We start from the raw sequence: 104,217 nt of genomic DNA, 5'->3' as shown, positions 1-104,217 counted from the left end.
GCAGGCAAGTGAATTGATTTCAGATTTATGACGTAACGTGAAAAAAGAATATTTAATTCAGAATTTTTTTAAAAAAAAATCACTTTTTTAATGATTTTATTTTTGACCATTCACATAAAATCATATTGGTGAAAATAGAGTTGTAAACAGGCTGGAAGATTTCACGGCTTGAGTTACAGATAGCCTGCCCTAAGAAAATCAAAACAATCGTAATTAACACGGCGACGATTGCAGCTTTTTAAAGTTTCAGTTACACATTCCCCTTTTAAAACAATTCTTTTCTTTGGCCTAATCAGTGTTAGAATTAGTTTCACAGCTAAAGTCGTTATTTTATTCAAAACTTGGTTAAGTGGGAGGCGTCTCATTTATCTTCCCCCGGATATACAGCATGATCCCTCAATACAGTGTTTTAATTAAATTGCAGCCGGTAGGAGGATTAATTTAAATATTGCCCGTCATTCGCACCAGCATTTTATTTCATTATCTAGTAATAGAAAGTGTTTGATAAAAAAAAACACAGTTTGAGAGTCTAAAATGGATATATTTGGGACGAGACAAGAAAATAGCTTTCAAAAACAAGAGGGTATTACTAATTTCAGTTCAAGATTTTGCGTAAACCCACCAGCTGCTTTTGCACTGAAGAAAATCTGCTTTTTTTTTGTATCTCGTTTCTTTTTACTGCAATCAGGCTCTAGACAACCTCTATTGTTGCTTTTGTATTCATGCTGATGTCTCCATTTCTGTCTTATGATTAGTTTCCTAGATAGTCGTAGTCCGCAATAAAATAAACCCAGGAAACGGCAATGCTGGTTAAGAATCGATAAAACTGCATACAATTGTAAACCGGCTTTTTTAGCAACAGAGCCTCAAGTTAATCATACTGGTACGTCTATGGCTTTTAAATGATTGTATAAAATGGCCATGCAAATGCGTCATATTTTTTGAGCTCTACCAAGTGCATATTTTGAACTCCCACATACAAACAGTTTAGCATAATAACACATATTTGGCAGCTCTTTGTGTCATTCAGGGAGTTGATGTTTCCAGACCAACCGCAGAAGTGAAAAGGAAAATTGGCACAAGCCATAGAGTCATTTCTTACTTGGCTGTCTGTTTCTGGCAACACGCGAAGTAGGGGGGGCCCCCCCGCCCGAAGCCAGGGTGCTAAAAGCATTTGGTTTCTTTTTAGGCTTTTTCGCCACCTCTGATAATTTTTTCCTATCTTTTTTTTTTCATTATTATTTTTCTTGTATGTGGTGTGGTAAATAAACAGATAAAATATAAGTTGGTGACTACTTAATATATTTGACGGTCTCGTTTACTTGCTAATTTTTTTTTCCTGGCGATTTCTTTTTTGTACAGTACTTACCCGATGTTGTTATTTTTCCCCAGCTTCTGTTTGTTTAAATTCTCTGAAAAGTCGCTTCAAAAATAATGTTGTTTTTGAGGACACGGTTTAACTTATGCGAATCACTACAAGAACTCGGGCTTGCTGCAAGTGGGCTAGAGGCAAAAAAGACCATCCGAAACTAGTAAACATATAGCTCTGCGTGAAAAGCTACAATTGGTTTAACTAAGGCACCATTCATAACAACAATGAGGGCTTTTAGGATTTCTTAAGTGAAGGCTTACATTAAACTTTAACTTTTCAGTGAGTCAATGGATATAAATTTTATTCTTGGGCTTTTTAATTATATAAATAAAAGATGACAGAGAACACGCAATTACCACCAAATTGAAAATTTTCTGCAGCTGACATGAATATCCCCTTGCAAAAGTAAATAGATAACTGAGAAATATAACTATAAAAAAATAAAAATTATTTAAATAAGAAAATTAGGAGGCGTCGTCAGTTAGACAATGGTATTAGCAAAAGACCAACAAAATATAAAAAATTGCTAAATTAGAGAGTCGATCAGAAATCCTGCATTGCAAAATATCCATAGGTTGCAGTGACCGAATGTTCAAGCAAGGATGTAATAATGATGTTATAATGATATCAAACGAAATTGATCAGAAATGAAATTTGTTTGGATGTTGTAGTTCAAAATGAATGACTTGTCAAAGTGTTTTTAATCTATCTTGAGTATTTTCCTATGTCCCTTAAACAAAGAGAAAATACAGAAGTCAAACTAATTTGAAATGAATCATTTTCAGTGACCTGAAATTCAACCGTATAAAATTGATACTGAGATTAAAGATCTATGAATTATGAATTATGGAAAGGCCAAGACGTTTCTTATTTCTTCTGCTATATTCTTTTCGTGCAAACCTGTGTACCAGGTGTTTTGAGCTACAATAGCAATGCAGAAATGCAGCATTTAGTTGTGTGTTTTATCCTTTTCACAGGAGTGGAAAAAAGCTTATTTATGGAACTTAACAGCTATCGTTGATAAAATCGTTCATAAAATGAGCCTTACTTGTATTAAAAATACATGATATAAGAGACATAAGGAAAATAAATTTATCCCCCATGGAGGAAAGAAAAATTCCGTTTTCGCAATTTAACAACTCTTATTCTAGAAAGTATTGATGCCACGCAAGTTATTTTTATAGCTGAGAATAATGGTCGTTTGTTCCACATTATCAAGGTTCTTTCCCCTTTCTAACCAAACAACACTCATACTTTCGTTTTTTGCTAAAATCTGCTCAACCCAGTGTCAACCATGCTGATCAAACAAAATCATTACGAATTATTTTCAAGATTTAGAGCGATAAAGCTAACGAGTCTTTGACAAATGGAAGACAAATTTGCTTCTGAAAAGTAGTGACTCCATTCTTTTAGACTCCCGGATTAAATTTAAAACCAGGCAGTATAAAATATAAGGTAGCACTTAGCCATTTTTCTGCGCTAAAATTGCTAATACCGGTACCTTCTCTATGACATCTATGTAATAATTGATCTCCTTCCTGAAGTTAAAAAAAAAGAAAACATTTTCTTCCTTTGGTGTTTGTTTTTCCAAAATTGCGTTTAGATCTTACCATAATATTTCTTCAGTTGAGTACTATTTTAGGATTTACTCTTTCGCAAAATACGTCAGAAATGCCAACCCTTCTAATTGCTACCAGAAGTCTGCAGTATATATTTATGTCCTTGTAGAGCGAAGAAAGATACCGATTTACGGACTTGGGCGTATTTTTCCACCAAGAGTAGAGGGCACGTTGTAAGTGTGTTTCACATGGAATAAGGCAATTTATATCATATACGAAAAAAAATCATTCGACTGGTGACAGACGTTTTCTTAATTACTTCAAAAGCAATAGTTTATGCCTTTAGGCGTCTGGCTCTATGTCAACTCTCCGATAGCTCCCAACACTATACTATAAACTAATGGCAAGCTCTATCAGAGAGGAGAACGCAACAAAGCTGAAAGACAAGCTACCGCAGACTGCCTATTATAAATCAATTGTAAACAGCAGAGGTCTCTTAAACAAGCGTTATAACGACAAGTGAACGACGAAAAAGTTGTCTACTTAACGTTTGGTCCTGCAGGTGACCAACATTTCATCTTAGAGAAGGTAAGACGAGTTATGCATTGTAAAAATAAATAGTTCTGAAGCGGATATGTTCGACTGAATATGAACAGAGTTATGAAATCCATACATGCTTCCTCTTTGTGACTGTCATCAGAATGTTATAAATGTAATGAGCATGGATTGAGGAGCAGACTGTAATCATAATTAGGAAATTCCCATATTCTGACAATAATGTTTGAGATTGATTAGTTTTGGTCGCAATTAACTTTCCAAGTCATCACGATGACACTAGAGATAGGTTTAAGAGCAAACGAATCTTTTTATTGTGCATGTTTTCTGAATATTTTATAGAAAGGATCTAATCGACCTTTTTTGATTTAATAGTTGTTCTTGGGGGTGTTTTCCAACCTACCTTTGTTCTTCACTGCACAATTCGTCGTTCGCATTTTTCTTACTTGTGTGTGCGTTTTGTGTGGACGAAACAGAAGTCAGTAAATTACGGGATGAAAGCCTAAATTTTAATCAAATTATATCTAAACCTCGACACGGACCACTCCCTCGGCCGGCCTTTGATACATGTATCACTATCGCAGAAAATTCCAGACTAAAGCTTTATTACATTCTACTGATTTCAAAGTCGTTATTCTCCGCTTTTAAACAAATCTTTTTTTTCATAATTCCAATATATTTCCTGATACTAAACGACATCAGTAATTAACTGATCGTTATTTTAATTCTGCCGCGTCTTTTCTAACTGTAAAGTCATGCAGGCAAGTGTCCTTGAGAAGCTCTTAAGCATTACTAAAATCGATATATTCGTGATTAAATTCGGAAAAGAATTCGAAAGCCATTTTGCCCTATAGATGACACTAATATTTGGTAAGGTGTCAAAACTTGAACATTTCAGGGGAATCAACTGAAAGCACTATGACACAAATTGGCTATAAATAGTTTTCGTTTCTAGAAAATTGCCTATAAAGCTGTTGGAAGACCTGTTGCACAGCTGTCAGCGTGAATGTATTTTTTTGTATATAATTTTTGTTTGATAATCGGAGAGGAATGAAACAAGATACAGTGGCGGCGCAAATACTCGACTAAACACACGGTAAACAAAATGGTTGCTTTGATTTGACTGTGACGTCCTGGCGGGGTGCTTGAGTTTTACAGTTTCCATGTAGCGTTTATAATGATCATGAGTAGCTAGTCACTGAATGGAATACGTGTTTTGTGTGGACTTCTCCCGATCCACCATGGTTACGTTATGTCTGCCGACGATGTTCCTTCTTTCTTAAGAGATCGAGCAAATCACGACTTTAATTCACACCACCAAAGCACTAAATTTAGTTGACCTTTAAATTAAACTTACTATACTCGTAAGATTGATTTCAGTCAAGATTCCTCAATAGTCAGAGGAGGTGTTTTCTGTGACCTTTATGAACCAATTGTGCTTTTCAGAGTGGAAACATTACGTTATTACTCGGGCAATGTACGCAAAAATCAAAATCACCCAGCGTCAGAGTCCTTGATCACTCGGATTACTACAAAGTAACGGAAAGCAGGAAAAGAAACAAGAGGAGACGTAATAACCCGTCCTTCCTTGCCTAGTTCCCAGTCCTCTACAGTGAGAATTTACAAGACGCATTAAATTATGGCAAGGATCGTCTTTCAATCGCAACACCGTAAAATGCAGTAGGCGTTTCCCACCCAACCCCCCCCCCCCCCCCCTTCCCTCCCGTTTGTCTACCTTGACCGGTTGAAGCAAGAGAAACTTTGTAAGAATCTCTTTTTTTAGTCACAATCAATACAGTGTTGCTTGTCTCGGTCTTACTGTCAGTGCACGCTCAACACAATACGTGACTTTTAAGCACGACTTGTTTGAACTAACTTAGAAATACCCGTTTTAGTAAATTCACAGTTGATTGAGTACGTGACGTCATTCATTCCTCGAGCAGGAATAAACATCCGACTAAGCTCATGAGATGTTCATCAGCCATATGCTATGAAGAGTAAAAAGTTCAGTCAGGGGAACAAGTGCCAGTTGATGGCGACATCACTTCTCCGAGGAGTGACTGAGCCTGCGGTTTTCCTCCCAGAAGTTGCTAAGCAACATAACGCATTAGTATACGCGCGATGGCTTTTGGGGTACTCGTGAGCGCTTGCGCAAGTTTTTGATTGGGTGAAATAATTCGGAAATTCTTCGAGTGCCCTGATAGAGTTAAAGCATTTTAGTGTTTATACAAAATTTAAGCTTACTCGTACACACAGTTGGCCGTATCTTTGCCATGCAGCCGAAATATTGGGCAATAAAATTAATTTAATAGCTTTTTTAGCTGTCAGATCAGCCTTACATTTGGTTTATCGTTTTACATTATATTGCTGATCCTGATCTACGCCAAGATCCGGCTTCACTTCGCTGCTGTTTGTACAAGTGGTCCTTTCATTATTTCGGTACCTTATTTCAATTTATTGCTTGTTTGAGCTATGCAGCTGATAAAACAGTTATTTAGTTGTAGAAAATTGGTAAACTGAATGAAAATCAAGCGACAGCGTAAGAAAAAACATAATTAAAGTTCATTTATTACCCAATAGTCTCTTAAAATGAGAAAAAAATCGGGCATTTAAAATAGTTTCGGATCAGAACTTTATACTGATCAAACCGTGTCATCTGGTGCTGAGTTTGAAGCCTCTCAAATTCATGAAGCCCCTCAAGATGAATTAATAATTATAATGGTTTCTGATCTTCGTTTTCGTTGTTTTTGTGTTTCTCTAATGCAGCATAAATAAAATTCGTGCAATTCCCTGTGACAGTATCTGAAGAAGCATAAGGCTAAAAATAACACTGATTTCTTTAAAACATTATTAAACAAGATGAGAAAAAAAAACGTTTCTCGCGCTGCAAAGCTGGATATCAATCTTGATATAATTACTCACTGCATGCAATTACTTCGATTTTCATGTCGTACTTTCAAAGAAATAAAGCAACTCTTTAAATGCAACTGACTATGAAAATAAAACGTAAAATTATTACGGCGAGTCAGTACATAAAAGTAACAAACCCTTACCTAGATTCCTTTTTACCTATCGCTTTTTTACAGCTAAAGTCCTTTTTGAGCCGCACTGCATTTATTCCTGACTGTAATTACGCTTTTTAATCGCCGTTACAAACACACTAATATATCAGTTAAGTTTAATAAAAGGTGTTGAGATGATTAATCGTTTGTTTTTGGTTTCCCTGGAAAACACCTCGTGCCCTCATCATAGGCAATAACCATACGTTCTTGTCGAGGAAACAAAGTTAGATAATCTTGACCAGAATTCTGGAGTCCAAGGCGTTACAGCGGCAAAACGAAAACACAGAAGTTTAGATTGGCTTTGGGCTCATTATAAAGTAAATCGCCCGACAGGTCCTAGGGCGATTTTAAGTGACTTCTAAATTATTTCCTCCAGCTTCCACTTGGGAAACCCACCCAATACGAAAACAAATACTAAAGTATTGTAAATAGGAAAACAGTAATTTTTTTTTAGGAATTTCGTTATTACATTTTCAGTTTAATCTGTTGTTCGTCCTTACTTTGACCTGTACTTTTATTTACACTCTTTTAATTTTCTGGTTTCTCTTTTTTATTTGATTTAACGGTCCGATTTTCTAAACTAAACATTTATTTTTTATATATTTTCCTGCTTCTCCTGGAAACACTCGATTTTGTTTGCTTTTTTCCCCGTTGAATCTCTAAAAAGTACTTCATGGAAATGTTTGAATAATTTATGCGGTATAATCAAACACAGACAAAACTATAAACTCTCCCTGAGTCAGCAAGCTATTAAAAAAATAAATTCTTTGCGACTAATTCTTCACAGAAAAGTAAAAATGATTACCACGGTTTTGTGGCCGAAATCGTTTTAAAATTTAGTCAACGACGAAAGCCTTATTATTGTTACCTCCCTTCATAAATTGGCATAAAATTCCCCGAGCCTTAGTAAACAAAATTCCTGTTATTACAACGTGAAAGGAGTCACTATTCAACATGGATTCTTTCCCAAGAAATTTTATACGGTAGCCGGATCTGGAACAGGAATTTACATACCTGGAATTTTCCTTGATAGTGCACTTACACATTTCACTGCTAAAAGACTTTTAATTTTCCATATTTTGGTTCCTAGCGCGTAAAAGAGTTGTTAACAGACTGTTCGTCACTGGAGAACATATATACGAATGCGTTTGCGTGTGATTCGAAATCAGCTTTGACCTATCAAGAATCGAATCAAGTCGTTTCTTTATAGCAAGTATAACAACTTCGTAGCGTCTCGAACTACGAAATAACATATTAAAATTGTTTATGGACGCTAGAAAATTTTGTACAAGTTTACCGACGTTTCGGCATGGTGCCTTCATCAGGGTTTTTTTTCCCTTTTTGAAGGCAGCATTGCCGAAACGTCGGTAAACTTATACCGAATCTTTCTAGCGTCATAAACAATTTCAGTGTGTAATTTTAAAAATTTAAAGAGCTCGAAATTAAAACTATGTCAGGTTAGGAGGCAAGCCGTAGCCAGTAGCGACGGATCAGTCATATAAAAGTTTCTCGTAGTTTAGAAATAACAGAAGTTAAATTAAAGCCGTGTGACTTACCTAATAAAATCTTTTATATGTCGCCGGACTTGCTCCTGAGATATGGAGGGCAGCAGGATTCGCTCAGTGATGGGCTTGCTGATTTGTAGGTGAAAATGGCAAAGCAGTTTGCTTTAAACGTCCCTGGATTTTCGTTTACTTTAATACAGGTGTTTACACAGACAGGTAATCAGGTGTATAATTATCTGTCTGACAAAAGTTTGCATGTAAACACAAGAGGGGGCTTACGTTGTTTATTATAAAACTATATCAAAAAGCATTACACTTTTTTTTAATGAAAACACTAAAACAAACTAAAAAAACATCTTTAAAAAAAATCAGTGTTCTTTGGTTTGTACTGGAGTAAAAGATTTTTTATAGAAAAATGTATCACTGTAAAATTATACATATATTACACGCACAGGAAAGAAAATATTAGGAATGGTGCGGTCCGCGGGGTCCAGTGGCCCCCCCCAAAAAAAAGAGGCATATAATGCTTCTCTCTCTCAGTTGTATCGATGGTCTAGTGTCTCTACCACGCTACAAGAAAAAGTGCCATGATAATTGCTAGAAGCTCTCTCTCATTTGTAATCAATGTTTTCAAAGTCCATGCTGTGAAAGTGTTGGCATACTTGCTGCGCTACGTTTGTATTGGATTCAAGGTAGTCTATGCACCTGGTGTATAAATTAGGGTCCTCTGTTCTAACAGAATCGCGCCGATTTTTCACGGGAAAACGCGCGAAATTAAAGGTCAATTGCCTATGTGCCTATGGCAGGCTCTCTCCTTACACCACGCGCTCGCGCCGGGCCCTCTCCTTCCCCTTTCAACGCCTGCCAAGCTGGCTTATATGATATTCGAACCGCTGTTTCGACTTTCGTATTCGGAAATTTCTAAACTGGGCGATTTATAATTTGCGTGCACCGTGTACTGTGCATACAGTAAATCCGATACGTTAACTATAAAAATACAAATTCACTCCCAAACTCACAGATAATTTTTACCATAGATACAAATTTCTCTATCTTCGGAGTTCTTACAAAAAAAAAAATTTGAGATTTCCAAAAAAAAAACAAAAAAAAAAAAAAAAAAAAAAAAAATGATATTATCATTTGAACATATTTACTAGGTGAATCGGAGACAGCTAAAAGCTGTTTCCCTATTCAGACAAAGCTATTTAAAACAGCGTGACAAATTCATCACGATTTCTCTGTGCATCTGGAGGTTCCACTGGATCTTTGTTTATTGTTAGATAGATAGGTTGAGACACAAATTGTATAAAGGTCTAATATCAACTGTGAGTCACTCTTGCACAACGGTAAAAGTTTGTGCTCAAAAATAGATTTACCGAAATTAACTGCTTTTTGGTATTATTATTATTTTTTTATTATTTTTTATTATTATTATTATTCAGTAGGTCTAAGCAGAAAACAAGTTCGTCACGCAATATTTTTGTTTATCACGCTGTTTTTTCCTCTCCAGAAGATTGCATGACAAGCCAAAACAATGGCTACCGCACGGTAACCGCAGGGTAAACGTAAAACCTCTTGCTCGATTCTACAAAAAGCCTACATAAATCTACAAACTAACTTGAATGCGCTGCATAGGGCCAATGCTTATAATGGTTTTAACATCAATACATAGTAATCTTCTCTCTTGTCCCAAGAGAGTCCTAAACCCTTCAGCGTAGCGGAAGACGCACCTTTGGGTGGGGCTCTCAAGAGCCGATCAAACGACGTGTGACGTCTCAAATCGGTCACGACTCAGCAGAAGACTGTTTCATATACTTCGCACTGTGTGCTAATCTTGCGCTCTTTATCTCTTCCAAATCAAGCCAGGATTCGCAAGGTGGGTATATTACGTTAAAAAGTATCATTTCCCAGGCGAAAAACATTGAACAAGCACAGTTCATGGTCACATTCCGGTGTTATTGGTCAGGTTATTGGGGTATACATGTCCCGTCTTTCTCCTTTCAGTTTCTGTAGATGTGATGCGTCATTTACGCGATTTATTTCTTTATCTCCAAGAAATTTGAACAATGCCCAATATTGAACACTTGCTAAGACGTAAGAAGTATCGTGTGCTTGTGCTAAATGGCCTTGCAAACAACCTATAAATACTGCGTGCCATTGTGAATCGCAATTTCCTATCTCCTTTAAAACTGTGAAGCGGACGGGGGTAAAATTTGTTACAACTTCTCATTTGTTTTTTCTAAGAATTATCTCTTATCGAGGAAATCTTCTCTGCTATTATCTTTGGCATTGTTTTCAAAACGAAAAATGGGTATGCATTTTCTTGCAGCTTGTAACTGCTAAACACAACGAAAAACAGCATACAATTATAATCAGTGTTTGGGAAACCTTTTCTTAATCGTTTTCTGATATTAAATTGCGTGTGCAACAGTCCTCCGCCACAAACAATTGTAGCACATATTTCTGCCCTAAATTGTTACAACAAGTTTTCAACTAACCTCCAGAGAAAGGTCGCAGTAACAGTGACAGCGACGACACATTTTTAAACAATGTTTATGTTTTAAAATGCGCTGCATGTTAATTTAAACGGAAGTGTGATGTTTCAAGCCAAAGAATGTTCTCTTTAGTGGCGGCCCCGGGGTGGCGGATAGCTTTGATATGTTACACCGAGATACAAGTTGGAGCTATGAAAGTGTTTTGTTCTCCATGAATTTCTGACTTTTTGTTTGTTTGATTTTATTTCCGCTCAGCTATCATTCACTAAACCATACTTTCTCAAATAAATCTTTTTTCGTTGGTCTGGTTTTTTCGTTGGTCTGGTTTATACAACCTTTTGAAATAACTTAGGTCAATTACTCAATTAGTCCCTTTCTTGTCACCGCTAGCGCTCGTGGCTGACCTCAGTCGTTTTCCTTTTTTCTTGTCGTATATTTATTTGGGTGAAAGATATAAAGATTTGGTCCAAGACACAGAGATTTGGCGTATAACTGCATATCGTCAATTCCTTCAGACCTTCGACAGTTCGAATGATAACATCGAAAACATATTTTTTCTTCGTCTTCTGTGGCTTCTGTGGCTTGGAAAATAGCCAATGGGCTTTAGAACAATGACTGTTTCTTTGCTTTAATAGCACACCATGCCACCAATAAAGTGTCGAATGCTCTCAGTTTTAACAATCGAAATACGCCTCCTACAAGGCCATTTCAAGTGTCAAATTCGAGTCAAATGGACGAAAATCCCACAATTACAAGTCAGGGTAATTTTTTGCCGTCAACCGGCAAAGGAGGTTTAGTTCCCGCTGGGCGGATTAAGCGTCAATGATCCATCCGGCATACGTCCAATTGTTTGACATGCCAAGAATGATGATGATTTTGGAGCAGTCGTGTGTTTGATATGATGTATGAGAAGCGCTGAGGTAGAAAGCGAAATTTTTAGCACAGACCACCAACAGCCCAATCGGGTGTCCCGCTTTTGGCTTGTGTTTTGTTTCTTGCCCTATAAACGAAAAGTTGATTCCCCCGGGTTTTAACTGATCGCGGCACAACAAAGTATGCTGATCACTGCCCAAGGGAAATACGAAGGATTCTCCATCGCGTGAGTCTCAGAAGCATGCGGAGCGCCTCTAGCGTTTTGTAAACGTATAAACCGTTCTCTTTTGTGTGCGCAACCTTTTGACCCATCTTTTTGTTCTCACTAATAATGCGATAACAGCTTAAGGTCGAAACGATAGACTCTGTAAATTGTAAATAGGATTTGCGTGTCTTGATGATTAAACTGAAAGGTACGCTAGGCATTTCTGCATGAAGTTCTGAAAAAAAACGCTTCATAGATCCTGAAACTGAGCCTTCGGCGGCGTTGAAACTTTCAAGTGTCTTCACCCGCTGTTCGAATTAAATCGATATTTCACACCTATCCTGCGTCGACAGAAATATAATGGACGAATAAAGTAACAGAAATGAATACACCGCTTTGTCGCCGGTGACTTCTCCGTGAGAGCTTATCATCGATCATCGATCTTACGTAGGTCGTGTTACAGACTCTGCCTTTCGTCACGGCGAGCTAGTGTCACATTGTTACTGACATCTCAAATAGAGGATCAAAGAACACTTTTGCCACCCAAGCCTGCCACGCAAGAAATCACATCATGGCAAACCGTACGTTTGCAATTCGCTTTTTTCACATCCCATAATACACGAGGGTTTTGTACTTGGATCTTTATTGGTACTTGTCAGCGGTCATCCGCCTTGTAATATATAGCGTGCGGTGTCCTTTCCTCCCGTCGTCCTTCTTCTCCCTCCTCCCGACTCTCTCCATCCTGCTGGGTCCTTGGTCCTCTCGGCCCTCCCCTCGGGGCCGGCGGTTCACACCATGTCCCTTCCTCGCTGCGCTCCTCGGTCCCCGGCCCGCCCCCCCTCCTCCTCCCCCCCCCTCCCCCCCCCCCTCCCACTCTGGGTCCGGGCCCTCTCTCGCCCGCCGGCCCCTCCCCTCGCGCCCTCGTCTCCGTCCCCGTGTCCGCCCGCCCGGCCCCCCTCGGCCCCCCCCTCCTCGCCTCGCCTCGTCACCGGCCTCCCCTGTGTCCGGCTGTGCTGTGCGGTCATGCGTCCGCCGCCTCTCGGGCACGTCGCGGGGCCTCGCGCTCCTCCGGCGCGGCGGCGGTCCTCCGGTTCTTAAATAGCTTTGGGGTCTCCCTGAGACTCATGAGGCTCTCTCCCTTTGTCTTCGTGGTGTGTGTGGTTGGGGTGATGGATCATCAGTACTTGGTAACCTGTCAGCGGTCTCCCCTGTATAAGCGTGCGGTGTCGCGTCTCGCGTGTCAGTGCGTTAGAAAGACCCGCCCCCCTACCCATGGGTCTCTTTTCCTGCGGAACGACATCAATAAGATTTGTTGTTTGCCCAGCCGTCTCTCCCTTTCTTCGTGGTGTGTGATGGTTCTTTGCTGTTTTTCTTGGGTGTCTTGTAATCCAAGAGGATTGAAAACCAAATGGGGTAAACAAGTTGGGAACGGTGAAAACAGCGAATGCAAAATTCTCCGTTGTCACTTTGTAATTTGAAAGTCAAAAACAAAACAAAAAATAACGTTAACAACGAATCTTTTCACCTTTTCATTTTAATTTCTTTCTTTCTTTCTTTTTTTGTTTTGTTCTTTTTCTACTTTCTGATCGTTTATTTTTTAATATTTTTTTTGCAGTTTTATTTTCATTGTCAGGTGTCCATTGCTATATGGCTCAACCACGCGCTATCTTGTAGTTTTTTTTTCTTTTTGTTATTATATATACTTCGAAATAAAAGGTTAATTAGCATTGAAAGGGGTCCCCCCCCCCCCCCCCCCCCCCCGGGGGGGGAAGGGGAAAAGGAAAGGGGTTCATACGAAAATTTTTGATCTGCCTGAACTGGACCGCAATAAATAGTAACCTGACTTCTACATGTAGTCATCCCTTTCTAATACACCTTTACAGTGACAGAGACCTGCAGTTGGTCCCCGCCGTTCTTCCTTTATTTTTTCTTTAACGTAACACTCCGTCATCAATGTAAAACGGACAACAGACACCGTTAAGACAGCCACACACATTAGTTCCGGTCCCAATGATGTATGTCTCAGATACATGTGGATAACTTTTTATATTCTTTTTTAAAATTGTTGTTGAATGGTGAAATAAACTGTTTCACTTTTGCGGATTAGAGCTAGAATGAATTCTTTTCTAGTTTCTTATTGGTGTGTCTTTTTTTCTCAATTATTTTTTTAGGAAGATGATGATGGTGAGATTACTACGAGTGCAACTCTTCTCTGTACTCATTAGTGTATTTCTCCTCGTGATTGTTATAAGCAAGACTTCAGCCGCGAATGAATATACGCAGTGCTCCTTGAGACAAAACAGGACTTGTCACCAGTATTCACTCGCACGGAGAAGAAATTTGACTTGTGCGGTAAATGGTGACCTATTCAGGAACTGCGAACAGATCGGCAATGCCGGAGCATTCAATCTTACCTGTATTGCCCCAGATGCATGCAAACAGCAATGCTTGGCCAGCCACTGCCAATCTGTTAAGTGCATCGCAAAGAAATGCAACCAATATTGCATCCGTGGACGTTGCAACATGGAGTGCAATTCAGACGAGTGCATTCAGGAATGTGATGTCGCTGGATGCGAAATGACGTGCCCTGCCGGTACCAAGCGTTGCATTCAAAAATGCAGCCGAGGTAATTGCAAAATGCATTGTCCGTCGGGAGTGCAATATTGCAAGCAGTCGTGCGATACTGGAAGATGCATTATGCTATGCGATGGGAAAGAATGTTCCCGTTCTTGTCGCTACAGCAAATGCCTTTATAATGCTGAGCCCGAAAATGTAACTACTCCTGCCCTTGCATCAACTTGTAACAGGGCAATAGCCCGTACACAGAACATTTGTTACCAGCACTGCCTACCGGGGGACTGTAAAATGATGAGTGTCGACAACTACCCAATGCAGAGCCAAGTCTGCTATGGAGGCAACTGCAACATGTCGTGCAATGCAGGAGAAAAATGCAGCCAGGTGTGCGTTGGACGACAATGTCACCTCGTCACTTGCACGTCAGATGTTTGCATTCAGGAATGCATTACAGGAGGATGTCATATGGAGTGCTATTCAAAAATCTGTACTCAGATTTGCAGACAAGGAAATTGCAAGATGGCCTGCTTATCTTCGAACTCAAAAGTTTGTTACCAGACGTGTGTTGGCGGAGGATGTTTGACTTCGTGTGAAGGTGAGAACTGTAGTCCTAGATGCTTCGGTGGAAATTGCAGACACTCCCTTTACCAGCCTCCTGGCCTGATAACGACTGAAGCTTGCGACGAAGTAAAAGACGAGACATGCATTCAAACGTGTTCGTCGAAAATTGGATGTGCATTGACGAACAGGCCCTCGAACCCACTACAAATCTCCAATCAGACCTGCAGCGATGGTTTCTGTCTGATGAATTGCACGAGTTCTGATGTTTGCAACCAGGTCTGCTCTGGCCAAAAGTGTTACACGTTGTCCTGCAATTCCCGTGAATGCACGCAGGTATGCAGTGGGAACGATTGCGGCTTGCTGGAGTGCCGTGCGGATATATGCACACAGAAGTGCACTGGTTGGGGATGTCATTTGAAGTGTCACCCCTCTGTCGATGTCTGCCATCAGATCTGCATCGCCGAGAAAGGAAAATGTTCTCTCGAGTGCTGGGCAAAGCAATGTGTCACGACAATGTTGTAGCTTCAGAAAAGCAAAACGAAGAGACGTAGTAAGAACACTACTGAACTCACGATCAGTTGTAGCAAAACATGAACTACAATAGCATAGAGTAGTGACGAGTTATTGCTGCAAGTACTTTAATTTAAAACGTGACCGAAATTTGTTTATTTCAGTACCCGTTCGTTTGTAGTAGTTTTTGAATACTGAGTTTGTAGCAACATAAGTACTATTAATATTTTTTACAAGTCTTTGAAAGCTGGGCCATGCTATGCTGACGGCTGATAGACAAAAAAAGAATATTTAAAGAAAAACAAAAAAACCCGTATCAGTAAAGAATGTCCCTACATTAGAACAAGAACAACAGAGTGAGAGTCTATTCCATTTAGCCTGGACGTATGTTTGGGAGCAGCGCGAAGAACAGACGGGAAATAAACACGAGGGTAAGTCCCCTCCCTCCCAACCTAATTTTTTTTTTAGTTTTCTTCCGCTTGCCTTTTCTCGCGCTGATCTCCGAACAATTGTTAGTAACGTACCACTTAGGGTGTTCCAAGTTTTAAAATTTTGAAATCTTTCAGATTTGTAATAATTATGCATATAAACAGGAACCAGTTGTTTATTGGAACACATAATTTTATCTGGTACGTCTCCCTTGAGCTTTATAATTGTTTATGAAAAAGAAAAAAAATAGGTAAAAGCCATGTACTTAAAACTTGTACAAATTCTTTTAATCTTTTCATGTTGTCCTATATCACTAGCTTACGGCTTGTAAATACTTGCTTAGTGACATAGTCTGTCACAAACAAATACAAATCTATTTTTAGATTATGCATTTCAATCAAGTGACGAAGCACCACTTCCGTGAAATGATGCAAACCCGGGAATATGATTTTGCGTCGGGACGCGACGGCATAGATTTTCCGTAGGGACGCCAGGGTGTCAAAATCGACTTGACTGTACCGTACTGAAGCTTAAGGCCTGAGGAGGAGGAGGAGGAGGAGGAGGAGGAGGAGGAGGAGGAGGAGGAGGAGGAGGAGGGAGGAGGAGGAAACATGTTTCCAGAAACACCCGTAGCGCGCGCATGTTTCCCCAATGTTTTTTTCAGTTTTGCCACCACATGGGAAGTATTGTTCCCAGCGTCAGTTTTGTTTCCAAGAAGCAAAATTTGCTTCTGCTAAACGGCAGAAACATTTCGTGTTTCCGAGCGGTAAAGAAGCATGGCAAAAACGAGGGAACAATTATGGAAACATGTTTCCAGTTGGAAACGCGTTTCCTCGTTTTCCCGGGCCTTTAATTAGCTTTTCGAATGGTAAGGAAACGTCACATGGCCTGAATGAGATTTTATCGCTTTTATTATTGCTGACTAATCCGTAGATCCTGGGTTTCCAGACTTGTGTGAGACTCTTAAAATACAGATTTTATTCTTTCCTTCGTGAAAAAAAGAACAAAAAAGGAAAAAGAAGAGGTTGGCCTAGTTATTTACAGGATTTAATACCTGTCTAATGAGAGACATTCGACAAAGTAAAAAGCGGAAAAGACCTCGGCCATGAAAGGGAGGTGAAGTTGCGCGAATTTTATCTTCTCTCACCTCTATTACTACTCGACCGTATTTTATTTTTATCTACTTGATATTCAGATGAGTCGTGGGTTATATACAATTAAATACCTGTCGTTGAATAAAAGAGCTGTCGTTTACATGCACAGTACTATTTATCATTTTGTCCTTTGTTTGTTTGTTTTTTTTTTTTTTCCTGTTGTCATTTCAACTGACTGATAAAAAATGTAAACATTGCACATCTGCGTTATTTTGCACGGTTCTCCAAGCGTTTATTGTTTATTGTAGTAAAAACGGTGATCATTAATCCACCGTGTAGAACAATAGTTCCAATATCTGTCTGGATTGTCCCTCGAATTTAAACTCGATACCTTCACACTTGACAAACTTCATAGGAATTCCTTTATTTGGAGAGGTTCTTGCCTCATCGTTTCCCGTTATTGTAACCTTGACATTGAATTGAGCTTCTCTTGACACAAGGAAGGGTTTAGGGACTAACACGTCAAACCCTAGCCTGCTGCTTCCCTCCCTTGATGCTCTTCCCACAGTGAAAGTTCCACGTACTCCAGACACCTCTTCTTTTAATCCGTGACATCTAGAGATTCTGAGCTGCGCCGAATAGTGTCTACCCTCGTCTTTGTGGGCATAAAGACGAACCCCTGCGAAGTAGACTTCTTTATTGGTCGAGAACTTCAAGCTTTCCGAAACAGTGCTGAAACTTTCAGAGCTGGGGAAAGTTTGATTTTCTCTGTATCTATAGCAGCGAGAGAGTCGGACGTCTGAGCTTCTTGACTGAAGCCGGGGCCCACGAGGCAGGCACGAAAATTTCATGTTACAGGCAGCGACGGCGCTTTGTTTGTGGAATAGGTACACTTGTGACACCTCTTCCTCCGTAAGAATCCCTGTCGGTATCACAACATCTTCAAACAATCTAGGAGGCATCAAAGGAAAACGGATTAAGTAAATCACTTCCTTAAGAACTTTCCTCAGCTTCTCACCGGTGGTTTCGAAACCTTTCACTTTGCAATTGGCAGTCGCCCATCTCTTTGCAGCTTTGAAAACGGCACACTCTCCATCCACTAGAGTGAGGGCATCTCTCTTCAGAAGTGATGACAGAGTGTCACGGCTAATCCAGAGGAGGCCTTCGCTCTGAAGGCAAGCACTTGTTTTAGCCTCCAATAGCCTCCAGCAACGTTGCTCAAGGTCAGACTCGGAGAACAGCCTAGCATGCTCCAGGATCCTAAACACATTGTTTTCTCTTAACTCCGCTTCCAAGAAACGACAGCAGCTTTCCGACAAAAATGGCACAATGTACTTCTTCGCCAGATACAACAGTTCAAAAACGTTCCCAGAGGTCAAGTGCACTTCATCCGAATATAAATACCGAATGAACTCGATGAAACTGCGAGAATGGCAATCAGAGAGTGGAATCTCTTCTCGGGTATCGGCCATGTTGCCATAGAACATGGCGTGAAATACAGGACTGCCGAGGGAAAGAAGGAATTTGTGAGCGTAGATGAATTCACTTCCATTCTTGCCAGTAGAGCTTGAATCATGTGGAATTATAAACTTGACATCGCTCATAAGAGGATTGTTTATCATTAGCGCTGTTCTTTCACGAATGGTCCTCTTTTCAGCTTGCCAGTTACCACAATTAGAAGAACTGACTGCCGTTAACGTTGCCGATGCCATATTTTAAGGAAACAGGCAGTTTTAGTTTGCTGATCGTTACCGAGTACAATATTATGGTGGACAGATAGTCTTGATAAGTGAAGTATCGAAAAAATTTCCAACCTGACCATGCGTATAATCAGTTTTTGTTCGGTTGAATTAAAACATGTCCCTGAGAAAACAAAACGTTCCCCGGGGGGTCTTTGGAAGACTGTGGAATATTTGACTATCAGACACTCTAGTGTCCAATAATCGTAAATTGAAGACAACTGACTCGGCACGAGTTTATGTTTACCTAAAATAAAGTCTTCCTTTCGGGTGGTCGTAAGCCCTACCAGAAAAGCATGAGTTTCGCTTCAGAATTTCAACCGCATATGTCGGGAATAAGTGGACCAAAACGATTAACTCGTGAACCATTCGCTTGGTCCTTTAGGGATGCTGGCACTCGTTTAAAAACATGAATAACTTGTACAACTACAAGAAACTACTAAGATTTCGATCGTGCTTTGTGGACCTGAACAAGCGCATTTCGATATAAAGCCCTGCTTGTATAAATAACGACACCCACCCCGGCCTTTTTCCCAAGGTCAGCTTCAAAGTAATCCTTACCGATTTCTATTCCTTCAATTCAATTCTTTTTGGGTTGGGTAAAGACACTACTGATGCTATACCTGAGATTTCTAGCTACATTGTTTGACGCAAAATAAATCGGTATTTAAATGGCTGAAGGCGTCTGGGGAAAACAGTCTTGCTACAAGGCACACATTGTGCTGCGAAGAACAGGGTTAATTTTAATTAGGCGGTTATTAACAGTTATTTCAATTGACGAATCATGAATATTACCCAAGCTTTGATTAAAAGGGAAATGGAACCGTACTGGAGATCCCTAGTTCGAAACACCTACTAGTTAAACCATATGTACTTCGGAGTAAATGATCATTTTGGCGTAAATTATCATTTATAGATAACATAAAAATGTAAAATTTGATACTCTACACGCAACTTTTGGGTGAATGAATGTGGCGACTTAAGGATAGGCGGGGATAGGGCAGATGTCTACACTTTAACATGTACTTTATGTACCTCAGTGGATAGCGACAGAGATCGTTTGCTCGTTTGAGCAAGCTTCTCGTCACACAATTTGCAGCAACTTGAAAACATTTCTTAATAACGCATTAATAGGCTATATCACAGCGCCATATATATTCACGGCCATCGACTGAAGTAGACCTAAGTTTACAGATAAGTTATTAGATACATATAAACAGCCCTCTTTGGGAAAATGCAACAAAAAGAAGTTGATATCAGCCTTTTAAAAGCAAAATTGACTTTCGTGAATACATGGTACCTTTCTAGCGGCCCAATACGTAAATTTAAGGAGTCAAACGAACGATGAGAAGAGGGTCTGTCTGATCCGGGGTCTAATGAAGAACGCACCTTATACCTTCTCCAGCTTAGTCCCATTTGTCCATAATAAACAAATACGTAACAGCTCCTTGTGAGAGGTGTCTCAAATTAAAGTGGTCCAAAGTGGGCCGTACAGTGTCGGCCGCCAGCCACACACGAACACTCTATTTTTGTGCCCCTTGAGTGCACCCATGCAAACGAAGTCTATAGGTTTCCAGACTTCAGAGAGTTTTGATGCAAGATGTGTTTTCGTAACACTCAGAGCAAAATTTTTGCATTTTTGTCTATTGCTCTAAGTCGATTTCTCACGGCTTGCGACTGAACGCAGACACGCAAACATCAGATTTTGACTGCAATGTTTTGATGGCGTGAAACAGGCGAAATTGGTCGGCGTTCGCAGGCTGTTGCTCTCTTTGATTCTTTTAAAACATATTAATTGCATGTACTCTCAAACAAGATTCAACAAATCGGTGCAATGCATGCCCAGTGATTTAAGATGAGTCTGCTCTACAAATTTGACTCAAGTTTAAAATTCATTCAGAACATAGTTATATACAGACGGCACCTTTTTGGGATACTTTGGCAATTACCCGGGGGGGGGGGGACTCACATATGAAGTGACGGGGATGCTCGTCGTCTCGCTTAGGGTTGTAAATTTCGGAATTTGGTCTCGCTTAGGGTTTTCCGGGCAAAACGCCAAATTTTTAGCCATTATCGGTCATTGGTCTCGTTTAGGGTTACAAACGAAGAAATACAAAATATTAAGTTCTATTCTTAGTTTTCTGGTATCTTTTAGGGGTCAGAAGCGGCACACCCAATTGGTCTCTTTTAGGGGGTCTTTTCAAAATTTCCGACGAGCATCCCCGTCCGTTTCAACGGCCCCCCCGGGGGGGGGGGCAATTATAAGAAACAAACAGAAGTATACTTATTTGCTCGAATCCCATCGGCATTTTAAATTAAGTTGTTCTATTTTTAAAATCGTTTTTGAATCTTATTATTTCAAGCCGGATAAGTTTATAATTTAAAGTCTTAATTGTAATTCCTTCAGTAACCACTACATCTTAACGCCCTTTTTATGGAACGTCTCAGCTTTGTGCATGCCTAGCCCACGCTGAAATTAAAGGCATGCAGCTCTTTGTTCCATTTTAGCAAAAAAAAAGTTACAATAAACAATATTGAGCCGGTATGTAAATAAACTCGACCTGAACACTCAGACATCAACCAGGGAGGTACATATTTAATATTGCAGAGCCATAAACATGCTGTTAATTGTAACTTTATAATTCTCTTATCGGTATAAGCCGATTTGAAATTTTCTTTTACATTCACTGCAAAGATATTCAAAACTCTATGGTGGTGGTGAAAGTCTGCTCGTCGAAGGATAGCTTGGTAATCCTGCATGTGAGCCAAGGCGGAATCAGTTCAGTCGAATCAAGAACACGGTGCATACCAGGTCTACCAGCAGCAGTGTAAATATGGTAAGCAAAGATTGTTTTAGCCTAACACATAATTCACCAGTTTACTGAAGGTACTGGCAAATTAGGCCATTATTCCCGTCTTGAATATAGTTGTACATTGCCAATAGGTGTATGAAATCCTTAACTGCAAGTTTTTGAGTCGTGGCCTCCAGAGGCATATATATCCAGTTAATATTAAGGAACTTATACATTTTGCCAAAATCGGCATTTTTATATCATAGTGGCTGGGATTGGATTGGCTTGGTTTTTATGCATCTGTGTTTGCGAGGTATTGTAAATATAATACAGTTGATAATTGTTTAATGGTACCGGACACAAAATCAGTAATGGGATGCATTAGGTTGACGTAAAGGAGTATATTTTAGAAGTTAACGACTGTTTACAATGTAAAGAGGCTCACGAAATCAAAACCGTTATTTCCAATGGTCAAAACACTCACGTTATTTTTAGTGTAAACGGCGTGTGGTGGACTTTTTCCTTAATTATTTTTATGTATGTATTGTTGGATGGATAATCTTTATTTTTAACGGTTAAATCATCATAAATACATCCGACAGATTACAGTGATTTGGTCGCAAGACCGGAGTTTACAGATAATCAAAGCCCTTCGTAAATAATGCATTAGCAGCCGAGATTAGTGAAAGAAGCAACTTGTTTGGCATTAATTACCCTTGGCTATAATTCTTTTCAATCATGGTGATGGCGAACTGTTTAAATAACTCAGATCTAGTTAATGTAAGAGCACTTTAAAGGTCAAGAAAGATTGCACTAATAACGATTTTACGTCTGTTATAGGCAGCACGGAAGCCATGTTTCTCTATGTAAAATACAATCAAGAGAAATTTTATCTTGATACGATGAATTTTTAGCTCAATCTTTGACATGAGTGCCTTTGACGTTTGCCCAAGAATCAATTGCATTTGTTCTTTTTTGTACATCAGAATACATGTATGTAGGTGTTTATACATGCAAGCTTCGTTGCGTGCTAGTATTCACATACTCAGTTCTGTCGCGTCGTGCAATGACCTATACCTAGCTGAAGCATTGCTAAGTCGATATTTACTTTTAACAGTAAACTGCAAATATTAATAAAATGTTTTACGGTTTAAAAAAATGAACACAAATAACAAGTTTTCTTTCTTGTCAGTTAACTGTTCCACAAGGAATAGACTTCAAGGGAAGGGAGTTTTGGAATTTTTTAGTTGGGTGTACGACCTGGTCGTTCTCTAAATACTTGACCCTCGATTCATTTGGTAAACAGCCGAACCCTGAGTGGCATCGATTTTGGGACACATTGGAGAGTAATCAAGTGTCCACTTACTGTATCAGCGACACAAATTGTGCAGTTCTGTGAGGTCTCTTCCCCCATTTGCCTCCTTGCACGGGATGTTCCAACAACGAGATTGATAGATACTGTTTAATTTCAAGAAGTGCCGGTACCGTGGCTGTGTAACGCCTTAGTTCACTGTTTACAAATACAAAATCAGCATGCACTTCTTTTTTAGCTTTTAATTGCTCTTTAACGACTAAATGTGTTTACTTTCTGATCAAAATTCACAGAATATGACGGTGCTTATATTTGGACTCGTTGTCTTTCAAATGTATCTGAGTGCAGTGTTCTCGCTAGAAGACATTGCCGTGTGCACACAGCAGAAGAAAGCAACTTGTCGTCAACACGTAATTGGCGGTGGCTTCAACCTCACGTGCAACGCTTTCGATAAGACATGTGACCAGAAATGCTTGCTTGGAGGATGTGTCATGACGTGTAAAGCACCAATTGAGTGTAAACAGAGTTGCATTGAAAGTGGATGCCAATCCATGTACTGTAATTCTTCAGTGTGCATCCAACAGTGTTCCAATGGTGGTTGCAACATGCAGTGCGAAGCTGGGCGATCATGCAGCCAGAGCTGTCTTGATGGTGGCTGCAACATGACCTGTCCCAGCAAAGCGGACATTTGCATCCAAGCATGCGCAGGGGGAAGTTGCACGATGGATTGCCCCTCATCCGTTAACGTTTGTGAGCAATACTGCAATGGCGGTGACTGTTTGATGCTTTGTGACGCCCAAAACTGCAAAAGATTTTGCAATAAAGGCAATTGCAAGTACGCCCCTGAAAAAAAGATCGGCTTCGTACTAAAAACCGTAAAGAACATGTGTGATTTTAAAGTCCGCGGCACTTGCCAACAGTCATTGTACCAGTGGTCCTTGTTCTCTACAGTGCCCAAGCAGTGTTGGTTTATCTTGCAACCAGCTATGCACGGGAGGAGGTTGTGACACTGAATGTCAAAGATCTAACAACAAGTGCCACCAGCAATGTGTAGGAGGCAATTGCTTGAACGTTACTTGTAACGCAAATGCCTGCGTTCAGTTTTGTACAGGAGGAGGTTGTGAAATGAGTTGTGACTCGAGACGATGCAATCAGATTTGCAAAGGTGGCGGCTGCAAGATGAGCTGTAGTGCCCGGGCTGAGAAGTGCTATCAAATGTGTCACGCAGGTGGCTGTGACCTCAAGTGTGATGCAAAGCGCTGTTATCGCCGTTGTACAGGAAGCAAGTGCACAACATCCTACGCTATCTCGTATGCAGAAGCAAATCAAAGACCAAGTCCTAAGGAATGCAACACTCTTTCCCAGGAAACGTGCCAGCAGAAATGTCCCAGCAAGGAAGGTTGCGACCTGATCTGCAAAAGTGCCACTTCTTATCATTCTTGCAAGCAGAAATGCCCGTACGGAAAGTGCAATGTGGAATGTAAAGTCGAAAAAGACTGTACCCAGCACTGCCATCAAGGAAAATGCAAGTCGATGACCTGTGATTCAAAGTCCTGCATCCAGATTTGTCATGGAAGTAACTGTAACATGGAATGTAACGCTGAGAGATGCCAGCAGATTTGCAATGGGCGTAGCTGTGTAATGAAGTGCACCCGCGACGCCAAAACGTGTCAGCAGATTTGCAGAGGTGGCGCATGCGTGTTAAACTGTTACGGAAGAAAGTGTTTTCGCTCGTGTAAAGGAAGTGGCTGTATTTCAAGAGCAGGTTCTGTTGATGGGCCTAAGATCACTCGACATCAGCTCTTTCTTCTGCCCGTGTCACTCGCGCAAAAAAGGATCAAGTAACCCACCCGTTTTCAGTGATACTGTGATAGCCTTATTCTGCTGTTATTTTCTAACTTTTGCAGGCAATCGAACAATTGCCACGCCCAGTAGTGATGTTAGAGGTTGTAGTAGACAATTGTCAGTAAAATGAAGAAATTAGGGTAAACGTGTAGTGAGATTTTAGAAAAATTTTCTTGCACTTAAATTACGGGGACAAATGTAATTATGTAGCATTTCACATTTTACTAGGATGCGCAAACTAATGTGCTTATTACTAATATTAAGCATGTTTTGGTTTCCGGAGCTATTATGACAATACACACTCGTCTCGAAACTAAGTTCGTTAATCAATGAAGTCAAGGTAACTGCAAAATGAGACACTCTCATTCATAGTTAAAAGACTGTACAGGTATTGCAAAATTACTTCCATTGCCGTTTCGGTATTTTACGACTATATAGTAGATTCTCCCACGGCTCGTATTCTCATATTATCTCTAAAATTGGAATCAGTTACCGCCGGTAGCAAAAAATGCACCTAACGTTCCAGCTTTTATCAATCATCTAAATACAACAAACTTTGGTGGCTGCCAATGCAGTTCTTGCATTCAATGATACTTTACAGACATTTTGTATTTTTAATCGTTTTTTAATATTGTATTTTAAACGCGTATTTTTAAGACTTTAATAATATTATTTTAATATATAGTTTTAAAATCTTTTTTAATATGAATTCATTTAATTTTATATATTGTTAAACACTTTTATCACGAGCCTCTGGCTTGGGAGACTGGGCAACCACTCCCCGTGTTTTTGACGTAAAATAAATTACCTTTACCTTTACCGTTTAGCGCGTTAAAGAGCGGAGAACGTACGGAATTATCCGTTGGTGAGTCTTAACAAAAGCGAGGGGAATCGGTGAGAATTTAATAAAGTAGGTCATGATTTTATTTTTAAACGCTGACAATTGGCGTTCTGCTTTGACAACTTTCGTTTCCTTTTCATCACTTGCTTTTATAGATTCTTGAAAGTAATTCGCATTTGCTTTGAACTGATTCTGCATTAATGCTTTTGCTGATTGGTTACAAAAACTCGCGCCACTCTCTCATCCAATCAGAAGTAAGACCAAAACCAATCACGACTCACGCGCGACAAGATATAGCAGGGTAGTGTCAGTGTAACAACTTCGTGATATGGATATCACGAACTCCCCCATTTTTTCCATCCTTTAATTAACCTTACAGCAGGATGGACCTGGAATAGAATCGAACGGAAAGTTCCCCGTTCTTCAAAGTAGACATTCTCGGAGACCCAGGGGCAGTTTTTGGGGCGAGGGAAACGCGAAAATGCGGGTAAAAATAGCGCGAAACTGCGGGGGAAAATCGGCATATAAAACTTGGAGAGACTGAAAAGTGCCCCTGGAGAAAGAGTCTTACCAGACCAGTTCAAAAGCTCTCTAAATACTGCCTCCTGATTGGGCAGAAAAATCTTTTGTATTCTCTTTGTATTATTCTGCCCAATCGGCGACCAGCCTGACTACAGTCCTTTTGGTGTGTTCTCATGCGAAGTATGTACACAAAGCCAGTTCGCTCGTCTTATCTGTCTTGCTTGTTCGCGTTTCCCTCGCTCCACTAACTGCCCCTGGGTCTTCGAGGATGCAAAGTAGAGAGAGTTCTTCTGCATACACAGCCATTGCCAAGAGATTGTTTTGCTTCGTAATGATTCAAAAAAGGCATCCATACTTCGGCCGTAGGTTGTGAGCTCTTAACATATCAAAGCTGTCATTTTTCACTCTTGATGACGCGTCCCTTGGCAGCGTCCCCGTAAAAAGTGTCGCGCTGCTTGTTTGGAGTCCTGGTTGACCATTCCCCTTTTATTGCTAAATCGCGAAGCAATGCCTTCATAACTCCATTCTCAGAATATCCTTGCTCAAAGACATTCATCCAAGTATATTGACTAATAAAGCGTCATGCCGGGCTGCCCGCATCAAGAAGAACATAACCCACTGCTTTAGGGATGTGATACCCGCATAGAGACCTAAGACTTTAAAGGAACATTGGATAAAATAAATTAAATCGCCAACTTAATAAGTAAATCATCATATCCTCGTAACAACAATGTTGACAAACAGTAACCAATAGCGTCAACATGGCAAAATAAAATGTTTGATATAAAATTAAACGAAAATGAAATAATAAGTTACACAAAATTACACATCGTGATGACAAAATAGATCTATGTCTGATTTCCAATAACTCTCATAACTTTTTTTTGTTATGGCTTGCTCTGTGAACTGGCAATTGCTTATTGTAACAGGGATTCAGTGCAGAATTTATCTAAAGTGTGGGCACAGGTTGTTGTCAGGCTTGCTTTTCCCTAGATTAACTTTTCTAAGTGCAGAAAAACTAATGTTACGATATGAAATGTTAACAAATCACGTTAAAAATAAAGTTCAATTTGCGCTTGATTAATTATTGTTTCGATGTTAAATATTACTTTACGGGCTATGCGTTGGGCATTTCACTAGATTTATCAACGGAATGTCAAGTCATCGTAATTGCCATCAACTTTAATTAAAACTTTGTTAAATCGATCAACTGATTCTCTGCACATTCACTATCTGACTAAAAAAGTAAATCCAGTAACTACTTCTCGTGTTCCTTCTTTTTTTAACATCATTTCTCTCTTACTGTAACTAACATGCATTCCCTACTAGCTCTCTAGCTCTTCTGACGGTAATTCTTTATATCCTAGCATCTTATTTCTGCAAACACATAGCAGTAAAATATCGGTTTAGCTTACGGTCAGCTAGCCAACTGTCAGTTACAACGTACTTAACAGTTATTGGGCATCTGACCAAAATGCATAGAAATAAAGGCAGAAAGTTTGGGCCGCTTTTACGAAGGCAACACGAATTTATAAAGAGAAGTATATGAGGGGAGGTGGTGATGGTAGTGGTAGTGGTTATGGAGGAGGAGAAGGAAGAGGAAGAGGAAGAGGAGGAGGGGGAGGAGGACGAGAAGGAGGAGGAGGAGGAGGAGGAGGAGGAGGAGGAGGAGGAGGAGGAGGAGGAGGAGGAGGAGGAGGAGAGAGGAGGAGGAGGAGGAGGAGGAGGAGGAGGAGGAGGAGACGACGACCAAAGGGAGACATAGATAGAGTGTCGGTCGAGGAGACAACCCCTGACCAAGAAAAACTGGGATGTCTGCCTGGATAACAATAATAACCATTTATATATAGATTGTTAGTACAACCGTAGGACGAAATAAATGATGCTTACGTGTAATTTATAAAACCTTCTTTCTTGGGGTCAAGCCGGGTGAGCAGACGAGCGGTTTGTTCCATTCGAAATTCAATACCTGCCTTCTGCAAAGAAATACCGTAAATTGAGCTAATTATGCCTTTTTTTTTTTTTATTCACAGTGGATCCAATCCCAAACAAAACAACTTCCACCACGCTGAGAAGGGGCAGTTGGAAAACAGAACCCCGAAATGCTAACGGGTCACAATGAGTTGGTACATTTCATGTTACACACCTGACACGTTCTCTGTCCCTCCCCTCCCCTCCCCTCCCCCTTGCGTTTGCTGCAATTTAGTTCAAAAAAAAAAAAAAAAAAAAAAGAAAAAAACATAAATCTGTGAACACGCGCAAACTAGCATTAAGAGGGCAAAGGAGAACACATGGCTTATCTGTCCCAACAAATGTGTCTTCTGTTGCAATTGTAGTTGCGCACTTACATACAAAAAAAAATTACATAAAAAAAAAAAAAAAAAAAAATATATATACACGAGATACTCATTAGTGTCTTTTTGAATTACTACCGAATAATTAAGCTCATTTCTTCCTGCTTACCTTAAGGCATTTAACAAATTCAGTCCGTGTAATCTTACGCACGCCTTGGGAGTCGAACTGCTGACAGAGTTCCATCCACTGATCTTGGTTAGTTGAGATGAAGGTTTTCACGACACTCAGCGGATCTTTTACGCCAGGCTGTATATTTGCTATGATTTGAATGTCAGGTTTCACTTCACGAACCTCCTCCAAAAGTTTGTCAAACCCCTCGTCTAGATACACATCCTAAAGAAACGCACTGCTCTGAGAATTTGTTGATACACACCAGGGGGGGGGGGGGGGGGGAGAGAAAGTCAGCACTTTTCTTTGGAGACATAGCAGTGCCTGGAATCGGTGCGAGTCTATGTCAATCAAGCCGTTGCTAAGAAAGACGTCAAACCAAAGTTTTGTTTTCTCAGAAAGATTTAAATATCAATGACTGCGTGCGTGTGAAATGCAAATAGTGGCGGTGTTTGCGATGTCTCACATCACTGAGTTTTTTTTGGCGGCGTGGAATAACAAGCAAAAAAATTTGTCACGGTTGAAATTTAACAACCAAAAAAATGGGAAATCATTTCAGAACCATTGGAGTTATTTTTACTTAGTATAACTCACAAGCTCTACTTTTGCCAGACTGGTCACCGTTATCACTGTCTGTTGTTTTGATATCCGGCAAAAGGAGCAATCAAATGCAAATAGCTATTGTGTTTTGTGCACGGCCAAGACCAAATTATGCAAACTAAACAATGAACTTTGTCAAGCTATTCACTACGCCCTTAGCAACCATTCGATAGCTGCTGCGCATTTTCGGTTGCCCGGCACCGCTATGTCCCCTTTTTGAGTCGCGTAACAAAGGAAGTTTCTCCCCCCCCCCCCCCCCCTGATACACACTGAAGAAATCTCAACTTATGTGCTTGACAATACAACTGAGGAGAAAGCTCCATGCTGATCACTTTTTGAATTTACATATTTTGCTCGAGTTTATGTTCAGAACAGTGGAAACTCTCATTACGGACACCTCCCTCTTATGGACAACTCACCTGACCCGAAGAGACAAAAATTCACATAAACTTTACCTCTGCAATAAGGACACCTCCAAAATTCGGACGTGTTTTCCTGTCCCTTTCGTGTCCGTATTAAAGAGGTTCAACTGGACTATATTACGCTATTATCGGAACATAGTGTATGGCCACGTGACGGTTTTGGCTTTAGGTTTCAGACAAGTAAAGTTACAGGAGAAAAGCGCTGTTAATACCTCACCTTAAAATGCAGTTCTGTCAAAGCGCTGTCAGCGTAGTTTTTTGCTGCCGACAAAATAGCACTAGCCCCCAAAGTTCCGATGGGATTGCATCCAATCTGTAAAGAACACAAGATCAAACGTTTACATGTAAAGGCATGCAGGGTTGCAAGACGCACGGAGACCTAAGATCACCTAAAGCACCTCTAGCTGTTTCATAACAGCTACAGGATATCACTGATTAGTATAATTTTCAGAGGTGAATTCAATTCTGATTGGTCGAGAAGCTCGGACTATGACGCTATATTCACCGCGCTAGGCGGTGAATTTAGCATTTCAAGGCGTGGCTACTAAGCCATGCCAACTTTGCCATCCAGGCAAGTGAACATGGCAGTGTTTCCTGATTGAAATTTTCGCTCATTCGAAAGAAATAACTCCAAGTCCTGGATGTTTGAAACATTGGGAATTTGCTCTCTCCTCCGCAGAGGCTCCTCAGAGAGGTTTTCGGTGGGGAGAGTCCGCTGTACGAAAAGAGCGCAGGCGAAATAAAACGGCGAGAGCGGCCGCGGGAGCCTCTGCCAGATGTCACACCCAATATGACCGCCATCCGGGGGAGGTAACCTTTCTATTAGTGTTTCTCACCGGGGGTGGTGTATATGTTATTACCATATGCTAGTAAAATGACTGCTAATATCATGTCTAGAATCGGTTCTGAAGTTAATTACGCGATGCACGACAAGCAGAGTCAACAAGAACGCATTCAGGTGACGGCGTGGAAATGTGGAAAAGTTTTATTTTGTACAAAGATTGCAGTTTTATTAAATCTGTTTTGTTGTGTGGCGAACAACAAATTCAACAAGCAAAGGATTCGATTTGGAAACTTCTGGCAGCTGCAACTTCTAAAAACGGATTAATTCTTTCCTGAAAGAGAAGAGAACAAGAAGGTTTGTTTTGAAGAATGTTAAATTTAGATACGTATAAACAGATTCTCAGGTGGGCATTCGATTGCGAAGTTTCAACATCAATTCTTTGCCGTACGAACTAATTAAACCGATCGAAATATAAGCTTAAATTCTGTTTCTTCGTAAACAGCTGCTTAAACTTGTGTAGAAACTATGCACACACTGATCTCACTCGCATTTTTCTGTACGAAATAATGGTTGCTTTGTGGTTGTTGTGTTACTCGATCAAACGATCAAAGACATTAAACTGGTAAATATTTAAAGCGAACTGCAACATGTAGGAAATTAAACACGAAATACAAGAAATACAAGAAGTATATTTACCATCAACAGATATCTCCTCGAGTGGGAAGTCAAGCTATTTGAAGTTTTTCCCAACTCAAGCTTGACCTCCATAGAACAACAAACTTCCCACACGACTCCCCACAAGTCTCAGGGGGGACTTCGGGTACAAAGATTTTTGCTTTTCTTCAGAAAGAATGAAAACTTTTCGGAGAAATAACGGTCCCTACTTGAAGTAACAAACTTTCCGCTGATTTTTGCCAAGTTTCAAGCTGCCAAAGTCCGCGAGGGCTTAGAAATTCATCAATGTACCAGAAAACGACAAGGATGTTCGAGAAAACGACAGGCTTCTGGCAGAGGTTCCGCGGGAGTGGATCTCGATCTTTTGCGCCTGCACTCACTTTGCCCAGCGAATTTTTACAACGAACGGGTAGATACGTTATGTATGGGGAACTAACGTACCTACCAACGAACGTCCCATCGGGAACCTCTGCGGAGGAGAGAGGGGAATTTGGTAAGTTGACTACCAAGTCTTCTGGACCGAAAATGTTTTCAAGAGATGGTTCTCAAGGCATTAGAATTGATCGTAAACAAGGTGGTTGTGAAAATCGCACGCGGCCATGAGAAACTTAGTCAGATCGATTGACCAAACATGATTCAGTTCTCTTTTGACAAGAGCTAGTCATTTCGAGAGGATTCACACAATTGTTCAGAAGTCACCAACGATCAAGCAAAGGTACCAGACGTCTTTCTTTTCCGTACGTAGTGTTTGTTTTGTCCCATTTTTTTGCTTAAAACTTCGGATTCACTCGGTGAATTAAGTAAATTAAACTGGTTTTAATACACGTTTGCAAGCGAGCACTTGTGTCTGTTTTTTTTCGTGTTTTTTTTTTCTCAATTTTGCAGTTCTTGATATTCACCTCTGAAAATTATACTAAAACAAACGTCGAGGGGATTATTCAACAATATTCACTTCGCCTTCGGCGAATAATTGTTAAATATAGGGCAAGACAGTTATCACACAGTCACCTTGAGTACTTCCAGGGTGTTATTTCCTTCAAGTCCTTTAGCGATACACAAAGCACCTTGGGTTGTAATTCTGTTATTACTGCGTGGCAAAGAGAGAAATAAGTATCGCATTAGCACTGTAACGTTGTACAAAACAAATCCTTGCGACAGAAACAGATCTTCTTATCTCCGACGAGGTGGGAGGAGGGGAATACGATGCGGCTACCTTATCTTCCCTCCCTTTTGACTTTTTTTGCTCGGTCTAAGCCCCTATAACCTTTGCTCTAGTGCTTGGTAGTAGCGGTTGCTACACAAATATTTCCTTGCAGAGAGGAATAGAACTTTACATAACACTTGAAACGTTTCCCTGTGCAATAATATTGATATAACATATTGATAAATAATACTGTGTAGGCTATATTCACCTTATATCCAACTCCGTCAGTGTATTATTTGCTCTGATAGCTTCGCCCAACGCAACTGCTCCGTCGTCAGAAAATCCATTAAACGACAAATTTAACGTCTTTAGAGTACAGTTCGTCTAAAGAAAGAAAAACAATAAATGGTGAGTTAAGCCTGGTTTTCATATGGGATAGGTTTCGATCGCAGAACTTTGTGTTTCCATATGGTCGCAACGATCGCAGACGATCATTTGCGATCGCCCTTGGTTCTATTTTCTGCGATCGTTTGCGATCGTGTGCGATCGATCGCAAACGATCGCAGATGCGTGTTTCCATGTGATCGTAGACCGCAGAACCTACAATTCTGCGATCGTCTGCGATCAAATGGAATCCAGGCTTTAAACTGATGATTCCATATTATTGTGATCACGTTGTCTTCTTACTAGCCTCTCGACTAGTCGTAACATTAGAATTTCTGTTCAACTCTGAAGTTATACCGACCTAGTATATACAGCACGTGCTCGAGGAAAACAAATGACGTGCCACAAATAACTATTCTTTACCAAGGAGAGAAGTTGAAACTTTCTCAGAAAGGTCGAGTAGTTAGGGTAAAAGCTTCCCCTTTCTTGTCCCATACCCTTCTTCATCACACAGTGCTATCTTACCCGCAACCCGTTTGCAAACTCGATGGCACCCTTTCGTCGAATGTGATTCCAACTCAAGTCCAGGTATTCTAGTGCATCGTTGAAACCTGCATTGTAAAGTAAGTCAGGATTAAAACCAGTCTAGTTCCTAAGCGTCTCCTTCTTTCTTTTGGGAGGGGGGGGGGGAGGGGGGCGTTGAGCGCGCGGTACACGTTAGGGCCTGGGAACGGGTGGCTGCATGTCATTCAGTCATGACATTTTGCGCCAAATCCACTGCAACTATAAAGTGGAAAGGGAACAATTTACGCTTTTGCACCAATCTGTAACAAGTATTGATTTGCTTCTATGTAGCTGTATGGTAACATCAGAATGTCTGACTTACTTATTGCAAGGCCCAGATTTTCTCCAGACTTCTCCGAGAACTTGTTGTGACTGAGATTCATCCAGGTGAGCTTTTCATTACCCTTATGAAAAAATAAGCAAATAAAATAATATTAAAAAGGCTTCTACTTTCTAGTAAAAATGAAGTGCAACATTACGGTAAGCAAAACCTGCATAGTTTCTAGTGGTGTTTCGGATTAAATTTAAAGGTTCAACTTCGTTTCTAGGGTCTTTTTCATTAGGAAACGAGGTTGTCAACGATTTCATTCAATATCATCGCTATTTTAGACCTCATACAAGAAAAAAGCGCAACATTTCACTTATAACCTGATCTTAGACAAGTGCTATCCCACGTTCAAATTTGACAACCTATGCATAACCTCATATTACCTTAAATGCCTCAAGTAGATAAACAGTATCCTTATCAGTAAAACCATTGTTAGACAAATCTATTTTCAGCAAGGTGACGTTGTTTTGTAGCATGTCACACATCCAATAGCAGCCACGAGAACCGAGCTTGTTTGAAGACACATCCTGGAATATAAAAAAAAAACTTTCCAGTTAAGTTAGTTTGGTCTCAAATCATGGTGGAAGAAGTATGCCATTCACAACAAAATGAAAACCATTTAGCGAACACTGAGAAACTGATTTTTTAATGGATTTGTGTTGCTTTCACTGTGCTAAATTTTAAATAGACAAACATCCGTTAGCAACTTTCAGCGAAGACAACAAATTTAAACTGTTTAGCTTTGGTGTGTGTAAAATTGTCGGAATTGAAATTGTGTCAAGATATTACAAATAGCTCACAGCAAACGTTCGGGCATTGCTCTTCTTCAGTATAAAATTAGTTTAAACAATTTTACAACGTACCATGGGGAGGGGGAGAGCTCAGGGAACTCTACTGAACATGCTATGCAAACACAAGCATGCTTGTTTGACGGTATACATTTATTAGGTATATGCTGAAGGTTAGTATAAGGTTCTCTCCACTAACCAGGTCTGTGATGTAGCAGTTTTCTTTGAGCATCACTGCAATCGCTGCCCCACCCTCTCCTTCCAAGTAGTTATCGTGTAGGTTTAAACTGGCTAATGTCGTGTTCAGCTAAATTACACAAAAGATATAACATGAGACAGTTAGAAGATGTTACAAAACTTAAATGATGAATTTTTAGGTAAAATATCATGTTTCATCCACTATAAGGCTGTGTTCACACTTGATGCCCTGGCCCGGTGCCCGAGTACAATTCTCGCTGGGCACTAATGTGAACACGCCCTTTTTTAGCGGAGCTCCCAGCGGCCCGAAGGGCCGCAGAGCAGAGCCCCATACCCATAGAAAATTAACAGAACCATGAATTTGAGTTTTCATGGTCATCATGGCTAGCGGCACGGTTCGCGGGCGCGTACGACGTACGTCGTGCAACATGGCGGCCATAGTCATCCGGGATTTTTAAAAGGTCTTAAACCGAAACGAGGCTTCGTTTTTCGCGCGCTTTCCGCGGCTCCCCGCGGCTACACAACCGATATGTCACGTATAAAACTGCAGTCTACAGTGTTTAGATGAAGAAACGGTTTGGAAAACCTTTCTTTCTGCATTTTTCAAGCGTTTTTGGAGGAAAACTTTTTCCCCACAATTTTTCAAGCATTTTTGGAGGGACATTTAAGCATAAAGCTGAGTATCTTTTTTCATTGTTGAAGAGCTGCAAGCTGCTTTTGGCGTTGCTTAAAACTATTCTAATTTTGAATAACTAGTATATTGCCGTATATATAAAGTTGATTTTCTTTGGCCGTCAATAAAGTCGAATCCTAATCCTTTTCCGTGAGAGTTTATTTCTTATTGCTGTGAGTTTATTCCGACTTTTAGCCTTACATTTTCTCGGCGGAAGCAATTCGTGCAGTATAAGTGACGTTATTCGAAGTGCTAAACGACGACAAAGCAAAAAGCTCGAACAAAATAAATTTAAACTTTGCACACGGTAAGAAATAAAAGATAAGTTTTAAATTTGCTTACGTGACTGAGCAACCCATTTCAGTGCGCCGATGTTAAGACAAATATAGGAAAGAAAAGTAAGACGGGAATATGCCCACAAAATATATTGACGTCATTTTGTATAGAGCAAAACGATAAGAGGATCGTAAAACTATTTTCTATTCTTAGAAAGCAGAGAATAAACTCTTAATTTTTATTTTGGCCATGAGTTGTATCAAGCAAAACAATAAGTAGATCGTAAAACTATTTTCTATTCTTTAGATAGGGCTGGAGAGAATAAACTCTTAATTAATTTTGAGGCCATTAGTTGTTCTGCCTCGAGATTATGATGGATTAATATTTATCTTGCACCTATGGGCCAGCGTATACATTAAAGCTTTGACCGCATATTTATCAAAACGAAAACATTGTAACTCCAGCAAAAAAATAAATAAAGGGGAGCTTCGCTTTTAGGCTTGCCTAAATCTATATATTACTCACGCCAGAAATCGTAAAGGTCATTGTACTTGGCTCTAAAAGGTACTTGGGTATTTTGGTTGCCGGTGTCTGAACACGGCACAACAGGCAGAAATTGGCCTGCCCTCGCAGGCTAGCGTCACTTTGGCATAAAAAAAAGCTCAGATTGAAGTGATGCGTGTATTTCTACATTCAAAAACTCCCACCTCTAGAGCAGCTGCAAGCGCTCGTCCTCCTTTTGCCCCCAGTAAACGGTGTTTGAAGTCAAGTTGTTTTTCTTGGATATTCTTCAGGAAGAATGACACAGGTGTTATGTCCAAGCTTTTGCAGGCAGCAATGTACAGCTTCCTCCCTGTCGCATCGTACTTTTCCGAGTGTTCTGAAACACATCAAGAAGTTGAAATTTAACATTGAAGTGTGTTATGTGTTTTTAGCCAGTTTGAGACGTCTGGGTCACTATTTCTAACGATGAGGGTTCTAACAATGTGCACGTAGGCCTCATTTTTGAGTGGTTTTGTTACGTGGGACCCACGGTGAACCAATCAATAGGTTAGTGCGAAATCGTCCCAGTCGAAAGGTCCGAGTTCGAGCTGGCCGCAGAAATTGTGTTTTATTATAGCTGTATCATTAGTTAATAAACTTTACGCTCATAATGCTTCTTTGTATCCAAGGAGTATAAACGAGGACTGTGTATTGTGTACTGTGAACTGTTTTATAGCTAGCCTTCTACTAGCTGCATCAGAAACCGAAAGAAGTTTTTTTATATTCCGTCAGACTGTACGCATTATCTCTAATTACCTCTCTCTATTTTAACAGTTGCAAACATTGTCATAATCGCGGTTTTGAGAAAAGTTTTGCTGTGAAGTTATAATTTGCGTCGTGTTCTCTACTTTTGGCCGGCCTCGTTTGCTCTTTACATTTGCGGGAAAAGTTCGCCAACTTATAGCAATAATAACAACTATAGTGGAAATGTTTGAAATTTTCATTGGAATTATAACAGAAACATACAAACCAGCAAGACAAAATCTGATTCACATAATTTTTTTTTTTTTAATATAACTGGGAAATGATTTAGCTTTCGTTGTTGCTAATTCATTTTGTGATCTCGAAGCGGTTTGTGTTTTGATTTTCTTGCATACAATTTTGAAAGAGATTGAAATTTAAATCTCAAATGAACAAATTCATTTAATAAACAGCCATACATTGAATTAAACGAAACACGTTGCGAATGACCAAAACTAATAGAAATTTAGTTATAAATTCGCAGTTTGAGTTTGATTCTCAAATGACCTCAAGTGAGCAACTCCGACTTGAATCATTGCGTGTGCGACCATTTTAATACGAATATTAAACCGATGGTAAAGATTTATATTTTTCATTAACATATATATTAAATATTCGCTTTTTTGGCGATTGTATAAGATTTCTTTATTTTTTAAATGACAACGACAGACTCTTCAAAATTTCCACTCATGCAAATCAAAACTCTTGAGCGATCGTTTACTGGCAATTTAATATATTCACAAACTGTTTAGGCTAATTAAAAAGGAAAATCATTAAAAGTAAAATTTAAACTAATGCAAAACTTAGTTATCACTCGTTTACTAGCAAACAAAATTTAATATATTCACCGCTTGTTTTGACTGAAGCCTTTATTGAGCCGAAATATTATACCAAGAGAACCCAACAAACATAAGTCTTATTATTCAATCTTGAAAAAAATCTTAACTCAAGCTTACCTTCCGTTTCGAGGTCTGTGTCGTAATCGCTATCACTTGCAGCAATATCAGAGCTCTGTGAAATTGCATGGTTATTTTCTGTTCCCATGAAAGTTCCGTGTTTTACAAAAAAACCGCCAACGCTTTCGCTTGTCCCGGCGGTTTCCTCGTCTTCGCTTTCCTCTATTACATCTCCCTGAATGAAAACAAAGCGAAGCAAATGAGATTTCATCCGTTCGGGTTAATGAAATTTTACACTCTACTTTTTTTCCATTCGAATTAACCTTCAGGCTAAATTGATCACTATCTTTCAAACTGTCAACTGGCGACTCTGAAATTGCTTTTAATCCACCTGCCGACATAACTTTCACGTTTAGTTTTGCTGTTCTTTTGTCTTTTGACTCCCTGGCAGTTGTCTTGTTCAAACTCTGTCAGCTGTGTGGCCGTGAGTCAACGTTTCTATGGAAACGGCAAATCTCCTTTCATGACGTTGCGCGGTAACGAAAGCGCGTGCCGGCCTGTCTATCAAAAAACCATGGATAGTAAAAGGACACTTTCCTTTCACTATCCATGCAAAAAACAAAAAAACAAAAAAAAACAAACAAAAAAAACAAAAACAAAACAAAAACAAACAAAAAAGACAAAGAAATGAAAAAAAAAAAAGAAAAAGAAAAAGGAATAAATAATCAAATTTATATTTCATAAAAGCACAGTATGTGCACGAAACGACTTATGCCAAAAATAAAAGTTTATAGATAAATACTGAGGGGTATTCATTCTCTAGCTTGATTAAAAAATAAACAGCAATATTAAACGAATGAAAAATAAGGATACCTGATGGGTTCAGAAAGAAAATTAGTCAAATTTAATAAACAACTTCGCGCCAGGTACCAGCACAATATGATTTATTGACTGTTTGAAATAAAAAATAATTGCTTTCTAACTTGAATGGGAATATTACGCTGGGGCAATCCAGGCAATTGAACTGGAGCCAAAAAAACATAACCAGAAGTCAACTTGATGTGGCGCGGCGATAAGCTCTACTAAGTTACATGTACATACGTAACTTTTACCGAATAGCTCCCCTTTCACAACTCAAAACGGGCCCTAACAATGTACTACTATCTTACAACTCATGGGCGGATTTTGCGGGCGGTCGAAGCACCCCACCCCCCTTTCCTTGGATTTGTTTTCTAAAAAGATGTAACCAATTGTTTCTCGGGTGTTTGTTGTGTGCATGGGGCAAGGTTGCTGCCTCGCCGAAATGTTTGCTCCCCCCCCCCCCCCCCCCCTAAATTTTCTAGATCTGCCTGTTATTGGTAACAGCGGGTTAATTCATGGCGTTCTTTGCGTTTTCCTTTTAACCAGTGCGTTCTGCTCAGCTTCTGCTCACTACCCTTTAGCATACTACAGTGTACGAGAATGGCAATATAAAATATGGCGTACGTCCCCTAGGAGTCTTCTCCTTTGCAGTCGTAATTTTTGTCGGTTCGCAAGGGGGAAGAGGCACGGTGTGTAGACCTTCATAACAACTGCGAAATAAAACTGTTTACCGCTGATTATGAAAGAAGTTGCATCCAACCACATTAAAATCGGCCAGTAAAACTAGGAGATTCCAAGTTTGTGTTGTAGGTAATTTATTTTTTTAAAAAATTAATTAATCTCTTCCTGCAGTTATTACACTACATTATAAACAACCAACTTGTAAATGCCGTCATTGATATATAATGTACGAGCTCTGCTTTAGTATGTCTTCCAGTACCTTTGGACTATTGCGCTTCAGGTACATTATACCTCTTCATTTCGGTTTGGTGTTTGGTAAACATGGTAATCAGCTCTAGGAAACTTTTAGAAGATTTCTAACCAATCAGTGTGAAGAATTCGAAGCAGGTGCAAACCGAAACCGATGGCAATCTGATTCACCTGACATTTCCAGCACACAATCCGATCACGTGTTGAACGGACACTGAAGTTTCATCTTCGCTTTTGTTCGCTCCAACAGAACGAAGAATACCGAATTGTCTTTTTTGCGTTCCTTTGCGTTCCAGCGCGACTGCATAAAACTGCACAACGTGCGAGCGATGACACCGTGCTCGTCAGCTTCTCTCTAATTCTTCCTGTGATCGCTTTTACCAACAGGTACGAAGAGCCTCTGGGAGGCACATTGTTGTTTACACCCTTGGCGCTGAAACGAAAAATGGAAGAACTGTTTAAAGGCTTGCCCTTTAACTGCAAAAAAAAAACTTTGCACTCACACACCACTCCACCAAGAGTCCCCTGTTTCTCCTTTAGGTCTTTAAATTTCCCCGTTCGCAAATCCAAAAACGTCCCAAGATCCAGTTGACAAAAGTCCCGAAAAAACTGTGACAAAACAACAACACAATTTTCTCTAAGGCGTAATCGCCCTACCCTGAACCCTGGGACTTTTATTTTAAACTCCTCGCTGTCAATATGTCAATCAATCTGCGAGCACGCTTCATAGCTTCCGGTAAAATAAATTTTAAAATATAGAAAATGGGGAAAAGAAAATAATCCTGAACACCCTTATACACGTGCAAGTTCTGAAGGCAGCAGATCTTGACGACCTTAAGATAAGATAAAGATAAGAAACTTTATTTAAGTGTCAAAAAAACCTTAAAAGCCTGGGAATAACAGAATACTAATTAGGGGACACTGCTAAAAAACTAAAAACTATACTAATACTAATATAAATACAATAAAAATATATATAAGTCATATAAAAATGTTATTATAATCTATGATATAGAAAAATGTTAAAATCTTTAACTAATAATTGTAAAATTATGACTAAAAAAATATGACTTGACTTGAGACATGTACTAAGACACCAATACAAAATAAAAAAAGGAAAAAATATGGTTACCTCCATATGCATCAGGCATTCTTTCTATTGTGTACCTAAGAAGCACAACAATTTAAGAAAAGAATACAATTGGTAAATTTAAAAAATGTAAAGAAAGCGGTAGAAAGTGGTAACACTCTCGTGTAGTCGTTAATAGCAAAGAGTCTTGCATGATAGTAGTGGAAGAGACTGCAGTAACTGGAAATTGACATCATTTTTATAAGTTCTATTTTAACTATAATGAAAGCAAGGGAAATACAGCAATGAACCACAGAAAATTGACCTGACATGACACCATGACGCATGAACTGGGTTCAAAGGCTGGCAATTCAGTGATGCAAAAGGAATCATTTGATTCATAACCCAGTGCAAATCATCATCATTGCCATTTGATATCTTATGCTGGAGGAAGGGGGTAGGGAGTACCTGAATCCCATCCAGGGGAGTAGGGATCGTTCTACTGTAGTTGTTTCACGCTAGACCTGTTGCTAAACGTATGGAACCTGGTGTTACACTGTACATGAAAGTGCTTAAGTGTGTGCATGTACATGTGGTTGATACGCCACAAGTATAGACTGCATTGTACATTATTATTATAAAAATGCATGTATAAAATTTCATTTGTCGTACTTGTGTTGAGAAATGTACATGATAGGAACTCCTGGAACCTTGCGGATTCTTCTTTTCAAATCTCTGTCACATGTAGCCACAATGTAACACTTGTGCTGCAAGGAAAATAAATGTAACAGTCAGACTTCAGACATGCCATTCTTTTATGCCAGTTACTAAGCAGAGACATTGATCAGTCTGTAGTATGTTACAGTCTCATCTCATAGATGTAACTTCACTCGGCACATACTTGTACATGCTATAATTATTCCAAGTGACTTCAGAGCATGTTACATGTACATGTAATTTGGAAAAGGCTGCAAGTGTACAACATGAACAAACTTGAAGATGCATGTTCAGCTGTCTCCATTATATTTTTTTATGTGCTTGGGGGTTATAAATGTGGACGTACAAAGTCATGTGTAATTCTGTGGTGGTACACTAATAAGCAGACCTCAGAAGTGACAATATTTGCAAGACAGTTTGAATGACAAGAAAGATAAAAAAATTATGTGTGGCAATTCAGTGGTGCAATGGAATCATTGACTCATAACCCAGTGCAAATCATCATCATTGCCATTTCAGGCTGACTCCTAACACAGTCATTAGTTGAAACTCAAAAAAATAAACACATTTATTACTTGTTGTATTCTGTTAACTATACAGTCGTCAGCGTAAGTTCCTCGGTGCATACAGGGAAGGCGATCAAAACGTGGATCTTTTGCCATCCTGCAGGAAATAAAACAATCATTATTTACGTGTAGTTTATGAAATAATCCATTATATGAACTGCAGATAGATGAAAAGTAAAGAAGTGATCCTCACAGTGAAAATGCAAAGAAACATGTACAAATGTAACCAAGTACAGCAATTCAGTGATGCAAGGGAATCATTGATAATGACTCATAACCCAGTGCAAATCATCATAATTGCCAAAATGTTAATAACACTACAAAAACACTAAACTATTGAGCTGTGCAAAAATGAAGCCACTTATCACAGGCGTTTTTACCTGAGTGCAACTCTATACTTGGAGCCAAGTTTTTCTAATTCTGCCATCACGCAGTCAGTAATGCAGGGAACGCCTGAAAAAAAAATAACAGCATAAAAATAGTTACATTGTATGTAATATAATAAGTGTGATTTAGTAGTAATTTTTTTAAGCTACTGTTGTCCCTTACAAGAATGGGCTCTTGTAAGCAATCACACCCTGAAACAGTACTAAGAAGAGGGTTACAACAATGTACTTTCCAAGGCTTTTTGTATTACATTGTATAGCTCCAGTTTCAGGGTAACAGTCTTTCCCAACAACAAATCATTTTGAACAGCCTTTTTTGTTTCCATATCTATATTAATTTGACAATGTCATATTACATTTCACACCAATGGTCATACATGTGACAAGGAATTGTTTCAGGATTTGGTCATTTAGGAGATTGGTCACACAGTGTGTTCGTATCTCAACAACAGAGTGGTCACATCTTAACCTGTATATTCTTGTGCACTGTATAGTCATGGTTAGTGTGCAAAATACTACAAGTATGTGTTATTTCAACAATACTGTGCATGGCAATTCAGTGATCGATGCAAGGGAATCATTTGACTCATAACCCAGTGCAAATCATCATTATTACCAGAAGAGCAAAACATTAAAAATAATGTACAGGTAAGGAGGGTTTTTTTTCAATTACAACGGATGTAGTATATGAGGCCCAAAAGAGGTTTAAAAAAAATTAATGTTTAAAATAAATATAGACTCTGCTCATTTCAGGAACTATGTGATATTATATGGAAAATTACATGTACAACTTGTACTCTATTATCTACCAGTGCATGCACATATAAAAAAGTTGTGAATATGATTGAACTTGAAAGGGAAAAAATTATGGTTGTTCAACATCCATGACTCATGACATTCAGAGGTCTTAAAGTTGATAATAACCAACAAAGAAGAAAAATAACCCAAATAAAAAAATGGTGTTCAGCAAACAGTAACTTACATTTTGCATACAAGCAGTCCATCATGGACTTGACAATATCCAGCTTATTCTTAATGGAAAAGTTGATAAAATTGGTGTCAACCAGAACATAATATGGAGGTCCAAGCTGAGTATTGTATTGGAAGAATAATGCAGACGACGATTGTTCCCTGTGTAGAGAAAACAAAGCTTGTACGATCCATAGTGTATTATAACGGTAAAGTAAAGTTTGCGATTAAGCATAGTGGCCCATCAGGCCGCCGCTTATCCCACAAATGGCAGGGTTACCCCCAGCATTTAATTTGCCAGTACCCATTTATACACCTGGGTGAAGAGAGGCATAAGAGAGTAAAGTATCTTGCCCAAGAACACAACACAGTGAACCCCTGCCAGGGCTTGAATCCGTAGCCCAATCCGGTGTCCAGTGCAACTATTAACCATTAGCCCACTGCACCTCCCAAAAGTGTTTACGGATATAACAGACCACTATGCATTGCACACATTAATCAATTGGTATTTGCCATATTTTGTGTGAGTTGATAAGTCGACAATCTACGACAGTGATGAGAAATCTGTTTCCATTGGCCACACATGTAAATGAAGTGGCCGGGTATTCTGAAGTTGCTCCCATTGGCCTTACTTTTAACCTCTACAACACTAAAAATAAATGTATTATTATTTCCTTCATTTAATAGTCGTTATTCGATATATATCTCTATCTTGATCTATCACACAAATTTTAAAATGAACATTGAAAATCTTCTATAGCAAACATCAAGAAAACTGATGTTTTTATTTTGGTAGGACTGATATAAGGGACTGTTCGTTATTTATGCCTAAGGGGGGGCCGGTGTTTAGAGTAGGGGGGTAAAATTTTCAACATCAATTAAAAAAGGGGGGTGTTTTTTTAAAATACAGTAGAAATAAGGGGGGTAAGCTTTTAGAAACTGTTGTTTCAACACTTTTGTAGCCGTTTTGCAGATGCATTTTAAAAAGCTGATCTCTGTTTAGAGAATTCTATTTTTAAAGAACCTGGCACTTAGTTTACAGACAATTTGATATTTAATAATAGCAAAACCCACACACAAAATCTTCCGCGTCTTTGTAAGTTTCAAAAACGAACTGTAAATGTGAAATGCTTCTTTAAATAACAATAAATAACTGGGAACCATGCAGCATTGTTTCCACGATCGCTCCTCGTGGTTCAAGCCTTGCAATAAACTTCTTACAGACTTTCCTACTGTTGATTTTGTCTCTACAATCGGATATTCTGCAAATTCGCTTTCCTTGCTGAGTTCTTCCATACTGTACGATCACAAATGACCTTGCACTGGATTTTGGTTTATTGGCACGGGGCCAGGACGCATGTTGTACGCAATTTTGCAATCAGAGGCACATTTCGTCCTGGGGGTAGGGGGGGGGGGTAAAATTTTGGGCCTGTCACATAAACAGGGGGGTAATTTTTTAAAATACCCACTTTCAGGGAGGGGTAAATTTTTCATATGCCTGAATTGGTCGAAAATCACCGACCCCCCCTTAGCCATAAATAACGAACAGTCCCTAATTAGCATAAATTATAACGATGAAGATCACATACACGTGGCGGGTTTCTTTTTCTTCGTCCTTCTTCTTTTTCTCTTTCTCCTTTTCTTGGTTTTGCTTTCTGATAAAACAAACATAGAAAAGCAGAATTACCAATCGGCATAAATACTTAAAGCCTTTTTTGTCGAGCAAATCGATTCAACAAGAACGAAGTTTATATAAACTATAGCACATGTTGCTTACATTCTCATGTCCTTTGGAGAGATCATTCGTTTCACAGCAGCAAACTTTCTCGTCTTTTTTGCTTTACCCTGATTAATCAAAGGTTGCATTAGTAAGCACAACCTCAAATAACTCAATCATGAACGATAAAAGCTCAAGAGAAGCGGCAGACAGTCCATACCATGTTGAAATCCAAAATCCTTTACACAATATGGCGACCGACGCATCCTGGAGCCTGGGGTCAAACAGTTATGCTGCTGACCAAGGGTTTTGCTGGCTCAGAACGGAAGGAACGCCTGGTTGATTTTACGTTTCAGCGAAACTCAGCGAAATTTTCTTGGATTGCGCAGGCAAGGGGCAACAGGGAATGGTATAAATACAGAAATTCGATCACTAACAAACGCATTCTTTCGTCTTGTCGGTATGGCTTCACCTCAAGAATGCTGCAGCTCTTCTTCAGAACAGACAACTCAATTTATTTTCGACCACAAGAAATGGCTTGCAGAGTTCAAGACCCCGAAAAATGCGAAAAGATTAAGAGTGGAAATCATGGCACAAACCCTAGAAGCCTGTAAATACTTCAAGTACACTCTCGAAGACGGCTCCCAGGTCACATTTGCAGATCACGAAAGTGTCTCAAAAGATGCCAGAAAAACAACGCTTCACATTGAAGAAGTGCCACCTGAAAGGACCGAGGGAGAGGAGAGTTTTGAAACTAAGATAGTTGTGGTCAATGCAGATTGCCTCGTGGAAGCAATTCGCTTGAGGAATGAAGGATTTAATCCAGCTGTTTTAAACATGGCTTCACCACGAAGGCCAGGTAAGACTGAAGCCTAACCAGTTGCTGTTGCATGCAATTACCGACTTGCAACTGTAATTCAGACACCAAACTTTTCTGATTCAAGCCATTGTCGTCTCTGGACATTCCTTCTTTGGCGAGGACGAATTATTTGCAAGTTCCTGGCAACTCTTTCCTCCACAGAGGAACTTTCAGTGAGGTGGGGGAAAAAACATGAAAAATGAAAAATGGGGGAAGCCCGGGGGGGGGGGGGGGTACTCTGGCTTGTAAATGACGGGGATGATTGAAGGAATTTTTTTGGGTTTGAAATTTTCGATTCCGGGATTTTTTTGGGTTGGAAAATTTGGCAAGTATTTTTTTGGGGTGACTCGATTTAAATAGTGGATTTTTTGGGGTATTAAAAACGAAGTAAAGTGCCTTGGCACAGCCTTTGCTTATTTATATATGGTATGATGAATAAACAAACATGAGCGTTCAGTTTTTTTATGGTTTTCTTTGTGTTATATTATTGCCCCTCCTGGCAATTTAGGGGTAATTTGACAAGGGATTTTTTGGGGGGTTAATTTTGGTCCAGGGATTTTTTTGGGTAATGTCGGAAGACTTAGAGATTTTTTTGGGGTCCTGAGTTTTGCCTCCAGTCGATCATCCCCGTTATTTACAAGCCGGAGTACCCCCTGGGGGGAAAGTGTAGGGGGACGACGGGAGGGACGAAAAGGCAGTGCAATTCGCATGCTTTCACATCCTTTCTCCCCAAGCTCCACACGCTTTCTTTTAACCTAACCCCATGAAAAGAGGTCCAAACCAATCTTTCTGTGAGTCAGGTATAGATTTTGGCATCAGTAAGATATGATTTTTGTTTTTAAAGTCATTTTACATTCTCTTAATGAAAACATTCATTTTGTTATGGCAGGGGGAGGTTACCTATCAGGAGCAGGTGCACAAGAGGAGAACTTGTTTCGTCGAACAAATTATGTACAACATTTGGCCGACCCTGACAAAGAATTTGATCCCAAAAGAAAATGGCAGTACAGACTCCCAGAATTTTCATGTGTCTACTCAAGAAATGTCTTCATCATACGAGCATCTGAAGCAGAAGGATACGCATTTCTTCCCGACCCAGTGCCCATGTCCTTTCTTGCTCTCCCAGCCTACCCTAACCCACCCCTTACAAAAGATAAGCAAAGACTTATCCCACAAGTTGCCGAGAAAACAAAGCAAAAGATCCGCTGCATGTTGTCTACAGGTCTGCACCATGGTCATGATGCTCTGGTTCTGTCGGCACTTGGTTGTGGGGCGTTCAGAAACCCGCCACGTCACATGGCTCAGCTGTTCAAGGAAGTTTTGTCTGAAGAAGAATTTGTCAACAAATACAAATATATTTCATTTGCCATCCTTGACGATCATAATGCTAGAGGAGAGGGAAATTATCGACCCTTTTTTGAGGTGTTTGCTGAATCTTCATAAAAGTTATACTGTGGTCAGATACTGTACAGCCAATTAATAAAAAATAATAATGTAAACTGATCTCAAAATTTAATGGAAAACGGTGTAGGCTGCATTCACCCAAGAATGAAGACACATAACAGTTACTTCTTTATGTCTGATATATTTAAATAAGAATTTCACCACTACTCCAAGGTGGTTTAATCAGTTCTACTGTATGTGTTTAAATTTGACCTGTAACATGTACATACATGTGTACGGTACATACAGAAGTGATACTTCACTCAATAAACCACTAATGCAGTTTCTGCATTATTTATAACAGCTGTATATATAATTATCAGTTATAACTATTTGCAGTATCTCCATACTGATACCTATAATAGTATAATATTAATATATTAAGTTGATCAATCCAACAATATAAGCACAATTATTATCATTATTATTATTTATTAAAAATACTATTATCATTATTATAGAATAACTGTTCTTTTCAAGAAATCAAATATAAAGCATGTTAAGTAAAATCTTAAAATAAAACAGCGGCAACAGATTACATGACTGTGCATGTTGTTCAGACAACAGTTAGTCTTCTTTGCAAAGCTCCCTATTAATGGCTGCTTAACTCAAACACATTATCTCGGAGGTTTTCAATCATAGCTCTGCTCGCTCTGCTCACCTAATCCTAAGCCGGTCAAGCCAAATTTGCTGACTACACCAATAAAACGTTGTGTCTAATTGTGACCCTAGCATCAGAAATGTCAAACAGACAGAAGTATGTCACCTTAATTTTGAGTTTGACGCACACCATGTTATAAAGCATATTTTACTTTACTCAGAACACACATCTCAGACATCTGATATGAAACCTACACAAAAGGTATTTGATCATGGCTGCAATGGAGAATAGATATCTAGACTTATTATTCAACACATGCACACGCTGCCCATATATGGTCAAAATGTTAACGTTATCTGTCATCCGTACAGAACAGATATCCTGCGATACACAAAGGTTGCGAAGATTCGTCCAAAATCTTGTAATGCGCTGCATAATAACAGTTTTTCTATCTGTAAAATGTGTTTCGTTGACAATTTGTTGAATAATAAAACAATTATCCTGCTCAATTTCTTGCGGAATATCGTCTGATTTTAGCCAACTCGGCCTACAGCCTCATCGGCTAAGTATCAGGCGATATTCCGCGCGATTTTGCATGATAATTGTTAATTAGCTACCCTGTATATGATTTCTTTTAAAAAAAATCAAGTCAAGGTTGAATAAATCAGGTAAAATAATTCTTTAAGAACAAAAGTGATAAATAAAAACTATCGATAAGATACTTAAACGTAGTGTCATTTTCCAAAGAAAATAAAAACAGCTGTCTACATAAAATAACAATGTATACTAACTGCTAATTGCATTGTCATTTATTTCACTGATGAGTTAAAAGACATACAATGTAATAAATAATTTCTATCTTTATAGAACAAAAAAAAAAAGTATAATAACTTGGGAGAGTCTAATGAAGCAGATGTGTGATAATAAATTGAAGACCCGCGGCAAACAATGGCCCCTGGACTTTCTGGCTAAATTAAACATTATCAAAACAGCTCCAAATTGCGCATGCAGGTTTGTTTACGTGTGCTTAACACTGTCCTGTCTTTCATTTCACTGGTCTTTGTTTCGTTTTTGAAAAATTACACATGCAAAAAGACAAGGTTTTTGCTCGCGCGGCGCCTTTTGTCTTTTCTTTTACAAACGTGAGGAAAGGAAACCTTTTGTTTCTCAAAACGATGAAGTCAGCTAAATTTTTAGGGTTACAGTCCTAACCCTAACGCAAAAGGTAACCCCAAGGCCTTAGGGTCGGGGTTAGAGTTTCAGATTAGGGTTACAGACTTAGCCCTAACGCAAAAGCCTAGCCCTAACACACACACACACACACACACAAAAGCTTAACTCTAACCCCAAGGGATTAGGGTTAAGCCGTTTCAAGTTAAGTTTAGGATCAGAGTCAGCCTCAACCTTTAGATCGCGCTTTTAATGCAGTAAGCCTTCACACCAGTTTGCTTGCAGCTAGCTTTCACTGCAGTCTGCTTGCGGTTAGCTAATTTTTGTTGTTTCGGGCAAGACTATTTTAATCTGTTACCGTTAACTGTAATTTGAGGTGAAAGTGAAATAAAGACTGATTGTTGATTGAATACGTTTGCTCGCGTTGTTACATTATACTAGTTTTGCTTTCAGTTAAGTGCAGCCGGCTTGCTCTCACTTCTAGCTCCACTCCTTACATCATCACACATCTACAAAATCCCGCGAAAACACGATAAACTTCTGAGGTTTTCGTTCGCACGAATCGATAGATAGATTGATTGATGAATATTTAATGAGGCACAGAAAAAATTTTGCAAAGGGAACGTGCCCTGCGAAACATCTAAAGAATTTTTTAAAGTCTAAAACCAGTTCGCTTCTCGGCAACTTTGTCGCTGCAGCACCCAAGGGGACACTGCTAAACTCACGCTGACATAGTTCCCGACAAGAGATCTGTCTTTTTAGACTTTATTTTATACCACTTGGTTCCACCGGCCTTTGTCGAACATTTTTTCTCTTGAGCGCTAAACAGCACTATTGTACAAAACAAAGGCCGAACATCTCTCATTTCTTCGAGAGATGCTGTGAGACTTACGGGTTTTCAGACTTAATGATGTCCTTCAACCGCCAAGTGGACGCACTTGCACTCAAACGAACCAGTAGTTTATTTCCTCAAGAAATGCGCCATTTTTGTTCGCTGTACTTGAATCTCTAACATGTGACTTAAGGTCGCGGGGGACACCTTAGGCTCATCATTATGCGTTTATTTAAAGCGTATGCACGAAGAGCAACGACTGACATCGACAACTTTACGAGATATTCATGACTGGATAAAAATATGGGTGCATGCGCGTGATTTTTTTTTCAAAAAAAATAAATTCCTGTTTCTTTGATATTTTAACCAATTTAAAACAACACTTGGCGTTATACGTTTATATAGATTGTGTTGTTCCAGGAAATATCCATACCCCTCCCACAGAAGATTTTTTAGTTTGAATCCCCCCACCCCTCTGGAAATTCCAGTTAAGCCCCATACTTTCCTTTAAAAATTTTGGCTTTTGAGACCCCCCACCCCCTCAGAATTTCCAATGACCTTCCATGGGGTGGGTATGGATATTTTCTGGAACTACACATTGTAGGAAGTCTATGAGCTAATTTTTATTCAATTTGTTTTTGTTTCTGCAACTCAGAGTAATCAAAATAATATTCGGCATAAACAATCGTGTCCTTCATAAAAACGCATTGTTCTCACCATAAAAGCGTGGAATATAATTACCATAATTACATCTCTCCTTTGGAAACTGATCGTGTTTTGGTCGGGACACCTTCGGAAATCTCAAAGTTTTGACTTTTCCGACAATTTTGTGGCAGAGAATACAGCGCGGATACAGACCTTCATGACTTGCCACTGCAGATAGGTAAACTATGAAGATTGTAGTGTGTCATAACAGAAGCGGAATTTTAAAAGAGCTCTTTTAGAAAGAGGTAGAAGGAATTAAAGTAAAATTTGCGCATTTAAACCGCCATAACTTGCTGGCAAACTTTAAATTAAAAAATCCGCTTCTGTTATGACACTCTAGAGATATTGACTGATTAGTTTTTGGCAAGATCACAGTGTGCTGTCTCCTACTCGTTCCGCAAACTCTGCCACAAAATCATGTTCTTCCCAATTTGGCACTAACGTGGCTATTACATCGCCGTTAAGTACAATCTACCAAATAATAGATGACATACATAATTTTTCATCATTTCTTTATGTCTCTGTAAAATTTGAGCTTAATCGCACCCATAACAGCCGAGAAATAAGCGTTTTAAAAGATGCAGGTCAAGCAAAATTTCGCTTTATGAATTTATTCATGCTGTAGGTATCCCCCGCGACCTTAAGACGTCACAATAGAATAGCGAGTCCCAGTCCCTCGCTGCTACTGCCTGCGAGCAAATTTAATAATGGCGGCTCAGCAAAGTTGGTTTCTGAAACGCTGTTTTTACATCCCGGACGACTGTAATAAAGTTCCTCGAGGCAAAATTTGCACACGCGATGCGTGGAAAAATGTCTAGTGCTGGATTACTTTGGACAATGTAAGCTACAAAATCTTTTCTTTTTTGCATATGTTATTTTTCGAAAACGAAACAAAAACCAGCGAAATGAAACAAAGGACAGTGTTTAGCACACGTAAACAAACCAGCATGCGCAATTTGGAGCTGTTTTGATAATGTTTGATTTAGCCAGAAAGTCCAGGGGCCGTTGTTTGCCGCGGGTCTTCAATTACAACTTAACCCATTGTCATTTGAATCTGTTATTTTCTTAAAAATGTACTTTGGTATACATGCACATGCACACAGGAATCAATGTCAGTTCACTACATACCCAACATAGAGCTTTTAAAGGACTACTCTAGTCAGCCATGCCTTTGTTTATGTTTTCATAACTTTTGGAATTATATTTTACATGGAGCTTGTGTCTAAATGAAAGAGATCACTGTCACACTGCTAAAGGTAATTAAACAGACTTACAGTAACACAACTAAGTACAGCAGTGCAAGTGGAATTCATTTTGCCATACAGTTTTCTTAACTTTGATGGAATCGAAAATGGCAGAGGCTGACTAGGGTCCTTTAAGTTCAATGTGTAGCATTATTTTTAGTAACAAACGTTTACTTATTTAAATACAGTGCACTACTTAACAAAAACATGATACAATTTATCTGACCTCTTCATCAGACACTTGTTCAGACTGCATGCTTTATTAGTTACATGTATAACAACAGTTCATCTACATGTAATGCGATCTTCCTTACGAGTGTAGCCCAGAAAAGGACTGTTGTTGGTAATTATTGTTTTGCAACTCTGACAACAAAGTGATTTCAAAGTTACAAGATTTCCATGAGTTGCAACTTTGTTCCCTGTGTCCTTTCCTTCCCGTCCCCTGGAGCAGGAGAGAGTGTCTCTCACCCGCTCCTGAGGATGGGAAGGAAATGGCGCTGGGAACAAGGTCGCATAAGTCAAGGGTGTTGAAAGTCTGTGGATATTAAAATTTAACTGTGAGGTTACAAGTTAGCTGCTCAACAATTTGCCAACAATTTTTTAAACATCGATATGATCAGACTAAAATACCCTCTCCCAGAAGATCACACAAGTTGAAAAACTGATACTCCTGGGTTCAAATGATTTACCATGAACTCTTTCGTGGTCAACAACAATTTTACATCCAAGATAATTCACACACAGATTAGAATTAGAGTATGGTTTTCACATTCAAACATTGTATGGGATTTTCCCAACACAGTTGCTTTTGTTTTACTCCTTTTTTGTCTTTCATGGAAACAAAATACGAACTTTTGATTGAATAACGTCAACCATACCACCTTTTAAAACATTATGTGCAGAGAAGCCTGCTATTTCTCATGGCCAAAACCGTTCGTGTGTCGGAACACATCATCCCTCAGTGAGCTGAAATCGTTATTTTCTGTTGGAGAATGGGGGTCTGTACTCCAATCACTGGTACTTGATTCATCATCACAGCTTTCTTGGACAGAAAGATGAGACTCTGACCTCAACCTGCCATGCCTTTCTTGAGGACACTAGGAAAAACGTTTTTGTTTTATTAAATATACATTGTATGCTGTAATATCGTAAAATAAAATGTATGTTGCTCATTGCATACTCATCATTTTAAATTAAGAGTAAGCTTTTTTACCTAAAAATAAATAAAGCAATAGTTTAATATTTTATTTCATATTTGGCTGAGTGTATATCTTGTGTCTCTTAACTTGTTCCTGGTTTTTAAAGGAAAAGAAAAGCATCAGGTGGTTTTAAAAATTGTAAACAAAAATCAATTTTAAAACACAACATTTGCTTAAAAAATTTATAAGACACCTGAATCCAATAAATTCTTGTCTACTGACAGCAAAACAGTATTTAGGCAATAGATTTATATGGGAATTTAAATAGTTAACAACTATTCACTGAAGTGGAGGTGGCTAGTCAGTAGTGGTGGGTATTTACCGAGCCGCAGAGCAGCGAGGTAAATACCCACATTGCTAAACAGACAATGGCCTTATATACACGAAAGATAGATAAGAGATAGAGCACGGCACAGTACAGTTCATGTTAAACAAACTTACAGCTCTGAGGTGAAGTTCCACAGCACCCTCTCTCTGGACTGACCAATCTGGGTTACTCAGAACAATAAGGGTGCGCATCAGTACATCCCCTAACCCCTGCGGAGCCTCGCTTCTTATTTGGTCAAAGTACTCTTTGGTAAAGGCAATGTCATAGTCACCATCAGCAACTGTCGAACGTTGCAGTGCATTCACGGTCAGTGACGCCCCTGTTTTTTGGTACTTGGCAAACTTGACCACAAGGGAACGTGGATAAGTATGCCCAACCTGAAAAACAATCATCAGTTTGTTTTATATATTTATGACTTCACCAGAAACAAATAACGCTGCTGTCTTATAGGTGTTACTGGTTTCAGATTACAGGATCCATCATTGATGTGTAGAGAATCTAGGAACATGTAGGTTGAGTATTAATAGAATCCACAGACCACACCTACCTGATAAAAGAACTCGCCGAGTATCAATTTAGAAACAGGCGGCACCAGATGAAGGACAACTTTGCCATTGGAGCAAAGAGGAAATTGCTGCATGAAAAAAAATCTAGTTATAAAATACTTTTCCTTGAATTAAAATTATAGCAACTGCGACTATGATTTAGTAAGTACATATAGGGAAAAGACAATGTTCTGTCAAACTGCTGTAATTAAATGTAGCGTATTTTGTAAGTGATGTAATAACATGTTGTAGTGTATTGAAAGTAATGTGAATAATATACTGTAAGCATTATCCTGTAAATCGATCTACGTAAGTACTGTTCTGTGAGTTTTGTTGTGTATTATTAATAAAGTAAAAAAAAAAAAAAAAATGAGTAGATCACTCTCATGTTACAGATGGTAACAAGGCTGCAATGGCTCTCAGTCAAGCACTTAGTGCCCAATATTAATAGGTGTCGGGAGTAAACACTTTTTCACAGTATTTAGTTTGGGTCCAGGGATGGGGATCTGGTAAGAATCCAAGACCATGTACTTGAATGAGCACTAGTCATTCGAAACACTGGCCAACTAAGTCTACCCACAAACCCTCAATTTTCAAAATGGTGCAAACATGGTCCAAGCAGGCTAGGATTTCCGAAATACAGTGCTGTACATCAGCAACTTGACTGGACATTTTATAATCTTCACTGCATGCCCAGACTTCATTATGCATGTTATTAAAATAAAAATAAAACAAAAACTTTATTGAGGGGTTAGTCTGCATTCAGGGTATTGGGTGGTTAAAGTGCTATGATTCGCAAAGTACACGACTTGAGAAAATGACGTCAAATGTTTTTCCCGGGATGCCTGGCCTCCGTAGTTGGTAACCAGGCCACAGGAACATGGCGGTTCAATGGCAGACGAAAATTTATTGACTATCTAGGTCGAAAAAGTACACTTTTCTTCATCGTATGAGAATATGCTTTGAAACTTAATGTTCTGTATAAGGTTAACTACCAATCGGATGAAAAAACAAGTATCCCAAAATTTGATCGCAGTAGCACTTTAAGTATTGTAGGACGGATGTACATTTTTATATTGAAATCAATAACAAATACCTTTTCCTGCAAATCACTGAGCAGACTCTGTGTAGGATGAACAAAGTTGTCAACGAAGCTAGTGGCATCATTCCTGTATCTGTCACGCAAAAGACGTTTCAGTCCCTCTATCACTTGTGGACATTTTGGATATTCACAGTTGTAATATCGGCAAAAAATCTCTGCAGCATTACTGATGACTTCCTGTTAATAATAATTGTAATGATTGACAAGTCAATAGTTACATCCTTTTTGGAAATCATTTTCAGCCTGGAGGGGACCTTAGCTCCCTGTTATTGATATAACGACAGTGACAGTAAATTGATCACCATCTGTTGGGGATTAAAATTGTGCATGGGGAAGCTTCGAGCCAAGTGGCCCATACTGCCAGAGCTTATCCTGTTTCAATAGCATTAAGCAGCTACATGTAGGAATATTCTACTCGCCCCTGAATGGGATACTAGTCCATCACAATGTTCCCCTCCCCCCCCCCCTGTCACCAGCACACCAGCATTATTGGGCGATTCCAGAAAATATCCGTACCATACCACGGACGGCTTCCATATTTTAGCCCCCCTTGCCTTCGGAAATTCCAAAATGCGTTTCCCCCCCCATGCCCTCGGAATTCCATAATCGTTAACCCCCCCCCCCCCCTCTCGTTCAGATTTTTCATTTTTTCGTCAAACTCTTTAGAATTCCCGTCAGGGCTCGCAAATACGCCCAATGTGGCGTATTTTACATCAAATTATTTCAAATGACTCGATCTGTACATAGAGACAGTCATTATGACTCAAGAGATTCTGGGATGAAATTGCAAAAAAAAATAAGACTTTTCTCCTTACCCTTGTTCAACAGATACAACCTACATTAACTTTACATTGCCCCAAACTGTTGCAGAACATTAAAATAAGAATATCGTGTGATGCACGTGTGTAAACTAGGAAGATAATACGATCAAGTGCACTGACATATCCGCCATCTTGAATTTGAGCCTTCAGGGTCAGCAGTCGCTCCCAACCCATGTGCTTCAAAATGGCGTCTCGAAGCGAAGCAAAAGAGTTTCCACTCCACTGAATCAGATCGAATGGACTAAATATTTGTGGATCCGCTTTGACAAGAAAACAAAGAGCGAATAAAGAAGTTCATCAATGTTAAGGCCTCTGAAGCTTGATGTAGAGCCCACATTTTAGCGATTTTCTTTCGTAAATGAACGCAAACACATGCCTGATCGATCGATACTTGTGTTGTATCCTGCTTCCGCGACGCAGTCGTCAGTTCGTGCTTTATTTGCGAATTGGTAGTCCACAAAATAAGCATTTTCAAGGAACACACTCTTGTTTTCTCCTCTGGAAATCCAAGATCTGGAACTCCCCCATGCCTTCGGAATTCCAATCGTAAGTATCCCCCCATGCCTTCGGAATTCCAGTTCAAAGAACCCCCCCTTGCCCTCGGATTTCCAAAAAGCCGTCCGTGGTATGGTACGGATATTTTCTGGAATCACCCATTTACTGGTACCCATTGTTACACCTGGGTGGGGAGAAAGGCATTATGAGAGTAAAGTGTCTTGCCCAAGAACACAACACAGTGACCCCCCGCACCAAGGCGCACCCGTACTGCCAAGGTCAATCATTACAAATTAATACAGTGAACATATGAGATCAAATAGTGTACCATGATGCTTACATCACAGGGCCTCAAACACAGAGGATTGTCTGCCTGTGGTTTTAGTCACTGCACGGTGACTGAGTTTCACAGCTGGTTTTTACACTAAGGATGAACCTATTTTTTTTATTTTTAACTTGCCGGGGTCCACTGCATGGTGACTAAGTCTTAAATGTACACAGGTTACACTAAGGATGAACCTGGATGAACCTATTTTTAACTTGCCGGGGTCCACAAATTAAGACAGGCGTTGACAGTTTGCTTTGCATGTGAGTACAGTAAATGACTGTTTGTAACTGACTCTCTTCATTCTTTTTAAGACGATAAATTATGTCAACTCTAGACTAATCATGCATATTCAATAATCTAAATATTCAAATTGACTGTTCTGTCTTACATCCACGTTGGTTTGTTGAGCCATCTTGCTTTCTGTACCCACAGAATAGAAATCTTGCTGGCTCCACACAAAGAACGGCTTCCTACAGCTCAGATCCCTTCTGGAATAAGACTCTCTGATGATGAAAGAACGGTAAAATAAAATAACCTCTTAAGCGAAGACATTCTCAACATGTGATGAAGTCAGTCTATACGCGCGCGCGAGCGCCTTTGGGTTTATCGAAGGTGCCTGGTTACAAGGCAGACAACTGAAGCAGCAAGGGAAATTCCCACTTCCGGGAATTTCGGGGAATATTTTGAATTGGAAAATGAAATCGCGTTGGTCAGCACTTTCAATTCACAAGGTAGCCACGTTTATCAACGTTCAAAGGTAAGTAAAAACGTTTTCTTTCGTTTTTACGTGTGGAATTAACTTGTGTATGGCCGTGCGATAATCTGGATAATCGAGTACATGTACACAGGGCTTGCTCTTTTTCTTGAAATAAATAAAGAAATTCAACCTTTTATAACTTGCTCTGGGAACATTTTTACCAAGTACGAAGCCACTTTGTTTGTGTCTGTGGGCTAAACTTTATCAAAGATCAGCTTGAATGGTGAACACGAAGTTCATGTAGTAATCGATTTGCATGCGGTCCTGCTGTTGTGGTATTAAAGGCAAGGAATTTAGCTGCAGTTAACTTTCCAGTGCTTAATACAAAATGCATTATATTGCCAAAGAAATGGTTATATATAGAGAACGGCCTTAAGTGAGAAAGAATAGGAGACAATTGAGCAATACCTTTTTGATCAGATGATGATACACAGCAACCAAGTCAGTCAGAAGCGTGCAGTTGAATCTCGACTGCTGTTGATGGCTGATGCGACGTTCACTGCTTGTAATGTTACACGAGAGTTCTTGCCACGTTTATATAATTGTAACTTAAGAGCAGAAATCACTTTTTATTTCGCTTATCTTTCCCCGCGTCAGCATTCGCGGAAGCATTTATTATTGACCATGATTAACAGAATAAGCTGTGTGTAGGCGACTTCCGGTGAAAATTGCAGTCGCAATTCCCTGCAAAATCAGGACGGGAATGGACCTCCGGACAAGGACGGAGTGGCAAGAGAAGTGTAGCTATTAAAAAAAGGCGAAGCATTTGATCGGCTCATAGTCACCTGGAAAAAGATTCACTCGATTGTTTCCTTCATCCGTTCTCTTTTTTACCTCTAAATTCACTTTGCAGGCTTAATATTTCAATTAAAAACAAAGGAAGGCAGTCCATAAATTTTTCCTGTACCCCGCTTTCAATCAATATTTAAAAAAAGTGAATCGACATCGCAAGTGAGTTAACTTAACCTCCTTTCCTAATTTAATTTTAAAATGGGCCTTTCACCTTCGAATTCCCTTTCATTTTCGTATGAAATAAATCCATGTTTCACGAAATTCAAGATGAGTATTTACAGAGAAGTCATTTCTCGGAAATATAGTTGATGTAATTCGACAAATACCGTATTAAAATCAGTTAACGAAAAGTGGACTCGGCCTAAGAGGCAAGTCGTTTAATTTGCTTGAACGCGAATCGTAGCTGAACAGACCGTACTGGTACATGGTAATAATAACCCCTACATACGTTACTATAAGCCTGTTACGGTATTTGCGGCGAATGCGATCCAGGAAAATTTCATTTTCATGTAAGTTTCTGTTTAGAGCTGAAATAAGCTCATGAGCGGTTATGTGGATTTATTACTCGTGATCAGTTAGGGGCACTATAGTTCACACATTTCCAGTGATTTTATGAGTGATCATTCGGCAAGTCGGCTAGCCTAATGTTAGATGTGTTTGGTTATTTTGTTGGAGTTAAAGCATGGGGGAAGGTGTTGTTTTGGGTACAAAAAAAGGTTAGCTTCGATTTTCGAGAAGGCAACAGTGGCTTGTAAATTCGGGGAATAATATTTTGTTCCCCAAAATTTTCTGAAGTTTGAAAGTTCAGCTAGCGTATCCGAAAAGATACCCTTTCCTTAGCGTTTAAAAATTGAGTTTTAAATCGCACAAAAATAAGGACACCTATAACGTAAAAACGGTGTTCCGACCCCTCTCGTGAAATTCCTCGGTGCCCCTGAGCTTTGAACCAAGAGTTATCATCAAGACATAACACATAATTTATTTTACCACGAAGAGCTTAGGAGCCGTAGCTCGTTAAAACGCTCTCGTGAAATAAAAAGGTTTTAAAAAAATACAATTAAAAAGACAACAACAACAGGAAAACTGTGCGACAGCGGACCGCTGAGGGAACAACAGGACACAGAAACAGCGAGAATCGAAATGCACCAATCACAGCTGTTGAAAACCAACCAATCACAGCGCAGCAGCGTGCTTTATAAGTTCACGCACAACAGTCGACCTTATCGCCTGATGAAGACTAGCAGTGTGCAGTCGAAACGTCGCGATCTCCATCACACGTGACTACGTCGTGAGACAAACGAAAAATACTTTATTAAATAAAAAGACGTTTTAAAAAAGTAAATAGTGCATATATGTACACAATTGTGAGTGTGGTATGAATAAATAGTCGAGCTAGAAGATGAGGATTAGCCAGAACGATCAATAGATGAAAACAATTCAAAATGCTTATTTAAGAAATTTAAAATATTGAAAATTGATTATGTTGGTGGTGAAGCGTCGTTGTTTTGAAAAGGAACACGAGACTTAGGTATGGCGCCTATTTGTCGTTGACCAATTGTCGTTTTCTTTTACCGCCTTAATATAATAATATAAAGTTTACCAAACCAGTTGTTTCCTGTTGCTCTCTCGATGATACAGTCAGCGAATCTGACTTCTGTGATACAACAGTTTCAATATATGAGGAAGAAAACAACTAACTCGCAAAGAGCTCTTCTTGGAAATGTTTGTTATTATGTTTCTCTTCCTGTATTTCTGAGTACAGCTTGATTCGGATTCATTATTCAAGACGCAGCCGGTCGCTTCTAGACGAAAAAATAAAATATTATTGGTTATGATTTAGTTAAAATGTTGTTTTAATACCAAATGAGGATAGCTTTGTTGTAAAGATCAACATTCAATTAAAAACTAACTGGCAAACTCCTAAATTTGGGTAACAAAACTACAGAAATTATATGAATATAAATATTCATTATGCAGTAGGTGAAATCGTATGGACATAATACATGCAAAAAAAATGTTTGTTTGTAAGATGTGCGTGCATATTCTTTGAAAGGCTTAATTTCATCAAGTGCACGGTGTTCATTTTAGATATCAGGATAAAACTGCGTAATCGTTTGTTTTTTTTACTTTATTTTTCACTACATTTCAGGTTGTGCCTTAGGTGAATAACAGCGTGCTGTACATCGAATTCTCAACATGGCTTCACAACAGACTGATGTCAAGTTACGTCTGTCTGAGGAACTCAAAGACATTCGTTCCAAGATTGTAGAGGGGAAGCTTGTGCTTTTTATTGGTGAACACGTGTCCACTTTAGTCAGTCCGGACAATTCACGCCCCTCATTGGATGACTGGTGGCAGGCTGTCAATCATTCTGAGGTAAGAGCAAGGTGTTTTGTCACTTGCGCATTTACACCCACCCAAACCGACTTTTTTTTCTACAAAGACCTTGCTATTAGTTACCCCAACGTACTAAAGCGATTGGAATTGAGTGACGGAAAATAAGCAAGTCCAACCCAGGCCCAAACGAGAAGAGTCGCCAAGGTATTAAAGGACGCAGGCTGGTTGCAAAATAATGACTGCGGCCGAAACGAGAGAAAACTCTTCACTGACAGCTCTCAAGCAAAATTTGGGCTGGTGAAATTCGATAAGAGCGCCACGCTAAGTCGCCGAGAGTTCATCAACGGAAGTTTCGTAAAAGGAAATGAAATGTACCCTTCTTTTTGCAGAAAGGCGTCAAGGCACTTTTCGATCTCGAAGAGGCGTTCCTTGGAAACCTCCAACAGGCGCCGTCACGTGTTCACAATGCCCTGAGGAATGTCGGGAAGTTTCCTCTCATCATAACCACCAATATGGACGAGCTGTTAGAGCGTTTCCTGTGGAAGACTGGGAATGGGGGCGAGAAACTCCGACTGGATCAGGTTGGTATACTAGATGAGCGACATCGAGAGATAAGTAAGGTTTCTATTGTCAGTTATTCTAGCCACTGCGATCGGATAGATGCACCAGACATGCGAATCTGCTGATATCTTTCTTTGTTTTCGAACGTTTTTAGATTTCATGCCTTGCCCAGTCCTGGCCGGATCTACGCAGAGATCTGATCGTCAAATGTCTTGGAGATGGCGGTTTTAATGCGCGGACGTTGGTAAGTTATATATAATTATTTTTTTTACTATTTTCAGGGATTTTTTTTTACCATCTCTCCAAAGTAATTTTTACTCAATTTTGCTTTTGCATTTGTTGCTTTTCCATTGACTCGTAAAACGCGTAAAACGTGCCCAATCAATCAGCGCCCAATCAGACGAAAGAATGCAAGACCAATCATCATTTGGCACGCGTTCTTTTTCCCGCGCTTTCCGCTGGTTGAATGTTTCTGCTTTGAGTTCTGATTGGTCATTAACGCTATTAGTGGGCGTGGTGATTGACACTAATTTATTAGATTACTTCTCCCCTTTTTCTTCTGGCTAAATCGTTTGATAATTGAAAACTTTTCAAACTTTTCAAAACTTTTGAGAAGAGCATAAAAAAGATTTACTGATATTTTTAATTTGGTTTACCCATTTTGCTGTTATCGCCCCTTTTTTTTCATTTTGTTTTTCAGGCAAGTAGTAAGAAATACTTTGAAGACTTCTGCAGTGTTCTTGAAAACGCAGAGGTGGAATTTATGCGTCAAGTTTTCAATGACAGATCTGTCCTGTTTCTTGGCTGTGACCCGAACCGAGCAGAGTATAAGAACTTCTTCCAAAAGTTTGCAGTCAACGCGAAGGTAGAGTGCCGAAAATTACCGCAAAAGTTTGATTCTTTCCCTATTATGTGCGCGTGTCCATGTTAATTTACTTTGTAAATACTTTGCCCTCCGAAAGTAATCAGTTGCGACGTAGATCAGTGACAAAACAAACTGAGTTGAAAGCCATTAGAGACATTTGTCTCTGTGGATCGTGTTAATCTGTTTCTCGCCAATTTAACAGATGAAGCATTACAAGTTTGAGACCTACATCGAGTCGGATCTTGAGAAAGATGGGAATCTTCTTACTCTCAAGGCAAATATACAGCCCTGGGAGTTTGTACAGTTCTTAAGTACCGGAACCATTCAAGAGGAGATTCAACCAGGCCAGGTAAGTTGTCAACTATATTGCTAGAACAGCTAGCCATTACTGATAGATTTGTTGGTTATCTGAGCATGGACGATAAGCCGACCGACTGACAACCCGACCGAAAGACAGAAGACTGTTTGAAATCCTAAGAAGTTTGTTTATTTCAGTTCTTTTCTCTTCTCATAGTTTACATCCTCATGTACAGGTGAAAGTATAAAACAAAAATTTTCATCCCTAAGGTTTATGAGAGATCCTACTTGAGAATCCAAAGAGAAGAATATCTTCAGCAGCAACTGGCAATGGAGAAAATGGCATCCGAGATTATATTTCACACAATTAACATAACGAATGCATTGTCACCTGACGAATACTTTGAGCAGATCTCACGGCCGGCTATCCAAGACATGTTCGCAAAAGATCCTTTTGGTACGTTTTTATGTTTTTGCTTACATTGTACTATCGTCTTAGGCCAGCGTTAAGATAAATTGCCAGTCGTCTGCATGAAACTGTATAATTTGCTTTTGTGTAGATGGTAGGAAAAAGTTTTATGCATAGACGAACGGAAAGGAGAGAGGGGCATTGTTGTTCCCAGAGGCCGCGATCATTTTGGTAAGATCGCGGCCTCTGGGGACAAAATTAGAGAGGAAGAAAGAGAAAAATAGATGTTTGAAGAATGACAGAGAATATGAGGAAAGAAGGGGGGGGAGGAGGCAGGTAGGTAGTGGAGGGAGGGAGAGGAGGGAGGGAGGTAGGGTTGGAGTGAGAGGAAGGGAAGAAGAAAGGGAGGGGGGGGGGGGGGGGAAGGAAGGGAGAAAGAGAGGGAGGAAGGGTGGGTGGGTGGATTGGTGAGAAGGAGTAAGAGTAAAATAGAGGAAGGGAGAAGAAAGGACATTTTAGCCAACAGTCTTATCCTGCTCTGCTTTTCTTTTTAGGTGTTTATTCTGAGGAGAAGGTTCAGCGGACGCTGAATGCAATGAAAGGAAGGCGTGACAACCTGATTCGGGTAAGTGTAGGACTGAGAAACAGTCCTTCCGTCCAGTTATCATGTAAGGAATGGTGAATGACTGAAGAGATTTGCATACCTTGTTTGCAGCTTATAAATGAATCAAAGACCAACATCATCGCCCTGTTCTTTTACCACGGAGTAAAGAAAGAGATTGAAACATGGAAGCAAGCAGAAAGATCTCCCCGACCATCGGAAGATCAAAAGAAAAAAATCCTGCAGAAGTGCAAGATTTCCATCAGTAAATACGCAAAGGCCATCCTGCTTTGTAAATCGTTCATGCGGAGTAATAGCTCCTTGGAGATCCTCATTGTTGGTGATCAAGAAACATACCAAGTACAGGAAGTTGAGAAGGAAACATTTGCACTTATCCGTCTAAAAGGTTGGTTGTCTGAGCACTTACATTTTTCTTAACAATGCCAACCATTGTCAAGAGTTAAGTGGCGAGGAAGGAACCAAAACAGAAACTATAGGAACCAAAGAATAGAACTATGTCTCGATGCTTTACCAAGTTCTCCTTATCTATTTCCGTATCGGTAGACTATATGTTATTAATATATAATATTACCATAAGGCAGCGAAAAGTATCGTTAACTTCTTCAAATTAAGATGTCCTGCACTTAGCGTAACAAGTGACTAACTTGCTCGTTGCCATAATTCTTATTGATGATGATGATGATGATGATGATGATGATGATGATGATGATGATGATGATGATGATGATCTGATGATGACGACGACGAAGGATACGATGGTTATTATTTGTTTCATGAAAGTAAATTGATAAATCAGGCAATTCGGTTGAGGGTAAGCAACGTCATTTTTTAGTGGTTGTTTTACGCACCCATCAATTTCTGACCGTTTGATCTAGATACATGATAAAGGCATCATATTCCACCTTTACACGAAACCCGTTTTCAAATGGTCTCCAGGCAACTGAGCTAGACAGCTGGCGGTTTTGTTCAATGCATGGATAAATAGCTGCGTCTAATTTTTCCCTTTCGTTACTATACAGGAGGAACAGATGAAGCCATTTGCTACGCGGAAACGGCCTCTTCCCCAGAAGACAGAAAGTTTGCTAATCACCTGATAAACATCAATGGGGAGGAGGTATTAAACAAGAGAAAAGTTTACGAAAGAAGTCGTGCAAACGCCTGGAGCAACGAGGATTCCATTTTGAAACTCGCCACAGCGATTATGAAAGAAAGCGCAGAGCTGAAGAAAAGATTCGGTATCGATGCGATTGAAGTAAGTTGTTTACTCAACAGCCACCTCAGAATGAGCTTCAGTCCTTTATGCGGATACTAGCATCTGACGAATTTCGTACAGAACTCCAAATAAGCTAATTTTCTACTTAATATTTTGCTTGTTTTGCTAGACAACAATTTTTTTGGTGTTCGAAAACAATAGAAAATTTTGCATAACTTGATTTTCCCACAATGTTCTGTTTGAAGTGAATGTTCTTAATCACCGTAAGGTTGTCCTTTGAATTTGGCAGCATTTTTCTAAAGTTTAACTAACCCGTTTTTTGCGTTAGATGGAATCTTCAAATTGTCTTAAATTGTCATTTGAGCAAAAACATTACCTCGATTGATAAAATCCCCGCACTTCCACAGTTGTTCAAAGATGAGCCCCTTTTATCCCGTTACCGAGTTTCTGTTGGGAGCTGGGGTGAGTCCTTTCGTAACGTCATGGAAGGAGTTCATTTTCTGTTCGCTTTGTATTATTCAGTGGAAGTCCAGTAACAAGTTATAAAACGTTTTTTTCTTCCAGCAAGACTCTCTGCATTGTCATGGTATGTGATTTGTGTGCTTAATTTCATTGTTAGAAAAAAGATCTGGAAGCGTTGGAGACACTGACTCGTATCAGTCAAAAGGTAAGGAGCCAACTGGACCCAGGGTATCTCGAGCCACTCGGTGAAGGCAGCTTTGGACAGGTGTTCCAAGCAAAGAAGGATGGACGGCCAGTGGCTGTAAAGATTCTAAAGAACATTGAAAACCGCAAACAGATCCAGGACTTTGAAAGAGAAGTTGACATGCTCAGGTTGGTTATCTGTATGCCTCTTTGTGTGCAAGCTGTTTTTTGATTTGTTATTTTATATCGTGATGCTTAGCTACATGATCAGGCAGCGTTACATGAATCCTGTAGCCAGCGAGAGCTTTGCAAAAAAACCTTCATGAGTGATGTGAGTGATATTATACCTTATTATTCAACAAATTCGCGCGCTGCCCATATATGGTGAAAATGTTAACGTTATCTGTCATCCGTACATAACAGATATCCTGCGATATACGTAGGTTGCGAAGATTCGTCCGAAGTCTTGTAGAGCCCTGCATAATTACAGTTTTTCTATCTACAAAATGCGTTTCGTTGGCAATTTGTTAAATAATAAAACATACGGCCTCGTCGGCTAAGTATCAGGCGATATTCCGCGCGATTTCGCAGGATAATTGTTAAATATGTGCTTTTGTGTTTTTTCTTGTGTCTTTTTTATTTGTATACGCGCACTTCTGGTAAGAGAAACGGGGAAGACACGTATCAAAAAAGTCAGTTACTACATGATTTGTGCTTGTGTGTTTGTATCTTCAGAGAAGCAAAACACCCCAAAATCGTGGAAGTGATTGAATGCATCTCTATTCAGAATCAGCTGGCGATTGTTATGGAGTTTATGGCGGGAGGAAATCTTAAAGTGCTGCTTGAAAAACACCACGATGGGGGACAGGGAAAAGAATTAACTGTTAGGTTCACCGAGGACATTGGTTCTGCACTCGAACATCTACACTCTCTGAATATCATTCACAGAGACGTTAAACCTGAAAACATCTTTGTAAGATACTTACTTTGTCTGCAGCTTGCTGTTATGTTTTTTTTCCTCCATCGTCAAGTCCAAGTAAAGAAACGATGGGGTGAAGCATAACTTTTGCATTGCTTGTCTCCACCAACGCGTCTCTAGATGGGTCCCCCCCCCCCCCCCCTATTTTCCGGGATATTTGCCACTCATGGGCGGCCTGACACAGTGGCAAAATAATAGAAAAGCTTGATTGAGTAACAAGAGTCCTGGTCGTTTCAAGCTATCCATAGTCACTGTGTAGGGATTAAATAAAACTGCTTCCAATAGCAAACGACAAAAACATTATTATGAAATTCAGAAAATTGTCCATCATAGGCATTCGTATGTCAAAGGTATAGCTAGGGGAGTTTACACACTAGATCGTTGACGAAGTATAAGCAATACTTAAACTGATGCAAACCATTAAGTTAATCGTCATTGTGAATATAACTCTATCTGAAATATCGACTATCTTTTCCCAGTTGTCCGATGACCACACAGTTCTCAAGCTCGGAGACTTTGGTCTGGCTCGTGCCACTGAAGGAACACGTCAGACTAAGACCCAGATTGGCTCGTACCGCTACATGGCGCCTGAAGTGGTCACCTCTGGAGGCCGCTATTCCAAGAAAGCTGATGTTCATAGCTTCGGTGGGTCCCTACCTAGCGATGGTGAAAATATTTCTATTCGGCAACCGAAACAAAATATAGTGTATTTTAATTTTTATTAAGGACCAGACACAAACGACGCTGTGTACATATAACTGCATGGGGGGGAACAAAGAATTCATCCATGTGATAAGTGGATTTGTGTTAAAAAAAAAGCGAACAGAAACTCTTTCAAGGAGTGAGACTAGTTCTGATCGTCTCTTCGTGGAGATGGCTAGAATTGGATTGGGGCCGTTTTTAGTTGTCAGTATGGTGTTAGTTTAACCCTTAAACAAGTTAACCCCATGGGACATCTATGGTACAAGTTAAGAATGATCAGTACCTTGTTTTTTCTGTCTTTAGGTTTGTGCCTGATCGAAGTGCTGAGTGGTAAGGCAGTGTTTCATGACATCCTACAACATGAGACTGTGTTTAAAAAGAAAATGGCGGGCGAAAATCCCAGTATTCCGGTAATTAAATTTAAAAACGAAAAGTCATTAATTCTAGTAGATATGACGTCAAAAACGTCGACTCGACGATGAACTTTTCGACTCTTCGCAAAGTTTCTGAATGACTGAAAGTTATTACATATACGTTGTACGCGCGTTCAAATGATTTGTTCAATACTATCAGATGTGATGAAAATGGTTGCAGAAAATCGTTACATATATTTACGTAATTAAATACACCATATTCAGTACTTTCCCTTATATATATGCCTTGTTGTTTGTCGAAATGTCACAAATCACTTTTAATTTTTTCGCTCTCTTCTCTGGTTGTCAGGACATCTCTGTTGAAGAATTTGGAGAGGAACTGGCAGCAAAACTCAAAACGATCATTGACGAATGTCTGAAGCCCGAAAAATCCCGTCCCGAAATGCATCTTCTTCTCAGCATACTGAAGGGAAAAATTACATCGCATAAGAACAGAGTGGAGCTTTACTGTGTTGGAACTGGGACCGGAACAACAGGTATCAAAATAATAACAGCAACTTTTCAAGGCAGTTGTGTTGGTGTTTCCTAATAATAGAAAAATGCTTGAATAAAAATAGAACTTATTTCCCGAGAGGAGAACATTGACCGTGTGCACTCTTTGCCACCGCAACCTTCGAAACCCTCTTTTTGCATCGACCCCCTTAAGATACCATAACTGGTCTCTTGTGTTCTGTATTCGTCTCTCAATTGCGCTTCTTTGCTTGCCCTTGAGTAATGGTGTTGTGTGACCTCTTTTGTTTTAAGGGATGGAAGCCGGGTTTTAATGACCAGTACTAGTAGAGTACCAGATCACCCCACAAATGTTAGTCCCAGCCCATATCCCCTGAGTTAACAGTAGTATGGACACCGTTTTGTTTTTCAGCTGTCTTGCATGGCAAACCGAGTTCCTCCGCCATAATTTTTCATGGTGGGGAGCCTTTGTTGATGGCGGACGTTGGAGCTGGCGTTCTTAAACCTTGTAGGGAGAAACTTGGTTAGTCTATTTTTTTTATTTTTCTGGCTTTTGTTGTTTGTTTGTTTCTTTGTTGGTGAAAATTTTTTTCTATTTTTCTTTATACTTCAACCATATTTATTTGCTACAATTTTGGACACCTTCCAAATGTGAGTCGATTGTTACCAAAATTTGCAAAAACAGGAACCACGATCGAAGAAGTGTATATATTGACCGTTTAGTTTGTGTGACAGTTACGTTGCTTGTATTATAAAATGTCATCTTTCGATGCCGATTTCATTTAATTCCTGTCTTCGAAACTCATAACGACCTCCTGATTCTATTTCTCTATATAGTTGAAACCTTGCATATAAACAAAACCCCCTTGTGTTCAGTTATGCAATGTTAAAAAAAAGACTTTCAGACGCTTTTGTTGCATTCTCAGCCCACAACGAATTTCCCAGAAACGTTTTCATCACGCACAACCACCTGGACCATGCTGGAGAGCTTCCTATGCTGTTTGTGTATGAGAGCAAACGGAGATACCTGGCCGGTGAGCCACCCTTGAGGGTGCTGTCCGGTCCTGAGGTGGAACATAAACTCAAGACACACAGGCTTGATGAGATGCTAAGCATGTTTAAACCAGTAAGTAGTACTGCCCGCCATAAAACTCTCGCAACAAGCGGGTTTCGAGTGTATCGTAAAACAACACCCAAATCAATTACAATTATAAACTAGCCTGTTCCAGGTGTTTGGTTAGTTCGAAAGTAGTGCGAAAAACGGGATAAGCGCGAAAACCGAGTGGACAAAATAGCGAGGGGACTAAGGCGAGAGAGCGACAGGCGATTGGTTTTTGGCGCGAGTTTTTTAACCAATCAGAGAACGTGGTAATGAAATAATGAAAAACCAAAGCAATTCCAGACTGATTAGTTTCGACACTCAATTGAAAACCGCTTTAACTCAGTATTCCGTCGGTACCTAATTTATGTGCGAAATACCCAGTGCCCTCACGAACTACTCAACACGAACAAACCATGCAATAAGACACCTGACTGGACAGAATATCATTATGTTCATAAAGTAACTACTTTAATATCATAGGTGACAAATTACTCCTTAATTTTGGCGCGAAATTTTAACGTTAATTTATAATTTCACATGTGAAATTATAAAATTGCCATGGCAACGTAGTTAGCGGCAAGATGGCGTCCGGGATAAAAGATGTTTTAAAGCTTAAACTTTGTATATTTTCGCTTGAATTTCATCGTAGCCAGCTATATTTGAAACTTTTTGTCAACAGCAGAAAGGAGTCGAACAAAGGTTTTCTTCAAAGACTAAAAAACTTGCGAACTTAAGCAAAATGTATGCTTTCAACTTTTCACGCTCGGAGTTCGCAATGCAGTATACCAGTCAAAAACCTAAGATTCCAAGCGTAATTTGTCACCTATGATATTAATATGAAATCAGATGTTATACTCGTGAAATTAGGAAATAATTTCACTTGCATTTTGTCAAAATTCTTATAATTATTAGAATTTTGACAAAATGCGCGTGAAATTATTTCCTAATTTCACTCGTCACCATTTGATTACCCATACTAATCATGTCAATACATTAATAGCTTTAAGGAATTTTGACTTAAGGAACCGAAATGTGGAAGGGAGTCTGTATGGTACCTTCACACAACACTAGCAAATACAGCACTGCTTTTAATCACCCCAGCTCAGTCTTAGCGGTGGGTCATTCAAATGTCCTAATTTTGTTGCTTGTAGGAACAAGTTGCAGACTGGGTGGTGTGCCATCCAGGTGGAGATCCAACTTACCTTGATGACGACAAACACTTTTTCATCAAAATTTGCCGAACTCTACACGGCGAAGTTTGTTATGGTAGGTTAAAATGTTTAAGTGAAAACAAAATGGTCGCTGTGTGTATAAACTTTAGGTTCAAAACCCCAGCAATGAGATCCTGATTATGAGGAAGTGATTTGGTAATTATTAGCTAACATCGGGAATACACTAACAAAATGGAATTACAAGGAACATTTCAGAATTGAACTTGCCTATCCAAATTAATTATTGCATTGTGTAGAGTGATAGGTGCCCATTTTCTCAGGAAATCTTCCTTTATTTAATTTTTTTCTTGGTTAAGCATGACCCATAACTAAACGTCCCTAAGATTTTGCAAGGCGAGACCTTTTATTTAACACAGCGAAGTAAATGAAAATGGTCACGATATCTTTCTACTAGATTCTACTAATTTGGTCGTGAATAGCATATGTAGCAGATTTTTGGTCTAATCTGCTCTGAAATTAGTGGTAGCCAACTTAACCCATGGAAATCACTATCTAAAGGAAGATACAACCGTAATTTGCTGAGAGGAATCAAACCGCGGCTAAAAATATCGAGTTTGAGAAGACGCACAGAAACCATTTGAAAAATTAAGCCTTTATTTTTCAAATCGCAATCCATTTCCATCCGAGCCATCTGCAGCCAAAGATGCTTTTTTACAGTTTCAATGCTCTAATATAGCAATTATTGAAGAAAATGGACCATTATTTTTAAGTTTCTTACGACACAAATATATATTTTGGCTGTTCAGAAATTTGGTAAAATCATGACAATGCCCCTTTAATTATATTGAGGAGGCAAAAGTAAAGTCTATTCCTTTTCAATAAATACGTGATAATGTTATTTCATTTTGCATTACTTTTTGTAGGATTTGTGCTTTACTTCAAAGACAAACCAATTCTGGGGTACTGCGTGGACTCTGGCTTCAAGGAAGACGTTTTTGAGTTTTTCTTTCAGGCCTCCACTGTTATCATCGATGCGAGGGAGAATGGATCTAAAGAACACGCGTCAGTAAGTAAAACAAGCATGTATTTGAAATTTATGTCAGTTGTAATCTGGTATTAGAATTACGTTCTTGGAATCCAGAAATCGTTTTAAAGGAATCCATCTCTTGATTCTACACTTCTTCTTTCGCGACCCCACGTAAAATGCTTTAATTTGGTCATTATGTAAAAATCTATACAGCTTAGTTTTTTTATTGTTATTAAAGTGAACTGATCTACCTTTCTTATTTAGTTTAAAGAAGTTGTGGATTACGTGAAGAAAACTCAGGTACGGATTTACTTCTTTATTTGTTAAGGTTTTGTCGTTCTTATTATGGTAGTTGTTTAGTATTTCTTCATTATTTTGTTTGTCTTGTTTGTTCGGTTTGTATGTTTCTTGTTTCTTGTTTTTCTTTTTAATAACCCATAACCTACCAAATTATTCTGTAATTCGCATGCTTTCTACACTAACACTAGATGTAATTCTCTTCGTAGCTCAAAGACAAAAAAGTCTACATCACTGGCTACGGTATCGATACCGAGTACCCGGATGAAGAACTGCCCGGTGTGGAACAGCTTCGAGCGGATCAATACGTCACACTCTGGGACGAGGACAGTGATTAACTATAGCAGTTACTTCAACCGGACCACTACTGAAACTGAAACGCATAGTCGCCCTTTATGAAACTGAGAAGAGTAGTTTTAAAAGCTTAATCCCGACACAGCTAATTTTTCATATAGACTAAGATAATGATACTTTTACTAGCTAGCTGAAGCTTTTATCACCTAAATGATGAGTAGAGTTTTTTTTTTTTTGACTACGTAGTTGTTGAATGAAACCAAAAACCTGTAAAACGGAAACGTTTCACCCGGACGTTCAAGCCTTCAATCTTTAGCAAGATGACATGTACTGATCTCGGAATGGTTGGAATTTCTTACAGCTACAAATCAACCCCAATAAGACAATGTAATCATGAAGCCTATAAGAAGAGACTGTTATCTCAAAGAAACTGATTTCTAAGTTTATAAAATTAATACGAATTAACCCTAGTATCACAATGCAATTATGAAGCCGAAAAGAATAATGTAATTTAAAAGAGGCCGATGTCTTAATTTATACATACGAATCAACCCCCGTATCACAATGTAATGATGAATCCTAAAAATGGTACTATACGGTGAAGTCCTCGCACTGATATATTATGAACATGTATGGACTATAACGATAAATGAAATATATAGTGCCTATGAATTTGTCATCAAGTGAGTAAAGTGCCATGCCCATAAAACACAACACAGTGACCCCGGCCAGAGCTCAAACTCGGATCGCTCAACCCGGTCAAGCGCACTGCCTCATTTTATGGCTGATGTTTGGACAAATAATAGTTTGTTTATATTCTTTTCAAACAATTGCGCATTCACAAAACTTCTGCTAGACACTGGATTCCAACGACATCTCATCACATACGGAATCCACTATCTTCGCGCCTCTCTGACGATTTCGCTCCAACTTGTTTGAGAGCAGGGGTGGGGAGAAGAAAGTCGGCACTTTTCTTTGAAGACATATCAGTGCCTGGAAACGGTGCGAATCTATGTCAATCAAGCCGTTGCTAAGAACGACGTCAAACCAAAGTTTCGTTTTCTCAGAAAGATATATCAATGACTGCGTGCGTGTGAAATGGGAATAGTGGCGGTGTTGTGTTTGATGTTTTACGCCGCTGAGATGTTTTTGGGATTTTCAGCCAGATTTCTCACCTGATGTTTCACGTCACTGAAAATGTTTTGGCTGCGTGGAATAACAAGCGAAAAATTTTTCATGGTTAAAATTTAACAACCAAAAAATAGGAAATGATCTCAGAATCATTGGAGTTATTTTTAATCAGTATAATTCGCAAGCCTTACTTTTGCCAGACTGGTCACCGTTATCACCGTTTGTTGTTTTGATGTCCAGCAAACTTCAAAGGAGCAATCCAAATGCAAATAGCTATTGTCAGTTTGTGCACGGTCAAGACCAAAACAATGAACAATGAACTTTGTCAAGCTAAGTATAACTAGGGTAACTTATATCCGTAGGGGCTTACAAGAGGAGTAAAAGCTGTTTAGCTGACAAGAAACAATTCTGAGAAGTTTTGATCTGCACTCTCATTGCAAACTTATTCATTTCCTTTTTCCTTTTGAAGTACAGTGTTTGTGAGAACGTTGGTGAGTTGAAATAAAAAGGTTGGATGGAAGGGGTGGGGGGGGAGAGAGAGCTTATATCCAAGAGGACTTATAACGGGAATATTTTCATCGTTAGCAGAAAGATTGGCCTATGACCTTGAGGTCTTAAAAGCGAGGGGGCTTACAACCGGATTTTTTCGCCCGGTATTCGTTCTTTCGCGGCTGTCAGTTGGTCAAAAGAACTGGCATTGACCGTGATTATTATTTCACTATACGTGCACTGTCCATCATTGGCAGGTTTATCTGGCAAACTAAACGACCCTACGAAGCAAAAAAGGTAAAGTTCGTGTTCGAGTCTAGTGGTTCATACGGCGGACCCTGCTCCGTTTTCTGTAGCATGAAGCGACTAGGAGTATTTTTATCCCCCCCCCCCCCTATAGATGGAATGCTAATATATCGCAGGGTTTCTCGCCACCTCCCGCGGCTAAAGGTGGTTGGATGGTTTTCAGTCTTTTGTAATATCAGATAAAGAGCAAGTCAACTACATTAAGCTCATTCCTACGACCGACCCTTAAAATCCGGTTTCTGTAGCATGAAGCGACTTGGAGTATTTCTATTCCCCCCTTCCTTATAGATAAAATGCTAGTCCATTGCAGGGTTACTCGCCCTTCAGTCTTTTGTAACATCAGATAAAGAGCATGTTTGTCAACTACATTAAGCCGAGATCGTAAATTCTCTTTTTCTTTAGCCATCGTAGGTTAACTAGAAAAAAAAAACATGAAAACTGCGGTGATAAACATTACAAACAAATGCATTGTTGAAAACAACACTGCACGAAAAAACGGATTTACAACCATAGCAAAATCGTAGCAAATATGAAGTAAATACCATATTTGAACGTCACTGCTCATATTTGCTCAGATACAAATATCATGATTGCATTTTATTTGCACACAAGGCAAAGATGGTAAATACCGCATTTACTCAATGTTTTCATACCGGTAGCAAATGTAAAGATAAATTGTACATTTGCGATAGCTTTTCTGTTGTAGTAAAGGTGAAGTAAATAGTTAAATTTACTAGACGAGAAGTTGGATTTACACGTGTAGCAAATATGTTGCAAAATATCACATTTGCTTAGCTTTGATCACATTTGCACGCTAGTCAAACTTTGTGTTTACTGTAATATTGCAAGTAAAGCAAAGATCTAGTAAATGTCGTCTTTGCTCCGCATTTACATTGATAGCAAATTCTTACAAAAGTGATGTTTACTTCGCTTTGATGATATTTGGACATGAAGTAAACTTGATGTTTGCACACATTTACTTTAGCGTGACAAATACGAACAAAATTCAATTTTACTTCCGCAGTAAATAGCAGGCAAATATATAAATTTGCCTCATGAAAGGAAGGATTTGCACTGATGGAAATACCATATTTGCTTTCGTTTGCTTGTGTTTGCTATATAGTCAAATGCCATATTTGGCCAGTATTTGCAAGAAAAGAAGGGAGGGCAAAATAGTAAATTTGCCTAGTCTTTACATGCTCTTTACAAAAAAAAAAGTACCAGTGAACATTCACTGATCATGAAAGCCTTTGTTTGAACAAGCATTTAAAACGTTGTGCCAAACAAGCAAATTTCCCCTCTCCCCAATTACTTGTATAATGAAAAATGAAAATGGAAAACAGAGAAGGAATAAAATAAACAAAACAAAATGCATGCACACATTTCAAGCTCTATCTAATTATTTATTTCAACATTGTCACATGGCACCATGGAATCAAGAGAAATATTATAAATATCTTGAAATAGAAGTAAAAGAAAAAAAACAGCTAAGCACTAAAAAGGGCATATAAAATGCTTTCTATTTCTTTACAGGTCATCACTAACTTAAAATCAATAACTATTCTCACATGGTAAGCAGCTTAAAACTTTTTTAGAACAGTAAGCATGAGAATGCCTACCATACCTAATGTTCTTGATTGACTGTTCGTAACTGTCGTAACTGAATAAAATATTATACTTGTACATGTAAGTATCTTTAAATCTTGTCAGAAGGCAAACAGCTAAACATTTTAAAGCAATAAGTATAAAACTACCGCAAACATCTACATAAGACATATTATAATTATGATCAGTAAACTGTTTTAGTGCATGTATGTGAACATTTGGTTAACATGAATCAGCCATTGTCACAGACAGTTCAATGCACATTTGAAAGAAGAAGCTTTCAGGAAAACATTGCTGTAATAATCACCACTCAAGAGTTGAAATTTCCATTTCAAACAAATTAAAGTTCTCAAAAAGATTAAAACAAAATAGTATGAGATTTTAGTTTTTTTTCCCTTTAAGCTTTAGAAATGCAGTGATGCACCCCGTTATTAAACAAAAGGAGGGCATAAGGCACCAGTTATGCTAGGGCAAAGGAATGCCAACAGTTGCAAAGGAGCTCAAGATTTCATGTTGATAACTTTTGCAGCCCTTCTACAATGTATGTGCTGCTTTTCAGGAAATGGTGTGCATACATGTAACCTGCATTAAGCAGGACTGCACCACTGAAGAGTGCTGGTGCTAAAGACTTTCTTTTCTAGGCCTGGGCTTTCACAGCCATCTCTCTTTCCACTCTCCTCTTCTATCTCTGACATGGAACACAACATAAAGTCCAAAGTCATGAATTTCTGGTAGTGATCTTTTTCCTTTACTGTTACAATGGGGACTGCTCTAAATCTTTTACTCTCTGCCTCTTTTTCTGTGTATGAAAAATAAAGAAAAAATTATTTATCATTGATATCACTTAAATTGAGTCACAAATTGGCAATAAAATGTGTGCTTAAAAGAATAGTTATACCAAAATAAACACCACTACTACTTAAAGGGCCATATTCAGCCACAACTTTTTTTTTTGTTTACATACAGGAGTTTCAGAATTACATGTATATCTTACGTGGAGCACGACTATATGAAAGATATCACTCTGAAACTGCCCAGATAATTAAAAAGACTTCAAGCAACACAAAATACAGTCTGTAATTACAATAAACAACAATTCCCCATATAGTTTTCAAAATTGGATTGCATCGAAAATGGCAGAGGCTGACTAGGGTCCTTTAAAGTCTATTTATAAACAGAAATGTTTAAGAAACCATAAACAGAAATGTTTAAGAATCTATTTAGAGACAGTAAACATGTGAATGCACACAAAATATCATGCATGCTGTAGCTGTAGCAGCTAGAATTTGAACAGCTACAATGTGTTTTTTAAATAATGTAACCAAAATACATGTACATGCACACAGTATTGTGTGTAATTTGAATTTTTGTCTCATTAGTAAAAATTTGGTATATCACATATTCACAGTATTCCGTCGGTACCTAATTTATGTGCGAAATACCCAGTGCCCTCACGAACTACTCAACACGAACAAACCATGCAATAAGACACCTGACTGGACAGAATATCATTATGTTCATAAAGTAACTACTTTAATATCATAGGTGACAAATTACTCCTTAATTTTGGCGCGAAATTTTAACGTTAATTTATAATTTCACATGTGAAATTATAAAATTGCCATGGCAACGTAGTTAGCGGCAAGATGGCGTCCGGGATAAAAGATGTTTTAAAGCTTAAACTTTGTATATTTTCGCTTGAATTTCATCGTAGCCAGCTATATTTGAAACTTTTTGTCAACAGCAGAAAGGAGTCGAACAAAGGTTTTCTTCAAAGACTAAAAAACTTGCGAACTTAAGCAAAATGTATGCTTTCAACTTTTCACGCTCGGAGTTCGCAATGCAGTATACCAGTCAAAAACCTAAGATTCCAAGCGTAATTTGTCACCTATGATATTAATATGAAATCAGATGTTATACTCGTGAAATTAGGAAATAATTTCACTTGCATTTTGTCAAAATTCTTATAATTATTAGAATTTTGACAAAATGCGCGTGAAATTATTTCCTAATTTCACTCGTCACCATTTGATTACCCATACTAATCATGTCAATACATTAATAGCTTTAAGGAATTTTGACTTAAGGAACCGAAATGTGGAAGGGAGTCTGTATGGTACCTTCACACAACACTAGCAAATACAGCACTGCTTTTAATCACCCCAGCTCAGTCTTAGCGGTGGGTCATTCAAATGTCCTAATTTTGTTGCTTGTAGGAACAAGTTGCAGACTGGGTGGTGTGCCATCCAGGTGGAGATCCAACTTACCTTGATGACGACAAACACTTTTTCATCAAAATTTGCCGAACTCTACACGGCGAAGTTTGTTATGGTAGGTTAAAATGTTTAAGTGAAAACAAAATGGTCGCTGTGTGTATAAACTTTAGGTTCAAAACCCCAGCAATGAGATCCTGATTATGAGGAAGTGATTTGGTAATTATTAGCTAACATCGGGAATACACTAACAAAATGGAATTACAAGGAACATTTCAGAATTGAACTTGCCTATCCAAATTAATTATTGCATTGTGTAGAGTGATAGGTGCCCATTTTCTCAGGAAATCTTCCTTTATTTAATTTTTTTCTTGGTTAAGCATGACCCATAACTAAACGTCCCTAAGATTTTGCAAGGCGAGACCTTTTATTTAACACAGCGAAGTAAATGAAAATGGTCACGATATCTTTCTACTAGATTCTACTAATTTGGTCGTGAATAGCATATGTAGCAGATTTTTGGTCTAATCTGCTCTGAAATTAGTGGTAGCCAACTTAACCCATGGAAATCACTATCTAAAGGAAGATACAACCGTAATTTGCTGAGAGGAATCAAACCGCGGCTAAAAATATCGAGTTTGAGAAGACGCACAGAAACCATTTGAAAAATTAAGCCTTTATTTTTCAAATCGCAATCCATTTCCATCCGAGCCATCTGCAGCCAAAGATGCTTTTTTACAGTTTCAATGCTCTAATATAGCAATTATTGAAGAAAATGGACCATTATTTTTAAGTTTCTTACGACACAAATATATATTTTGGCTGTTCAGAAATTTGGTAAAATCATGACAATGCCCCTTTAATTATATTGAGGAGGCAAAAGTAAAGTCTATTCCTTTTCAATAAATACGTGATAATGTTATTTCATTTTGCATTACTTTTTGTAGGATTTGTGCTTTACTTCAAAGACAAACCAATTCTGGGGTACTGCGTGGACTCTGGCTTCAAGGAAGACGTTTTTGAGTTTTTCTTTCAGGCCTCCACTGTTATCATCGATGCGAGGGAGAATGGATCTAAAGAACACGCGTCAGTAAGTAAAACAAGCATGTATTTGAAATTTATGTCAGTTGTAATCTGGTATTAGAATTACGTTCTTGGAATCCAGAAATCGTTTTAAAGGAATCCATCTCTTGATTCTACACTTCTTCTTTCGCGACCCCACGTAAAATGCTTTAATTTGGTCATTATGTAAAAATCTATACAGCTTAGTTTTTTTATTGTTATTAAAGTGAACTGATCTACCTTTCTTATTTAGTTTAAAGAAGTTGTGGATTACGTGAAGAAAACTCAGGTACGGATTTACTTCTTTATTTGTTAAGGTTTTGTCGTTCTTATTATGGTAGTTGTTTAGTATTTCTTCATTATTTTGTTTGTCTTGTTTGTTCGGTTTGTATGTTTCTTGTTTCTTGTTTTTCTTTTTAATAACCCATAACCTACCAAATTATTCTGTAATTCGCATGCTTTCTACACTAACACTAGATGTAATTCTCTTCGTAGCTCAAAGACAAAAAAGTCTACATCACTGGCTACGGTATCGATACCGAGTACCCGGATGAAGAACTGCCCGGTGTGGAACAGCTTCGAGCGGATCAATACGTCACACTCTGGGACGAGGACAGTGATTAACTATAGCAGTTACTTCAACCGGACCACTACTGAAACTGAAACGCATAGTCGCCCTTTATGAAACTGAGAAGAGTAGTTTTAAAAGCTTAATCCCGACACAGCTAATTTTTCATATAGACTAAGATAATGATACTTTTACTAGCTAGCTGAAGCTTTTATCACCTAAATGATGAGTAGAGTTTTTTTTTTTTTTTGACTACGTAGTTGTTGAATGAAACCAAAAACCTGTAAAACGGAAACGTTTCACCCGGACGTTCAAGCCTTCAATCTTTAGCAAGATGACATGTACTGATCTCGGAATGGTTGGAATTTCTTACAGCTACAAATCAACCCCAATAAGACAATGTAATCATGAAGCCTATAAGAAGAGACTGTTATCTCAAAGAAACTGATTTCTAAGTTTATAAAATTAATACGAATTAACCCTAGTATCACAATGCAATTATGAAGCCGAAAAGAATAATGTAATTTAAAAGAGGCCGATGTCTTAATTTATACATACGAATCAACCCCCGTATCACAATGTAATGATGAATCCTAAAAATGGTACTATACGGTGAAGTCCTCGCACTGATATATTATGAACATGTATGGACTATAACGATAAATGAAATATATAGTGCCTATGAATTTGTCATCAAGTGAGTAAAGTGCCATGCCCATAAAACACAACACAGTGACCCCGGCCAGAGCTCAAACTCGGATCGCTCAACCCGGTCAAGCGCACTGCCTCATTTTATGGCTGATGTTTGGACAAATAATAGTTTGTTTATATTCTTTTCAAACAATTGCGCATTCACAAAACTTCTGCTAGACACTGGATTCCAACGACATCTCATCACATACGGAATCCACTATCTTCGCGCCTCTCTGACGATTTCGCTCCAACTTGTTTGAGAGCAGGGGTGGGGAGAAGAAAGTCGGCACTTTTCTTTGAAGACATATCAGTGCCTGGAAACGGTGCGAATCTATGTCAATCAAGCCGTTGCTAAGAACGACGTCAAACCAAAGTTTCGTTTTCTCAGAAAGATATATCAATGACTGCGTGCGTGTGAAATGGGAATAGTGGCGGTGTTGTGTTTGATGTTTTACGCCGCTGAGATGTTTTTGGGATTTTCAGCCAGATTTCTCACCTGATGTTTCACGTCACTGAAAATGTTTTGGCTGCGTGGAATAACAAGCGAAAAATTTTTCATGGTTAAAATTTAACAACCAAAAAATAGGAAATGATCTCAGAATCATTGGAGTTATTTTTAATCAGTATAATTCGCAAGCCTTACTTTTGCCAGACTGGTCACCGTTATCACCGTTTGTTGTTTTGATGTCCAGCAAACTTCAAAGGAGCAATCCAAATGCAAATAGCTATTGTCAGTTTGTGCACGGTCAAGACCAAAACAATGAACAATGAACTTTGTCAAGCTAAGTATAACTAGGGTAACTTATATCCGTAGGGGCTTACAAGAGGAGTAAAAGCTGTTTAGCTGACAAGAAACAATTCTGAGAAGTTTTGATCTGCACTCTCATTGCAAACTTATTCATTTCCTTTTTCCTTTTGAAGTACAGTGTTTGTGAGAACGTTGGTGAGTTGAAATAAAAAGGTTGGATGGAAGGGGTGGGGGGGGGAGAGAGAGCTTATATCCAAGAGGACTTATAACGGGAATATTTTCATCGTTAGCAGAAAGATTGGCCTATGACCTTGAGGTCTTAAAAGCGAGGGGGCTTACAACCGGATTTTTTCGCCCGGTATTCGTTCTTTCGCGGCTGTCAGTTGGTCAAAAGAACTGGCATTGACCGTGATTATTATTTCACTATACGTGCACTGTCCATCATTGGCAGGTTTATCTGGCAAACTAAACGACCCTACGAAGCAAAAAAGGTAAAGTTCGTGTTCGAGTCTAGTGGTTCATACGGCGGACCCTGCTCCGTTTTCTGTAGCATGAAGCGACTAGGAGTATTTTTATCCCCCCCCCCCCCCTATAGATGGAATGCTAATATATCGCAGGGTTTCTCGCCACCTCCCGCGGCTAAAGGTGGTTGGATGGTTTTCAGTCTTTTGTAATATCAGATAAAGAGCAAGTCAACTACATTAAGCTCATTCCTACGACCGACCCTTAAAATCCGGTTTCTGTAGCATGAAGCGACTTGCAGTATTTCTATTCCCCCCTTCCTTATAGATAAAATGCTAGTCCATCGCAGGGTTACTCGCCCTTCAGTCTTTTGTAACATCAGATAAAGAGCATGTTTGTCAACTACATTAAGCCGAGATCGTAAATTCTCTTTTTCTTTGGCCATCGTAGGTTAACTAGAAAAAAAAAAACATGAAAACTGCGGTGATAAACATTACAAACAAATGCATTGTTGAAAACAATTTAACCTTTTTACTTGACGTTTGTATGCTTCTACATACATCTTCAGAAGTGACCATTGAGATGGAAGTAGCAACTAGATTTAAATTCGAAGAGCAATAAGACTGACAGAAAACGAAAAAAATTTGCATATAACAAAATGCAAACTAATAAAGTCAAGTAATATGAAAAGGTACAATCTTTCCAACAATGCGTTTGTTCGTAAATAACCACAGTTTGCGTGATATTTCTATTAACTGCTTGTTTCAGCAGGTACGTGCACCTTTGAAAATGGTTTATAGCTTTAAAAAGTAGAAAGTGCTTTCTGATGGTTTAAAATATCATTTCGTCTTCAGTGTTCTAATTGCTTCAAATGCAAACACTGCATATATAAAGGCGAACAAAACACTAGCATGAATTACTGCCATTGCTTATTTATGATTAACAACAATGGTCATTCTTCTTTTCTTTTTAGTCCAGTCCAGTCCAGTGTTCCAAAAAGTTGAAATTGCATCATGCGGTCTTTCCCAGAAACACTGCTGTCACAAAGGTCACAAAGACGTGGTAAACATTGCCCAACAAACAAAATTTTCCCATCGAAAGTGAAAGTAAAAGGGTGCTCGTATTTCTTGGATCGATGGCTTCACCGTTTGATGCAAGAGAGGTAAGAATACAATATTGTAGTACTTTCAAATCCATCAGTTGAAACGCACAACGATGCTGTTTTATGATCAACGACATCAACAGACCCACGTTTACAGTTTACAGCCGTATATTTATATATTTCAACCTCTTTCCGCCTGTTTCATGCGTCGCCTTTGTGCGAGAAAAGAGAAGAAAATACACTTCATTTCTGTCGTGAAGATCCCACAGTTCCTCAGTTAAAAGGTACGCTTCGATCAAACGACAGCGAACAGCGAAGCGTATTATAGCAGATTGTTTTTATTCAAGTCAAGATCATAAACAACAGTTTTGCAGTTTCTACTGATAGTTGAATTTACGAGGTCAGCAAAGCTTGAATAACTTAGCTGTGTTTATTCCCAGTGAATGAACAAGAATTAGATTGGCATAAACCGGAAGTTGTGTAGATTCATATTTTTGCATGTATTGAAAGTGAAACTAGTGTGCGTGTCGTTTTCAAAACAAAACGCTCGTGTTGAATTTTAAATGAGGCTTTAATGACCTTTAATCAATGAATATTTTTGTACGTGCCAGCTAATCTTTTCATCTATTTCACCGCGCTTCAATGAATCAAACACATGGGAAACATATTTATTCCTTTTCTGTCTCTGCGCTTCCGTGAGAATTCTCAACAGTTCTCAAGTTCACCAACACCATCAATTGCTTTCCTCTCTGGAAAAACAAGCCGAGACCCGAACCAGGGGTAGCTCCGATATTCTTTGGTTTACAATAGTCAGGCGACGCAGGCGAAAATATCATAGAACACTCATTGCGCTGAGCTTGTGTATATTTTTCATGGGTGGGCTGGCAAGATTCATTATAGACAAAACCAAAACATGTTGACCCCCTTCCAAACAGAAGAAAACAGTGAGGAGGACATCGTTCTTGTGCACCACTTTTGTATTGACATTAATACTGTAATACACACGATCATAATTATTGAATAGAGGTGTTAACAAGAAAACAGATAGCCCACCTCTTTGTCTGCAACATTTGAAGGTGACCCCCCCCTCAGAACATCCTGGATTTTTCATGCCCCCCCCCCTCAATTCTTGCCAGACCACCCCCTGGCATATGAATGTTCCCTAATTACAAATTGGTTAGTACATGATATGAATGAAAGTGTTAAAATGTGAAAAGGATATTGTTCTCGGAGTGGTTTTGGCTCTTAGCGGCTTTTTCCCTTCCTCCTGCTTTCTGCAACGGAGAGAGTAAGACCCCAGGGTGGGGACTCCATTATGAAATAGACGAGGAAGCTTGTCGGAAAAAACATTACAGCCTAACCAAGACCAAAAACCGTAATTACACACCTAAAAGAGAGGCCATGAGCATCTCTCGGGGCATCTCTGACCCTTTCATATAAGATTCCCCCACGTATACGCACGTAGAAAAGATTTGAATGGTTTTGTTTTAACGGTGTTTTGCGCAGGACGCTATCGTCGAGGCACAACGTGCTCTTGCTGTTCATTATCAAGACAGATACCCCTGCAGCAGTAGGGTTGAAAGAGGCCTGAGAGAAATACTGCATCAAAGATTTGGTGGATCACAGCGTAATTTCACTGACAACTTTCTGCGGCCAACTATTACGTTACTGGAGAGGCTGAAAGAAGAGGTTAATTACTTTTGTATTTTTACAATAATATTGGTAAAACGTTTGGATAACACAAAAGAGGCCCTGTAAGGGTTTAAAGAAATAAGGGACTACTCAAAAAATTATTTAAGGGATTAGGGATACATGTTCAAATAATTATAGTTGGGATGAGGAAAAACAACTCAATTTTGGGGACAATGAAGACAAAAAAATAGGGGTAACAGCTGTGATCATTTTAGGGATAAGGAATAGCTGCTCTGAAAATTATCGGGATAAGGGATAACGTAAACCTCCCCCCTCCCAACCTAGCAGGGCCTCGCAAATTCAAAGGCATGTATAGCAAGAGCGATACCTTTACTGCCTGGGCCTATGAACTACCATGTAAGGTAAGGTGCACTCCAGGGGCCCTTACTGCATCAATGTGGACCGGCTATTAACAACTCCCATGGCTGCTTATTAAAAGATAAGTGCACCACTGGAGACCCTGCATTTCGTTACCAATCAAACTGTTGTCTTAAATTGTCCCTGATTCACATGTTACGTGGTGTTACCCCATCATACTTACAAATACAACAGTCATGTCTCTCTCTTTTATTTTTTGATTTTGCTAGTCCTACGTCCTGAAAAAAACTAGTACGTTATGTTTTCAGATGACTATATTGTTGAAAAACTAAGCTATTCCGTAGCTGTAAAAGACAATAAATAACTTTGACCCTCGTGTTAACAATATTAAAAACCCTTTCGACGATCGGTAGACGATAAGTCGACAAACATTACATCGTTATGTACCTTATTTCGCGAAAATGGAACGGGCATATTTCGCGGGACTTAATTTTCGCGATTTGGCCAAAAATACGTAATTAACATAAAAAATACAATAGAAAACGTTTGAAATAATTTTTCGCGGGTCTTTAATTTCGCGATTTTTTGAACATCGCGAAAATCGCGAAAATTAAGTCCCGCGAAAATCAGTAACAATAAGGTATTATACTCAATTTTTACTTGCGTGGCTATTTTCTCCATTGTCCGTTGTAAGGCTAAATACCTCTCCTTAAATTTCCTTAAACACTGTCTTCACTTCATTTGTATTATTGTAGGGTTTTCCTTTAGTGAAAGATGGAAAAATTATTGTTCACCTGTTTGCTCCATCAAACCACCTGGAAGCTGGAGAAATGTTCTATCAGGTGACTTTTCTTATATACTTTATGCAAAACTTGTTGTTCACTGATGCTCTTTGGTTTTGCGATTTTCTGTTCCTTAGGCGCCAAAAAAGGTCCGTAATAATACACCATAAAAGAAGCAAGGATGGTTGAGATTAAGGAAGATAATAAGGCGGATAACGAACTAGAAAATAATGGAAAGTTTTCTTTAAAAAATGCACCATCTATGAAAACTAGGCGAAATTCACATGACACCCCCAACACCCATAAATTATCTCGTGTAGCTACAAAAAGGTATTCTTAATCACTACACATATTAAACTGCATGTACAACCGTCTTATTTGGCTTAGGTTGGCCACTCAACACCAGGGACGTTAGCACTGAAGTTCACCAAGTATCAAGGTAACTCAATTGTGCTGCAACCATCTACCATCGAGGAAAGAGAATACCATTTAGCATTCACCCAGCAATACATTAGACAACTACGAGACGAGGCCAGTAGATTTGGTAATCAGTTAATGCAGATTTTGCTGGTATCCATAGCAACTGGCCTGGAAGAATGTGCCACTGAAAAGGTAGAGGTAGACAGGATAATGCCTCACTCGTATCAAAATAACACAAGGAATTCATTCGTCATGGAAACAGTCAAAGACCAATTGCCTAACGAAATAAGTCCACCAAATCATCCCATCGTGGGCCACCAACCTGAAGAGCACTCTCTTAGTACAAGAGGAAGAAATCCAGCATATCCACCTATTATGCAAGCAGTAAAAGAAAAAACCGTTACCCCATCTGGCCATCAACCTGTAGAGCACACCTTAGCGCCTGATCCTGCGTGTCCGCCTGTTAATCAAGCAACCAGAGAAGATCCACACTCACCAGTCACTAGCCACCAACACTCGTCTGGAACAAGCTGCAGCAATCCAGCGTATCCTCCTATTCATCAAGCAGTTAAAGATGAAATAACTCCGCCAGACTCTAGCCATCAATCGGAAGACCACTTGAGCTCTTCAGTTGTAAGTGAAAGCAATGTAGGCTGTCCTCCTTTTTATGAAGCAGTTGAAGATAAAACAACACTAGACAAAGGGCAAAAATCTGAAGATCACTCTTCAAATACTAGTGGAAGCAATCCAACCTATCCTCCTATCCATCAGGCGGTTCAAGATGATACAACTCCGCCAGACACTGGTCAACAAACTGACGAACACTCTTCTAGTTCAAGTGGAAGCAATCCAGCCTACCCTCCTATTCACCAAGCAGTCAAAGATAGCACAATGGCGCCAGACACTGGCCAACAACCCGAAAATTGCTTTTTAAGTCCAAGTGAAAGCAATCCAGCCTATCCTCCTATTCAGCAAGCAGTTAAAGATAATACAACCCCGCTAGACACTGGCCAACAACCTGATGAACAAACATTGGGTGCTAGTGGAAGAAATCCAGCCTATCTTCCAATTCACCAAGCTGTCAAAGATGATTCATGTGTTCCACATACTGGCCAACAATTTGAAGATCACTCTTCAGATACAGGTGGAAGCAATCCAGCGTATCCTCCTATTCACCAAGCAGTCAAGGATAATACAACTCTGCCAGACACTGGCCAACAACCTGAAGATTCCTCTTCAAGTTCAAGTGGAAGCAATCCAGCGTATCCTCCTGTTCATCAAGCAGTTAAAGATAATACAACTGTGCCAGACACTGGCCAACAACCTGATGAACAATCATTGAGTGCTTGTGGAAGCAATCCAGCCTATCCTCCAATTCACCAAGCAGTCAAAGAGGATGCAAATGCGCCAGACACTGGCCACCAACCTAAAGTACATCCTTCAAGTGACAGCTATCCAGCCTATCCTTCTATACATCAAGCAGTCAGAGAAGCTCCAACTACACCAGTCACTGGCCAACAACATTCTTCAAGCACAAGCGACATTAATCCACCATGTCCTGTTCATCAAGTAGTAAGCGACGATAGAACTATACGACCCACTGACTATAGCTACCAATCTGAACATCACTCTTCTAGTTCAAGTAGAAGCAATCCCGGACCAGCATATCCCCCTATTCATCAGGCAGTTAAAACTGATATACCAGAGCCAGCCACTTGTACACAAACAGTGGAGCCATCTTCAGGTGCAAGCAGAAGCACTCCTCAATATTCTCCGTACAATAATCCAACACCCGCATTGGCAGGTGGGGATCCTTTTACGTTTCTTGAAGATAATGAGCAATGCCTGTTTTAAAAAAATACGGCTATGCTACAAGTTATTTGTATAATTTAGTGATATTGGTCAGACCAAACTAAAGAAGACGAATTTTACTTTCTCCTGTTTCGTAGCCAGTAAACTATTTTAAAAAGTTTTTTTAAAATAAACAATTACCTACCACTGGCAAGAATGCAACATTGTGCCAAAATCTGGTCGCGGACATGATATATCCGTTTCGATAAGGGAACAATTTTGTGGTGAGAGCGAAACACAAGAAAGCCTGTTACGTTAGTTTCGAGGGATACTCTTGGATATACCACCGTTTTACATGTACCAGTGTTCATTGTGTCACGTGACACCTTAAGGCTAAATGCGAAAGAGAAAGTTTACTGATTGTCTTTTTTTTTTCGTTGTAAAGCTTAAAGCGATTCAACGCGAGTTTAAGGTATGTGCCCTGGAAAATAAAATACTTTTACAAAGGCTGAGTTATTTTCGTTTCTTTTGTGAAACATAATAACGGAACACAGATGTGCCAAGAGATTTTCTGTATAGGCTCCCTTTGGAGTGTACTGGTTTAATTATATTGTTATCTTATTGTCTTGGCAGAATATCATGATCTTTTACTTGTTTAAGGGTGCTTGAGTTAACTTGGCCCTTTCCTAACTACATCTTAGAATTTTCGAATTGTTCTGGTTGTGATATGTTGCAATGATTTTTTTTTTATTTTTTGCAACACTTTGTGAGATTCTATTAAGGTTCAATAAAGTAACGAGTCAGTGTACAGTATAAGTAATAATATAATAATAAAGATTTCTCAAACATCAAATACATGCTGTGTTGTTAGATTACAATGTCGTTAATATCAAACTCAGTGGCGAATCCAGACCCTCAAGTAAGTGGGGGTTCTGATCATACAGACCTTGCAATAAGAGGGGGGCCGCTCTTGAAAATAATTTTTCTCGGCCCTTCGGGATTCAGTTTGGCCTTAAAATCCTGAGGTGAGGGTCCGCACCCTCCCTCCCCACGGGCCCCTCCCCTAAATCCGCCATTGAAACTAACTTGTGACTTGCATGGGGCTTGGAAGCTAACTCGCCAAACATCTTCATGGTTACTTGAAAAGAAGATTTGTATGGGGAGGCTCTGCTCTGAGGCCCAAATCCTTACCCTTATATATACCTTTTTTGAAAGAAAAGGTACCCCTTTCACATACCCACAGAAGGGATACTGCATTTCTTTTCGTAATTTTTAACTTGAATGACCCCTTAAGGACGTTCGCGCTAATTGTTTATGCGCATCCCTACTGCGCACGTAATTCATGTCGCAACGCCGTGCCACGCCATACTTTGAGCGCGCGCGCTGAGTAAAATTTCTAAGAACTTATAGGGTGAGTTGCCGTTCCACTAACTTCGCTTGTAATTTGCTCTCTTAAATGGTCGGTGACCCCTACTTTTTTCTTAATGGACTACTTTTGTTAATTGATATCTACGTTTTGTGAGAAAATAAAAAAAATCTATCGAGTGGAAGTTTGATTTTTTTGTCACACTGACGGTTTAAATTCCACTTTTTTAAGCTTTCCTTTTTGCCGTACGACAGTTTCAAATTCGTTTTTCCAGGGTTAAATTTTACAAAAAGATGGCAAAACTAAGAATTATTTACGCAACAGACGCACTTCTACAAAATGTGATTAAGATCGTTAGCCTCCGTTTACTTATCTTCGATATTTTTAACCACAAACCCTGCAAACCATGCTGAATTACCGTGCGCCAATTTTTCAAAATTAGGGTAGTTTTCCACACACTTTTCTCTGAAACGAAGTCGGTGACCCAACTTTTTTTTGCATTTCTGACACAAGTAACTCATTATCTGACCGCAGCAAAAAAATTAAAGAAATCTATCGAGTAGAAAAATTTTGGCGCGAACGTCCTTAAAATACAGTATGGATACAGTACTTCGATTAATCGACCGTTCGGTGGGTTTGTTCGAGATATTTTGAAAGGCCCTTCATTCACATAAGCAGAATGGTCAGAGACTAGCAAATGGAAATAGCAAATAGAAAGCTTGTGTAGTTGTCAATGCAATGTTTCACAATGATGGGGCTTGGAATATCCGAGAGCAGTTCAACTGCCGAAGAGCTGCCGGGGGATTTGAAACTCTTCTGAAAAAATTTTCATTACCATATGCATAGAACAAACTAAAAACATAAAAAGATTAGATGGTGGTTTGCGTGACCCGGGTGCGTGACTCACTGTTCTGAAAATTTATGGTAACTGCATCTCAAAAGGGCGAGCGAAATACAATGGAAGTCAGAGTAAATATGTATGGGCATATCAAATAGAATATCGTTTATAACGAGCATACACAGATTCAACGGATTCTTCAATTTTCGAAAACCTGAATTGGACTGACGCAGTGCATGACTTCCGGTTTGCAAGTGACGTGACTATTCAACGTCCACAAGTGTTTGTTAAATATTAAAAGAGTCCTTTCCTTTCTGGGAAGAGAAGGAAGCGACTCGTCGATTCAGAGTTTGCGACATTCGTTCGTTATCATCACTGACGTTTTCCATTAGTTACTCTATGTTTTTGCATTTATCGCACAGACAGTGCAGATACAGATAGCCTGCTGTAGCTGATACATACTTGATCGATACAACAAGCGGAAGTTTGGAAAAATTTGCATGACGTTGCATTTGGCGAAATCATGAAGGCGCTAGCTATCCTGATCTTTTTCTTGCAGTTTAAGCCCGTAGTACTGGAGCACGGTAAGCGTACAGTTATGTATTAGACTCTTTAATTCTTAGAGTGGTAAACATCTGCTAGATTGCACGATTAGCCAGCAGATAACGATGACGGAATATTTAATGAGTTATATTTACACACGTTTTTTGGTCTTATTTATTACCAAATATAACTGATCATCAGAGCCAGACATTACGAAAAGAAATGTATCACAACCCGCTACAAGAATTGCGATTTTAAGCTTTAAGGGGTTATTTGCATCAAGGTTTTACTACCGATCTAGAATAAAGGTTCCTCAATATGGAAGTATATTGGCGAGTTCGTTTAATCTGATCCGAAGGTCGTGAGACTGACAAATCGAGGGTGGGGGGAAGGGAGCAAAATTTTCTTTACAGAGCAAGCAGCACAGGGTAGGGAGGGATGGCAACGTACTATCGAGTTGACAACACTCTTTCGAAACTTTCTCCTCAAAACTTACTTTAATATATGTGTTTCTACTCGCGTGTAGTAATTAGAATTGTAAATTCAGTGGTATTGAATGATACATAATACCTGCGGCTCTTTGACAACCCGATTGAGAAAAGTTTCCAAAATTGTGGACAAGTCACGTAAAACAATCCTGGAACAAAGAGATAGACTGTAGTTGAGCTGTTTTTTAAAATCACAATAGCAGTGTAACACAACACTTCACACAATCACGCCTAACAGATTACACGTCACGTCACGCCACGCTAGACCACTCATTTCATCGGAAAATCAGGGTTAATTTAAGTGAAAATACTGACCCTAGTATTGCGATCGGTAAAGGAAATTTATGAAATGAAATATTTTTAAGCCGATCTGTTTTTTATAACCTAAATTTTCGGTGACTTTACTATTCACCTTCATCAGAGTCAAGTAGAAGTTCGTTCGTGCTAACTATGGTGCTCGCGCTACCAATCCACGCGCTTGTGGCGTTTTTTTTTTTTAATTCTAAATCAAAGGGACATAGCTGTTAATTTCTTGTGTCCTTTTTTAGGAAGTTTCTGGCAGGTTACAGATTTTCACTTTGACAAGACCTACCAGTCCCCCACGGACCCAGACAAGATCTGTAACTCTCAGACCCCTAACAGCCAGAAGCCAAGTCAATCTGGCAAATGGGGTAACTATTTGTGTGATTCGCCCTGGCGCCTCATTAACTCGTCTGTTTTCGCCATGAAGGACATTGAGCCCAATCCTGATTTCGTTATTTGGACAGGGTAAGACATTCAAATTCCTTACGAATCCTATAAAACAAAGATCCCCGTTACCAAACAATGTAGCACAATAGGAAGCAACAGGAGGGATTGGTTTATCTTACTACACGATATTGTAAAGGGGAAAAGGAAAAACTATCGCATGTCGCATATCCAAAACCGGATGTTCTTTTGATGGGAAGTCTGCAATGTTGCAGTGCAATGTTCCAATATGAAGTCAAACACCCGCTCTTATTCTCCAGTATATGTTTTGTTTTATGGAAATGCTGTACATTAGTTCATAATGCAAAAGATATGTGTGTACTGCAACACGAGTACGTAAGGCCAAAAAGGGAAATACCCATAGATTTTCTTTTGCAATGATGATTCCGCTGCCTCTTAAAGAGATTAAGCCAGTAGGACCAATTTCGACCCCTTGTCTCGCATTCATACTCGACTCAGGGACTTACGACTTTAGTCAAAACGGACCGGAATCCGTCCCTCCAGGTCACATCCACGCAAGACGCAAAGAAAAATTAAATAATATTCTTTGAGCGAAATTCTCCACTCTTTCACCACCCGCCTTCCACTCCTGCCTTCATTTTCTTTTTTATGATGCCAGTGAAACGACTGTGACACGACTTACGAAAGTATTTGTGTTTTAATATTTGAAATGTTCATTTTATTTCCCTTCTTTATAGCGATGACATGCCTCACGTACCAAACAGTGAACTAAGCACAGAGGAAGTAATAGAAACTGTGAAGAACATGACGGAGCTGCTCAGCACAGTCTTCCCAACCACGAAGGTTTATCCAGCCCTCGGTAACCATGACTACCACCCCAAACACCTGATGCCACCAAAGCCAAATGATATTTACAATGCGGTGGGAGATTTATGGAGTCGGTGGCTTCCACAAGACGCTGTCGATACTTTTAAGAAAGGTAAGGACACTTTGGTTTATATTACGAAAACTAACTATAGGAAACATGCATGTCAACTTCTTTTATTAATGCGAACAACACATGCAGATTTGTTTGTACTTTTCCTTTATTTCCTTCTTAAATTTAGGTCTTTTGACCAACCGACCGATCGAATGACTAACCGACTGAACGACCGAACGATCGAACGAACGAATGACCAACCGACCGAAGACTGCTTGACTGACTGACTGACTTATTCACGGATTGATTAATTGATTGATTAAATCGATTGTTTGATTGCTCGCTTACTTGCTTAATTGATTGCTTGTTTGATTGATTGCCTGCTTGATTGATTATTTGATTGATTGATTGATTGTTTGATTGTTTGATTGATTGATTGATTGATTGATTGATTGATCGATTGTTTTCGATCGTTCGATCACACCAATGCCTCAACGTACATATTTAAATATTTCTAGTTAAATGTGTTTTCATGGATAAATGTTTCTTTATAAATAGTGCTTGCTCTTATCATACCATAATCCCTGCACAATGTTTCTCGCTTTTAGTTTTCTCTCTAAGATTTCCAGTTTTTATTTATTTTATTTTTTAATAATTAAAGCAATCGTTTCAGACTAACAATTTTCTTTCCTCCAGGTGGATTTTACACGGTTCTTATTAAACCTGGCTTACGCCTTGTCAGTCTCAACACGGTCTACTACTACACAAACGATAAACTAACAGCAAATATTGCTGATCCTGCGGGGCAATTTGCTTGGTTAGACGATATACTGACGAATGCAAGTCGCACTAACGAAAAGGTATGCTCAATAACAATCCTGATGGTAAGTTTCGATGTTTTCAAAGCACTAAATATATAAGATATTACAACATTTGTGCTAGAAGGCGGGCGAGTTGGCTTTTTTTCTACACAGCGCTGCCGAAACCTACTGACAACAAACTGATTGAATTCAGCAAGCGGCAGGATTTGGTAAAAGAACCTGCAGATTTCAAATCCAGAATCTTAAACATCACATGGCCACTCAGCCTTCCTTCGCAACGTTCCATAACAAGAGTATAATAATAAGTTTGAACTGCCATTCAATCTAGAACATGACACTTATTGTAACAAACAAGCCTTAAAAGGGAATGAAGCGATACTTAAAAGGACGACACGAAAAGAATGTAAAAAGGGAGGTTTCGAAACCCCGTTTGATAACAGCCCCTTTTCTCACCACCACCCTATCCCCCCCCCCCCCCCCGACTTATTAGTTGTAATAGGCTCCTGGTTGTATCTGCTATTCTTTTTCAGGTCTACATTATTGGTCACGTGCCGCCCGGAGCCTTTGAAAGAGCTCCCGGAAAGAAGTGGTTTTACCCTCAGTTTAACAAGGACTACATTGCTGCAATACTGAAACATGCTGACGTCATCACTGGCCATTTCTTGGCCCATCAACACTGTGACAGCTTTAAAATTTTCTACGATAGCAAAGGTAAAAAGTGAAAACATTATTGCATGACTTAGACGCCTTAAAAGGCTGACAGGGCCAATAACTGAGATCAGCCAATCAGAATACGTTATTACCGGTCCAATATTTCTAAGTATTGAACTGGGCGAACGTTCTGACATTGTACGTTCGTGATATTGTTAAAAACAAACTTGCAAAAAAAAATTGATTCTATGGATCTAAATGACAAAACCATAACTTCATTGCAGCCAAATGTGTCTCCTGGGCGTTGTAATTTAAAGTTACAAGCAAATTAAACAAGATTAACTTTAAAAACTTTTCAGCCCAACATGCAATATTTCAAAAACCCATATCGCAGTCTGTTTCAATCTTCGTCGCTTTTGGCCATCCGTACCTTCTTTTGTATTTGGTGTGTTTTAAAAATGTTCCTTCACTGTTTTAAGAGATTATTTGTATATTTCAACGAATTTGATGTTCATTTCCCATGCCTTAATTTAGCTAAAATCCGTGACACAGTCCCTTTAAGCATGCTTTCTGTCTTTTTTTTTAATTATTTCGAAAGAAATAACTCATAAAATTGATTTAAAAATCTCATATTGACTACAAGATTGCTTATCACCACAGAAGGAGAATTTCGGCCCTCCATGGACCTTGCTGCGCTCCATTCAACATTCGTGCACGCAATCAATAAGGTATATTTACAAAATGTGCCAACTCCAAGTTGATAATAAACCATCACTTTTCACTTCTCTGTACGAAATTGTGTCGGATTTGGGACCTTCCCGTCAAGAATTGTTTGTTGTTTTTTGAGCTCATTTAATGTAGTAGTCGTAATTCAGTTATAAATGCAATTTCCGATACATTTTTCGTGTTAAAATTTGTGTTTTACAAAGCATAGTTGACTGTAACTGTTTGCTTTTGACGAACAAATGCTCTTCATATGATTTTAGCCAGCATTTGTGGCGACGAACAAAATTGCAAACACATCCATCGCACACCATTTTCTATGCATGGTAAAGCGCCAGCGCTGTTAACCGACAGCAAACAAGCTGAGAATTTAATAACAAGATATCTTTGTTTATTAAAGTGTAAGAGGATTTCTCGCTGGGTGTTTAATTTGCTCAAACGTTTCATTAAAACCGTTCGTGCGATTTGTGAAAAACCAATAGTATCTCTTAATTCTGACCAAAATATCGCAAAAGCAATTGTTTATAATGGAACAAAGCTTAAAAGAGTTTTACAGGAGAACCACCAAATAGCCTTACAAAAGGTCGTTTTCAGTGAAATTTACTTTTGCTTGGGTGTATAAAGGAGTTGCTGCTTTAAATAACCAATAAAAATGAATGGATTAAATGAAATCTTTGACAAGCGAAAAATATCCCGTTAAATAAACATGTAAGGCAAATACATTGATTTAAATTTGTCGGCTTGGGGATTTTTTGAATTGGATGTCAGTCTCTTCAAGTCGTATTTAATTATTTGCATTTTTATTTATTTTTTTCGGGTTTTTTTTTCGTGTGTTTTTTTTTTAAGGAAACTGAGCTTCGCACATGCTTGTACGGTTCGACAGACGGCACTCAAGGCGACGCTAAAAAACAAACGTGTGACTATACAGGTGAATTCGAAAAGTCGGTGAATGAATTTAATGAAATACAACAAAAGCCCCTCAAACTTCGTAATTACATTCAGCTGAATTTGTCGTGTCGTTTTTGAACTGTTGGCGGAGTTTTATTTAATGTATTGTATCGTTCTTTATTTTTCACAAGGAAAAGTTCGCTTATACTATTTAAATAGTTTGCATGTTCGATTCGACACTCCCGCCACGGTAAACACGATTTGTTTCTCTTCTGAACAGGTGTTAAATATGAGGTGGACAGTTGACGGTATATATTAAAAGAATACTACAAAAGCTAGTTAAATTTCGGAGCAAGAAGGGGCCTACATGCCGCTTTGAACTCATTATCGCACCCACTGCTTTTATTTAAACTTTATTAAGAGAGTAATTATTACGTCCTATGTGGAACAGGATCCGTGCTTGCATTAGAAGCGAACAAATTAACGTGCATCCTGTCTGATAATAGGACGGCCTTCGTAGTGTTTTACATCAAAGATCCGAGAAGGTTCTGAATGTTCTCAGGTTTTCCTTTAGAACCGTTAACTTCAGTTTTGTTTACGACAAGGAAGTGCGAAGAAGAGGCAAATCTTTTTCTTTGTATGTTATTGTGTTCTACAAAACTGCACACAGTCACCGGTTACTGTGATGGAAACAAAAGCGAGGAATCTTATAGGTTCGCGGTTTGGAGACAAACCAGGATATCAAAAATAAACGTTTCCATGAAATTGCATTTAATCGTCTTCACTTCTATTTCGATCACTGTTCATGTTTGAATCATGAACAACATTGACCCTGGAGACGCCAGCGTCGATGTACTGGCTTTGCTGCAAGAACAACTCGAAGCTCGAAGCAAACCAATTGTTGTGATCGAGTCCACAGTGCTTTTGACCATTGATGTGGCCGCGCTGGTGGGAAATGCCATCTTGTGCTTCATCGTATACCGCAACCCCAGGCTACGTACCTCTACCACAATGCTGATTGTCGCGTTAGCGTTTACAGACCTTTTAACCGCTGCGACCGTCATGCCGCTGACTGTGGACGCCGCCATGAACAGCAAGAGGCGCTTCGGTGACACCGTCTGCAAAGCCCATGCTTTCGCAATGGCCGTTCTGGCACAAGTGTCGATCTATCTCATGGCTTTGACGGCCTTCAATCGGTACCTGTGTGTCAAGAAGCGAAACCTTTACAGGAAGATCTTCACGAAGAAGAATACTTTGCTCCTGATCGCCGGCGTTTGGTTCGTGGCGCTGATCATCAACGGTCTCCCAAATCTGCTGTCTCTGGATGACTTCTTCTTCTGCCCGGGGTACTTGCTTTGCTGGAGGCGAATGATGAGACCCGCCGCCATCTATACGTTCAACGCTTGGCTCTACGGCTCCTTCGTCTTCTCGTACGCCGTGATCGTGGTCTGTTACTGGAAGGTATCCCGCGCCGTGGAACAGCATAACGCAACCGTTGCCCCGACTCTGAACCAAGCGAACCAAAGCGCTCAGGCACGCAGCCACACTGAAGAAGTGTCCGTGGCTAAGGCGGTGGCAACCATCGTCTTTGCTTTCACCGTCTGCTGGATCCCGTCAGAAGTGATGGACACCATGGATAAAATCAATCCACTTCTTCTGCCTCGCCAGGTAAGAAAATTTCATGCATTGATTTGCTCATCGCGAAAAAGAAATAATGTAAATTTATTTCTTCTCATCAAACAAGCGCATCCTCACGTTTTTAAGCTAAGAAAGCAAGAGAAGGATTAACTAAGCTTATAAAAGTAGACCAAAACAAATTTTAATATCGGAGCTTTAGAGAGACCGAAACTTGATGTTCTTTTGGTAATTCCTCCTGCGATTATGTAGCACTGTTTAACTTTTAACAACTATACTATTTACAAAATAAATTATCAGTCAATCGGGCTACTTGTATTTTTGATAAACAAAGTAAGTTTTGTGTTTTTCCACGATCGATATGTTGTTTAATATTCCTTTCTAGGATAACGGAGACGAATTTTGTTTGTCGCGATCTAAATGCGGTGTTTAAATTAGGCGTTCATCACCTGTTTAGCAAAATTGTACAGACGATTAACTAATTTCGAAATTGCAAATCGTCACTTAACGCAATACGGAATTAGTACTTAATTGTATATACAAATACTTTTGTTTTAGCTTGCTGTATTCACATGTCTGTTATAATGCTAATTACAGTAATAAGAAAATTATCGTCTTGGATGTTATGCTATTCCTTTTTTGTTTACACGAAAAACTGACGATGGCGCAGGACCTTTGCTGTAACAGCCCGATAGAACTCGGCGCAAGTCTGACCCTTACACCAAAAAAGAAGAATATAACATTTTAGGAATTCCCTCTGGAAAGACATTTTGTGGATCAAAAACTCTGAATCAAATTAATTTTATTGTTTGAGTATTTTATATTCAAAAGCAGCTGTTTTGTTTCAATTGCATGCATATGGCTTATAAATTTTAAATTTGCATTAAGTCAGCGATATTATACGATGAGTCGCTCAACTCCACGTTTGCGACTTTTCTATTATCAAACTTCGATTTGATTACAACCTTAACGTAGCGTTCTCTTTCCGTTTTAGGTTTTCATCTTCGCCACTTGCCTGTGGTTCCTAAGCAGTGCCATCAACCCCGTCATTTATGGCGTCATGAATAATAACTTCCGAGCTGAGTACAAGAAGATGTTCACCCTCGTTATTAGCTCTGTGGCGCCCTCATCTGATGCCTCACTCCCTGACGACCAAGCAATGTCCGACCGCGGTAATCAGTCAGCATGAGGGCAAAGAAATCTAAGAAGTGGTTTTGAATTGGCGAAGAATGAAGTATCTTCGTTATCGTTGCGTTTCTGTTCTGTTCCTGAAACTGCTGTTTCGTGACGTTTAAAGGGACACTGTCAACAGTCAGCAACTTCAAAAACTCAAGAGCCTAAAGACATATGCAAACTACGAATAGTTGTCCTATTTTTTAAAAATATCACATGTAAGTCTACTGAAGCGATAAATAGGTGATATTATTGTGATGCCTTCAGGAACTTCAGAGCTCAACTTGAAAAAGTCTGGCTGATTTTTTCAAGTTTTGTCTCTGTGGACTGGAAAAGCATCTGAAAATTATTATGGCTCCCTTCTTCCTTCAACAACAATTTACCTCATACCTCCATCTTGATGTATTAGGTGCATTTCATGTACGAGAAGACCTTTTTGCCGATTTTAGTACTTTTTACCGGAGAGCATTAGAATCCCCATGACAGTGTCCCTTTAAATGCAAACTTTGATGCTTTTGAATTTTTTTCCAATCTGAATCTCAATTAAACCTTGAAAAAAAAAAAGAATTTATTGGACGAAATTATGTCAACCGAAGAGAAGCCGACAAAATTAAGTACTGCATTGGCCCGTGGTCTGAATTGATAAAAGTTTCACATCTCGTGTAATAAACGCATTCTGTCAAAGTTACAATGTATAAATTTAATTTCTAAACAATTGAAGTAAGCGATTCGTTAATAAATGTCAGTTTATAAAGCAACTAAAACTTAAACATCATAGTTTCAAGTGATCTGCTCCATCGCATTCTGCACTATCCTCTGAGTCTCTGTGTTAGTTTTTTCTTGAATGCTTGGAATTTTTTCCTTTTTTAAATTACTAATGTTTACGCTCCAAACAACGTATTAAATGAATTCAATATTGTAATAATTTAGAATTATATTACCCATATCTTCACGCTTATTACAGCGTAAATAAACAGTCTTACTTACGAGTTGCATTGTTCTTTTTACCCTTTCTTTTCCCTCTTTTTAAGAAAATATCACGCGTAACCCTGGCTCATCGTATTGGCTTACCTAGTATACGTGATGAGCTAAAGCAGTTATTATCGCCCGAATTTAAGCGCTGCAATAATAAAATAAACTGAAAATCTTTAGGAGTATCATGCAAATAGTTAAGCATATCGACAAGTCGCAGACACAAGATTATTGCTTGCTTCAGTTTGCTTAGGCCTTAAAGACAGTTATTGTAGTTCACTGTAGTTTTCGCGCTTTCACATTTGAACGTTTTTTCAGGACTGTTTTAAAGCTCGATCAGTGCATTGAAGTTCAGTAGACTTTATTTAAGTAGCAAAAATGTCAAGGGATTTATACATTTTTTTTAACAAATAAAATTGCGACTTTACCTCAGTTTAAACGTTTTTAGGGCAAACAGAAAAGTGATTTGTTTAATTGGACCACAAACATCCGAAGGCAACTGTAGCATGAATTTGAAATAAAACTATTTAACATTTAGTTCACAGTTTTGACAATTCCATTTTCTCGGTGACATACTATAACGTAAACGATTTTCAAGTGTTTAGACCAGTTTTGCGTTTTGTCATTAACCCTTTTTTCCGTTTCTTTCGTGTCGCAGATGGGTAAACCGATTAATTTTTATTTCAACCACTTGATGAATGAACATTAATTTTCTTTGAGACGTTTGCCGAAAAAAAAGTTGTTAGTATAATATGAAGCACTGAACCGCTTGAAACCCAAAAGCATTAGACAGGAAATTATTATTACTTTTTGTTCACTTCTGAATAACCATTTTACGCCGTAAAGGGTACTTATGTAATTTAGAAATGAATTTGCGGCATCAAAACGAAGCGATTTCTAAGAGTTTTGTGTCTTATGGTATAGGTGATGTCGTTGATTTTTATCCATGTTACACGGAACAACTTTTGACGCAACATCTACAACTTGCGGCAAATGTATGTTACACAGGACGATTTTTGACGTAACATTGCGTGCGCGGGCAGCTACCTCAGCAAATTGCGCTAAAAGTCGACGGCGAATGTGTTTCACGAATCAACCCCAACAAAATTTGGGCAACAATGTTGCCGGCAATTGAATCGCTTTCAAGTTCCCGCAACATGCGTGCTTCGAAGAAAGGAACACCTGGTCTATGCCATTCGCGCTTATTTTACCCAACTTGGCGCAACTTGCTTCGCCATGTTAATTATCATCACAAACTCAACCCGCGCTCATGGAGTAATAGCTAAACAGCCTCGTTCCGTAATTTTTTTATCGTTATTTTTTTAGCAGTTTTCCTTTGTTTTGTCATTTCGTTCACTATGACTGAACTGCGGATGAGTAGAACATTATACAATTAAAGCGAGGAAAAACTAAATAGGAAGTTAATTACATTTCAATTCGCACATTTCTAATTAAGAATAAGCATGACGTTTATTTTACCCGCGAACGGCAAAAACTCAACTCTTGCCGTCTGTCGTTCGGCGTTCGTACGCGGAAATAGGGAGATTAAGCATGACGTTTATTTTTCCCGCGAACGGCAAAAATTCAAGTTCTGCAGTCTGCCGTTTGGCGTTTGTACGCGGAAATGAGAAGTTTTATGTTTGTCGTGAATGTGGGATTTTTTCACTAATTTTATGAGGGATTGATTTTAGAATTCGATAAAATGGTAAAAAAAATGAAAGACAAGCTCGCGTTTGCCGTTTGCCGCATATCGTCATGCTTAATGTCCCTAATGAGTCTGTGTTTGTCGTGAATGTGGGATTTTTTCCCTATTTTTATGAGGGATTAATTTTATATAGCATGATAAATTTTGCATTAACCGAAAAAACCCGGAACATTTTATTCGAACCTTTATTAATCTCTCTATTGAGTGGCAGGGCTAGACGGGAAAATATTTGACCCAAGGTCAGCCCTGGCACGGCATGCTTTTGTTTTTTGTGGTTTTGCACGCAAAATAGACGCACCATGACCCGCCCCATGCTAAGATCCAAATCTTGCAACACTAACTTTCCACACTAACTGCCATCCATTTTACTTCTTACGGTAGTTTTAGACGTGTGCAATGGAAACTTCAATTTCATTTGACACCCTTTGTTTGTGTTGGAATTTTAATAATGTGTAGTAAATAATAAGATGGTAAATTTTTTAAGCTCGGTAATAAATAGTGAAGAAATTATTCAATATGACACGAGCGTGGGACAAAGAAAAAATCTGAATCCCCGACGGGAATCGAACCCATGGCCTCCCAGATACCGGTTGTCCCACGCTCATGTCAGGTTGAATAATTTCTTCACAATTTTAATAATGTGTCTGCCTTTTCCATAGGAGTCCCACGAAATTCCCTTTTCTTGTGTCCAGCCGTAACACCATGGAAGACTGTACTGCCGACTGTTGGCTACAACAATCCTGGTATCCGACTCTATAAATACGACAGAAACACTACGCATGTCAAGGTAACTGGTGTATGTTTTTCTTTTGAAATCGTTGATCTCGCTGATCCATGATCTAAATAAAGTAAAAGCAGATCTTGAGGGAAAAAAGAGTGATTTTCTGATGGGTAAGTTGACCGACCGACTGACCGACCTACCTACCTACCTACTTACCTACCTACCTACCCACCTACCCGCCTGCCCACCGATTCACCATGCAACTCACCCAACCCACCCGCCCGCCAACCAAACCACTGACCAACCCAAAGACTATCCGAATGACGGAACGAAAGAAAGGCTCAATAAATGGATGGACGGACCGGAGGCATTTGAAGAGATTGAGATTAGTTAAAACTGGCCGTCATAGTCTTCTGTTGGTGTGTTCCCTTTAAATAAACGGCTTAAAAGAAAGCTCCAAATATTCCTTGAAAACTGTGGATGAATTAAAACCAACCCAAAGCGTCCTTTTAAAGATTTTTCTTTCTTAGATGCTTTTAAGCTTGTATACTTTTTTTTTCTTTGAAGCAAAAAGAGCATCTAGTATTTTTGTTTTTCACAATGCTTAAGTAGCCAAGAACAGAGTTGAAAGAAATGATCACCCTCGAATATAATTTTCTTTGTTGATATTTACATAAATTGGCTAATCATTCTAACAAGCTTCTTATGAAATGAACGTAGGCCGTTAAGGATTATTTGTATGTTCCCACTCTGGCTCACAGAGTGAAATCATATCAATCCGGGTTCTGTTCTTGTTTTCTTTCAACAGGATGTTTGGCAATACTTTTTGAACCTGACCCAAGCCAACCTGATGGACAAACCCGAATGGCAAATAGAATACAAAGCCACGGAAGCCTTCAGCATATCAGATGTGAGCCCGCAGTCTCTTCACTCATTGGTGCAGACTTTTAAGCCTCAAGGAAGCGCCAACTTTCGTAAATACTACTTATTCAACTCTGTGAGTGCTGGGGGCGAGCTGTGCGATGAAGATTGCAAAACTGCGCAAATTTGCGGCATCACAAAAATTGATTTTGATCTGTATGATGATTGTGTAAATCCGCCCTCAAACAGGTCTACTGTACCGTCAGAATCAAGTACAATCCCCTCGAATGCACGTTCTGTCAGGTTTAGCCTTATTACTGTTGTTTTTTGGTTGTTTTCTGTCGTTTTGTTCAAACAGGCATTCACTGATTAGTAAAAAAGATAATTGCAGTGATATCGAATTTGCAAACTTAAATAAACAAATTAAAAAATATTCGAGCAAGTAAAATTTAATTTCTAGTATTAAAATGATTACAAGGATGAGAGACCATAAAGAAAGGCTTGGAATTATGCTTGATGTTTTAAATAAAGATTTAAAGTTCGCTTAAAAGTCTTTACTTTAGACAGTGCCAATAAGAATACTGAGATATTTAATATTAAAATGCTGTTGTATCCTTCTCTTTCTTATAATTGTTTTTCATGATTAAGCGCCCCATCTAAATCCCCCCCCCCCCCCCTATGAAGGAAATTAAGTTTGTTATATACACATGAGGTTGGCATTCTCGAAAGACAGTTAAATTTGGTGAAAAGAAGTCAAAGATTGATTTTGAATTGGTTTGAGGATAACAATGGTCGAACCCCCTTTTAAAATACAGACACTAAAGGGACTGGGAAAAGTGACAGCACTATATGAGGTAGCCTGCAAGCAGGCTCATCTTTGGGTCACACGCCACTGATGCGAATGGCGAAGAGCAAGTCTGCAAGCAAAAGTGATCCGGCGTAGAGAGGTCTGGTTCGGAAGCGCCTAAAGTGACTTTCTCGCGCCGCTCGCTTTCGCGGCTTTGCCGATCCCGCACCTGCTTGCAGGCTACATATGGAAGTGTCCGTATAACAAAGGTAGAAGATACATGAATTTTAGTCTCTTCTGAATCAAGTAACCTCTCCGTCGTAGGGCGATGTCCGGATTATAGAGGTGTCCGTAAGGAGATCAAGATTCGACCGTAATTGAGACTAGCAGGGGGTGAGTAGTCTCCGAAAATTTGGGTGGGGGAGGGGGAGTAGACTTTTATTCTTTAAGTTCTCGAAAGGATATGTTACTTTAACGAGCACAATCGGCAAAAGCCAACTTGTTGACACTGGTGGAACTAGAAAAATTCCGAAGATCACCTGAGGACCCCCGAAGATTCCAAAGTTGACCCGAAAACTTTCAAAATTTTCCAAAGGTTACTTAATTTCAGAAGACGTCTCAAAAACTTCCGAGGATATTCAAAGACTTCACAAAGGTTTTCGATGACGTCCCGAATCTTTTAAAAGAGTTCAAACGATCGAGCGAGGACTACCAAATATTCTCAATGATCTCCTGACGACTTCCTCGTATCTTAATTTTACTCGGTCCCATTTGATTACCTATACTGATTATCCACGACTTGCTCACGCCTGGCCTCATATCCCAGTCGGTATTAAGCAATGGTGATCTAATCCAGACGCTTTGGGTTCTAATCTAAGCGACGTCAAGAGATTAACTTTGCCTCGCATTTCCGCATTTCCTTTCAATGGCTAATTCCTAATTCCTGGGTTTATTTTCCAGCACTTTAAATTGCTTCTTTCTCTACTTTCCAGAAGAAGGTAATCAGTGCGGTGAAATCAAGAACAACGTTCCTCGATCAGTTTGTGGAAAATAAGTTTATGACAATGGCAGACTGTAAACTAATGTTTGGATACGTGGCTCTTGTTTTAAATATAAATATAGATTCGACGTCGTGAGAAAGGGGGCAGAGACGAAGAATGAAACGTGGCGTCGAATTGTCAGGGGCGTAGCTAGCCTATAGGCCCGTAGGCCCGGGCCTACAAATTTTTCAACCCACTCGAGCTTGTATTTTGAAAATGTGCGATAGAAAAAATTCAGGCTGAAACTCTTTCAAGATAAATTGAAAGCAATTTGTAACGTATCTTAACATTATACATATCACAAGTACTCTTTCGCGATGAGATCAAGGCTCCAGTGGCGGATCTAGGGGAGGGACCCTCCCCTAGATCCGATTATTTTCGAGAGCGGCCCCTCTTTTTCTAGGGTCTGGATGATCGGGGCACCCATTTTCTGTAGGTCTGGATCCGCCATTTGGCCCATCTAGCAAGTGCAAACTCGGGAGCCTTCTAGACTGGTCAGGTGACAGACAAACGCACAATGGCATGTGCCGTAAAAGACAAGTGCGTTTATTTTGGAATGAGTGAACACTGGCGCAATTCTTTATAATTTAGGTGCTGTGAAATACACATACCACCAGCAGAAAGTAAAGGAGAAAGCTTTCTTCGGGGATTTCCATTAAAGCTGGCTATCGGCAGTCTATCGCCGCCTATAGGGCCTCTTACTGCCGCCTGTTAAGATTCTGCTTATAAGATTTGCATCTAAAGAAATAGTTTGTTTGGGAAACCTGTTCTGTGTTCAATAAAAATAATCATTAACAGCACTTCTTTTGATTCCCGGAATGCAGGAAATC

General features: G+C 39.2%; 10 protein-coding genes and 1 long non-coding RNA gene across 17 annotated transcripts; 7 read left to right on the top strand and 4 right to left on the bottom strand.

The window, feature by feature from the left end:
- The first annotated feature begins 9,568 nt into the window (after positions 1-9,568).
- LOC144636033 (uncharacterized) lies at positions 9,569-16,084 on the top strand. Its single transcript, XM_078495175.1, has 2 exons — positions 9,569-9,929; positions 13,798-16,084. Exon 2 carries the CDS (start codon positions 13,802-13,804, stop codon positions 15,281-15,283), a length of 1,482 nt encoding a protein of 493 aa, XP_078351301.1. The 5' UTR covers positions 9,569-9,929; positions 13,798-13,801; the 3' UTR covers positions 15,284-16,084.
- A 236-nt stretch (positions 16,085-16,320) lies between these two features.
- On the bottom strand, positions 16,321-18,506 carry LOC144636038 (BTB/POZ domain-containing protein 6-B-like). Its single transcript, XM_078495179.1, has 2 exons — positions 16,926-18,506; positions 16,321-16,754 (listed from the first exon to the last, which is right to left on the bottom strand). Exon 1 carries the CDS (start codon positions 18,504-18,506, stop codon positions 17,118-17,120), a length of 1,389 nt encoding a protein of 462 aa, XP_078351305.1. The 3' UTR covers positions 16,321-16,754; positions 16,926-17,117.
- Positions 18,507-23,617: 5,111 nt separating this feature from the next.
- On the top strand, positions 23,618-25,152 carry LOC144636070 (uncharacterized). The gene has a single exon (XM_078495212.1). The coding sequence runs from the start codon at positions 23,763-23,765 to the stop codon at positions 24,480-24,482; it is 720 nt and encodes a 239-aa protein (XP_078351338.1). The 5' UTR covers positions 23,618-23,762; the 3' UTR covers positions 24,483-25,152.
- A 1,231-nt stretch (positions 25,153-26,383) lies between these two features.
- On the bottom strand, positions 26,384-67,332 carry LOC144636031 (uncharacterized). Of its 5 annotated transcripts, none has more exons than XM_078495172.1 (15): positions 67,329-67,332; positions 37,648-37,768; positions 37,385-37,559; positions 35,852-36,024; positions 34,197-34,304; positions 33,593-33,736; positions 33,204-33,285; positions 32,843-32,928; positions 32,202-32,317; positions 31,798-31,876; positions 29,548-29,643; positions 28,309-28,533; positions 27,736-27,821; positions 27,149-27,222; positions 26,394-26,501 (listed from the first exon to the last, which is right to left on the bottom strand). In XM_078495172.1, the coding sequence occupies exons 2-14, from the start codon at positions 37,723-37,725 to the stop codon at positions 27,171-27,173; spliced, it is 1,500 nt and encodes a 499-aa protein (XP_078351298.1). In that variant the 5' UTR covers positions 37,726-37,768; positions 67,329-67,332; the 3' UTR covers positions 26,394-26,501; positions 27,149-27,170. The 5 variants fall into 5 exon arrangements, with proteins under 5 accessions (XP_078351295.1, XP_078351296.1, XP_078351298.1 ...); XM_078495173.1 differs by having other exon boundaries at positions 26,435-26,501; positions 27,159-27,222; XM_078495169.1 differs by lacking the exon at positions 27,149-27,222 and having other exon boundaries at positions 26,384-26,501.
- On the bottom strand, positions 38,984-44,825 carry LOC144636076 (rRNA-processing protein FCF1 homolog). The gene is made up of 9 exons (XM_078495220.1): positions 44,760-44,825; positions 44,600-44,667; positions 44,412-44,477; positions 42,836-42,984; positions 41,848-41,920; positions 41,477-41,564; positions 40,857-40,951; positions 40,248-40,282; positions 38,984-39,548 (listed from the first exon to the last, which is right to left on the bottom strand). The coding sequence occupies exons 1-9, from the start codon at positions 44,760-44,762 to the stop codon at positions 39,535-39,537; spliced, it is 591 nt and encodes a 196-aa protein (XP_078351346.1). The 5' UTR covers positions 44,763-44,825; the 3' UTR covers positions 38,984-39,534.
- On the top strand, positions 44,954-46,930 carry LOC144636063 (uncharacterized). The gene is made up of 2 exons (XM_078495206.1): positions 44,954-45,398; positions 46,288-46,930. Exons 1-2 carry the CDS (start codon positions 45,002-45,004, stop codon positions 46,839-46,841), a joined length of 951 nt encoding a protein of 316 aa, XP_078351332.1. The 5' UTR covers positions 44,954-45,001; the 3' UTR covers positions 46,842-46,930.
- Positions 51,271-57,528, bottom strand: LOC144636069 (uncharacterized). Of its 2 annotated transcripts, XM_078495211.1 has the most exons (6): positions 57,377-57,528; positions 56,600-56,714; positions 54,562-54,744; positions 53,468-53,554; positions 53,034-53,297; positions 51,271-52,490 (listed from the first exon to the last, which is right to left on the bottom strand). In XM_078495211.1, exons 2-6 carry the CDS (start codon positions 56,621-56,623, stop codon positions 52,305-52,307), a joined length of 744 nt encoding a protein of 247 aa, XP_078351337.1. In that variant the 5' UTR covers positions 56,624-56,714; positions 57,377-57,528; the 3' UTR covers positions 51,271-52,304. The 2 variants fall into 2 exon arrangements, with proteins under 2 accessions (XP_078351337.1, XP_078351336.1); XM_078495210.1 differs by lacking the exon at positions 57,377-57,528 and having other exon boundaries at positions 56,600-56,796.
- On the top strand, positions 56,849-72,245 carry LOC144636018 (uncharacterized). Of its 2 annotated transcripts, none has more exons than XM_078495156.1 (21): positions 56,849-56,968; positions 59,922-60,136; positions 60,487-60,678; positions 60,813-60,902; positions 61,359-61,523; positions 61,726-61,872; positions 62,091-62,277; positions 62,784-62,854; positions 62,945-63,236; positions 63,871-64,103; positions 64,684-64,898; positions 65,445-65,682; positions 66,168-66,333; positions 66,694-66,800; positions 67,114-67,300; positions 67,687-67,797; positions 68,201-68,400; positions 69,528-69,642; positions 70,472-70,614; positions 70,840-70,875; positions 71,082-72,245. In XM_078495156.1, exons 2-21 carry the CDS (start codon positions 59,957-59,959, stop codon positions 71,208-71,210), a joined length of 3,204 nt encoding a protein of 1,067 aa, XP_078351282.1. In that variant the 5' UTR covers positions 56,849-56,968; positions 59,922-59,956; the 3' UTR covers positions 71,211-72,245. The 2 variants fall into 2 exon arrangements, with proteins under 2 accessions (XP_078351282.1, XP_078351281.1); XM_078495155.1 differs by having other exon boundaries at positions 56,859-56,968; positions 59,910-60,136; positions 71,082-72,244.
- Positions 72,246-76,825: 4,580 nt separating this feature from the next.
- Positions 76,826-79,641, top strand: LOC144636093 (uncharacterized). The gene is made up of 4 exons (XR_013567461.1): positions 76,826-77,028; positions 77,858-78,000; positions 78,226-78,261; positions 78,468-79,641. It is a non-coding gene; the product is annotated as an uncharacterized LOC144636093 (long non-coding RNA).
- Positions 79,642-81,127: 1,486 nt separating this feature from the next.
- On the top strand, positions 81,128-102,175 carry LOC144637127 (uncharacterized). Its single transcript, XM_078496275.1, has 11 exons — positions 81,128-81,605; positions 83,052-83,234; positions 84,311-84,397; positions 84,725-86,604; positions 89,224-89,336; positions 90,332-90,551; positions 91,229-91,470; positions 92,107-92,270; positions 92,762-92,942; positions 100,638-100,765; positions 101,508-102,175. Exons 1-11 carry the CDS (start codon positions 81,579-81,581, stop codon positions 101,931-101,933), a joined length of 3,651 nt encoding a protein of 1,216 aa, XP_078352401.1. The 5' UTR covers positions 81,128-81,578; the 3' UTR covers positions 101,934-102,175.
- Positions 94,515-97,341, top strand: LOC144636060 (melatonin receptor type 1B-B-like). The gene is made up of 2 exons (XM_078495202.1): positions 94,515-96,161; positions 97,123-97,341. Exons 1-2 carry the CDS (start codon positions 95,310-95,312, stop codon positions 97,315-97,317), a joined length of 1,047 nt encoding a protein of 348 aa, XP_078351328.1. The 5' UTR covers positions 94,515-95,309; the 3' UTR covers positions 97,318-97,341.
- Positions 102,176-104,217: the final 2,042 nt, after the last annotated feature.

Source organism: Oculina patagonica, chromosome 13, assembly GCF_052425735.1.
Source record: "Oculina patagonica isolate OP01 chromosome 13, crgOcupat, whole genome shotgun sequence".
Classification (NCBI taxonomy): Eukaryota; Metazoa; Cnidaria; class Anthozoa; order Scleractinia; family Oculinidae; genus Oculina; species Oculina patagonica.
Note: the sequence above shows the minus strand (reverse complement) of the source record. Positions and strands in the feature narration are given on the sequence as shown.

Bases quoted from the DNA above. Each gene is read 5' to 3' on its own strand.
- LOC144636033 (XM_078495175.1), top strand. From the start codon at position 13,802: ATGATGATGGTGAGATTACTACGAGTGCAACTCTTCTCTGTACTCATT.
- LOC144636038 (XM_078495179.1), bottom strand. From the start codon at position 18,506: ATGGCATCGGCAACGTTAACGGCAGTCAGTTCTTCTAATTGTGGTAAC.
- LOC144636070 (XM_078495212.1), top strand. From the start codon at position 23,763: ATGAGTTGTGACTCGAGACGATGCAATCAGATTTGCAAAGGTGGCGGC.
- LOC144636031 (XM_078495169.1), bottom strand. From the start codon at position 37,725: ATGTCGGCAGGTGGATTAAAAGCAATTTCAGAGTCGCCAGTTGACAGT. The intron at 33,286-33,592 runs GTAATATGAGGT...TTTTTTCATAAG, and splicing joins ATCTACTTGAGGCATTTAAG to GGTAATGAAAAGCTCACCTG. The intron at 32,318-32,842 runs GTAAGATAGCAC...TTCTTTCTTTAG, and splicing joins AGTTTGCAAACGGGTTGCGG to ACGAACTGTACTCTAAAGAC.
- LOC144636076 (XM_078495220.1), bottom strand. The intron at 41,565-41,847 runs GTAAAAACGCCT...TATTTCCTGCAG, and splicing joins AAGTATAGAGTTGCACTCAG to GATGGCAAAAGATCCACGTT. The intron at 40,952-41,476 runs GTAATAAATGTG...TTTTCCTTGCAG, and splicing joins TAGTTAACAGAATACAACAA to CACAAGTGTTACATTGTGGC.
- LOC144636063 (XM_078495206.1), top strand. From the start codon at position 45,002: ATGGCTTCACCTCAAGAATGCTGCAGCTCTTCTTCAGAACAGACAACT. The intron at 45,399-46,287 runs GTAAGACTGAAG...TTGTTATGGCAG, and splicing joins GGCTTCACCACGAAGGCCAG to GGGGAGGTTACCTATCAGGA.
- LOC144636069 (XM_078495211.1), bottom strand. From the start codon at position 56,623: ATGGCTCAACAAACCAACGTGGAT. The intron at 53,298-53,467 runs GTAGGTGTGGTC...ATTGTTTTTCAG, and splicing joins TCGGCGAGTTCTTTTATCAG to GTTGGGCATACTTATCCACG. The intron at 52,491-53,033 runs GTAAGTTTGTTT...CGTTTTTCCTAG, and splicing joins TGGAACTTCACCTCAGAGCT to TGTCCTCAAGAAAGGCATGG.
- LOC144636018 (XM_078495156.1), top strand. From the start codon at position 59,957: ATGGCTTCACAACAGACTGATGTCAAGTTACGTCTGTCTGAGGAACTC. The intron at 60,903-61,358 runs GTAAGTTATATA...TTTGTTTTTCAG, and splicing joins GTTTTAATGCGCGGACGTTG to GCAAGTAGTAAGAAATACTT. The intron at 64,104-64,683 runs GTAAGTTGTTTA...TTTCATTGTTAG, and splicing joins TCGGTATCGATGCGATTGAA to AAAAAAGATCTGGAAGCGTT.
- LOC144637127 (XM_078496275.1), top strand. From the start codon at position 81,579: ATGGCTTCACCGTTTGATGCAAGAGAG. The intron at 81,606-83,051 runs GTAAGAATACAA...TGTTTTGCGCAG, and splicing joins CACCGTTTGATGCAAGAGAG to GACGCTATCGTCGAGGCACA. The intron at 92,271-92,761 runs GTATGCTCAATA...ATTCTTTTTCAG, and splicing joins CAAGTCGCACTAACGAAAAG to GTCTACATTATTGGTCACGT.
- LOC144636060 (XM_078495202.1), top strand. From the start codon at position 95,310: ATGAACAACATTGACCCTGGAGACGCCAGCGTCGATGTACTGGCTTTG. The intron at 96,162-97,122 runs GTAAGAAAATTT...TTTCCGTTTTAG, and splicing joins CACTTCTTCTGCCTCGCCAG to GTTTTCATCTTCGCCACTTG.